Source organism: Apus apus, chromosome W (assembly GCF_020740795.1).
Source record: "Apus apus isolate bApuApu2 chromosome W, bApuApu2.pri.cur, whole genome shotgun sequence".
In the NCBI taxonomy this organism is placed as follows: Eukaryota; Metazoa; Chordata; class Aves; order Apodiformes; family Apodidae; genus Apus; species Apus apus.
This window is the reverse complement of record NC_067311.1, coordinates 4977470-5121648: the sequence shown is the minus strand read 5'-3', so window position 1 is coordinate 5121648 and position 144179 is coordinate 4977470. Positions and strand designations below refer to the sequence as shown.

Sequence of the window (144179 nt, the reverse complement as noted above, 5' to 3'; positions counted from 1 at the left end):
ACATTTCAGAAATAATTCCAAGGTAAAAGTCTATCAATACATAGATGATGTGCTGGTAGGGGGCCAGAGTGAGGGGGAGGTAAAGGCAGTTTACGATGCCGTAATTAAGCATTTAATAGGCATGCAAATAGACATCCCTGAAGAGAAAAGGCAACCCACATCCCAAGAGGCAAAATTTCTGGGAATAAGGTGGAAAGGGGGGACCTGGAATATTCCTTCCAATACTTTATCTTACCTAGGAGAGATAAAGGCACCCACCAATAAGAAAGAACTACAAGGAATATTAGGAACCCTTCAGTATTGGAGAAAGCATATCCCAGATCTATCCATCATAGCACGTCCTCTTTTTGATCTATTAAAGAAGAATTGTCACTGGGAATGGGATCAATCTCATGATGAGGCCCTCGAACTATTATTATTGGAGGCGCAGACATACCAAACTCTGGGGCCCCTTCACCCGGAGGATCCAATAATAATAGAGTGGGGGTTTTCAACCAGTGCCCTATCATATCATTTTTGGCAACAGGGACCTACTGGGAGTACTCGACCAATTGGCTTTTACTCTCAGTCATTGAAGGATTCAGAAAAAGGATATTCTGTTCTGGAAAAGGGATTGCTAACAGTGTGTACAGCACTAAAAGAAATCAGCAAGATCATTAAAAAACAAAAAGTAATTCTTCGAGGCCCTTTCAAGGTAGTTAACCAAGTACTATCTGGAAAGGCCCCTCCAGAAGGAATATCCCAAAAGGGTACAATCAGAAAATGGTATAGTCAAATTGAGTACTATTCTGGACTGTTCCAACTTGAAGAAGGCCCAGATAAACAATTGAAAATCCAGGAACAAATTGAATCTACAAATGAAAAGGATCTGATAATGAAAGTTCCCAGTCCTATCAAAGAAGCCCCAGAATATAGAAGTGAACTGGTTAATGCTTGGTTCACAGATGCTTCATCCCAAAGAGAAGGGAAAACTTGGTTGTTCAAATCTGCTGCAGTTAAACCTGCCACAGGCGAACAAATCATAAACCAAAATAAGGGCACTGCCCAGGTGGGAGAACTGGATGCTGTTCTTAATGTTTTCCTAAAAGAAAAGGCCTCCAAGGACGCTGTGTACATTTACACAGATTCCTTTGCGGTTTTTAGAGGCTTTGTATAATGGATTACTTTCTGGGAAAGTAATAATTGGGAAATTAACGGAGTGCCTGTCTGGCATAAAGAGAAGCAGCAACAAATTCTGAAAATTGCCAAAAAGAATCCTAATTTTCATGTAGGATGGGTACCTTCACACCAAGCTGCTCTAAAGGATGAAGCTAGTAAGTGGAATAACTATGTTGATGAGTGTCCTGGTTTGAGCCAGGATGAAGCCAATTTTCCTTTTTACTGATTTTTTTTTCCTTCAGCGAGCTTTCTTTTAACTAGCAACATTCTGTTCTAGCTAGGCTGATAAGACATTGGAATGTTTTTCTAACGACTGGGGTTTCAAGGTCGCACCTTCACTCTGCCAACTCAGACACTACAGGGAGATCTGTGACCCCCCGGAGGAGGCTGAATTAGACAGACAGCAAAACTGGCCAGAGATATTCCATTCCATAGATCTACATAAGCTCAGAGGAAGGTCAGAGATCACAGAAGACAACTTCCTTCCTGCTTCTTCTTCCCTTCTCTTCCATCCATGGCCGGCGTCTGGGGAGGACTCCGTCCATCCATCACCGCCAATACCCTGAGGCTCGAGCTGTCCTGACCCTCATCACTCTCTGCTTTCTCCAGCAGCAGCTGTGGGATTTCTCGGAACTGTTCCAGCTAAGGAGAGTGTGGTGGGAGTTGCTGGGGGTGGGGGAAGGCGAGAGGCTCTTGCACATACCTGAACATATCTGTATATAATTGTATATATTTTCTTATATCATTAGTGTTTAATTAAAGCTGTGTAGTTCAGTTTTCAATCCAGCCAAGTCTCTCTCTCTCTTTTTCCCTCTCTCCTTCCCTACCTGGGTGGGAGGGGGAGGGGATCGAGAGCATTGTTGTCGGACCCGAGTCAAACGGTGACAATGAGCTAGATAGAATTGATGTGAAGGAAATCCGATTAGCGATCACAGAAGGAGAAAATCAGAAATGGAAAAGATTGCTCGAATGGCTTCACTGTAAGAGAGGCCATTCAGGAATCTTTGACTTATACAGAGAGGCACAGGCCCGTGGGTGGCCTGTCACCCGTGAGCAGTGCAAGACAGTCATTTCCTCATGTGATCTTTGCGAAATTAGACTTGGGGAACATCCCCTAACAACTGACTATTTGCATATCAGGGAAGGAAAACCCTTGTGGTCCACACGGCAGGTGGACTACATCGATCCCTTCCGAAGATCAGGAAACAAACAATATATCATTGTGATTGTGGAAGTGGTGTCAGGATTGACCTGTGCTGAAGCTGTTTCTAAGGCAAATGGTGAAAACACAGTTTGCTTCTTAGAAAAAGTGTTTGGGATTCTACCTAAACCCACAAATATCCAATCTCACAATGGAACTCACTTCACCTCACATCTTGTGCAACAATGGGTGTCGTGGGCCGGTATCGGGGGGCTACCGGCTGTCAGGATGTTTCCGCGACTTCCCCCCCCCAATGGGGGGAGGTTTGTGAATGAGACCAAGGGTCACACGTGGCGTTCGCCTCTCACAGAGGAACGGCCACTGCGGGACCATATCTTAGAGGGTAGATTAGAATACCCTCCCACCACGCTCACAAATTGCTACTGAGACCAATGTTTAGTTTACGAATGAATCGGTTTATTAAGGGTCAACACTAATTAAGGGATCAAGGTTCAGGAGAGGTTGTCTAGGTGTATATTGGAAAAGGGATTCAAAGGTGCTATGGTCTTATTAAAGGCACACTCCGAGGAGGAGTGTAAAATCAATGGAGTGAAAGGGTAGGAGTTGAGCCCGGCAGGAAAGTTAGAATGTGTATGTGTGTGTGTGTATGTGTGTGTGTGTATGTGTGTGTGTGTGTATTTACCCTCCTTCCGTAGCGCGTGGTTCCCGGGATGCGGCTGGCAGGCTCGGCAGGAGATCCGTGGGGGGGCCGGCTTCCCGGTAACCGGGGCGACCCCTCCCAGCAGCAGCAGCTGCGGCAAGCATGGCCTTAGTCCCGAAGTAGGTGGCGAATACAGGCTGGGCAAGCTCCTACTTTGGTCCGGTTTGGTTTAGGCTGGGCAGGCAGGGTCCCCGGGGAGCGGGCACGGTCCCCGCGGAGCGGGCACAGGCGGCCCCCCCTTCCCTCTCGGCTCCTCCGGACAGCGAGGCTGGCGTTCCAGGCAGGTCCAGGTACTGCATCAGGGTCTCGTCCCGGTCAGGTAGAGAGAGCCCCGGCCTGTGGATCTTGCCCTCTTTTATAGATCAGAAATCACTGTTCGAGAAAGTACCACTGTTCAAATTAGCCAATTAGCACTGGCCAGGTACGTGCTCTGTTATAGGCAGTCTTTAACCTATTGTCCATTTTTCTGCCAGTTATTGTAACCCTTATGCTGTTTTTCTTGCTGTGGAGTTATCTGGTAGAGCAAGAGGCCTGTTCCAGTCTGTCCTTGGCTAAATCAGTAAAAAGGTGCCACTCTTGCTTTGCTGGCTTGAAAGGCATTTTGTTTAGTCTTATGTGGGGGGAGAGAAGATGGACCGTTCCCCACAATGGGCTAAGAGGGAAGGTATTAAATGGACATTTCATGTCCCATACTACCCACAAGCTACTGGGATAGTAGAATGCACTAATGGGTTAATTAAAAGTCTTATTGACTCACAAGACTCGAAATGGGATGAAAGATTAAGGTATGCAGTCACTACTACAAACAATAGGTGGGGAGTGAACGGGTGCCCCCACCTGAATGCCTTTTTCCCTGAATTACACACTCAAGATCACAGAGAAAATAAAAGGTCTTTGTCACCGTTTGACTCAGTTTGACAACAATGCTCTCGATCCCCTCCCCCTCCCACCCAGGTAGGGAAGGAGAGGGAGAAAAAAAGAGAGAGAGACTTGGGTAGATTAAAAACTGAACCGTGCAGCTTTAATTAGAATACTAATATGTGATATGAGAGTATATATATATATATGTGTGATTATACAAAGGTGTGGGTAGAAGCCTCTCGCCTCCCCCCACCCCCAGCAACTCCCACAGCACTTCCCTCAGACGAGACAATTTCAAGGAATCCCGAAGCTGCTCCTGGAGAAAGGCAGAGTTATGAGGGTCGGAAGGGCTTGAGGTCGATGGGTCGACGATGATGGGCAGATGGTGTTTTCCCAGACGCCGGCCACGAACAAAAGAAAGAGAGAGAGAGAGAGAGAGAGAGAAGAAGGAAGGGAGACAGAGGGGCGAAGCGAAGCAGCGAGAGAGCAAAGCAGGAAGGAAGGAAGTTTTCTTCTGTCATCTCCGACCTTCCCCCGAGCCTACGTAGATATATGGGATGGAATATCTCTGGCCAGTTTTGCTATTTGTCTAACCCAGCCTCCCACGGGGGGCCACAAATCCCCCCGCAGTGTCTGAGCCGGCAGAGCAAAGGCACAGCCTTGAGGGCCCAGCAATTATAAAAGCATTCCAGTGTCTTATCAACCTAGCAGAACACACAGTTGCTAGTTGAAGAAAGCTCACTGAAAAGCAAAAAAGGAATCAACAAAAGAAAAACTGGCTTTAACCTGGCTCAAACCAGGACAGTCTTTTAAGCAATCTAAAATTGAATCTAAGTTTGAATGTTTACAATGTTTTATTAATACTGCGTATTACTTATTTGTTAAAAATAGTAATAATTAGTAGTCATGGAGCTTTTGAAGATATGTTAGATTGTTAGACATATCATTGAATATACTGTTTGGGAATTGTTCCCTTGTTCCTACGTATATATTCCAGCTAAGACCCAAGGAGGGGAAGAATCAAATGAGGAGGAAAAGGATTTGGGCAGGAATCCAGATATCATATATATTAATGCACATAAAACTTCACTTTACAACTTGCTGCCTTAAAAGCCACAGGGTGAGATGTGGGAAACTGTTCTTTTCTTCCCCACATAAGTCTAAACAAAATGCCTTTTAAGCCAGTGAAGGCCTCTCCTGATTATTCCCAGCTAACAGACTAAAACAGACTTGCTTCTCAAGGAAAACTGAACCCAAAACAACAGGTGTTGTACGGGACAGAAAGGATGAGCAACAAGCCATCCTGTGCCCCTGGTAGTCACCGCCCTAACTTGGGGCTCATGGATGCTCATTGGCTCTGGATAGTGACAATGACTGGACAGGTGGGTCACGGGGGTATAAAAGGCGGCAAGTGCAGCAGGTGGGCCCTTCCCTCTTCCCTGAGGCTCCTTGGGACACTTTCTGCGTGGGACACCCCCCCTGCCTGCCTGCTTGCCTGCCCCGGGTCCAGCCTGAGCCTCAGCGCTGAGTGTGCCGGGGTCCTGAGCCCTGGGGTCGGGGCCGGAGCCCCCTCCCCATGTTGCTGCCAGTTGAGGGGAAACCAAAGGCCACTGCACCCGCTGCCAAGAGGCTGCCCCTCCGATACCACGGACCTGCCATCCTGCCTTCCGAGACAGGGCCACCGACCAACGCTTGCCGCTGAGAACAGAGCCGTCAGGGACAAGCCTCCGGAGGGTAACATCACCTCTCACACACACACACACATTCCTTTCCTCATACCCGCATACACAGCACGACCTCTTAAGGAGGACTGACTTCGGGCTTCCTTCCCTCCTCCCTTTGGTCCTTAACCCTCTCCCCCAAAAGCACAGGACCTCTTGCATTACCTCCCTAAAGGACACTTTCTCACTATATACATATTTATATCCCTGGTAGCCATTTACATTTGCATTTTCCCTAAACATCATCCCCCAGTTTGTGTTAACCCTTAATAAACCGATTAGTTTGTGGAGTAAGCCTTGCTATTAGAGACAATTTCTGAGCGTGGTGGGGGGGGTGCTTTCTAACTACCGCCCTGAAATACAGTCCCTCGGAGGCCGTTCCTCCGTGAGAGGCGAGTGCCACGTGTGACCCTCGGTCTCATTCACAAACCTCTCCACATTGGGGGGGGGAAGTCGCAGAAACATCCTGACAGCCGGTAGCCCCCCAGTACCAGCTTGAAACAGCTGGGCAGCACTGGGGATTCTCCACCATGAGTGCTCTGAGGAGTTATTGAAACACCCCAACTAATATACACCAGAAACATGCATATTCAGTTCCATGTCAATGAGTTTCCAGAATTCTTTTACATAGTCATTTTATTTCCTGGAATTGGCTATCTTTGTAATTATGCATGCTCGAGGGTATCCTGTGGGGGTCTTTGTTGATTCTAGTCCTTTGTCATCTTTGTCCTGTCTCCTGTCCTGGTCCTGTCTCCACTCTCCTGCTGGTAGATTGCCCAGGTGAGTCCAGAATCAACATGAGTGTTGTCTGTAGGTGCCACAGGTCTTAGAAGACTTGATATTATCACAACCTGCAGGATGCTTGGCATAATTGACTGACAGTTTCACAAAGCACATTGTTTTAAAAGTAACCCTTAGTACAGCAAGTTAATTATTTTAGCAAATTTATTAGGCTATATTTCTATTGAATCTACTAACAAGTATCCTATGACTATCAGGACCGTAATGCATTTACTCTCTCTGGGAAAAGACCAGGTCTGAGAGAAGGATTTTGGGCCCAGCCACACCAAGGCTCCTCTCTGAAGAAAGTCTAGAAAGCAAGGGGGTTCAATCCTAATCTCCCTGGGCTGCCCAGTTTGAGTTGTGACACATACAGAACTGGATCCAGCCGCACCTAGGCTCCTCTATTGCAGCAGGAGTTTAGAAATCAAGGGGGTCCAGTTCTAACCTTCTTGGGTTATTAAATCCAGGCCGTGTCAGGTCCCCTATCAGAGGATATCCCTGCCAGTACCCCAAAGCATTGTATTATTTCATGTAATGACATTTTAGTTACTTCTCTTGCTTTATTACTTGTTTTGGTGGTTTTTTTTCTAGGGGGACTTGGGGATTGGTTCTAACTGTGTTTGAATTATTTTATTAATTTTTATTATACCTTGTATTATGTCCATATGTAATCTAATGTCCAACAGGAGAGTGGTGAGAACTTTGGAAAAGGGGATAAAAGCAGAATAGATGTTTAACACACCTTTTAAGATAAAGTTTGTCAATGTTATTTAATGCACTGTTTAATGTTTATGCAAAGTATTTAAAGTGTTATGACTCTTTTCATTCAATACCTTTTAAATTAATATGTGTTTGAACCTTTTCATGTAGTTAAGTGTTCTATAATACATAATTGCAATTTCTGTAAGCAACTTTCAAACAGAGTGAAGAACCCGGAAAAGTTATTATGTATCAATTTGGTGAGAGCCACGGAATCAAGTGTGGAAAACCGGCCTCCAAAAAAATGTCTCTCACTGAAATTGACCTGTAAGAGAGACGTAATAGAAAAATAAAAATAAAGGAGAAACGGTGGCAATACTGCGGGGTAGGGGCCGCGGCTGGGACATGCAGATCACAAGCTGCATTTAGGCGCTGGGAGCAGCAGAATGCAAGACTGATAAGACGATCGTTGTGGATCGTTACCACGCCCATTGTCCGCTGCTGCTGGTACAAAGGAGAGAGAAGAAGACAAAAGAGAGAGGAGAAGGGAAACCAAATAAAAGGAGCCGAGCTGAAAGCAGCCCTCGATGAGAACACCACAGGCAGTGACTTTGCCACCAGACCCGGGTCCAGTGGGGAAAACGGCTCGTCAGACTCCTCGCCTCTCCAGCACTCCTGAGATCGTCGAGAAAGAAGAAAAGGAAGAAAGCTCTTAAGGGCGATAGCGGTGAGTGGCCCTGCCACCCGTGCCGTGACCAAACTCCAAAAAGAGAGGTCCCCTATGCGCCCAGGCAAACGGTAGCTCGGCTACCAGCCAGAGGCACCAGAAGGACGAAGAAAGCAGCTGCTGCAGCCTCGCCACTCCTGCTGTCCCTTCCTTTGGCGTGCCGCACCTACGCTGTATCTGCCACCGCTGCCACAACTCGCCTAGGGCTCGTAACCACCCTCTCTATTATTGCTTTTGTTCATACGCACATATTCCCTGGTACATCTACGACATTTCTTTCCACTCTTCACTGTGTAATCGGCAATAACCAGCCAGAAAAATAATTTAGAAATTAATCAATTTATTTGAGGTAAGTGAGCAAACAGCACTGGGCGGCCAGAGAGTCTGTGCTCTGCCAACGGCGCACACGCGGCTCTGCGTGAGGGTCCCTTTTATACAGTTCTTTTTCCCGCCGTTCAGGGGGTCCACCCCTCTCTCGGAAAATTCCATCCTTGTCCCGCCGTTTCGGAGGGGGGGTCCTGTCTCTCTCTCAGAAAATTCCATTCTCTGCATTGTTGTTGTTGTTCTCCGGGACTTGCACAGTCAATCAAGATGTTATATAACTTATAGTTCTATCTACCTGATATGGCCGTCAGCATTTAGCATTAAATAACAAGGTATAACTTCCAAAATTAACCATTACATAACAGAACATAACTACAAACATTTAACAAACATTGCAGCCTGACACCCAGCCATATACATTCACATTTGATCAGCAAATTAAATTCCTGATTCACCTATAACAAATTCCCCCCTTTTCTTTTTACACTCTTAATTTGCTTATCAAATCTTAAAACAGCTTTCTTGGCGGCTCCAAAAAAAAACATTCTTTACTTCAGTTAGTTTGTAATGTTACTGTCACAACACTTTCAGCTGTACAGTTTCTATTTGGTTTCAGATCGGGGCGTGGTACAATCCTTTTGTGTCCAATTAGTCCTTTAAAAACTTATCCCTGTGTGGAGGAGTCCAGGAGGAAGCAATGGTAACACATTCCCAATATCAACAATAATATTAATTGGGACTATTGCAATACCCTTTTCCTGGACATAGATAATAGGGGATCTGGTGCAAACATGGTTGTATGTGTACTAAGTCACAGAGTGAGGCAATGAAGCTGGGAGGGCCTGCTGTAATGTTTCGTCTAATTATATGAGAATCCTTCCATCTCGCAAGGATCCATTCATAAGGTTGATGAGGATTATTTCCCCGTATGCCAATTATCCAAACGGAAATAAGCCAAACTCCTGCTTCACATTCAAATTGTGTTCCACCTCTCATCACCATGGGAGCGAACACAGCTCTTCTCATCAGGCCCAGCATTATTAACCTCCACACTTTTACCCCTCTGCCTCCTTCGTCTACTCCTTTGCAGGGAGCAACAAGGTATATTTTCTTCTCGGCAGCAGTGGTATTCTTCAGGAGTTCCTGGCACCTTGTTATTATGATTTCTTTCCCTGCTCAGCTCCTTATGGTGGCATTTAAGAGGTTTCTTTACATTTATTTTGATTCCTGATACTTCAGGCCTCTCCCAATTTCCCTATTCCACTCCTCCTCAGTAATGTCCCGAAAGTTTGCAAACATTACCTGCCCTCCACAACACTGCTTAATAATTCTGGTAGATTTTATTCCTTTAACATGATGAACTAGAGTGATTAGAAAGTACCTCAAGGGAGCCAACGCAAAATGGTCTCTATTTTCTAACACATATTGCCCCTGTCCCCCATGGTTCTCATCAGGCTGACCATTGGATTTTGTCCACTGTTTGTCTAATATTCATTGCCAAGACTGAAATATTGTGTCATTTCTAAATTTTTGATCACACTGTTGGCAAAGGTATGAGCATTGCAAAACTACCCTGTTTACCCATAGGATCCCTTTACAATTCCCACATAAAATTTTTACCCAAAATTCACAGCTTTTATCCCCACAATGGCAAACAGTCTCTAAAGCTAAGTCTATAGTTGCTGAACGTAGAAGATGTCTTCCTCCTGAAATCACTAGCTCCTGAGGTAGGAAGGTTGCCTCAGAGGCTGAAATTGATCCAAAGAGCTCCTCTACCAATGGTCTCAACAGCTTAGTCCACCTGGATTGCTGTCGAGCTTCCCACTCTTCTTGAGCTTGCATGAGTCTTACACCTTTTGGGTAATTTTTAATTTCATAAGGTCTGGTCCTTGAGTCACTGTCCACTCAGTCGGTTGGATGGGTCCCTTGACTCTACTGGCATGAGTCCATCCTCTTTCAGCTGTTCGAACAGCTGTTTCTGTGGTAAGTAAAACAACAAAGGGTCCCTCCCAACGGGGTGTCAGGATTCTTTCCAGGATTTGATTAGCACTTGATCACCAGGTTGAATCTTATGTATGTATGAATCTTATGTTTCTTTATTTCTCCATTCATTCTCTCTACATTCCCTGAGCTCTGTGGATGCCATGGGGTATGATATTCCCATTTGGTCCCAAAAAGCTCTGCTGTCTCTTTAATAATTTTTGAGGTAAAGCGTGGGCCCCTATCCGAATCGACCACAGCTATAACTCCATACCTGGGGATAATTTCTTCTAATAAGATTCTGATCACTGTTTTAGCTGTGGCTCTGGCTACAGGAAAAGCCTCTACAAAATAGGTAAGATAGTCCACTAGCACCAATAAGTAACGACACCTCCCCACTTTAGGTAATTCAGTAAAATCTGCCTGTATCTTTTCAAATGGTCTCTTGGCTATTTCCCTACCACCTTGAATTCTCTCTCTTAGTTGTCTCTTGTTCACCTTTTGGCAGGTTAAGCACCCTTCCAATATCTTCTTAGCCATTCCATAAGCCCCTACACAAACATATTTAGTCCCAAATTGACCACTAAAGCTTGAGTTCCCCAGTGAGTTTGTTGATGTAGTTTCCCCATTATTTTCTGAGCCAATCCCTTTGGAAGGACCTCTCTACCATCCGGTAACATCCACTTGTCACCCTGTTCCTTGGCTCCTGTTTGTTGCAATTTTTCCTTCTCCCTATCTGTAAAACTTTTAACCATATGGAATGATTCATTTTCATTATTTAATTGCCCTAATACTAATAGTGCTGCCCTTTTGGCCTCCTCATCAGCTAAGTTGCTTCCCCAAGTAGGGGGTTTAAAGCCTTTTTGATGTCCTTTTACATGTACAACAGCTATCTTTTGTGGCCCTCGTAATGCCTTCAATGTCTCCTTAATCCTTTCCCCTGAGTATTGATTAATCCCCGTTCCTCCCAGATTTTTCCAAAGGTATGAACTACTCCAAAGGCATAGAGTCAGTGTAAATTGTTCCTATCTTATCCTTTAACACTTGTAGGGCTCTCAATAGGGCATATAGTTCACAAGCCTGAGCCGACCAAGTTTTCTCTAAGGGCCCTGACTCCTTTACTTGAAAGGTCTTCCCATCTATTATAGCATATCCTGATTTACGTTGCCCATTTACTACTCGGGATGAACCATCTATATATAACTTCTCTCCTTCCTGTATCTCTTCCTCCTCTAAGTCTTCCCTAACTTTGATCTGGGACTCTATCACTTGGATGCAATTGTGTACTAATTCATGAGCGGGTTCCCCATACAAGAACTGTGCTGGATTCTGCAGATTTGTAATCTCCAATTCTAATTTAGGTGAGTGAACTAATATTCCTTCGTATTTTAGTAATCAGCTATCAGTCAACCATTTATCTGCCTTTTGTTGTAGGATGCCCCATATATTATGAGGGGTATACACCTTTAATTCTCCCCCAAAGGTTACTTTCCCAGCCTCTTCCACTAATAAGGCTGTGGCCACTATTGCCTGTAGACATGTAGGCCATCCCCGACTCACAGGGTCTAGCAATTTTGAATAATATCCCACGGGTTTCTTCTGTCCTGCCCATTCTTGTGTTAATACCCCATAAGCTGTACCATTATCTGTATTCACAAAAAGGTAAAACGGTTTTCAGGTGTTTGGTAAACTTAGTACAGGAGCATTTACTAAGTCAATTTTTAATTCCTCCAAATGTTTTTCATCTTCATTATCCCATTTTAATAACCCTTCCCTAGTTAATTTTTCATATAGGAATTTTACTTTACTGCTATAATTCTCAATCCATTGTCGGCAGTATCCTAATAATCCTAAAAGTTGCCTCACCTGTCTTTTTGTTTGGGGAGCTTGGAGGGACAATATGCCATTAACCCGTTCAGGGTCCAGTTTTTTACATCCTTGGCTTAGCCAGTGTCCTAAATATTTTACCTCCTCTTCAGTGAATTGTAATTTTGATTTTGACACCTTCAAACCCTTTAGACTTAAAAAGTTAAGTAGTGTGATACTCTCTTGCCTAACCTCTTCCTGTGTTTTTTTTTTTTTCTGTTTTTTTAACAAATCATCTACGTATTGTATTAGTGCTACATTTTTCCCTACTTCAAATGACTCCAGCAACTGTTCTAAAGCTTGTCCAAACAAGTTAGGGGACTCAGTAAATCCCTGAGGTAAGACAGTCCACCTTAATTGTTGTTTACGGTTGGTTTCCGGATCTTCCCACTCAAAGGCAAAATAATCCCTACAATTTTCTTTTAATGGACAAGCCCAAAAAGCATCCTTTAAATCTATTACACTATACCATTTGCAGTCAGGAGAGAGCTTGTTCAAGAGAGTATATGGATTTGCCTCAACCGGGAATCGAGTGACCGTTCTTCTGTTCACTTCCCGTAGGTCCTGCACTAGCCGATATGAGCCATCTGCTTTCTTCACTGGTAGTATTGGGGTATTATGTGGAGACATACACAGTTCCAATATGCCTTGTGCTAATAATCGCCTAATTACAGGCTGTAATCCCCTTCGACCCTCATGAGAGATGGGATATTGTTTCACCCTTATTGGGTCTTCAGGGTCTCTTTTATTGAAACCTCAAGAGGTTTTATATCTAATTTTCCTACAGAATCAGGAGTATCCCATACTTCAGGGTTTATTTTTGCCTCATCCTCAACAGTAAGAACACATAGTCTTACTTGTAACTTAATTTCCAAATTGACTCCTAAATCTACCATTAAATCCCTTCCCAATAAATTATACTCTGCCTCAGGGACTAGCAGGAAGGTCCCTACTGCAAATTTTGTAGGTGTTTCTATCTCTACTCCTTTTATGATGGGCACTTTAAAGGGTTCTCCTTTAGCTCCAATAACTTGTGTAGTTTCTGGGGATGAAGAACATCCCCATGGTATTTGTTGTACTGTTGATTTCTCTGCTCCAGAGTCCACTAAGAACTCAAATTCCTGTCGCTGGGAGCCCAATTTTAATTTTATCAAGGGCTCTGAACTTCGCGAGGTCCCCAGCAAATAGAGCCCCTGACCCCGCTACTCCTCTTTAAACACTTGCTCATCCTGCAAACGTTTCCTACAATACTTTTTCATATGTCCCTTCCTATGGCAATAGAAGCATTCCACATTCTTTAATACGTCTCAACATTTCAGGTCCATGTTGAGTCTCTTGATATCTTTCTCCCACTCCCTGTGAATTCTTTTGCCTTTCATGTTCCCTTCCTTCCTTATGCCCTTCTCTTACTGCTGTTACCAATATTCTTGCCTGTTTCCTTTGACTCTCTTCCTCTCGCCTCACATACACTTTCTGAGCTTCTCGCAATAACTCATCCAAACCCTTTTCTTGCCAATCCTCAGTTCTTTCCAATTTCCTTTGAATATCTGCCCAAGACTTGGCTACAAATTGTGTTTTTAATAGAGCCTGTCCCACAGGTGTGTCAGGATCTAATCCTGAGTAAAGCTGCAAACTTTTTCTTAGCCTTTCTAGCCACTCTGTGGGAGTTTCATCTTTCTTCTGATGTTCACTGAAAGCTTTATTGATATTCTGACCTCTTGGAACTGATTCCCGGATTCCCTGGATAATCATATCTCTTAAATCTTCCATGTTAGTTCAATGTGCTGGATTTTGATTGTCCCAATTGGGCCGTTGTGAAGGCCATTTATTATCTGCACCAGGTCCCTGTTGATGTCTTTGATCCCAATTTCTCATTCCTGCCCTCCTAATCATCTCTCTTTCCTCAGCTGTAAACAATATTCTCAAAATTGCATGTATTTCATCCCAAGTATACGTATTGGGGCCAAGAAACTGATCTACTCTCAGACACTCCCAGAGGGTCTTCTAATAAGTTTCCCATTTCCTTTTTAAACTCTCTTACATCCCCTGAATTTAGAGGTATTGACACAAATCCTACCCCTGGCTGCGGACCTCCCATTGCAATTTCTCTCAAAGGAAAGAGGTGATTTCCTGATCTTTCCTGCTCCCTGGTTTGGCTCCTAGTAACTCTCCTATTTTCTCCACTAAGAGGGTGAATGGGAGGTAATGAGGGTAAAGAGTCGTGCTCCTGAGGAGAAGAGGGGGTGACTTCTGAAGCCTTTGAGACAGGACAACTGAGGATCGGTACAGGAGGGGGAGGAAGGTAAGGAGGGGGTGACATTAGTAGTGATTCCTCCAATTCCTTATTCCTTTTCTTTGTACTCTTTCCCCCCCGCAGGGTATATAAAAAGGTTCTAGTATCCGATCGAATCCACAAACTTGCATGCTCACTTTCCTCCAGGCTATGAGGTTCCTTGCTGTTAACATAAATATTCAAAGCCTGGCATATCCAATCCTCAAAGGATCCAAATAATGGCCAATACAGATGATCTCTTCTAATCTGCCTTCCACCCCACACTACCATACAAAAATGCACCATTTTCTCTCTACTCCTTCCTTTCCCAGAGGGCCAATCTTTCCAATGTTTTATCATTAGCCCTAAAGGACTATAGAATCATAGAATCATAGAATCCTAGGGGTTGGAAGGGACCTCGAAAGATCATCTAGTCCAACCCCCCTGCCAGAGCAGGGTCATCTAGAGTACATCACACAGGAATGCGTCCAGGCGGGTCTTGAATGTCTCCAGTGAAGGAGACTCCACAACCTCTCTGGGCAGCCTGTTCCAGTGCTCTGTCACTCTCACAGTAAAAAAATTTTTTCTGATATTCACCTTAAACCTCCTATGCTCCAATTTGCATCCATTACTCCTTGTCCTATCACTGGTCATCACTGAAAAAAGCTTAACTCCATATTCTTGACACTCACCCTTTACGTATTTGTAAACATTGATGAGGTCACCCCTCAGTCTCCTTTTCTCCAAACTAAAGAGACCCAGCTCCCTCAGCCTTTCCTCATAAGGGAGATGTTCCACTCCCTTAATCATCTTTGTGGCTCTGCGCTGGACTCTTTCAAGCAGTTCCCTGTCCTTCCTGAACTGAGGGGCCCAGAACTGGACACAATACTCCAGATGCGGCCTCACCAATGCAGAATAGAGGGGGAGGAGAACCTCTCTTGACCGACTAACCACACCCTTTCTAATGCACCCCAGGATGCCATTGGCCTTCTTAGCCACAAGGGCACACTGATGGCTATCTGGAGGGATAGCTGGCAACCCTCCCTTTAAACTGATCTTCTTATCCGTTCTACTTGACTTCTGTCCCATCCCCCTCGACTGATCTTCTTATCGGGTATCTACTTATCAGTACTAATCTTCTTATCAGTTCTACTTGACTTCTGTCCCGCCCCACTCCCGGGACGCCCTATTTTTCTATTGGTCCCCTCCGTGGACCAATCTTCCGGAAGTATGCCGCCGCACCTCCGGGATGCCCTATTTTTCTATCGGTCCCCTCCGCGGACTGATCTTCCGAAAAGTGCCTTCTCTCACACACCAATCGCTTCCCCTCGTTCGTGGCTCACGCCCTCATGAGCAATGAGAACCGCACTATTAGAAGGTCCGCACTCGCTTCGCCCTGATAGGACGTCTCAGTCACTCGCACTCCTGGGATCCCATACTCCCCAACCAGACGGATTCCGCTTACCGCTGTGTACTTTTCCCTGAGTCTTCATTCGGATCTTTATGCACAAAAATTACCGGGAACTGCAGTATCTGATCTTTTAATTCATTGCTCACCTATCTCGCGGTTCAGAATACAGGATTTGGCTTGACCGCTCCAGACCCTGGGACCATCCGAAGACGGGGGCGCCCTCCCGGGGGCAAGAACTCCGGCCAAAGTGCCTGTATCCGAGTCACGGCACCAAACTGTAATCGGCAATAACCAGCCAGAAAAATAATTTAGAAATTAATCAATTTATTTGAGGTAAGTGAGCAAACAGCACTGGGCGGCCAGAGAGTCTGTGCTCTGCCAACGGCGCACACGCGGCTCTGCGTGAGGGTCCCTTTTATACAGTTCTTTTTCCCGCCGTTCAGGGGGTCCACCCCTCTCTCGGAAAATTCCATCCTTGTCCCGCCGTTTCGGAGGGGGGGGTCTGTCTCTCTCTCAGAAAATTCCATTCTCTGCATTGTTGTTGTTGTTCTCCGGGACTTGCACAGTCAATCAAGATGTTATATAACTTATAGTTCTATCTACCTGATATGGCCATCAGCATTTAGCATTAAATAACAAGGTATAACTTCCAAAATTAACCATTACATAACAGAACATAACTACAAACATTTAACAAACATTGCAGCCTGACACCCAGCCATATACATTCACATTTGATCAGCAAATTAAATTCCTGATTCACCTATAACAACTTTTCTATTTGATATTTTAGTACAAGTTAAAACTTGCCTGTGTGTGTTTGCTTCCAAGAGGAGCTTATCAATTGGTTACATATCTGGTGGAAGCAAGCCAGTCCTAAGCCAGGGACGGCCCCCCAAAATACTTCAAAGGCTATCCTGAATATATAATTGGTGTCAGAAAATCCTGATAAACGAACAGGGCGATTGTGCCCTGAGATAAGGCGGCTTCGACCCAAACCAGGTTTGGACCACGACAAAAAGGCACAATCAGGAAATGGTATAGCCAAATTGAATACTTTTCCAACTTGAAGAAGGCCCAGATAAACAATTAAAAATTCAGGAACAAATTGAATCTACAAATGAAAAAGATTTAATAATGAAAGCTCCCAGTCCTATTAAAAGAGGCCACGGACTATAAAAGTGATATGGTAAACACCTGGTTTACGGATGCCTTGTCCCAAAGAGACAGGAAAACCTGGTTATTTAAATCTGCTGCAATTAAACCCTCCACAGGTAAACAAATCATAAACCAAGATAAGGGCAGTGCCCAAGTGGGAGAGCTGGACCCTGTTCTCAATGTTTTAGTAAAAGGAAAAGCCTCTAAGGACTCTGTGTACATTTACACAGATTTCTTTGCAGTCTTTAAGGGCTGTGTGGAGTGGATTACTTTCTGGGAACAGAGTAACTGGGAAATTAACAGGGTGCCTGTCTGGCATAAAGAGAAATGGCAGCAAATACTGAATATTGCTAAAGAGAACCCTAACTTTCATGTAGGGTGGATACCTTCTCGCCAGTCTAATTTAAAAGATGAGGCTAGTAAGTGGAATAACTATGTTGATGTGCTAGCTAGAATTGATGTGAAAGAAATCCGATCAGCTATCACAGAAGGGGAAAATCAGGAATGGAAAAGATTGCTTGAATGGCTCCACTGTAAAAGAGGTCATTTAGGAATCTTTGACTTACACAAAGAGGCACAAGTCCGTGGGTGGCCTGTCACCCATGAGCAGTGCAAAACAGTCATTTCTTCATGTGATCTTTGCAAAATCAGACTTGGGGAACATCCCCTAACAACTGACACTCTGCATATCAGGGAAGGAAAACCCTTATGGTCCACATGGCAAGTGGACTACATTGGTCCCTTCCGAAGATCAGGAAATAAACAATACAACATTATGATTGTGGAAGTGGTATCAGGCTTAACCTGTGCTGAAGCTGTTTCTAAGGCAAATGGGGAAAACACAGTTCACTTTTTGGAAAAGGTATTTGGGGTTCTGCTTAAACCCACAAATATTCAATCTGACAATGGAACTCCACCTCACATCTCCTACAGCAGTGGGCTAAAACTGAAGGTATTAAATGGACATTTAATGTCCCATACTACCCACAGTCTAATGGGATAGTAGAGCGCACTAATGGGTTCATTAAAAGTCTAATTCACCCCCCCGACTCAAAATGGGATGAAAGACTGAGGTATGCAATTACTACCATAAACAATATGTGGGGGGTAAATGGGTGCCCCCAACTAAGCTTTCTTTCCTAAGTTACCTATTCAAGATAACAGAGAAAAAAAAAGATCTTTAAAAAAAATCTAAAACCCCTCTCCAGCCGGGACAAACCTTCTGGCAAACCTGCCAAATATTGGCAAGGTCAAGCTTACCTTACAAACACCAGTGAATTTGAATACATGGGTAGCATCTGACTTAAATGACAAACAACTTAAAATCAGTACAAAATGGATAATTCATGTTGAGTAAATAAGTGTTTTCTTTTGGGAAAAATCAGTTATTTCTGTGTACTTGTGTCTAGTGATGTTAGTTAATATATTGCTGGTCATGACAACTTAAGGAGTCAGAGACATCCCGACTGCAGTATGATACATCATAGGATATTCGTTAGTAAATTCAATAGATATATAGCCTAATAAAAGTTTACTAAAATAATGAATTTGCTATACTAAGGGTTGCTTTTAAAACAAGGTGCTTTGTGAAACTATCAGTCAACTATGCCAAGCATCCCGTAGGTTGTGATAACATCAAGTCTTGTAAGAACCTGTGGCGCTTACAGACAACCCACATGTTGACTCTGACCCACCTGGGCAATCTACCAGTGGGAGACTGGAGACAGGACCAGGATGAGAGACAGGACAAAGATGACAAAGGACTAGAATCAACAAAGACCCCACAGGAGACCCTCGAGCATGCATAATTGCAAAGATAGCCAATTCCAGGAAATAAAATGACTATGTAAAAGAATTCTGGGAACTCATTGACATGGAACTGAATATGCATGTTTTTGGTGTATATTAGTTGGGGTGTTTCACTAACTCGTCAGAGCACTCATGGTGGAGAATCCCCAGTGCTGCCCAGTGCTGCAATAAAGAATGCCTGCTCAATAACAGCTTGTTTGTTGTTATTGGGTCTTGGTCTCAGAATCCTTACCCAGCCGCACCTAGCCTCCCACTTTGGTGAGGAGTGTTAGAAAGCAAGGGGGTCTGGAAGCTCCAAAATTTTTCTTTCAGTATCAGACCTGGATCAACCTGCTACTGGACTCTGGAGGTGTTGCCTTGTGCCAGCTAAGGGACTGATCACCCCATAACCTAAACAGGGTACTCTTTAACATCATGCCTCCTTCTATGCTTGCCTTTGAGTTGTTGTCTGCAATGTATTGTATTGGTGGTATTGTGTATTGTGTTGTATCCAGTGGTAAATTATGAAGACCTAAGGGCTATTACCCAGGTCAAAGAATAATATTTAAGAAAGTTTGTTGTAAATAAAAGAAGTTTAACAATTGTCAAAAAGTAGTGGGAGTTCAATAGATTAGACTGAATGTTTTATGATTTTGGCGTTTTTCAAAGTTTTAGTAATGCTTCTGTATTACTCATTTGTTGAAATGAAGATAGCAGTCATGAAACTTTGATGATACATTCAATTTTTGTGAATGTTACTGCATACACTGGGAATTGTTGCCTTGTTTGTTGTTATTAATAATTAAATGAAAAGTTTCATGAATGTTTCTACATTTGTTTCACCACCCGAGGAGGGGAAGGATCAAATGTTGAGGAAAAGGGTTTGGACAGGAGTCCAAATGGAACATGTATTGATGAACATAAAATACTCCAAGTCACAACTTGCTGCCTTAAAAGCCATGGGGTGAAATGTGGAGAATGGCCTGTCTTCTCCCCCCACATATAACTAAATAAAATGCCTTTTAAGCCAGCAGAGGTACCTTTTTGCTGATTGCCCAAGGACAGACAAAAACAGACCTGCCTGTTTTTGCCAATAAATCCAAGGGTAAGAAAAACAAAACAAAGTGCGGGAGGATTCATGGACAGACACGCAGGAATCAATATGATTAGGTGAATGCCAATTTATTTTACCTGCCAACCTTTCTTATATACCCCCTTGCTGTGCACACGTCCGAAACCACTCTTGTCATTGGTCAGTTGCCATAACGCCTGCCACGACCTAAACAGTGATTGGTTCCTAGCACGTGCATGCACAATCATGACTCCGCCTCACTTCCTTCTTTGGTACATCCGGAAGTTGTTTACTTCGCTGCTCACTTTTTCAGTTGGTAACCATGGGAATGTCCTTGGTCAGGGGCCCAGGTGTTATCAGCAAAGGCTGGATTGCTCACATGTCCATTGTTCAGTAAAAAGGCTCTCTACAAATCCCCCTTTTTTCTTTTGAGCAATCCAGGCCCAATTCATGGCCTTGTTGATCACTCCAGACACCAATCGCATGACACATGACACAAACAGCAATAACAATCAGTATTACCAATCCACCCTTTACTAACTCCAACAAGCCCCCAGTTATCCCTAGTGACTGCAGCCAGTACAAGAATGGAGATAGCAGAGAATACACGACGGCAATTTTCTTCATGTTCTCTTGCAAAGCCTGCAACTGCTTATGAATAGAAGTTAAATGATCAGACAAGTTCACATGGCACATTCCATCAAAATCCTCACAACTAATCAATAGCGGCGTGATTTTGCAAAATAGCATGGCTAACACTATTCATATTAGTTACTAGGGCACTCAATATTTCAAAATCTCATTGGCTCTTTTTGCTACAAAGCATGCTAATTTATTCAATTCTATCAAAGCTTTTGCGGGTGCAAGCTGAAGCAAAACAAACTAACAGCAAAGTGCTCCTTAACATTCTACAAATCTACTACGCTAATACTTTTCAATGTTATGTGTTGCAACCCTTGTTTTTGCCTGTGATGATGGGTATGATTTAATATCGTTTTGTGCTGGGGGTTAATGGTGTGAAAAACATAAGCGGCTCCCTGCAATATTACTCTGATGCTGAGCCCTCTACAGATGAGTCTTTGGGGTGTGGTCTCTTACACGGTTTTACCCATCTTGCAGGAACCCACCGAAGGCCCTCTCCTGTAAGTAAACACATATATCCTCTACCAGTTAGTTTGACTTCGGCTGGACCTTCCCAAAGCCCTGTATTCAAATTTTTATACTGTACCAAAACCTTCTGTTGTTCAGATATTTCAGTTTTTAAGGTAGCGCTATGAATTACCATAGGTGGATCTCGTCTCTCTCCTGTAAGACGTAAATAGTTTAACACATACACTGCCTTAGCTAACCTTTCAGACAGGGTACTAGGCTCTCCCGCTTTTTGTTTTATAAGCAAATTTTTCAGTGTTTGGTGAGCCCGCTCAACCATTGCTTGACCCGTCGGTGAATGTGGGATGCCCGTGACATGTCGGATACCCCAAGTAAGACAAAACTGTCAAAACCTGCGAGACATAAGCAGAACTGTTATCTGCTTTGATGGTTATAGGAACTCCCAATGCAGCAAAGCTAGCATATGGATGTTTCTCAACATGCTTTGCGGTCTCTCCACTTTGGGCTGTTGCCCATACAACCACAGAAAATGTGTCAATAACAACATGGACATATTTTAGTCGACCAAACTCTGAGATGTGTCACATCCATTCGCCATATCTGTAAAGGTTGTAATCCTTTTGGATTGACCTCAATTCCAATACCAAACCCTATTTTTTGACAAGCTGGACAGGATTTCACTATTCCTTGAGTATCTGTTAAGGACAAATGAAATTGTCACACCAGCATTTTTGCTGATTGATGAAAAAATGCATGAGAATTTTTTGCCTGTTCAAAGATATTTACGGAAGGTCCAGTCCATGCGGGGGCTACTAATTGATCAGCCTTATTATTCCCAATAGCGAGCCCTTTGTCCATTAAATGGCTACGAATATGCGTGATAAAGTATGTCTGTTGTTGAGGGTTAACAACAACCTCTGCAATAAGGATGCGAGCTGCTTATTAGACACTTCATGAAGCATGGCTCTTTCAATTCGTGATACAATGCCTACAACATAAAGAGAGTCAGAAACTATGTTTATAGGCTGGCTGTCCCAGTGTTGTAACGCTCATGTTACAGCTTGGAGCTCCAAAGTTTGTAGGGAATCTGTTATTTTCCCATCTATAATGCAATGATTCCATTTTTTCTGTGAATCCTCCCAGGTAATTACTGCTTTTTGAGATTTTTTACCTGCATCCGTAAAGACTGTAAGACCATTTACCGGCATCTCAGAACGATTAAGTATAGTCTTCAAATTTTTGATTTTGTAACATTGATATCAATCTATGGGCAGGATAGACCTTGGTAAGCTGACCCATAAAGCCTTCACAGGCCACTTGTAATGGTAAAGAGTGTCTAATGAGCCACTCTAAATATTCCTGTACCAAGGGCACAATAATGAACTGTGGATCTGTCCCTGCTATTTCTTGAATTCTAGTGCAGCCCTTCATAACCAATTGAGCAATTATTTCAATCCGAGCCACAAAAGCCTTTTTCTGTATCATTGGTGTAAATACCCACTCTAAGATATGCAATGGATTGCGATCCTTTGCGACCCATTGCATTATCAGAGCAAGTGGCCATTCTCTGTTTCCTCCTGAATTAATCACCATTAAATTGATAGGATGTTGCAGGTTAACTCAAGATGTGTGACATTGAGCTATTTTCTTACTGATTTGACTTAAGGCATGATGTTGCTCAGGTCCCAGACTTCATTTTTCATTGGCCTGCATTGAAGTACCTAGTAAATGAATTAAAGGTTTTAAGTCATCATTTGTGATTCCACATATTTTCCTGACCCACTGAATGTCACCGACCAGTTTCTGGACATTCAATCTTCTGTGGTTTAACATTGCTACCTGTTAAAATCCAACCCAAATACTTCCATGGTGATTGTTGCTGGATTTTTTCTGGGGCTATCTGTAACCCTCTTTGCTTCAGTTCAGTTGTTAAAATTCGTAAGATGGTTTCTTTTTGCAATTTTTCTCCTGCAATTAATATATCATCCATATAATGATAAATTATTAATTGTGGGTATCTTTTGTGCACTGGTTCCAAGGCCCAGGCAACAAACACCTGACACATGGTAGGAGAATTTTTCATACCTTGCGGCAATACAACCCAATTATATCTTTTTGCTGGGTCAGCTTTATTGACTGAAGGGACTGAAAAGGTAAACCTTTCTGCATCATCTAGACACAGTGGAATTGTAAAGAAACAGTCCTTTAGATCAATGATTAATAAGTCCCAATCTTCAGGTAACATAACAGGGGACAGTAAACCAGGCTGTAAGGATCCCATATTTTCCATAACTGCATTGACCACTCTGAAGTCATGCAACAACCTCCATTTTTTGTTTTTCTTAGAAATCATAAAATTTGGGGTGTTCCAGGGACTATTAGAGCAGACCATATATCCTGGTTTCAATTGTTTATTCATTAATCCCTTAATTTTTAGCAGCCTTTCTTGCTTAAATGGCCACATATGCTGCCTTATTTAACTGTGTGGTCCTTTCTACTAGATCAATCATGTCTGTGACTTCTGCACCCTTTGGCAATGTATCTAGTGCCTGCTTGGTTTTTTCATTTGCATTATCAAAAGCTAACATTTTAAACAATTGTTGCTTCACGGTGACATCAAGATCAGGGTGGCTATCAATTGCTGAGTACAATTTGTCTACAAACTGTGCATAGCTGTCATTTGGTCCTTGCTTAATGTGAGTAAATCCATAAGGCTTTCCTGGCTCATGTACAGAGTATGGCTTGCAACACTAACTGCTGAGACAGCCGTAGGACCTCTACTGCAAATTGCGATTGTGCTTGGGGATTAGTAAACTGACCCACTCCCAATAACATTTGTGATTGAACCCCATACAATGGATCATATTGTTAACGTGGCTTAACTTGTTCTGCATCACATAACCTTTGCCAAGCTCTTTGAAACATGAGCTGTTGTGATGGAGCAAGTAACACATTTGCTACCTGTAAACTATCAACTGGTATTAACAAGTCAGCAGTAAATATAAAACGAATGATCTGCTGTGTAAGCTGTGAATGTAACCCATATTGTGCAATGGCAGATCGTGCCCGTTCCAAAAGCTTCCAATCAAAAGCCTCCCATGTATACCCTTGCCCCCCGGATTAATAGTAACAGGAAAAGCTTGTGGTATAAAGGACCCTTCTATGATGGCATCTTTAATAATTCCCTTCCACCACTGAGATAAGTTATTAGAGTCTTGAAGAGCCGGGGTAAAAGGAATTTCAGGCGGCAGTGGGGGCGGGAGGGCGGCAGCGGCGGGTGAGCAAGTCGTGTGCTTGGTCAGTGAAAGGCTTCGTTATCGAGCCCTGGTTTTGTAGGTTGAGGTCGTTAAGCTTATCCAAAACTTCTTTCAGCAATTCTTCCACCGATCCTTGCGGCGCTTCATGATGACCGGGTGTCGCTGCTGCTGTCGTAGATGACGTAGACACGGGCAGTGGTGGATACAGTTCCGCCTTTGGTCTGCAGGTGGGACCGCCCTCTTCCTGGTTTTTGTGCGGCTTCACTTCCGCTTCAGCCTCAGTCGGCTTTGTTCCGTCCTGCTGTGCACTTCCGGTCGTCAGGGCAGTAACGGGCCCTGGGAGGTGCCCTAACGGCAGCGGGCAGCGCGCAGCAACCCGAGGACGCGAAGTTTTGGGCAAAAGGATTTATAGGGGAAGAAGAGGCTGTGGCAGCACCACTCCCATCCTCCCCTTCATTAGAATTTAAGGCAGTGAAAGCAGAAGCGGCAGCGACCCGCGCGACCCGCTCCCCTTTCATAGAACGTAAAGTTTCACTGATCAATCTCCATAACGTAGAATATTTACTAGCCTCTTTTCCATCTTTTCCTCCACTACTGATGTCATCCAATAGGCTCAGACCTATGGCTTCCCAGGTGGACAACTCAAACGCTGTATCGATCCCAGGGATTAAATTTCTGTCCCGTGCCCATTGCAACAAGTCTATAAGTGCTCTCACAGAGAGTATAAGTTGGAAGAGCTTCACTACTGCTTCCTCTTCTTTAGTAAGCGTAGACCCCCATCTCCTCCCCGACCGCTCACTTGCCTTTTAAGTGAGATCCCTTCTTGGACCGTGGTCCGATGTGCACCTCTTCCGCCAGTTGCGGGCCTTTTTTCCGCCGATTGCGGACCTTTCCGCTGGGCACTGCGGAACGTAGTCGTCGGGGGAACGACTGATTACGGTCGGCTTCTCCACCTTCTTCGTTCTGCCTTCTTCACACTGTCCGGCAGCTTTAGCAGCAAATCTGAGGGTCCCTGTTCGGGCGCCAGTTGCGGAAGGATTCACGGACAGACACAATAGAATCAATTTGATTTAATGGCTGACTGACAATTTGTTCTGCCCGCCAAACTTTCTTATATAGCCCTTGCTGTGCACACGCGACCGAAACCACTCTTGTCATTGGTCAATTCTCATAAAGCCTGCTACGATCTAAACAGTGATTGGTTCCTAACACGCGCATGCGCATTCATGACTCTCCGCCTCACTTCCTTCTTTGGCACATCCGGAAGTTGTTTACTTCGCTGCTCACTTTTTCAGTTGGTACCCATGGGAATGTCCTTGGTCATGGGCCCAGGTGTTATCAGCAAAGGCTGGATTGCTCACATGTCCATTGTTCGGTAAAAGGGCCCTCTACAACAAAGGTTGTGATATAAGGCAGAAAAAGGGACAAAAGGTTATGGACTGCCTCTAATAGTTACCACCCTGGCTCTGGACCCATAAATGCTAATTGACTCTGGGTCTTATTAATATGTTGATTAAGAGATCCCTGGAGTATAAAAGGCAATGGCATTTGCTGGTCAGCAGGCAGCCTGCTCTGGATGCTCCCTGCCGGGGACCTTCTGCTGCCCAGGGACCTGCTCTGCTGCAGAGCCTGACACCAGTGACCCTGCCTGCAAGCCACCCCGGGAATCGAACCCAGACCACGACGGTGAGAGCCCTCGGTCCTGATCACTGGACCACCGTGGACTCTGCCTGCTCAATTTGTGAGCGTGGTGAAGGTGGCATTTTAGTTTCCACTCTAAGATATGGTTCAGAAGTGGCCGTTCCTCTGTGCGAGGGAAATGAGATCCCTGAAGATAAAAAACATCCCCCTGCCAGTGAAGTAAAATTTCTAGGAATTTGGTGGAGAAAGGGATCTTGGAATGTACCTACTGATACCTTGACAAAACTAGGTGAAATCAAAATTCCAAGCAACAAAAAGGAACTCCAGGAAGTCTTGAGGACACTCCAATTTTGGAGAAAACATATACCAGATATGGCCATAATCACACGACTACTATATGATTTATTAAAGAAAAACAGACACTGGGAATGGGATCATACACAAGATGAAGCATTGAAACTCTTATTATTTGAGATTCAAACATACCAAACCTTGGGACCTTTACACCCTACAGATCCAATCACCATCGAATGGGGATTTGCCATTAGTGGCTTTTCATATCACTTCTGGCAAAAAGGACCAGATGGAAGTATGAGGCCTATTGGCTTCTACTCACAGTCATTCAAAGATTCAGAAAAGATATATTCTATATGGGGAAAGGGATTGTTAACTGTCAGTACTGCTTTAAAGGAGGTAAACAAAATTGTCAAAATCAGAACATTGTGTTCAGAGGGCCGTTTAAAGTTATTAATCAGGTGACATCAGGAAAGGCACCTCTGGAAGGAATGTCACAAAAGGGAACTGTAAGGAAATGGTACTCCCAAATAGAATATTTCTCCAATCTTTACAAGATCGTGGAAGGTCCTGAAAAACACCTTAAGATCCAGGATCACATTCCCACGAAGGGTAAAGAAAATGATAACATGGCTGTGAAAACACCATCACATATTAAGGAGGCACCTGAATATAATACCAGTTTGAGAAACACCTGGTTCATAGATGCCTCCTCTAAGAGGGAAGGTAAAATATGGAAATTTAGATCTGCTGCTATCAACACCAACATGGGGGGGAACAACTTGTCAATCATGGTGAAGGAAATGGCCAAATAGGGGAGCTTGATGCTGTGTACAATATGATCACCAGAGAACAATGCACAAATGAACCGGTATATGTATATACTGATTCATATGCGGTATTCAAGGGATGCACAGAATGGATAATGTTTTGGAAAGAGAATGATTGGAAGGAAAATAACTTACCTGTGTGGCAGCAAGAAACATGGAAGCAGATCCTAGGTATTGCCACCACAAAGCCCAACTTTCATGTTGGATGGGTACCTTCGCACCAATCCAACATGCAAAGTGAAGCTGCTAGGCTAAACAATGAGGCGGATGAGCTTGCTTGCATCAATTTCATTGAAATTTGGGAAGCCCTAACTTTAGGATAAGACAATGAATGGGTCAAACTCCTTGAATGGTTTCACTGCAAGCGGGGTCATTCAGGAAGTTCTTATCTTTATAAAGAAGCTCAATCACGAGGGTGGCCAGTGACAAGAGAGCAGTGTAAAACATATCATCCTGTGTCCAATATAAAATAAGATTGGGCCAACATCCACTAACAAAAAAGAATTTACACATCTGGGATAATAAAACATTGTGGGATATGTGGCAAAACGATTATATTGGTCTCTTCAGATGCTCACAAGGAAAACAATATGTAATTGCAGCTGTTGAAGTGGTATCAGGCTTGACATGTGCTGAGGCATACAGCAGATCTACGGGAGAAAACAATACATTTCCTAGAGAAAACCTTCAGTGTCTTACCTAAACCAATTAACATTCAATCAGATAATGGATCTCACTTCACTGCTGGAACGGTGCAAAACTGGGCAAAACAAGAGGGTATAAAATGGACTCTTCACACTCCATACTATCCCCAGGCTAATGGGATTGTGGAGAGGACCGATGGTTTAATTAAAGGAATATTCAAACCACATGAAGTTAGATGGAATGAAAGATTAAATCAAGCCATGACTATTGTAAACAATAGATGGGGAGTTAATGGGTGTCCATGCTTTAATGCCTTCTTCCTAGAATCACCTAAAACTCCAACAGAACAAAACAGTGAGTCATTTTCAAAGAAAAGATAGCATAACTTAAGAACTAGACAGACTTTGAGCCAGGATGAAGCCACTTTTCCTTTTACTGATTTTTTTTTTCCTTCAGTAAGCTTTCTACTGATAACGCTGGAATGTTTTTGTTACTGCTGGGACTCCAAGATCATGTCTTTGCCCTGCTAGCTCAGGCACTACCAGGAGATATTATGACCCCCCTGTAGAAGGCTGAGTTAGACAGACAACAAAATTGGCCAGGGATATTCCATCCCATATATCTACGTAAGCTCAGAGGAAGGTCAGAGATCACAGAAGATAACTTCCTTCCTGCTTCTTCTTTCCTTCTCTTCCGTCCATGGCCGGCGTCCGGGAAGGACTCCGTCCATCCATCACCGTCGACCCCTAGGCTCGAGCTCTCCTGACCCTCATCACTCTGCACTCTCTCTGGCAGCAGTCCGGGACTTTTCGGAACTGTTCACAGCTAAGGAAAGTGCTGCGGGAGTTGCTGGCGGTGAGGGGAGGCAATAGGGGTTTGCACATTCCTGAACACATTTCCATATAAATGTATATATTTTCTTTTATAATTAGTGTTTAATTAAAGCTGTGTAGTTTAGTTTTCAATCCAGCCAAGTCTCTCTCTTTTTCTCTCTCTCCTTCCCTACCTGGGTGGGAGGGGGAGGGGATCGAGAGCATTGTTGTCGATTCTGAGTCAAACCGTGACATTGGGAGAACATTCTCACTAGAATAGGTAAGAACAGAGGCTCATTAAAGGATACAAAGGGGAAAGGTGTAATATGTAATGTGTTAGGAATTTACGTAACAGCTGCCTGGCAGTGGAAAGAGCAAGCTCTACGGGCAAATGAGGTTTTAAGAGCCGAAAAGGTACAAGTTCTAAACGAAAAAGCACAAGCCCTATGGGCAAATGAGGCTTTAAGAAAGGAAAAAGAGCAGGCTCTAAAGGAAAAAGAACAAGCCCTAAAGGAAAAAGAACAGGTTCTAAAGGAGAAAGAGCAGGCTTTAAAAGCCAATGAGGTTTTAAAAACCGAAAAGGAGCTAGCTCTGAAAACATCTGGAAATTTGGAAACTGAAAAAGAGCAAGCTCTAAAGGTAATCAGGGATATGAAGGAGTAGAAAGAACAAGCTCTTAAAGCAGTTAAAGATTTGGAACGGGAAAAAGAAAAGGTTATTACATAAGTTATTAAGTTTAAACACACAGAAATGTCCCAAACTATGCAAAATGAGCATTTAAAACGAGATCTTACATGCCTTGAAAGAAGGTAAAAACGATTGGAGGAGAATGTGGAATTGTTGATGCTTAAAATCCCTAATCCTATAGATATTAGACGAATCCGAAAATTAATAACATCACCAGAGGAATGGGACGGTGAAATCTGGAAAAGCTTAGATTGTGAGGAGGAAGATTTTGAGGATGATTGGTTATCTGTACCGACCCCCTCCTCTCTTCGAAGAGCAGAGACGTATACCGCTTTAGCAGGACCGCTCCCTCCCTCTCTGCTCTGGCGGCTGCTGCTTCTCAGGTTACAGGCACCAGTCCTGCTGTCTCTCTACAGCCGGTTGCTGCTACCGCTGCCTCTGCCCCCGTAATAATGGAATAGTTAGACCCCGAAGAGGGGGAGGAATCAGAACTAAAAATGAGACCTGTAATTAAAACTGAGGTATCAGAGGGGACTCAGAGAGGCCAGAGGAAAACTGCAACTAGGAGTTCTCCTTGGGATCCTCTGCGGATGACAACATTTCAAGATAAATACATGCGGCGACCGGGAGAAACAGCAACTCAGTATTTATGGAGGGTGTGCCTCTCCAGAGACCGAGTTTTGTTAGATGCAAACGAAGCCAGTGGAAATTGGGCTCTGGTAGTCGAGCTAAATCTTGGCCCTCCCCCTGATAACTGTCCACATTCTGGGCTGGAAGAATAGATCAACCGGATAGGGATGAACCAATTCTTATACCTATCAAGTCCATTGATGATTTGTTAACTGCTATTACAAAAGCAGCCTGCACACAGGCAATGCACAAACGTGCTGACAGATTCCCCAATTACTGCCGAGGTGAATCCTATTATGATAAAACCTCTATTAAGGGGAGCTCCGGCAGACCTAAAAGCTATTTAGGTAGGCGCAGAGACACCATTGGAGCTGATTTGTTACTGAATTGACTAAATTTTGATTATTTAGAAGGCCTGGGCCTGGTTGGGCCTGAACAAGGCAAGGCTTTTAGAATAAATTGTTCGTATAGGAATCATATTGGGAGGGGGAGGGGGTAATGATACATCATGGGGTATTCGTTGGTGAATTCAATAGAAATATAGCCTAATAAAAGTTTACTAAAATAATGAATTTGCTATACTAAGGGTTGCTTTTAAAACAAGGTGCTATCAGTCAACTATGCCAAGCATCCTGTAGGTTGTGATAACATCAAGTCTTCTAAGACCCTGTGGCTCCTACAGACACACTGATGTGGATTCTGACCCACCTGGGCAATCTACCAGCGGGAGACTGGAGACAGGACCAGGACAGAGGCAGGACAGAGGCAGGACAAAGACGATAAAGGACTAGAATCAACAAAGACCCCACAGGAGACCCTCGAGCATGCATAATTACAAAGATAGCCAATTCCAGGAAATAAAATGACTACGTAGAAGAATTCTGGGAACTCATTGACATGGAACTGAATATGCATGTTTTTTGGTGTATATTAGTCGGGGTGTTTCACTGACTCCTTGGAGCACTCATGGTGGAGAATTCCCCAGTGCTGCCCAGTGCTGCAATAAAGAATGCCTGCTCAATAACAGTTTGTTTGTTGTTATTGGGTCTTGATCTCAGAATCCTTACCCAGCCACACCTAGCCTCCCACTGCGGTGAGGAGTGTTAGAAAGCAAAGGGGTTTGGAAGCTCTGAATTTTGGTTTCAGTTGGCAACCCAGATGGGACCCTTTTCTCTGCTCGGCTGCGGGAACCTCCGAATCGGCGACCCCCTAGGCTGGCCCCAGAGAGTTCTCTGGAGGGACTCACCAATTCGGCGGATCCACGCGGGAGCAGACAAGGAACTCTGGTAAGAATAAGGCATTCTTTTGTTTGTTTGTTTGTTTGTTTGTTTGTTTGTTTGTTTGTTTGTTTTTGGGACCGGTCAGTTGGAAGGCTGCCTCGTAAGTCGCAGTTCGTAAGAACCCCGCAGGGTGGCGAAAGCACAGTAGAGTGTGCTTTTGGTTCAGCACGCGTGAGTGTGCGTTGGCGGTATAAGCTCAGTAGAGTGAGCTTGTACAAGTATTGATTTCCTGGTAATCGGACTCGGCAAATGTTATTTTAGGTTGTGAACTTGGAAAAAATGTTATCTGGATATTGAGTTATTATTGGAAGTACTGATTTTTGGTTTGGGAATTGCATTGTATTATCTCATGAGATTGAATGAAATATTTGTGAATTGGGTGTGTGTGTGACTGAGATGTGCAGTCAAGCACGAAGTGAGTGTGGAGTTCTGATCCGCGGTTCCGTAGCTCCGTGAGGGGCGCGGCCGGAGACGAACAAAGCGAAAGTTTTGTCATTTGTAACTATGTTTAGAGATCTCTTTAAAATTGAAACAATAGCAAAGTTTGACTGATAGTAACTTGGAGTGTCTTAGCAGATGCCGAAGGGATAATAACTGGATTGATAATTGTTTAATGTGTGTTTTGTAAGTATCCCAAGTTCCCTATGTTTTATGTGATTAATGTAAGGTTTTTTGAGACAATGGTATAATTGGAATTGTTAATTGTGGGGCTGACCTGTTGATATTTGGGAAAAATTTATAGCCTCACTGAAGTATATTGTGTTGGGTTAAAAATGAGAAACACACAGGACAGTGGAATTCTTAAGAAATGTCCCCTGGGCTGTATATGGGCCTACTGGAAGAATATTGCAGAGGGGCAGGGAGAGTCAGTAAAAAAAACTCTCATCAAATATTGTAACCAATGGTGGCCGCCATATTGATTAGAAAATGAAGAAAAAGTGGCCAATGAATGGGACCCCAAATTATAATACCCTCCTTCAACTTATGTTATTTCTCAGGAGAGAGGATCAGTTACGCAGATATGTTCTTTTCCCTGCGAAATCATCCGGAGTGGCAAAGGGACTGTGGGATGGTCCCACCCTCTGACCTGCTCTAAAGGTGGTATTGTGAAAAAATTTAGCTGTCTTACTTGTCTGGTAACTGTTAAAAATGTTTAGCTTGTGTCTGGTATTGCCCTTTTGTTTCACTTGTGTCTTGTAACACGATAATGGTATCCTCAGCAGGATGTGACATTACTAAATGCTCACCATTGGGATGTATTCTGGAGATTGGAATAAGTTTGGGAGTAAGCCTCTGAAGATTCGTGTATTGCAATCAATGTGGTTTTGCAAGCATGAAGGAGGATGAGATGTGCCGCGTGTGGATGGTTTTATGATAATGAAATGTGAGTTTAGTAAAGAAAGTTGTTGTAAGTCGATGAGAATATAGAGGATCAGTTAATGGAACCCTCAGCTCTCCCTCTCCACCCTGGTAATACGAGGGGGAGTGAAATGGGGGCGAGTGGATGTTTGGAGGATACAGATTCCAGTCAGGTGGCTGGAAGAGGGGGGCAGTGTCTCGCTGCTCATGCCCCTTTAAGATAAGCATTCAAGGACGGCTGGTTGATATGCATGTCCCTCTTAAAGCATTGGACCTGTTAAATTGGAAACAGTTTGTGGGGCCAATGCGAAGAAAAGTATTGAAGCTACTAAAAGTAATAATGATAATTGAAAAATATATAATATTAAAAATAAATAATAATCCTCTTCAGTAATGAAAACAGTGAAGAGTTGAAAAAGCTAAAGAAATGGAATATAAACATCCACAAGATTATATTAACCATCTTTTGCCCAGGGAGAACCCAGACTGGAATCCTAACTCCAGGAGGGACCTGGACAGACTAGAGGAATGTCAACAATTAATTTTGTATGGGGTCCAGGTTGGGACCCACAAACCAAACCGAACAAACTTGTGCATGAGGTTAAACAGGGGTCTGACAAAGCATTTTCAATCTCTTTTGAGAGGCTATGTGAGCCTGCTAGAAAAATTGATATATTGGGACCTGGAACCTAACTGTAAATGTTTTACATATTGTTTACACGTCAGCCTGCCCTGGATAACAGAAAGCAAAAAAGCAGAGACCAGGCCAGAGTGAGATCATTGTCTGAGTTACTGCTGAAATCGAGCCTGGTTGGGTTATATCAGTGTGTATATTGTAAGCAAGAAGAGCATTGGAAAATGAATTGTCCCCGATCCTGGCAGAAGCCTCTAGGTCTAAATTAGATCCTATCTGGACAATAGATCAAGATAAGGGCTCAGACTGGCTGGAGGTTGAATTAAATTCCCTAGCAGAACCATGAAGCTGGGAAGGACAGGGTTAATTTTCGTTGAATACAGGACCTAGTTATGCTGTTCTAAATTCTTGCAAGGAACCTTTAGGTAAAGTTTTCTATACCAGCTGTTGGTGTGACAGGGAAAAGATGTTATGCCCTTTTTCCAGCTCCTCAGGAGAGAGCTGGAAAAATGGACCTCGCTATACAAACCTGAACGTCCGTTGCCGCTTTTGGGAGTGAGAACAGGAGGCTAAAATGATGGGCTCGGGGAGACTCACTGACACCAGCCCCCACCCCATTGTTGGCTGGCACAACGCTGTATCTGCAGTGTGTTTGAGCCACGGGGTGGTGTGAGGAACCAGCCCTCAGGCGGGAATATGTGTCAAAGCTCTATTGTAACTCCTCTCGTTTGCATCCCAAAAGGCCTTCCTGAGACAACTGAGACACCGATAAGGACCTGAGGACTGGAGGGGGTGAAGGCCCACTTCAGCTGCTCGGCCTTCCCACGGCAAAATGGATACAGGTATTTGTTTGCATTAGTAGATACCTTCTCAGGTTGGCCTGAGGCTTTTCCATGTTGCACTATCAAACTCAAGGAAGGAGCGCAACCAGTTAGGATAAAACAGTATCCCCTAAAGCTGGAAGACAGGCAAGGGGTGAAAAAAAAATTATAAAAGACTTCCTGAAATTTGAACTGCTAATTGAGTGTTCTTCAGAATATAGCACTCCTATTTTGCCTGTCAAAAAGCCTGATGGTAAAACCTAATGATTGGTACAGGATTTGCGGGCAATAAATAGGATAGCGGAAGATATACATCCGGTAGTGGCAATCCCATACACCTTGTTAAGTAATTTAAAGGAGACCTATGAATGGTTCACAGTATTGGATCTGAAGGATGCATTCTTTTGCCTCACCTTGGCCCCTGAAAGCCGCAATTTATTTGCTTTTGAATGGGAAAACCCTGATTCAGGGAAAAAAAAGCCCAACTTACCTGGACAGTGTTACCCCAAGGATTCAAAAACAGTCCTACAATCTTTGGAAATCAATTGGCTAAGGAGTTAGAGGCCTGGGAAAGACCTCCAGGAAATGGGACTCTTTTGCAGTATGTTGATGATATTTTAATAGCCACAGAAAAAAAAAAGAAGAATGTAAAGAATGGACTGTGAGTTTACTGAACTTTCTTGGACTAAGTGGTTATCGAGTCTCATTACAGAAAGCCCAGATTTTGAAGAAAGAAGTACAATATTTGGGATTTGTGGTTTCCAAGGGACAGAGACAGCTTGGGAATGACCGGAAGCACTGAGCACTGGAACAGGGGAGGTGGTGGAGTTCCCATCTCTGGAGATATTCAAGACCCACCTGGATGCAGTCCTGAGTAATGTGCTCTAGGGGATCCTGTTTTAGTAGGGGAGTTGGACTAGATGATCTCTAGAGGTCCCTTCCAACTCTGACAATTCCATGATTCCATGAACACATAGATTCCAAAACCTGTGTTGAATAACTTAAAGGAAGGAAGCTATTTGCAGGACTCCAGAACCAACTACGGTAAAAGAGCTTCGAACCTTTCTGGAAATGCCAGGTTGGTGCCGACTATGGATCCATAATTATGGACTAATGGCTAAACCTCTACATGAGTTAGTGAAAAATAGCCAGACACAATTAATATGGACTGATGAAGCTAAGAAGGCATTCAAAGAATTGAAACAAGAGCTAATGAGGGCACCAGCTTTGGGTCTGCCCGACATGACCAAGCCCTTCTGGCTGTTCTCATATGAAAAGCAAGGGGTGGCTTTGGGAATTCTAGCCCAGAATCTGGGTCCCTATAAGCGAGCAGTAGCATACATCTCCAAACAACTGGATACAATTAGTAAAGGATGGCCAGGATGCCTTCGGGCAGTGGCTGCCGTTGTTCTGAATATTCAAGAAGCCTGGAAGTTCACTTTGGGACAAAAGATGGTTGTGCATACTTCCCATGCAGTAACCTCTGTTCTGGAACAAAAAGGGGGGTATTGGCTCTCACCATCAAGGTTCCTTAAGTACCAAGCAGTCCTAATGGAACAAGATGATGTTGAAATTACTACATCTGCCATCATTAATCCTGCTTCTTTTCTGAGTGATAAGCGGGAAATGGAAACCATCACACATGACTGCATAGAGACTATGGAGACAGTGTATGCAAGCAGATCTGACTTGAAGGAGGAACCACTGGAGGATGCTGAATACACTTGGTACACCGATGCGGAGCAGTTTTGTAAAAGATGAGTCTGCATGGCAGGATATGCTGTAACCACCAGGGATCGAGTGGTGGAAGCAAAGTCCCTCCCTAAGGATACATCTGCACAGCAAGCTGAAATAATTGCTCTAGTGAGAGCACTGGAGCTTGCTAAAGGTCTAAGAGTGAGTATCTGGACAGATTCAAGATATGGCTTTGGTGTAGTTCACGCTCACGGAGCTATTTGGAAGGAACGAGGACTTTTGACGACCCTAGGAAAACACATCAAGCATGCTGACATGATTCTGAGACTTTTGGAGACTGTACAATTGCCTTCAGCCGTTGCTATTATGCACTGCCAAGGACACCAGAAAGGTAACACTGCCCAGGAGGTGGGAAATAAATTGGCAGACTATGAGAAAAAAAAAGGGCGGCGGAACAAGGTGAGGTATTAAGTCTGATTTCCTGAGAAAACTTTGACACTACCTGATTCAGTTAATTATGATGAAAGGGATCTTAAATTAATCAAAGATTTGGAAGCAGAGATTGAATCAACAGGTTGGGCAAAATTGAGAGATAACAGAATAGTGGTTCCTTTCAGGGTGCTATGGAAACTGGTGAAAACAGAGCATGACAAGACACATTGGGGAACTGGAGCTTTGTACAATTCTCTCACAAAACAAATAGTAGCTAGGAATCAGTTTCAAACTGTGAAGAGTATGGTTGATAGATGTGACATCTGCTTAAAAAAAAAAATAAATCCAAAGGTGGAGAATCGAATAAAATTTGGAAGTATTGATAAAGGGAATGTTCCAGGCCAAAACTGGCAGATAGATTTTTCAGAATTCCCTAGAAAGGGCAGGGATATTCATACCATTTCAGGATGGCCTGAAGCCTTCCCCTGTAGAATCAACAAGGCCCGAGAAGTTACAAAAATTTTATTGCAAGAAATTATTCCTAGGTTTGGAGTGCCAGAGGTGATCTCCTCTGATAGGGGAACACCCATTGTGTCACAAGTGGTTCAGCAAGTTAGTAAATTCTTAGAAATTAATTGGAAATTGTACACAGCTTACCACCTGCAAACAAGTGGGCAAGTGGAAAAGGCTAATAATTTGATAAATACATTCAGGGTGGCATCAAGCCCTCCCTATTGAACTAACAATCAGTAGTTTAAGAATATGGAATGACTACCCTGTTTGTAGGGTGTCTCAGAAATATAACCCATTTAACCTGGCACGGACAAACATACTTATTTTTGCATATACAGAGGAACAGGTGGCAATGTTTTGGCACTATGAAAGCTTGAACCTAAGTCATGCAAGCTTATCTTTGGGGAAATTAAATGAGATATTGAACCAGTCTCAAGAACTTCAAGAGCATTTAAGGAAGCAGAATAAAACCTTGGCTGAGTCTATCATTAAAACAGTAATAGCCAAAGACAAACTTATTGGTCTGTCTAGTCAAATTGAATCTGAAACTGCCCATCATAGGTGGGATATCTTCTCAGCATAATCATTCTCTGCAGGAAGAAACTGGGATGTTTTAATTCACCCACTTTTGATACTATTGGTGTTTGTGATTATACTGACGGTTGTTAATTGCCTTTTATGGTATAAGATAAAGAAACTGACTTTAAGAATTTGGGCCTTGCCTAAAGTAATGAAATATAATGATCTAGAATCTTTGTAAAGAAATTTACAAAGTTTAAAGAAAAGGGGGGATTGATACATCATGGGGTATTCGTTGGTGAATTCAATAGAAATATAGCCTAATAAAAGTTTACTAAAATAATGAATTTGCTATACTAAGGGTTGCTTTTAAAACAAGGTGCTATCAGTCAACTATGCCAAGCATCCTGTAGGTTGTGATAACATCAAGTCTTCTAAGACCCTGTGGCACCTACAGACACACTGATGTGGATTCTGACCCACCTGGGCAATCTACCAGCGGGAGACTGGAGACAGGACCAGGACAGAGGCAGGACAAAGACGATAAAGGACTAGAATCAACAAAGACCCCACAGGAGACCCTCGAGCATGCATAATTACAAAGATAGCCAATTCCAGGAAATAAAATGACTACGTAGAAGAATTCTGGGAACTCATTGACATGGAACTGAATATGCATGTTTTTTGGTGTATATTAGTCGGGGTGTTTCACTGACTCCTTGGAGCACTCATGGTGGAGAATTCCCCAGTGCTGCCCAGCGCTGCAATAAAGAATGCCTGCTCAATAACAGCTTGTTTGTTGTTATTGGATCTTGATTTCGGAATCCTTACCCAGCCGCACCTAGCCTCCCACTGCAGTGAGGAGTGTTAGAAAGCAAGGGGGTTTGGAAGCTCTGAATTTTTGTTTCAGTAATTATGTTTTAATTCAGTAGTCACAGAAACCACATGTACTAGACAAGTGGTACATACAAGTAGCTAAGGGCTAGTGTTATATAAAGTAAGATATTATGCTTAAGCAGTTAGCATGGAAAGAACAATACAATAATAAATCTTGAACCTATCACACGGTAGCCAAGGTCACAGTAACCAGCTATGCTGCTTGAATATCCCCTTTCCCAATACCAACCTGGTTTGAATATCAGGGACTATAATCAATAGGGTGACCGATGATTTTTTTAGAAATTAATATGTATGAAGTTATGTAACTTGAAGGGGCCAATCAATGCAAAGGTTAAACTTAATGAATAATTAAAAGTGAGCATTATATGCATTTTTATGTTACATATTTTAGACAATAGAAATTGAAGATATAAAAACCTGTTGATTGTAATGCAATTCAGGATACGCTAGGAGGAGTTATCCCCTGTATCCTCCGTGTGTCAATAAAGAAGTGTCTGCTTATCTACATCACATTGGTGTCGATAAGTTATTTTTTCCCACATTTGGTGACAGATCAGCTTTACAATCAGGGGTTACAAGCCGGCCAGCAGAGACAGCCTATCCCTATGTGGGTAGAATGTTTGCATGATACAGTGACTCATGCAAGAGAAATTGGGTGGACAGATTTTGATGAGCAAACTAAACCGACTGATACATTTTCAAAATGCAAAGGGCAAAAATTCCTCGGATGTCAGGTACGAAATTATACTTCTACTCCTGTGACGAAAAGCTATACAAAAGATGTGCCTTGTGCCTCGCTATACGGAAGAACAAAGGTACAAACTCTACAAACAAGCAATATCCCTGGGTATTCCTCACTCAATATTACAAGGACAAAAAGCAGCTTGCATAGCAGAGTTAATAAAGGTAATAGAACAAGCAAGGAAAAAAGAATCTGAAGACTCCTCACAAGGGAGGAGGAATTCAGGTTTCTTTGAGCAGCCAAAAAACTAAGCGCCAGACAATGTCTAGGTTTCCTCACTCAGCACATTATGACCTATCAATGGTCTGATAAAGGGGGGGCCTCATTTATTTACCAGTGGAACCAAAACGACCTTTGAAATTCTTAACTGATACAAGAGCAGAAATATCAGTGAACACTCCAGACTATGCTCTAAATTTAAATATACATTCCACAAGGAAAAAGGTCAAACTTAACAGGATTTAATGGGAAAAGTAATGTATGTTACATTGCTAAGGTCTGTCTGCAGTTACCTGGGGAAAAAAGAATGACTTCACATGTCATTGCAATAGCAGATCATGAGGAAACCATCTTGGGATATGATATCCTCAGAGGGAAAATTTGGCAACTACCTGATGGGAGTGTCTGGTCATTTCTGAGGAAGATTATAACATTAACCTTTTAAAGGTAGCCCCTATTTTACCCACATCTGCGGTAACCAATGTTAAAGAGTATCCCGTTTCTCCTGCAGCTAGAGAAGGAATAAATGAAGTTCTCAAAGACTTAGAACAAAGGGACATAATTTGTCGGGTACATTCACCTTTTAATTCTCCTGTCTGGCCAGTCCGAAAACCAGACGGCAGGTGGCGCCTGACAATTGATCGTAGACAGCTTAATGCCAACTCTGGGCCACTTAAAGCAGCTGTTCCAAATATAGCTACCCTCACTGACAACCTGCAGGCAGCCGCACACACGTGGATGGCAGTTTTAGATATTAAGGATATGTTTTTTATGGTTCCATTACAGGAAGAAGATAAACCCAAATTTGCATTTACCTGGGAAGGAGTCCAGTATACTTTTAATTGTTTACCACAGGGATATAAACATTAACCAACAATTGCACATAATGCATTGGCTGAACTCCTTCAACAGGTAAATATTCCAGAAGGGATACAAGTTTATCAATACACTGATGACATACTAATTGGTGGAGAAGAAGAAAACACAGTAAAAGAAGCAACACAAGCAATATGCAAACAATTACAGGATGAAGGGCTAGAAATATCCCTTAATAAATGTCAGGGTCCAGCTAAAGAAGTGAAATTCCTAGGCACTTGGTGGGTTGCTAGTCAAACTGTAATTCCAGAAGACACTATTACAAAACTGGATGATATTTCAACTCCCAACACAAAAAGGGAATTACAACAAATTATGGGTACAATGGGATACTGGAGAAAACAGGTCCCTGGATTTTCCATAATAGCCAGACCACAAGCATGGAATTGGCAAGACATACATGAACAAGCATTGCAGACACTGATAGAAGAACTGAAAACATATCAGTCACTTGGACCCATCCACCCTAGTGATCCCATAATGGTAGAATGGGGTTTTGCTGAACATGGAACTTACTGCAACCTCAAGGTCCTCAAGGACCCAAGAGACCATTATCATTCACTTCCACAGCATTTAAAGATGCTGAGATGAGATACACTGTCTGGGAAAAGGGCTTATTATCACTAATTCAAGCTCTTAAGCAGGTAGAGAAAATTTACCAACATCAATCTGTACAAATTCAAGGACCCTTCCATTTACTAGCCAGCATTAGGAAAGGCAGTGTTCCACTAGCTGGAGTTGCACAAAATCCAAACGTGCACAAATGGCTTATATATATCTCTGGGATGATGGTTCAAATGAGTATAACTGAGGGACCAACAAAAAATACTAAATTGCAAATATCAGTGACTTCAGATGCTTTGGCTTAACAACAACCCTATAAGCCTAATCCTATATTGGACACCCCAACATTTGCACCCGAATCAGAAATCAAAGATGTGTGTGTTCTGGTTTGGTGGGTTTTTTGGTTGTGGGGCAAGGTCCCCAGGAGTGGCTCCCATAAGAAGCTGAGAAGCACCCCCTGCCCCAAAACCCAGCCAAGGAACCATTAGAGGGACAATATAGATGTGTCTCAGCGATTAACATACGAAAGAACAGCTATAACACCTGAGAAGAGCTGTGCTGGTGGAGGAGAGCAGTGCTGGTGGTTGGTGAAGAAGAAGGGGAAGAAGGTGCCCAAGCAGAAGTTTCCCTGCAACCCATGGCGAGATGGCAGGCTGTCCCCCTGCACTCATGGAGGAACGTGGTGGAACATTCCCTGGGGGCGCCAGGAGGGGTGAGCTTGGCCAGTGGACTTGGATTTTGTGGCCAGTGGGTTTGTTGCCTGTGGACTCTGATTGAGCAGCTTTGGAAGACCCCGGCGCCAGGGGAGCTGGCTGTTCCAGAAAGAGTGATAGTCATAGGATACTTGTTAGTAGATTCAATAGAAATATTGCTTAACAAAAATTTTACTAAAAATTGCTGTACTAAGTTAGCTGAACGGGTTCCTATAGCCAATTCCAGGAAATAAAATGACTATAAAAAAGAATTCTGGGAACTCATTGACAAAAAATTGAATATGCATGTTTTTGGTGTATATTAGTTGGGGTGTTTCACTAACTCAGCAGAGCACTTATGGTGGAGTATCCCCAGTGCTGCCCAGCACTGCAATAAAGAATGCCTGCTCAATAACAGTTTGTTTGTTGTTATTTGGTCTTTATCTCGGAATCCTTACCCAGCCGCACCTAGCCTCCTACTTCAGTGAGGAGTGTTAGAAAGCAAGGGTGTTTGGAAACTGCGAATTTTTGTTTCAGGAGCCCGTGACCGGGCCAGATTTGGAGCTGGGGAGCTTCCAGCAGCTTCTCACAGGAGGCACCCTTGCAAGCCCCTCCCCTGCTACCAAAACCCAGGCACGCTGACCCAAAACAGGAAGTGGTGGACTTCCTGCCCTCCTGGCTTTGAGAGTATGGCAGGAAATGGGAGGGAACACTGACCCCTCTGTTCTGCCCCCTGGATCCCTCAGGGTCCCAAACAACACCCACTCTTTAGGTTCTCATTGATACCATAAAATGAGCCTGTGCCCCCTCAAACGATAACATGCTCGGGATTCCCCTGACCCACGAGCAGAACCATGCACATGGCCTTCTTGAACTTCATGAGGTTTGCATGGGCCCACTTCTCAAGCCTGTCAAGGTCCCTCTGGATGGCAACTCTTCCCTCCAGCATGTCAATCGCCCCACACAGCTTGGTGTCATCTGCAAACTTGCTGAGGGTGCACTCAATTCCACTGTCCATGTTTCCAACAAAGATGTTTGTTCTGGTTGGGTGGGTTTCTTGGTAGCGGGGGAAGGGCCACAGGAGTGGCTCCAGTAAGAAGTTGAGAAGCTCCCCCTGCTCCAAAACCAGCCAAGGAGCCATTAGAGGGACAATAGATGCGCCTCCTCAATTAACATACAAAAGAACCGATATTAACACCTGAGCAGGGAAGCACTTAGGGGAGAAGAGCTGTGCTGGAGAAGGGGAGCAGTGCTGGTGGTTGGTGAGGAAGAAGGTGCCCTAGCAGAAGTTTCCCTGCAACCCACAGCGAGATGGCAGGCTGTCCCTGTGCACTCATGGAAGAACATGGTGGATCATTCCCTGGGGGCACCAGGAAGGGTGAACTTGGCCAGTGGATTTGCTGCCAGTGGACTCTGATTATGCAGCTTTGGAAGACCCCAGTGCCAGGGGAGTTGGCAGTTCCCGAAGCATCCCATGACTCTGTGAGAAGCCCACGCTGGAGCAGCTTGCTCCAGACCTCGTGGGAAGGACTCATGAAGGAGAGGTTCGTGGAGGACTCTCTCCCATGGGAGGGACCCCATGGGGAAGCAGGGCAGGACTGTAAGGAATCCGTCTTCCTGAGGAGGATGGCGTGGCAAGAACCACCAGCCTGTGAAGTGACTCTAAACCCCATCCCCTGTCCCCCTGTGCCGCTGGGGGGAAGGAGGGAGAGAAACTGGGAACAAAGTGATTTGGGCCCAGGAAGAAGGGAGGGGTGGGGTAACATATGCAAGCACTGCTCTTTGTGTTGTCTGTGTCCTGTGTGTGTTTGATTAGTGTGAAATTAAATTATTATTTTTTCCCCAAGTTGAGTCTGTTTTGCCTGGGACCTTAATCGGTGAAGAGCCTTCCTTGTCCTTTGTCTCGATCCATAAGCTTTGTCTTCCTCATCCCAGAGTGTGTGCGGGCGTGGGGGGTGTTGAGTGAGCGGCCATGGGGCTGTTCCTTTGTTGTCGTGTTGGGCCTAAACCACGACATTATTGGTGAGCCAACCAGGAGAAAGACAAAGAACCATGACAGTGTTAAACAGCACAGGTCCCAGTACAGACCCTTGAGGAATGTGACTCGTCGCTCATCTCCACTTGAACATCGAGCCATTGACCACAATTAGTCAGTCAATTCACTATCCATGGAATGGTCAATCCATTGAAAGGAAAGGAAAGCACTGAAAAAGAGCAGGTGTAATAACAAGTTTTTTTATCGTAGTCCCTGTTTACTAGCCTTGTGCTTTCATGTACTTAATCATATTGGTTTAGGTTCTTCAAAGGTGCTGTTCTCTGTAAGCAAAGTCATTTTGGGGGTGAGTCAAAATATGTTTTCTCTAGCATGACTTGTGGACAGAAGTTTTCAGGCTTTCCTGTGATTCCTAAGATTGTCAGACTTTTTATTTCATTTTGTTTGTTGTGCCACCTTCTGAAGTTCAGATAAGGTCTGTTTTGGCCCCACAATAAACGTTTGTGGGGGGTTTTTTTGGACAGTTAGAGGTATGGCGCCAGCTCTTTGAAGCCTTTTCTTAGTATAACTTAAGAGCTGAACACAGTCTGCTGCAAGGGGTATTTCTTTGTGTACTTTTGTTAAATCAAACTCTCCTGCTCAGCTTTGTTGTTTCTCATGTCAGATCTAAGTGTACTTAAAATACCAGTATCAAACATCCCCGTGTGGTGTTTCCGTAGACAAAGAGAAGGTGTTACTAGTGCGATTTCTAAATGCCCTTCTGTCCACCAAGCAATACTCGATTCAGTGCAGTTCTAAAGTGCTTGAGCCTAGCATTTGTTTCACTGTGCCTTTCTGTCCTTTCTTCCTTGGAATGTAACTTCCTGGATTTCTAGAAGAACTGGGTAACTGGGATTAGGGTATCACAGAATCACATCAATTCATATGCTAAGAAGGCAGCCTAGGTAGGTAGCAATATGTTTACACCTAGCTAGTATCAAGAGAGCAGTGAGTACTAGACCAATCTCATATTCTCAAATATGAAATCATATTCTCAAAGAGCAGACAAAAAAGCAACATTAACACAAAGTAACTAAAAGATGCATGTTAAGGAAGAGGTGAACTAAACAATTATATTCAGGAAATGAAAAATCGATGCAACAAAACCACTTCTAGCTCATGTTCTGATCACTATGCTTTATCTACTGTTTTCTTGACAGAAGGTGTTTAAAACACAGAAACTCATTGTGTTAGTGCGTGTCATGTAAGGTATAATGATTTCCTGAAGGGGTGTGCATATGGGGGGGGGGGGGGGGGGGGGGGGGGGGAGGGAGGGAGGAAATCAACTAACAGAAGTGTTTCATTGATTCAAGTACAGTGCTGAAATAGTTCTGAAGTCAGACCATTCCTTGTTCCTGTTTTTAGGTATACAAATTGGCAGCAAGCTGAATTCCAGTAGATTCAAGTAAAGTTCAGTCACATTTCAATAGATATGAACTTGCTTAATCAGTTCTAAGAGAACAGGGAGCAAAACTAAGTATGACTTTAATATATTCACACTGATTATTTATATTAGCATCAAAACATGGTGCAGTTGTGGAAATTATCAGAAGCAAACAGTTTTAGGAGTTTAATACCTCTCACTAGTGTAGTTCTCATATCAGTAATGTTTTTAGTGTGCAGAAGAGAGCAATAAGAGTAAACTTACCTACAGTAGCTCTAATTAAGGGAGAGGAATCACCAATGTTGTTCAGACATTCACTTTTGATGAAGTCGGTTACCCCATTTGGAAAGTTATGAAAATGTGCTTTTACATTATTCTTCAAGATGAGACCACTCAAGGAACGTGTTGGTTCATCTGCAATAGAAAATAATTACATTGAAACTTCAACCAGCTCATAGGATAAGCCAGATTTCCAGAACAATGCAAGAAGATCAAAGCTTATAGTGAGAGATATTAATCTTTATTTCCTTATCTCTCCTTCCAAATAGACCCTCAATTCACATAGCCAAGTATTGCAAAGTCTACGTTTTAAGAAAGCTTTGTATAGCAAGGTATAGATCTGAACTCATAGGATACAGAAGACTCATGAAAGATTTGATGGATGGACCATTTGTTGGGTAAGGAAATGGCTGGATGGTCGAACTCAAAGAGTGGTGATCAACAGCTCGATGTCCAGATGGAGACCAGTGACAAGTGGTGTTCCCCAGGAGTCAGTACTTGGACCAGTGCTATTTAACATCTTTGTCGGCAACATGGACAATGGCATTGAGTGCACCCTCAGCAAGTTTGCTGATGACACCAAGCTGTGTGGTGAGGTCAACACACTGGAGGGAAGGGATGCCATCCAGAGGGACCTTGACAGGCTTGAGAGGTGGGCTCGTGCAAACTGCATGAAGTTCAACAAGGCCAAGTGCAAGGTCCTGCACATGGGTCAGGGCAATCCCAAGCACAAATACAGGCTGGGTGGAGAATGGATCGATAACAATCTGGAGGAGGAGGAGTTGGGAGTGATGGTTGACGAGAAGCTCAACATGAGCCATCAGTGTGCACTTGCAGCCCAGAAAGCCAACCGTATCCTGGGCTGCATCAAAAGGAGTGTAGCCAGTAGATTAAGGGAGGTGATTTCTGCCCCTTTACTTGGCTCTCATGAGACCCCACCTGGAGCACTGTGTCCAATTCTGGAGCCCCCAACAAAAGAAGGACACGGAGCTCATGGAGAAAGGCCAGAGAAGGGCCATGAAGATGATCTGAGGGCTAAGGAATTACTATTTTTCATTTTCATATTTTAGACCAGTTTTAAGCAGTGTATATTTTGCCCAGTAGCATGTGTATAATATATATAAAATAGCAATATATATAATATGTATATAAAGCAGATGTATTTATATCTAGAAAAGCATTGAGTAATAATTTATGGCACAAAATATAAAAAGAATAAATGCTGAATTCTGCACCTGGCATGGAGTAACGCTGGGCACAAGTACATTTTGGGAGAGAAGTGGTTGAAGAGCATCCCCGCAGAAAGGGATCTTAGGGTGCTGTTCGACAGCAGGCTCAATAGGAGTCAGCAGTGTGCCCCGGCAGCCAAGAGAACAAAGTGCATCCTGGAAGGGCATCAAACACAGCATGATCAAAACAGGTGATGATCTTGCTGTATTCAGCATAGGTGCAGCCTCACCTTGAGTATTGTGTGCAGTTCTGGGCCTCACAGTTTAAGAAGGGTGTGAAGGTCCTTGAATGCATCCAGAGGAGGGCAACAAAGCTGGTGACAGGGCTGGAAGGCATGTCCTATGAGGAGCAGCTGAGGACTCTGGGTTTGTCTAGTTTGGAGAAAAGGAGGCTGAGGGGCAACCTCATTGCTCTCTACAGCTTCCTGAGGAGGGAAAGTGGAGAGGGAGGTGCTGATCCCTTCTCCCTGGGATCTAGGGACAGGATGCCTGGGAATGGTTCAAAGCTGCATCAGGGGAGGTTCAGACTGGGCATTAGGAAGCATTTCTTTACTGAGAGGGTGGTCAAACACTGGAACAGGCTTCCTAGACAGGTGGTTGACACACAGTGCCTGTCAATGTTTAAGAGGCATTTGGATGATGCCCTTAACAATATGCTTTAACTTTTGCTCAGCCCTGAAGTGGTCAGGCAGTTGGACTAGATGATCACTGTAGTTCCTTTCCAACTGAAATAGTATATTCTATTCTATATACAGAACAACTGCTAATTTTGTCTTGAGATTTCCTCTGAGATATTTTGAGACTAAGATACACTAGGTATTCAAAGTAGTTTCTTTTGAGTTTGTTTCCCTCCTTGTGTAGTTGATTCTATTCCCTCTTTACACGTGAAACTGAGAACTTATGAAAACTACCCAGCATTAAACCAAATCACGTAGATGTAAAGCAGACGGCAAAGCAGGTAGCACGTTCCCAACTCCTTCGTCTGCATTCGCATCCCCATCCCCGCTTCTCCTCTGTGGGCGGCAGCCTCCTAGCTCGCTGCCAGGCGCTGCGGGTGCGAGGCCGCAGCTGTCCCTAGGATGCCGGGCTGGGGCTCCGCTTCGCCCCTCGCCTGTCTGGGCTGCTGGAGCTTTCTCTCTGTTTTCGGGTGGTGGTGGGGAGGGGCTGTGTAGGAGGCGCTCCATTTTTTCGCCGCCCGGGATTGAGGGACTCGTATTTTGTCGCCCCCAGGATCCTGACGGTGTGGGACGCACTGGAAGAAGGCTGACGACGACGACGGCGCCGGCGGGCCCGAAGCGGCTCGGGCGGGTGGAGGCGTGCCCGGCGCTAGGACCCAGGAGGACGCGAGGCGGCTCTTAGGGCCAGATTGCAAATTCGCCGTGACTCAGTCCGGTGTACAGCGGGCGACGGCTGGAGCAGGTCAGTGTTGTCCCTCTCTGGGGCCGGGTTCAGTGAGGTACGCGGGTGAGAGCAGACTGGGCGCTGCGCGGCTGGCTGGCTTGCTTGCTCGCTCCCTCTTTCCCTCTTCTCCCCCGCCTGGGGCCTGCTGCGCCGCTAACCGCGGCTGTTTATTTTTCAGCAAGCCAAGATGGAGTGGAAGCCCGATGAACAGGGGCTTCAGCAGATTCTGCAATTGCTCAAGGAGTCCCAGTCCCCAGACACCACCACGCAGAGAGTCGTGCAACAAGTATCCTTGGTCGAGCGAAGCCTACGCCGTGAGGGCGGGTGGGGCGGGCACGCAGAGCAGGGCCGCAACGGCCCGAGCGGACGCTGAGGAGGCCAGGGGCGCTGGGTGGGGACAGCACGGGCACAGGCCGGCGCGGCGGTAGCGGCCGGGTCTGCCCGGGGAGCCGCCACAGCGAGCGCTGTGGGCTGAGCCTCCGCCGGAGCTGGGGGCTGTGGCGCTGCATTTGAACCGCAAAGGCGGCCTATGGGCCGCTGGGCCACCTTTCCTTGCTGGGAGCCTGGACATCTGTTGCGAGCCCGGAGCCAAAGTTCCGGTTTTTCTTTTTAAGGCCCTGGCTCTGGTGTGGCTGCTTCGGTATCTGCTGCTTTCCCAGGTTGCCCCACGCTGGGCCGCCGCCAGCGCCCAGCCCTCAGCCGCGGCGAGAGTGGCTGAAGAGTGGGGGGAGGCAGTTACCCGCCAGGTTGAGTTGAAGATGCGGCACGGGGTACCCGTCGCTCCTGTGACAAAGTGGGGGTGAACAGGGGTTTCCTAAACTAATCCGGCGTTGGGATTCAGGGCGAAAGCCGTAGCTGGTAGGAGGAGTGTTCCTGGTGGAGCTGTTGCCTCCATACTCTCCTTGGCCTACTGGCTCTGATGCTGTTTTTTGCTACGATGTGAGGATGTTTCTGCTTGCCTAGAATCTTGAGCCTGAAATACTGCTCGTTACACTCTTCACATTTCACGAGAAGGGGGAAAACTACCGTATGTGGCTTTTTGTGCATGTTAGTGTTGTGGATTGTTGGTTTGTTGTTTGGGTGTTGTCGTAGTCTTCCCCCTCCCCCACCCCATCTCTTGATCGTAGGTAGAAGTGATGAAGTAGCAAGGTTTTAAGGAACAAAGACTTGAGATAGGAAAATGTTACATTAAGACTAATAGAATCACAAGTCTTGAAAAGTAAAGCTCTCATCTACTATCTCCTACTCTTTGAGCTAACTATATAAGTGCTTTAAAATATCTAGAAATCCTGAAAGGATATCCTTCTATGAAGGATAAGAGTCTAGTATCTTGATCACTTTTTAAGGCATTTGCTTGAAGATCTTCACAGAAAGCAACAGAACACGTTTACATAGGTAAGAATATATATATGTTATGTTAGGAGTTTAGCTTGAAGTCAAATTTGCTTGACTTACAGGCTTACCTAACAGGTATGGTCAAAGTTTAGAAAACTTCTGTTCTTATCTGAAAGATGAAGGTAGTTTTCATCTTGTTCTTGCTGCTATGCTTCAGGTTCTTAAGATGCTATTGCTTCCTTTGAAAAATACTATACAGAGGTGGCTTAAGTGTTCTGATAATGCCCCAAACAAACAGATGCTTTTTCGTATTTCAAATAGAAAAGTGTTTATTGTAACAGTGTTTATAGTGTAGCTTTCATGTAAAATTGCATTTTATAGCTGTGTTTCAAATAACTTAATGGCATCTGGTTTGTTTTTTGAAAAAGAGCAGTGTATGTGCAGGATGAGCAATATAAGCAATGCTGTCTGTCTTTAAGATTACTAGAAATTTACTGAACAGAAGTGCTGTTAACTGCTGTTTGAAATTCTTCTTAAATGGAAGTGGTAACTCCCTGCTGTGCTGAAATACCTGTGTTTTCAAGGAGATCCTCATGTGTTGTCCTGTAAAGGTTAAATAAGTGGCACATTTTTACCATTGTACTATCAGTTTGGAAAAATGTTCTAATACAACTTGACAGGCCATGTCCTATAAGTTAAAAAAAAAAAAAGGGTATCTTTTGAGACTGCTTCCACAAAAATTTGTGATGGCTATTGTATTGTGGAATGCTACTTAGCAGCATGTGCAAGTAGGATGGTGATTAATGGTTTCAAATTTAAAGTGCTTTCAGTCCATCATTTTTAAAATAAGGTTTATCAGTGTGTTGACTCTTATGCTCTTCTTGACAGAGTTTTGGCATGTTTAGAACTCAAATGTAATAACGTGACTAGCATAGGTTAGCCAAAACACTTTGTTAACAATTTTATGAATTGGTGAGGCTTTCAAACATTTTTCAAATGAAGATATAGATGTTTCTTGGAGTAAAAAAGGAAAACTGGGTGAAGAAACTGATAAGAAAATATGGCCTATAAGCTATTATTTAATTCTTAGATTGATTGGGTGTTTTTGAATTAATTTTCTATTTAATACTGCTCTTCAAGTTCTTTCTGCTTGCTTTTTCTGCTGTTGCTTCTTATTTGAGCCATTGGAATTCACAGTTGTTAGTAATGTTTGACTGACTGTTTTGGTGATTATGTTTCTGAAGCTTAAAGAAGAAAAAAATTTGGAAATGTGCTACCATACTTCTTGGCTGTTCCTGAAAGAGCTCTTTGGCATGGCACCTTTGACAACAGTCTTTGGATGTGTGTTTCTTCATTTCTAGGGGCTATGTAGAATGTTCCGTGTTTTTTTCACTTGATGTGACCATCTCTCTGTTTACATTTCATCTTGTGTGTTTCATAGCAAAGAAGCTTGTGGCTGTGATAAGTAGACTTTACTCTGTGAGTAAGTGATAAGAGGGCAGGTTCCTCTAACAAATTAACTACTTGATACAAGCAGCCTAAATATCTAAAAATGAAGTTTCTTAAGTTTGTGATTGAGACACTAGCTGTTGATTATAGATATCTATGACTAAGGTTTGGCAATTTTGAATATTTAGAGATGTAGCTATACAGCAAGTAAAGTAAATGGCTCTGAAGCAAATAAACTTACTTCTTCTAAAAATCTTTTTTGTTAAATGTCTTGATTGTTTCCCATACTGATGATATCTACTAGGTTTAGTAACTTAAAGATGACATTGCATGCTTATGACTTAAAATATTGTTGAGCATAATGCTAATTAGTACCAGGGTTTGAGAATAGGATACAAGGAGAATGCCAGATCACTGTTCTAGCCAAGCAGTGGCAGAATACATAGAAATTTGAGGCAGAAGTAATGACAAATTTCAGAAAGACAAATATGTACCTCCTAGCTGTTCAGAAACATAATCATTCTTCCTGCAGTTTCCCCAAGGACATAGTGAAGAGGCTGGTATTGCTAGTAAAATACTTATTCAGAGAGGTGTCACTCTAGAAAATTAGTTTGTGTACAGGATTGTTTGTTTTGGTGTGTTTTTTTGTTGTTTTTTTTTTTAGAGACCATGGATAAGCATGAGCTTCTTGGTACAAATATCCAGGCATTTATCATGAAACAGATTCTCACTGTTGAAAGCTCAGGCTGTGGCTAGTTAGCATCATAAAAAAGTCTATGACTAATATTAAAGTGAGTAGCTTGTCAAAATCACAATAGCTGTTGTATTTTAATGCTGGAATGCTTTTATTTATTGTGGATTAAAAAAATGGCATTACAGGATTGTGTCTCAGTGGATTCCTTAGGTTTCGCTGGCTTCTAAGTGTAAATACTGAAATCTAAAACTGTACAGAGGAAGGTGGGGGGTTTGGGGGTTTATTGGGGTGGGGTTTTTTTATGGGGTTGTTATTGTTGGTTTTGGCTTTAAAAATATTTTAAAGGATCTATTAATTTCTGTATCTGTCCCTGGATTATTTTTTTCAGATTTCAACATAACTAAAAGCTACTGCTTCTATATGAAAATTACAGAACTGTTTTCAGTTCATACTCTGTATGTTGTGAGCTTATAGTCACAGCTGTTTGAAATTACACAGTAGTACATAACTCAATAAACATAGTATCCATGCTGTGTGTGAAGATTCAAATATCCTTAACAGTTTCTCTCTTCAGAAACTAGAACAACTCAATCAGTATCCAGATTTCAACAGCTACCTGATTTTTGTTCTTACAAAGTTGAAGTCTGAAGGTAAGTTCTTGAGGTATTGACTTCAATTTTTTTTTCCTTTTTTTAATGTATTTTATTTAGATTGAAAGAAATAGGAAACTGATTTCTAAAGTCAGTTTCCTGATTGGTTGATCTCCATAGTCATGTAGAACTCCTTTATCCTCAATAGTCTTTCTGGAAAAATATGTGATAACATGTTGGTGCTTGTAGTTGCAGTCTTGGAATAGATTCCATTCTAAATGTCCTATTAAATCTTCCCAGAAATGTGGAAACGTGCTTCTATCAGACTATAGTGAAATTGTGGAATAACTTTGCACTTTATGGTGATGAATCATGACTATACACAATGTGTTGCTAAATCCAGTTGGGATCGTGATCTCCCTAGTAATCATAGAATGGGTTGGGTTGGAAGTGACCATAAAGATAACCTCCCTGCCATAGACAGGGACACCTTCCACTAAACCAGGTTGCTTAAAGCCCCATCCAGCCTGGCCTTGAAGACTTGCAATGATGGGGGGATCCACAACTTCACCAGGCTGGGTGTCAAGAAGGAAGGGACAACCTCTTTTCTCTTGTGCCTTGTGATAGGATGAGGGACAATGGATTCAAGATAGAGCATAGGAAGTTCCACCTCAACATGAGGAAGAAATTCTTTACTGTAAGGGTTACAGAGCACTGGAACAGGCTCCCCGGAGAGGTTGTGGAGTCTCCTTCACTGAAGACTTTCAAGGCCTGTCTGGATGCATTTCTGAGTGACCTGCCCTAGATTTGGTCCTGCTCTGGCAGGGGGGTTGGACTCGATCTCCAGAGGTCCCTTCTAACCCCTAACATTCTGTGATTCTGTGTTCCAACCTGGTCTTTAACACTTCCAGGGATGGGGCTTCCACAACTTCCCTGGGCAACCTGTTCCAGTGTCTCACCACCCTCACAGAAAAGAATTTCCTCCTAATGTCTAACATAAATCTCCTCTCTTCCAGTTTTGATCCGTACCCTTTGCCCTTTCACTACAAGGCCCTGTAAAAAGTCCCTCCCCAGCTTTCCTGTAGGCCCCCTTTAGGCACTGGAAGACCCAGAGCCTTCTCTTCTCCATACTGAACAGCCCCAACTCTCAGCCTATACTTGTAGGAGAGGTTCTCCAGTCCTCTTCATGGCCCTTCTCTGGCCTTTCTCCATGAGCTCCGTGTCCTTCTTTTGTTGGGGGCTCCAGAATTGGACACAGTGCTCCAGGTGGGGTCTCATGAGAGCCAAGTAAAGGGGCAGAAATCACCTCCCTTAATCTACTGGCTACACTCCTTTTGATGCAGCCCAGGATACGGTTGGCTTTCTGGGCTGCAAGTGCACACTGATGGCTCATGTTGAGCTTCTCGTCAACCATCACTCCCAACTCCTCCTCCTCCAGATTGTTATCGATCCATTCTCCACCCAGCCTGTATTTGTGCTTGGGATTGCCCTGACCCATGTGCAGGACCTTGCACTTGGCCTTGTTGAACTTCATGCAGTTTGCACGAGCCCACCTCTCAAGCCTGTCAAGGTCCCTCTGGATGGCATCCCTTCCCTCCAGTGTGTTGACCTCACCACACAGCTTGGTGTCATCAGCAAACTTGCTGAGGGTGCACTCAATGCCATTGTCCATGTTGCCGACAAAGATGTTAAATAGCACTGGTCCAAGTACTGACTCCTGGGGAACACCACTTGTCACTGGTCTCCATCTGGACATCGAGCTGTTGATCACCACTCTTTGAGTTCGACCATCCAGCCATTTCCTTACCCAACAAATGGTCCATCCATCAAATCTTTCATGAGTCTTCTGTATCCTATGAGTTCAGATCTATACCTTGCTATACAAAGCTTTCTTAAAACGTAGACTTTGCAATACTTGGCTATGTGAATTGAGGGTCTATTTGGAAGGAGAGATAAGGAAATAAAGATTAATATCTCTCACTATAAGCTTTGATCTTCTTGCATTGTTCTGGAAATCTGGCTTATCCTATGAGCTGGTTGAAGTTTCAATGTAATTATTTTCTATTGCAGATGAACCAACACGTTCCTTGAGTGGTCTCATCTTGAAGAATAATGTAAAAGCACATTTTCATAACTTTCCAAATGGGGTAACCGACTTCATCAAAAGTGAATGTCTGAACAACATTGGTGATTCCTCTCCCTTAATTAGAGCTACTGTAGGTAAGTTTACTCTTATTGCTCTCTTCTGCACACTAAAAACATTACTGATATGAGAACTACACTAGTGAGAGGTATTAAACTCCTAAAACTGTTTGCTTCTGATAATTTCCACAACTGCACCATGTTTTGATGCTAATATAAATAATCAGTGTGAATATATTAAAGTCATACTTAGTTTTGCTCCCTGTTCTCTTAGAACTGATTAAGCAAGTTCATATCTATTGAAATGTGACTGAACTTTACTTGAATCTACTGGAATTCAGCTTGCTGCCAATTTGTATACCTAAAAACAGGAACAAGGAATGGTCTGACTTCAGAACTATTTCAGCACTGTACTTGAATCAATGAAACACTTCTGTTAGTTGATTTCCTCCCTCCCTCCCCCCCCCCCCCCCCCCCCCCCCCCATATGCACACCCCTTCAGGAAATCATTATACCTTACATGACACGCACTAACACAATGAGTTTCTGTGTTTTAAACACCTTCTGTCAAGAAAACAGTAGATAAAGCATAGTGATCAGAACATGAGCTAGAAGTGGTTTTGTTGCATCGATTTTTCATTTCCTGAATATAATTGTTTAGTTCACCTCTTCCTTAACATGCATCTTTTAGTTACTTTGTGTTAATGTTGCTTTTTTGTCTGCTCTTTGAGAATATGATTTCATATTTGAGAATATGAGATTGGTCTAGTACTCACTGCTCTCTTGATACTAGCTAGGTGTAAACATATTGCTACCTACCTAGGCTGCCTTCTTAGCATATGAATTGATGTGATTCTGTGATACCCTAATCCCAGTTACCCAGTTCTTCTAGAAATCCAGGAAGTTACATTCCAAGGAAGAAAGGACAGAAAGGCACAGTGAAACAAATGCTAGGCTCAAGCACTTTAGAACTGCACTGAATCGAGTATTGCTTGGTGGACAGAAGGGCATTTAGAAATCGCACTAGTAACACCTTCTCTTTGTCTACGGAAACACCACACGGGGATGTTTGATACTGGTATTTTAAGTACACTTAGATCTGACATGAGAAACAACAAAGCTGAGCAGGAGAGTTTGATTTAACAAAAGTACACAAAGAAATACCCCTTGCAGCAGACTGTGTTCAGCTCTTAAGTTATACTAAGAAAAGGCTTCAAAGAGCTGGCGCCATACCTCTAACTGTCCAAAAAAACCCCCACAAACGTTTATTGTGGGGCCAAAACAGACCTTATCTGAACTTCAGAAGGTGGCACAACAAACAAAATGAAATAAAAAGTCTGACAATCTTAGGAATCACAGGAAAGCCTGAAAACTTCTGTCCACAAGTCATGCTAGAGAAAACATATTTTGACTCACCCCCAAAATGACTTTGCTTACAGAGAACAGCACCTTTGAAGAACCTAAACCAATATGATTAAGTACATGAAAGCACAAGGCTAGTAAACAGGGACTACGATAAAAAAACTTGTTATTACACCTGCTCTTTTTCAGTGCTTTCCTTTCCTTTCAATGGATTGACCATTCCATGGATAGTGAATTGACTGACTAATTGTGGTCAATGGCTCGATGTTCAAGTGGAGATGAGCGACGAGTCACATTCCTCAAGGGTCTGTACTGGGACCTGTGCTGTTTAACACTGTCATGGTTCTTTGTCTTTCTCCTGGTTGGCTCACCAATAATGTCGTGGTTTAGGCCCAACACGACAACAAAGGAACAGCCCCATGGCCGCTCACTCAACACCCCCCACGCCCGCACACACTCTGGGATGAGGAAGACAAAGCTTATGGATCGAGACAAAGGACAAGGAAGGCTCTTCACCGATTAAGGTCCCAGGCAAAACAGACTCAACTTGGGGAAAAAATAATAATTTAATTTCACACTAATCAAACACACACAGGACACAGACAACACAAAGAGCAGTGCTTGCATATGTTACCCCACCCCTCCCTTCTTCCTGGGCCCAAATCACTTTGTTCCCAGTTTCTCTCCCTCCTTCCCCCCAGCGGCACAGGGGGACAGGGGATGGGGTTTAGAGTCACTTCACAGGCTGGTGGTTCTTGCCACGCCATCCTCCTCAGGAAGACGGATTCCTTACAGTCCTGCCCTGCTTCCCCATGGGGTCCCTCCCATGGGAGAGAGTCCTCCACGAACCTCTCCTTCATGAGTCCTTCCCACGAGGTCTGGAGCAAGCTGCTCCAGCGTGGGCTTCTCACAGAGTCATGGGATGCTTCGGGAACTGCCAACTCCCCTGGCACTGGGGTCTTCCAAAGCTGCATAATCAGAGTCCACTGGCAGCAAATCCACTGGCCAAGTTCACCCTTCCTGGTGCCCCCAGGGAATGATCCACCATGTTCTTCCATGAGTGCACAGGGACAGCCTGCCATCTCGCTGTGGGTTGCAGGGAAACTTCTGCTAGGGCACCTTCTTCCTCACCAACCACCAGCACTGCTCCCCTTCTCCAGCACAGCTCTTCTCCCCTAAGTGCTTCCCTGCTCAGGTGTTAATATCGGTTCTTTTGTATGTTAATTGAGGAGGCGCATCTATTGTCCCTCTAATGGCTCCTTGGCTGGTTTTGGAGCAGGGGGAGCTTCTCAACTTCTTACAGGATTTGCCCTTGGTCAAGCCATGTTGGTTGTCACCAATCACCCCTTTGCTTTCCATGTGCCTTAGCAGAGATTCTGGAGGATCTGCCCCATGATCTTGCCAGGCACAGAGGTGAGACTGACTGGCCTGTGGTTCCCTGAGTCTTCCTTTTTTCCCTTCATGAAAATGGGGGTTATGTTTCCCCTTTTCCAGTCAGTGGGGATTTCTTGAGACTGTCAAGACTTTTCAAATATGACGGACAGAGGCTTTGCAATTTCATCGGCCAGTTCCTTCAGGAGCCGTAGATGTATCCTGTCAGGTCCCATAGACTTGTGCACCTTCAGGTCCTTCAGATGGTCACGAGCCTGCTCTTCTCCTACAGTGGGGAGATCTTCCTTTTCACAGTCCATGCCTTCGCCTTCTCTAACTTGGATGGTGTGACCAGAGCCTTTGCTGGTGAAGACTGAGGCAAAGTAGTCATTGAGTACCTCAGCCTTCTCTATGTCCTACATGGGCAGGTCTCCAGTTTCCTTCTGAAGCAGGCCCACATTTTCCCTCATCTTCCTCCTATTGCTGACATACCTGTAGAAACCTTTCTTGTTATTCTTAACATTCCTGGCCAGGTCCAACTCGATCTGTGCTTTGGCCTTCCTTACCTGATCCCTTGCTTCTCTGACAATTAGTCTGGGATACCTGGCCCTGCTTCCACTCTCTGTAAACCTTGTTTTTACATTTAACTGTGTCCAGAAGCTCCTTGCTCATCCATACATGTTGAAGAATGGCTTGAGCAGCAAGGCCATGGGTCCTTGCTATCTCCTTGAGAGGCCTTGAGAGTTTAACACAAATAGCAGCTGTACAAGCAATCTCTTTTTTAGCCTAACACAAGTATAAACAATCTCTCTGTTAGCTTAAACTAACTCAAGGACAAGTTAGAGAAGTAGAATAATAGAGAATAAGGAAGAACCCTGGAACTCAGTGTGTATGTTACTATATAAAAGGTGGAGCGTGTAAGTAGTTACTATCCAGTAAAATCACTGCAAGTAGTTACCATCCAGTGAAATCACTACAAGTAGTTACTACCCAATGAAATCACTACAAGTAGTTACTATCCAATGAATTCACTACAAGTAGTTTTGGAAAAGGGTATAAAAGTAACACTGTGTATTCAATAAATCGAAGCTTGCTTTATCAATCACATTGATTCTGGACTGCTTGCTTCCCTCGCCGCCGGCACATACAGGCCTTCTGGCTCTCCTGCCTGCCTTCCTCTTTGTTGGAACACATAGCTCCTGGGCATGGAGGAAGTGATCCTTGAATATGGACCAGCTTCCCTGGGCTCCCCTTCCCTCCAGGGCTTTGTCCCACGGTACCCTATCAAGCAGATCCTTGAAGAGACTAAAATATGCTCTCTTGAAATTGAGGATAGTGAGCTTGCTTCGCACCTTCCTCACTGCCCTAAGGTTTCTGAATTCAACCATGTCATGGTCGCTGCAGCCTAGTCTTACATCATCAACCAGCCCATCTCTGTTGGTTACAACAATGTCCAGCATAGCACCTTTTCTTGTTGGTTCCTCTACCATTTGGGGGAGGAAGTTGTCATCAGTGCACTCCAGGAACTTCCTGGATTGCTGGTTTGTGAAGTGTTCCATATTTTTCAGTTTTTAAATACCACTTCCTCCAAGCCCAAGATAGGTGCATTCCTTTGAGTAGAAAATCAGGCAGAGGTGGTAAACGACCTGCATGGATAAGCAAGGATCTTCTGAAGAAAGTGAGATGGATTAAGAACTGGCTACACAATAGAGCCCAAAGAGTGGTGATCAATGGTGCAGAGTCCAGCTGGAGACCTGTAACTAGTGGAGTCCCTCAGGGATCAGTGCTGGGTCCAGTCCTGTTCAACATCTTTATCAACAACCTGTCCTGGACAGGATGGATGACAGACAATGCGTTTTATTGCATACAATGTTGGGGGTTTTAATTATTCTGGACGAGGGGCACAAGTACAGTAAAAGTGTAGGGAAATTGGGAGATAAGAATAGAAGTGCAGTTTGAATGCAAAGGGCATATTAGCAGTGAAAGTTAATACTTATAATTAAATCAAACAACAAAGGTTAACCACTAAAATGCTGGCAACTTACTTATTATCAAATATTATACTAGGCCTAAAATATTAATTATCATATTTAAAGGATCTTATAATCTTAAACTTAATAATGTAGATTACTTAATGTTAAGTTTGCTAATAAAGACAGTGAATGAGTAATATTTCTCACCCTTGTCAGGCTACAGCCGGGTGTCCTTGGTCGGACCACAACTCCCGAGAATCTGTCTCTCTGGCAGGCATCCCTGCTAGAGGAGAGAAGGTCCAGCAACTTCCCGGGGAAAGCGTACGGAGATCTCTCCGATCAGAAATGGGGCCAAGCTTTTATAGAATAAAGTGGATTGACTGCTGTCATTTAACCATTAGCCATACCTCCGACATCTCTCATTGGAGAATAAAAGGAAAACAGTGGAAAAAAACCATGAAGACCCTATTCCCACCAAGCAAACTCTGTTGTTTATCTGTTCACTATTACTTTATCTCCATTTCAGGCTTAGGTGTTCTTCAACACCAAAGAGCAGCTGATGTTATGCACATCCACTTGGCCCTTTGTTTATACCTTTCAAGGTTGTTACCAGCTCAGAGTTTACACCTTTCAAGGTTGTTACCAGCTCAGAGTTTACTAGGCCGTTTCCTTTCTCATGGGAACCTTTCACTGCAGGCCAGGGCCTGCAAAATGAGAGACAAAAAAAGCAGTTGAATCATAAAAGGGAACTGAGGCAGGCATATTGAGAGATGGAGCACCCTGCTACATTCCACCCCGTGACTGCAGTCAACTGCTTTACCTCATTAAGTGGTAATGCAGGTACCTTTTGCTTCCATGCTATAAAAGTGTCCCTCATGTATAAAGATGTATCACTAATAGGTGATACCCATGCCTGTATGTTGGTATTAATTGAAAGTAAATCAAATTAAATATGGTGAGAAATATTAACTCTCCTGTTATACTATACTATTTTAGTACTTTAGTGCTTCTGGTTTATGTGAAGTCACTCGTTGTAGATCACAATTTGTGCACCAATTGTTTAGATACTGGAATACTACCAAAATCAAACATAATTGAATCAATGTGAACAGTGTTATGATAGGATTTAACATCAAGTTCAACATTCCAGTTGCTGTCGGTGACCAACCAAACAAGGTTTCCCACCACTGGTGCTCTCCTTCCTTCTTGATTCTTTCTAGGACACGATGTATTCTGTTTGAGTCATCGCCCTCTTCTTTCATTTTTTGTATCAGTTCATGTAACTCAGGGTGGTTTAACAGGTCCTTGACCAAAGTCATGTTCATACTGATTGGGGTTGGAGATATGGTGTTGTACAACACATTGTCTTCTCACAGAGTCTGGTATGTGGTCGTGGGCACAGAGTAGTTGAAATCACATCCTACTATAAAGGTGAAGTTGCAGACACACAAATTTGAATTATTATTAAGCTGTACTGTTTCATTTTCTATTGTTAAATTGCTACAGAAGGTTCTCAAACATACACACCCTTCCCCAATATATACTAAGACAGATTCAGGGTTATCATCAGAGTACATTTCGAAATGACAAACACTCCGTTTAGTATCTAGACAGACATCTTGAGCCCTTAGGGCATCGCCTTTGCAAATAAATCCATGTTGCCCCTTTACCATGCAGGCATCAGTATCAACTCTTTCCCAGTTATTTGTGTGACTGTTTTTCCAGGCCCATGCTCAGTGCTCTATAGGGTATAACACAGTGTTGTCACTGTAAATCCCCAATGCCACAATGGGATAGATGGTGTGCATTATGGCACCACATATAGTGAGGACAGCGGCAAAGATGTTATTGCTATTTGGATCATATATATAAGATTAACAAGTTACCACCATGATTGAAGTTCCTTCTCAGAGGGTGTAGCATGATCCCAGATTACCTTTCTAATTTCCATAGGTAAAAGCCCACTTTCTCCCTCTCTGATTATTGCAGCAATTGTGAATTGTACCCATAACTGAGCTTGGATACATCTCAGTGCCAATGAGATGTTGCTTTGAGCAGTTTCTAAAGCATCGGCCAATTGCTGGTGGTCAATGTCATTAATTCTGTCCAACTTAGAAAAGAGAAGTGAGGCTAACCATTGTTTAGTTCCTAAAGCCAAAAAGGAAGATCTCAAAGGTTGGTCTATAGATTTTAAATCATTTACTATTGTGTGCAGTTTGTTGGCAAGTATTTTTACATCCACTGTGTTCAATAGAACTAATCCAGTTCCCAAAATGCCTGTTGTATCTCTTTTAAAATGAGACAGTGTCCTCTGATGTTTCCAAGAGGACCATCCCTTATAGGATGTATCCAGAAAAGGGGAACATTTTGGTTCAATGGTAGAAATGTCTACTTGCACGGATAATTCCACTCTCTTGAATGACCAGGAGGGGTTGAGCAATATTTGTTGCTGTTCCGTTAATTTGATTGCATATGGTCCAACCTTTGAAATCTGTGGGGATAGAAGTTTTCTATCTTGTATTGATATAGTGGAAGCAGAGGTTGTTGTGAGTTTTGTTGTTGTCTCTGGGGTGGTGGTTGTCGTTGATTTTACAATATCTATTTTGAATTTGAATGAGAGTCCAACAATATCATGTGCCCAGAGACAAACCACATAAACAGACTGTACCAATGTAAAACTGTGTCAGCAATCCAATTCATCAGAGGTACAGGGCTTTCTGTCTTTAACTACTAGAGTTAAAGCAGTGGGATATACAGAAATTAGAGATGCCTTTTTATAGATGGTTCCGTTAATCATTCGGCATCCTACTTTGATTTTTTCTCCTACTGTTCCCTGAAGTTGGTGAATTCTCTCATTCTCCACGTCCCAACTCCATTCTTCTCTAGTATACACTTTATCTCTGTGCATAACCACAGTGGAAAGATTTAGATCTTTCAGATCAGTATGTACCCCATGCTTCCAGTATACTTAATGTAAGCTTGAGACTAAGGCCATTCTGGGATGTTTTGACTACAGATCTGGAAGAACAATATTGTCAGGGTCTGGAACAGTAACAGGAACTTTGCATTGCTGCTGGTCATCTGGTATCAAAAGTAGGACTTCTGGCTCAGACATACTTGTCTCTATCATTGGCGGGACACTGGAAGAGAAAAAAACAGAATAGTCTTGGTGGGGAAAATCCAAACATGTTACCCCATTCAAGAAGAAGGATAAATCCATCTGGAACTGACTCTGTATTTAGTCCCACTGCTGTCAGTGGCTTCCCATGCTAGTGGACCATGAGATTTGGTCAATGTCGTGGGTACAGCTCCTACTGAAGGTAGTTTTACCATCACTGATTGGCCTACCTTTAAGGTATCTTCCCATATTTTGGTTTTAGTTTTTTGATCATTTGGATTCACATCTAAGGACATAGGTCTGGAGAAAGCTCTTTGTACTGGACTACCTATGGGCCTATATTGATTCTTTAATTGATATAATACAGAAGGTAATCTTTTGTCCCATCCAGGTTTGTGTGGTTTAAGGTAGCCTTTCAATAAGCCATTAGCTCTTTCTACTACCCCATTTGCCTGTGGATAATAGGATGCATGGAAAATCCATGTGATACCTTCTTTTTTTGCCCAATCTTGCACTGCAATGTTAGTGAAATGTGACCCATTGTCACTTTGTATGTAGTCAGGTATAGGAAGAGTAGAGAACCAGAGGCTAAGTCCTGCAATAGTGGTTTTAGCATCAGCATGTCTACCTTTAAAGGCGACTAGTAGTCCAGAAACCACTTCTGCTCCTGTCAAAATATATTTAAAACCACTAGATTTTCTTAAAGGTCCTATGTAGTCTACTTGCCATGTAGACCACAGAGCTTTGTTATCTTTGATGTGTAAGGGTGGTGTTTGGTGTGAGTGATTTTGTAAAAGTCTCAATTGACAGTAGGGACATTGTGTAAGAATTTCTGTACAGATCTTTCTGGTTAGCAGCCAACCTCTGCTTTGGCCTGCAAAATATAGAGCATCTCACCCTGCGTGTCCCAATTTACAGTGAAGCCACTCACCTAGTCTGTACCAATGCTGTGAATCCTCTGAACTATCAGTTTTTATCTGTTTGATTTTTCATATTTGATCTATTTTGTTGTTCCAGTAGGTTTTTAAAGTCTGATCATTACCATGTGCTTTAACCCATCCTATCTGTAGGAGTTGAAACTGAACTTGGGACAACAGCCATTTCCAGTCCTCCTTCTGCCAGACTTCCTTCCCATTGACCTGCCAATCTAGTGCTTTCCATAGGCATAACCATTGTGTGGCTCCTGCCCAAACAGCATAGGAATCAACATATATTACTTTTGCCTTTACTGCAAGCAAAACAGCTTTAAGTTCACCTACCTGTGCACTTCCTTTTCCTTCTACTACTTCAGCACCTGTTTCTATATTGAGGGCTACTGCTCGATATTTCCATCTGCCATTAATGAGTCTAGCTGAAGCACCAGTGAACCACAGTGTTGTGGTTCCTTGTCTCTCTCCTGCCTGGCTAGCCATTACTGTCGTGGTTTAGGACAACAAAGGAACAGCCCCATGGCCGCTCACTCAACACCCCCCACACACACACTCTGGGATGAGGAAGACAAAGCTTATGGATCGAGACAAAGGACAAGGAAGGCTCTTCACTGATTAAGGTCCCAGGCAAAACAGACTCAACTTGGGGAAAAAATAATAATTTAATTTCACACTAATCAAACACACACAGGACACAGACAACACAAAGAGCAGTGCTTGCATATGTTACCCCACCCCTCCCTTCTTCCTGGGCCCAAATCACTTTGTTCCCAGTTTCTCTCCCTCCTTCCCCCCAGCGGCACAGGGGGACAGGGGATGGGGTTTAGAGTCACTTCACAGGCTGGTGGTTCTTGCCACGCCATCCTCCTCAGGAAGACGGATTCCTTACAGTCCTGCCCTGCTTCCCCATGGGGTCCCTCCCATGGGAGAGAGTCCTCCACGAACCTCTCCTTCATGAGTCCTTCCCACGAGGTCTGGAGCAAGCTGCTCCAGCGTGGGCTTCTCACAGAGTCATGGGATGCTTCGGGAACTGCCAACTCCCCTGGCACTGGGGTCTTCCAAAGCTGCATAATCAGAGTCCACTGGCAGCAAATCCACTGGCCAAGTTCACCCTTCCTGGTGCCCCCAGGGAATGATCCACCATGTTCTTCCATGAGTGCACAGGGACAGCCTGCCATCTCGCTGTGGGTTGCAGGGAAACTTCTGCTAGGGCACCTTCTTCCTCACCAACCACCAGCACTGCTCCCCTTCTCCAGCACAGCTCTTCTCCCCTAAGTGCTTCCCTGCTCAGGTGTTAATATCGGTTCTTTTGTATGTTAATTGAGGAGGCGCATCTATTGTCCCTCTAATGGCTCCTTGGCTGGTTTTGGAGCAGGGGGAGCTTCTCAACTTCTTACTGGAGCCACTCCTGTGGCCCTTCCCCCGCTACCAAGAAACCCACCCAACCAGAACAAACATCTTTGTTGGAAACATGGACAGTGGAATTGAGTGCACCCTCAGCAAGTTTGCAGATGACACCAAGCTGTGTGGGGCGATTGACATGCTGGAGGGAAGAGTTGCCATCCAGAGGGACCTTGACAGGCTTGAGAAGTGGGCCCATGCAAACCTCATGAAGTTCAAGAAGGCCATGTGCATGGTTCTGCTCGTGGGTCAGGGGAATCCCGAGCATGTTATCGTTTGAGGGGGCACAGGCTCATTTTATGGTATCAATGAGAACCTAAAGAGTGGGTGTTGTTTGGGACCCTGAGGGATCCAGGGGGCAGAACAGAGGGGTCAGTGTTCCCTCCCATTTCCTGCCATACTCTCAAAGCCAGGAGGGCAGGAAGTCCACCACTTCCTGTTTTGGGTCAGCGTGCCTGGGTTTTGGTAGCAGGGGAGGGGCTTGCAAGGGTGCCTCCTGTGAGAAGCTGCTGGAAGCTCCCCAGCTCCAAATCTGGCCCGGCCTCTGGCCAAGGCCAAGCCCATTAGAAACAGTGGCTGCACCTCTGCAAGTAACATATTCAAGAAGGGGAAAATGAAACTGCGGAAAGACCTGCAGGGCAGAGAAGAGGGGGAGGTGCGAGCAGTACCGGAGCAGAGATACCAAGGTCGATGAAGAAGGAGGAGGAAGTGTCCTGCAGCCTGTGGTGAGATGGCAAGCTGTCTCCCTGCAGCCCATGGAGGTGCATGGTGGAGCAGCCCGTGAAGCACCACAGTGGGGCAGATGTGGATGTGCAGCCTGTGAAGGATCACAGTGGGGTAGATGTGGACCTGCAGCCCACAAAGAATCAAGGTGGAGCACATGTGAACCATGGAGGACGCCGCGCCAGGAGAGGTGACTGCACCTGAAGCAGGCTGTGACTCTGGGAAGCCTGTGCCGGAGTAGTCTGTTCTTGAAGGACTGCACCTTGTGGGATGGTCTCATGTTGGAGAGGTTCGTGAAGGGGACTCTCTCCCATGGGAGGGACCCTGCATTGGAGTGGGGGAAGGCTGTGAGGAGCCCCCCCTCCCCTCCCGGGGAGAAAGGAACGGCAGAAAAGAATGTGTGATTAACTGATTTTAAACCCCACTCCCTGTCCTGTGCTGCTGAGGAGGAGGAGGTAGAGAAATCGGGAGCAAAGTAATTTGGGACCGGGGAGAAGGGAGGGGTGGGGGGAAGATATTTAAGATCTGCTTTTGTTTTCTCTTTGTCCTGCTGATTTGATTGGTGATAAAGGTAGAAGGCCACCCTGGCTGAGCAGGGATCTCCTACTAGAACTAAGGCACAAAAGGAAGGTGTATGGCCAGTGGAAGGAAGGACAGACAACATGGAAGGACTATAGGGATGCTGTTCACCACTGTAGGGCAGAAATCCGTGCAGCTAAAGCTCAACTAGAGTTGAAGCTGGCCTGCACTGTGAAGGGCTTTTAAAAATATGTTAATAGCAAGAAGCAGGCCAGAAATAACATTGGCTCATTGCTCGATGATCATGGACACCTCGTAAACAGGGATATAGACAAGGCAGAGATGTTTAATGCTTTCTTTACCTCTGTCTTCAACACTGATGATGGGCTTAAGCACCCCCAGAGCCCTGGGCTAGAGAACCGTGACTGTGCAAATGACAATCTCCCAATCAGCCCTGAACTTGTGAGGGATTTGCTGCTCCAGCTGGATCCTTATAAGTCAATGGGGCCTGATGAGATGCATCCAAGGATACTTAAAAGAGCTAGCTGAGGTCATAGCGAGACCTCTCTCAATGATTTTTCAATGCTCTTGGGAATCTGGAGAGGTACCAGTTGACTAGAAGCTGGCAAATTTTGTCCCAATCTTCAAGAAGGGCAGCAGGGATGACCCTGGTAATTACAGGCCTGTTAGTCTCACTTCAGTGCCTGGTAAGATTATGGAGAAGATTATTCTGGGAGCTATTGAAAAAGACCTAAAAGACAACACAAGCATTGGTCCTAGCCAACATGGGTTCATTAGGGGAAGGTCCTTTCTATGACAAGGTTACCCACCTAGTTGACCAAGGGAAGCCAGTTGATGCAATCTCTCTAGATTTCAGAAAGGCCTTTGATACTGTCTCTCACAGTATCCTTCTAAACAAAATGTCCAGCATCCAGCTGGACAAGCACATAATGCATTGAGTGAGAAACTGGCTGATGGGTCGAGCTCAAAGGGTCATAGTAAATGGGGTCACATCAGGCTGGCGACTGGTCACTAGTGGGGTTCCACAGGGATCCATCTTAGGGCCAGTACTCTTTAATATATTCATAAATTACTTAGATGCAGGACTTGAAGACCTACTTAATAAGTTTGCAGATGACACCAAATTGGGAGGAGCAGTTGACACTCTCGAGGGCAGAGAAGCCCTGCAGAGGGATCTGGACAAATGAGAGAGCTGGGCGATCACCAATCACATGAAGTTTAACAAGGAGAAATGCTGGATTTTGCACCTGGGACACAGTAACCCTGGATATACATACAGGCTGGGGAGCAAGAGGCTGGAGAGCAGCCGTGTGGAGAGGGATCTGGGGGTTCTGGTCAACGGCAAGTTGAACATGAGCCAACAGTGTGCCCTGGCAGCCAGGAGGGCCAACCGAGTCCTGGGGTGCATCAAGCACAGCATAGCTAGCTGGTCGAGGGAGGCGATTGTCCCACTTTACTCTGCACTGGTGCTGCCCCATCTTGAGTACTGTGTGCAGTTTTGGGTGCCACAGTACAAAAAGGTTATAAAGTATTGGAGAGTGTCCAGAGGAGGGCCACGAGGTTGGTGAAGGGTTTAGAGGGGATGCCGTATGAGGAGCAGCTAAAGGCACTTGGTCTGTTCAGCCTGGAGAAGAGGAGACAGGGGAGACCTCATTGCAGCTACTGCTTCCTCATTAGGAGCAGTAGGCGCTGATCTTTTCTCTCTGGTGACCAATGATAGGACCCAAGGGAATGGTAGGAAGACATGCAGGGGGAGGTTTAGGTTAGACATTAGGAAGAGATTCTTCACCCAGAGGGTGGTGGAACACTGGAATAGGCTCCCCAGGGAATCAGTAATAGCACCAAGCCTGACAATATTCAAGAAACACTTGGACAATGCCCTCAGGGACATGGTATGAACTTTGGGGTTGTCCTGTTCTGAGGCAGGAGTTGGACTTTGTGATCCAGGCTGTCCGAGGAGGTGGTTGAGCCACCATCCCTGGAGACATCTTAAAAGACAGATGTGGTGTCAAGGGACAGGGTTTAGTGGTGGATTCGATCTTAAAGGTCTTTTCCAACCAGAAGGATACTGTGATACTGTGGTTCAGTTTATCCCTGGATGTAGGCTAGATGAAGACAGTTTATTTGGTGCCCAATGTTTATTTGGAGCATTGAATTAAACAGCTCATTTGAAAGAATCACACACCTTTAAATTGAGAATCTCCAAGTGTTGCTGTTTTAATGGATTCAACCACTTTATTACAAGTGTGCATCATGTTGGTAGTGGGGGTAGGGTGGTCAGTGGGTGGACTTCTAATGTATTTATTTTAGGAATTGCTTTGGAAGCTGTGGGCAGCTTTACTGCTGTTTGGGTTTGGTTTTTGCCACAGTTTAACACAGGATTGGCAATTAAATGAATGACAATAACATTGTCTATCCCCTCTCACCCAGGTAGGGAAAGGAGAGAGAGGATAAGGAGAGAGGCTTCCGGATTGAAAACTAAAACTAGACAGCTTTCATGAAATAGTAGTGGTAAAAGAAAATGTGTACAAATATGTGCAGGAATGTGCAAAACCCCTATCGCTCCCCCCCAGCAGCTCCCACAGCACTCTCCTTAACTGCAAGCAGTCCCGAAAAGTCCCAGACCACTTCCAGAGATAGTGGCAGAACAGACGGGAGCTGAGGGTAGAGATACAAGGGGTCAGGAATGCACAGGCCTAGGGATCAAAGGAGATGGATAGACAGAGTCCTCCCTGAATGCCAACCATGGATGGAAGAAAAAAGGGCTTGACTTCTGTGATCACTGAGTTTATACCGATAATTATGTATATAATAGAATCATGGAATGTTAGGGGTTGGAAGGGACCTCTAGGAATCATCTAGTCCAACCCCTCTGCCAAAGCAGGATCACTCTAGGGCAGGCCACACAGGCAGGTTTTGAAAGTTTACAGAGAAGAAGAGACTACAACCTCTCTGGGCAGCCTGTTCCAGTGCTCTGTCACCCTCACAGTAAAGTTTCTCTTCATATTGAGGTGGAACTTCCTATATTCTAGCTCATACCCATTGTTCCTTGTCCTATTACTGGGCACCACCAAAAAGAGACTGGTCCCTTCCTCTTGACACCCACCCCTCAGATATTTATAGACATTAGCAAGATCCCCCCTCAGCCTTCTCTTCTCAAGACTAAACAGCCTCTGTTATCTCAGCCTTTCTTCATAGGAGAGATGTTCAAGTCCCTTAATCATACTTATAGCACTCTGTTGGAGATTCTCCAGTAGATCTCTGTCCCTTTTGAATTGGGGAGCCCAAAACTGTATACAGTATTCCAGATGTGATCTCACCAGGGCAGAGTAGAGGGGGAGGAGAACCTCCCTAGAGCTGCTGGACACACTTTTCTTAATGCATCCCAGGATGGCATTGGCCCTCTTGGCCACAACGGCACATTGCTGTCCCATGGATAACTTACTGTCCACTAGGACTCCAAGGTCTTTCTCCATGGAGCTGCTTTCCAGCAGGTTGACCCCTAATCTGTGCTGGTGCCTAGTGTTATTCATCCCCAGATGAAGGACTCTACGCTTGTCCTCATTGAACTTCATGAGGTTTACCTTCGCCCAGCTCTCTAGCCTGTTTAGATCTCATTGGATAGCAGCACAGCCTTCTGGTGTGTCAGCCACACCTCCCAGGTTTGTATCATCAGCAAACTTGCTGAGGGTACACTCTATCCCCTCATCCAGGTTGTTGATGAAGGTATTGAACAAAGCTGGACCCAGTACTGATCCCTGGGGAACGCCACAGGCCTCTAACTTGACTCTGTGCCACTGATCACAACCCTCTGAGCTCTGTTGTTGAGCCAGTTTTCAGTCCACCTCACAGTCCAATCATCTGTCCCACATTTCTTGAGTTTTCCTACGAGGATGTTATGGGAGACAGTATCAAAAGCCTTACTGAAGTCAAAGTATATGACATCCACTGCTTTCCCTTCATCTACCCATTTGTTCATGCCTTTGTAGAAGGATATCAGATTAGTCAAGCAAGATTTCCCTTTAGTAAATCCATGTTGGCTACTCCTGATAACCTTCTTCTCTTCCATGTGGTTAGAGATGGCCTCCAGAATGAGCTGCTCCATCACCTTTTCAAGGGATGGAGGTGAGGCTGACCAGTCTGTAGTTGCCTGGGTCTTCCTTCTTGCCCTTTTTGAAGACTGGAGTGACATTGGCTTTCTTCCAGTCCTCGGGCACCTCTCCTGCTCTCCATGATTTTTCAAAAATGATGGAGAGCAGCTCAGCAACAAGATCAACCAGCTCTCTCAGCACATGTGGATGCACCCCATTGGGGCCCATGGGTTTGTGCATTTTCAGTTTATCCAAACAATCTCTAACCCAATCCTCACTGACTGTTGGAGAGTCTTCCTCCCTCCAGTTTTGCTCCCTTACTTCCAGTGACTGGGATTCCTGAGAGCTGGTCCTAGGAGTAACGACTGAGGCAAAGAAGACATTCAGCAATTCTGCCATCTCTGCATCCTCAGTTACCATATCTCCCACATAATTTAGCAGTGGACCCACTTTTTCCCTACTCTTCCTTTTCTCACTGATGTATTTGAAGAAGCTCTTCTTGTTTTCTCTCACCTCCCTAACCAGGCTAAGTTCCAAGAGAGCCTTGGCCTTTCTTGTTGAGTCTATACATACTCTGGCAGCATTTCTATAATCCTCCCAATTAACCAGACCCTTTTCCCACATACTGTTAATTTCCCTCTTCCATTTGAGTTTTTTCCAGGAGCTCCTTGCTTATCCATGCAGGTCTCCTGCCTCCTCTACTTGTTTTTGGTTTTTTTTTTCAAGGGAATACATTTATCTTGAGCTTAGAGGAGGTAGTGTTTGAATATTGACCAGTTCTCTTGGGCCTCCCTACCTTCTAGAGCCCTAGGCCACAGGATAATTCTGAGTAGATCTTTGAAGAGGACAAAGTTAGCCCTCTTAAAGTCCAGGGTAGAAATTTTACTCATTACCCTGCTTCTTTCCCTAACAATACTAAACTCTTAACGTTTCATGGTCACTACAGCCAAGACTGCCCCCAACCTTAACATCTATGATCAGACCTTCTTTGTTTGTTAATACAAGGTCCAGCATTGCACCTCTTCTCATTGGTTCTTCAACCACCTGCAGCAGAAAGTTGTTATCAGTGCACTGCAGGAACCTTTTGGACTGGTTATGCCTGGCTGTGTGATCTTTCCAACTAATATCAGGATGATTGAAGTCACCCATGAGCACCAGAGCCCATGATCTTGAGGCTACTTCCAGCTGCCTGTAGAAGGCCTCATCGACAACTTCTTCTTGGTTTGATGATCTGTAGTAGACGCCCACAACAATATTGCCCATATTTTCATGTCCCTTAACTCTTATCCATAAGCTTTCAACACTTTCATCATCTCCCCCGGGTTAAGCTCAATGCATTCTAGTTGCTTATTCGCAACTCCATCACCTTGCCTCGTCAGTCTATCCTTGCTTAAAAGTACATAGTTGTCCATTACCACATTCCAGCCATGTGAGCTATCCCAGCATGTCTCTGTAATTGCGATGAGATCATAGCCCTGCGACTGCACCCAGATTTCTAGTTTATCCTGTTTATTCCCCATGCTTATTGTGTTGGTATACAGACACTTCAGAGACTTAGTTGAAAAGCATCTGTTACCGTTGTGGTTGGTCTGGTCAATTTGCCTATTGGCTGCAATGCCCCACACATTGCTGTGTTGGACCCCACTCCCTGTGAACTTCAGTTTAAAGCCCTCCTGACTAGGTTGGCTAGTCTACCCCCAAAGATTCTTTTGCCTCTTCGAGAGAGGTGTATTGCATCCCACCCTAGCAGGTTATAGTCATCATAGAATGTCCCCTTGTCATAGAAGCCAAAACCTTTACAATGGCACCAATTACGTAGCCAGAAATTAATGTTCATTATTCTTCTATACCTTGCTGCCCCCTTTCCTGTAACTGGCAAGACAGAAGAAAAGATAACTTGGGCCCCAATGTTTTTAACTTGTGCCCCTAGAGCTTTATAGTCTGCCTTGATTTTACTCAGGTTCCTGCTCTCAGTGTCATTTGTACCCACATGAAAGAGTAGCAATGGGTAGTAGTCAGTGGTTTTCACAAGTTGTGGCACCCTTTCATCAATGTCACAGATTTTTGCTCTCAGGAGGCAGCAAACTTACGCAGTTTTTTGTCAGGTCGGCAGATGGGTGTCTCAGTGCCCTTTAACAGAGAGTCTCCCACTATGAGCACCCGTTGTTTCTTTTTATGATAACCACTGTTTTTCTGGTGGAGCTTCACTATGTTGTACTTGTTCATGATTATCTAGAGACCTTAAAGCATCATATTTGTTCTTGGTACTGATGTTAGGGGGTGGGAGATGATGTTTGGTCCTGCTTTTATGGGTAACCAGGGTCCAAGGTGTCTTGTTGTCAGTGGTGTACGATAAAGGATTATGATTTTGCAATCATCTATATCCATATCCACCTCAGCTCCTCTAATGCTGCGAAGCCTTGCTACTGTTTCTTGTAGTTCAGCCACCTGGCACAACAGGTCATCTACTTGTGCACACCTTGAGCAGTTACTTACCTTCAAATCAGCAGAAGCATCTAGGCACCTGTTACAAGCCACTGCCTGCACTGAAACGTCTTTGCTGGCCACGTCTGTCTGGATGGATGCATCAGACTTCCCAGGTACTATATCTATATTAGCACTGGTCTTAGTTCTCAGGCGAGTGCCCACCATTTTGACAGATCACTGGTGCACTTCCCACGCACCCTGCTGGCTGCTGTCTGTCGTGCGCATTCCCGTGCCACACCGAGAATGCTAGCCGCCTCGATCTGTGCGGTCTGAGTGAACTTCTGGCTTGCCTGCATTTAAATTTCTCCCAGTTGCTCCGGCAACACGCCCAGCCACATCAGCCTCAGCCTCTCTCACGGGAGCTGCCAGCTCCTGGCGGGTCTCCCTTCCTCGGCTTCCCTGTCTGCGGGAAACCCCCCTGTTTGCTCAGTCCAGCAGCAGCCAAGCACAGAGCCACGGACTTATGGTTGTCGCTGCCTCAATCTGCGTGGTCAACATGGGACGGAATAATCTGTTTGGCCAAATTTGCCATCTGTCTAGTCCACTCCTCCCTACAGGAGGGTTGTAGATGTGACCCTTTTGCTCCTTTAGTGTCTGAAGCAGCAGATCTGAAAAGTGGAGCAAAGTGGCCTTGGTCTCTCAGCAGTGACTATAAACATTTGAGTGTTCTCAGTTGACTAGCTGGAAAACTTGCTGTTAATTTCAGAAAGTGTGCTCCTTAAAAGAGACTTCACTGAAAAAAAAAAAAAAATCAGTAAAAAGAAAATTGGTTTCATCCTGGCTCAAACCAGGACATTCCACCCCTTTTTCCAGTCCATATATATAATATATAGATTCTGTGTTCTATCAACTACCAAATTAGGCATTTTTCCCCAGAGTCAGATTACCTTGAGGTACATATTGTACTTCACCATCCTCCATCATCACACACCACGTATGTCCAGGTCCCTGAGCAAAAGCAACACCCCAGACAAGTTTTTCTTTGCCTGAAGCAAGAAAAACCCAAACACTTTTCCCCAACAGATTCTTTTCACATACCACAGGAACTTTATCCCCATATACTGTATGTAGAAGGACTGACTGAGCAGGACCAGCCCGATTGATGGATCCCCTGGTGTTAACTAACCAGGTGGCCTTTGCTAAATGTCTGTCCCAATTTTTGCAAGTTCCACCACCCATTGCCTTCAGGGTAGATTTTAACAGACCACTGTACCGTTCAATTTTCCCTGAGGCTTGTGCATGGTACGGGATGGTATATCCATTCAATAGCATGTTCTTTAGCCCAGTCAGTCACAAGATTGTTTTTGAAATGAGTCCCATTGTCTGACTCAATTCTTTCTGGAGTACTGTGTCTCCACAAGATTTGCTTCTCAAGGATGGTGTTCTGGGTTGTGACATGAGGCACACAGGATATGTATTTGTTTCTACCATTTTAAGCACATAGGGCTTATCCTGGCAGCTCTGAGGCAGTGTGATGTAGTCAATTTGCCAGGCCTCCCCATACCTGTACTTTGACCACCTCCCCTCATACCACAAACGTTTCATCTGTTTTGCTTGCTTAATTGCATTGCACGTCTCACAGTCGTGGATCACCTGCACAATAGCGTCTATGGTTAAGTCCACCCCTTGGTCACGAGCCCATTTGTATGTTGCATCTCTGCCCTGATGACCTGAAGTGTCATGGGCCCATTGAGCCAGAAAGAGCTCACCCTTATGTTCCCAGTCTAAGTCCATTTGGAACACCTGAGCAGCCTCATCTGCTTGTTGCTTGTGTCGATGTTCCTCAGTGGCCCGACTCAGAGGCACGTGTGCATCTACATGACGCACTTTTACGACCAGTTTCTCTATCCGAGCTGCAACCCAAATAGGTTTACCCTTTCGCTGCCAGTTGTTCTGCTGCCACTGCTTTAGCCAAGCCCACAAGGCATTTGTTGCCGTCCACGAGTCAGTGTAGAGATAGAGTCTCGGCCACCCCTCTCGCTCAGCAATGTCCAAAGCCAGCTGGATGGCTTTGACCTCTGCAAACTGACTCGTTTCACCTTCTCCTTCAGCTTCTTGTGCAACCAGTCATGTAGGACTCCACACGGCAGCTTTCCACTTCCGGCGGTTCCCTACAAGATGACAGGAGCCATCAGTGAAAAGAGCAAATGTTTCTCAGTCTCTGGGAGATGATCATACGGTGGAGCTTCTTGAGCCCGTCTCACCACTTCTTGTGATGGCATTCCAAAGTGTGTGCCTTCTGGCCAGTTTGTCATTGCTTGTACGATACCTGGATGATTAGTCATTCCTATTTGAGCTCACTTCAGTGCTGATCACTTCCAAAGCGGCTCTAACTCCTTCATATGCTGCAAGTATCTCCTTTTCAGTTGTCGTGTTGTTGGCCTCAGAACCTCTATAGGTCCAGTTCCAGAATCCCAGGGGTTGACCTCGAGTCTCCCCTGGTGCTTTCCGCCAGAGGCTCCAGGTAGGACCGTTGCCTGATAGGACCATACTCGGCTGTAGTGTAGAGCACATTTTTGATGTCTGGCCCTGTTCAGACTGTTAGATGGTGGGGCCATAACTGTTATTTTGTTAATCACGTCCATTTGGATCTGGCAACATCCATCTTGCCACCTGATTCCCAGGAACTGGATCTCTCGTGTAGGTTGATGTTGCCGGCGTACTGCAGGTGTTCTGGAGCTCCACCCTTCTCCAGTGCAGTGTGGATCAGTCCATGTCAAATGGCTGAGCTGTGTTTCCACCCCTGGGACAGTCAATTCCAGGTGTACTGGACTCCCCTCCAGGTGAAAGCAAACTGTGGCCTGCATTCTGGTGCTAGAGGAATAGAGAAAAAGGCATGAGCAATGTCAAGAGTGGCACACCACCTGGCTGCTTTTGACTCCAGCTCATACTGAAGTTCTAGCATGTCCGGCACAGCAGCACTGAGCAGTGGTGTAACCTCATTCGGGCCACAATAGTCCATTGTCAGCCTTCACTCGCCATCAGGCTTTTGCACTGGCCAGACAGGACTGCTGAAGGGTGAATGAGTCCTGCTGATCACTCCTTGGTTCTCCAATTGCCTGATCAGCTTATGGATAGGGATCACCTCCCCTCATACCACAAAGGCTTCATCTGTTTTGCTTGCTTAATTGCAGTGCACATCTCACAGTCATGGATCACCTGTGCAATAGCATCCATGGTTAAGTCCACCCCTCGGTCACAAGCCCATCCGTATGGTGCATCTCTGCCCTGATGACCTGAAGTGTCATGGGCCCATTGAGCCAGGAAGAGTTCACCCTTGTGTTCCCAGTCTAAGTCTATTTGGAACACTTGAGCATCCTCATCTGCTCATTGGTTGTGTCGATGTTCCTCAGTGGCTTGACTCAGAGGCACGTGTGCATCTACATGACGCACTTTTACAACCAGTTTCTCCACCCGAGCTGCAATGTCTTTCGACAGCTCAGCAACCCAAATGGGTTTATCTTTTCACTGCCAGTTGTTCTGCTGCCACTGCTTTAGCCAACCCCACAAGGCATTTGCTGCCATCCACAAGTCAGTGTTGAGATAGAGTCTTGGCTACCCCTCTTGCTCGGCAATGTCCAAAGCCAGCTGGATGGCTTTTACCTTTGCAAACTGAATCAATTCAACTTCTCCTTCAGCTGCTTCAGCAGCAAGTCGTGCAGGACTCCAAACAACAGCTTTCCACCTCCGGCGGTTTCCCTACAAGACGACAGGAACCATCAGTGAACAGAGCAAATGTTTCTCAGTGTTTCCCTGGTAGATGGTCATATGGTGGAGCTTCTCGAGCTCATCTCACCAGTTCTCATGGCGGCGTTCCAAAGTGTGTGCCTTCTGTCCAGTCTGTAATAACTTCTAGCATTCCTGGACGATTAGGGCTTCCTATTTGAGCTCGCTGGGTAATTAAAGGCGTCCATGTAGCATCAGTGGCATGATGGATAGGAGAAACATTACTCTGGAACATGAAGCTCAGCACTGGTAATCTGGGTGCCAGGAGGAGCTGCACTTCAGTGCTGATCACTTCTGAAGCAGCTCTAACTCCTTCATATGCTGCAAGTATCTCCTTTTCAGTCAACATATAGTTGGCCTTGGAACCTCTGTAACTTCGGCTCTGGAATCCTAGGGGTCGACCTTGAGTTTCCTCTGGTGCTTTCTGCCAGAGGCTCCAGGTAGGACCACTGTACCTGGCTGCAATATAGAGCACATTTTTTATGTCTAGTCTTGTTTGTTCTGGTCCAAGGGCTACGGCACGCACAGTCTCCTTTTTAATGTGCTCAAAAGCTTTCTGTTGGTCAGGATCCCACTTCAAGTTGTTTTTCTTTTGGGTCACCTCATAGAGAAGTTTCACAATTTGACTGTAACCAGGAATGTGCATTCTCCAGAAACCAACAGTTCCTAAAAAGGCTTGAGTGTCCTTTTTAGTAGATGGTGGGGCCATAGCTGTTACTTTGTTAATCACTTCCATTGGGATCTGGTGACGTCCATCTTGCCACCTAATTCCCAGGAACTGGATTTCTCATGTAGGTTCCTTGATCTTGCTTCTTTTTACAGTAAAACCAGCTTTCAAAAGAATTTGGATGATCTTTTTACCTTTTCTTGACGACTTCTTCTGGTGTGTTACCTCACACAATGATGTCATTGATATACTTGCAGGTGTTCTGCTCCTCCACCCTTCTCCAGTGCAGCGTGGATCAGTCCATGGCAAATGGTTGAGCTGTGTTTCCACCCCTTGGGCAGTCGATTCAGGGTGTACTGGACTCCCCTCCAGGTGAAAGCAAACTGTGGCCTGCACTCTGGTTGTAGAGGAAAAGAGAAAAAGGCATGAGCATTAGTGGCTTACCACCTGGCTGCTTTCGACTCCAGCTCATACTGAAGTTCTAGCATGTCCGGCACAGCAGCACTGAGCAGTGGTGTAACCTCATTCAGGCCACAGTAGTCCACTGTCAGCCTCCACTCGCCATTAGGTTTTTGCACTTGCCATATAGGACTGTTAAAGGGTGAATGAATCCTGCTGATCACTCCTTGGCTCTCAAAATGCCGGATCAGCTTATGAATGGGAATCACAGCATCTCTGTTGGGGCGATTTTGTCATCTATGCGCCACTGAGGTGGCAACTCAGTCCATTAGCTGGAAAACTTGCTGTTAATTTCAGCAAGTGTGCTGCTCAAGAGAGAGTTTGCTGAAGGAAAAAAAAATCATTAAAAAGAAAATTGGCTTAATCCTGGCTAAAACTGGGACAGTTTTATTTGATTTATTGCTTTTGGGTGTAGACTTATGGGTGTAGTTTTTCTGGGTTGTATGGCCTTAGCTTATGGTATAATGAAGCATGAAACCTTGGCATAGATATTCTGTAGCGGCCGCAACCCCTGCAGTGGGCTTTGCAGTGATGAGAAGCATTACAGTCTCTCAGATTCCAGTGATGGGTGATGCAGCTGACTTAGACACTCAAATGGTGCTAGTTGCCCCTGTGTATAAGAGGCAATACACAAGGTTGGGTCGTGAAGAGGTGACTAGCCGATCTCTGTCCCTTAGTGACTTGCGAGGTGTCTGCAAAAATTATAGTCCGCATGAAGGAGAGCACCTTGTTACTTGGCTGCTCCGGTGCTGGGATAACCGAGTGGATGGTGTGGAATTAGAGGATAACAGAGTCAAGCAGTTGGGACAGATGACTAGAGATGTGGGGATTGACAAAGATCTGGCAAGAGAAGCACAATCACTCACTCTCTGGAGAGGACTCTTGCTGAATGCAATGTATGCTGAGGGTGGGTAGTTCTGCTTCCTGCTGCTCCCTCTGCTAGTCCTGAGTATAAGTTTATTACTTTATGTGGGTGTTTGTATTAGTTTTGTGATTTCATGAAATCTATTTCTATTTCAACCCATGAGGCTTCTCTCCTCTTCCTGATTCCCCTTCTTGGCTGGGAAGGGGGCACTCAGTGAGAGAACAAACTGCTTCAGTTTAGCCCTGGATGTGGGCTAGATGAAGACACGTGCCATAGTGTGTGCAAGCTCTTAGTAGGTATCTCAGTCTTAGAATGTGTCCTTAATGTTTTGTGTAAACATAGTAAAGTTGTGAATGCATAATTTGCCATTGGGTTATAAGTTTATTGAATGACAGCTTCCTATGCTCATGCTTTTGTATCATAATAAAGAGGAAGTGACTTGAGGTGGATACTCTGTTTACTGGAGGTCAAGATTTGTACAGTTTTTAGTAAACTTACAGGAGAACCTGCCCTGCAGTGTTTGAGCATGATTATTCCTTTAAGTGGGAATTACTTTGTGTTTGGCTTCTCATGGTAGCAGGAAGGAACAACCTGCCTTTGTGTTTTAAAGTCCTTCAAATACCATTTGTAATGAAATGTGCTACTTCTTTTTATGCTTGCCAGCTCTTAATAAACCAAGAAATTTCTTAACTCCTTAGATCTCTGAGAGGAGTATATATGAGATCTTGTTTCTTTTATTCCTCTGATTCACTTAGGCATTCTGATAACAACCATTGCTTCAAAAGGGGAATTACAGAACTGGCCTGAACTCTTACCAAAGCTTTGCAGCCTGTTGGATTCTGAAGATTACAACACCTGTGAGGTAAGGAGGCTTATTTTTCACTGCATTACCATATAAATTTGAGACACTGGAACAGGTTGCCCGGGGGGGTTGTGGATGCCATGTCCCTGGAAGTGTTCAATGCTGGGCTGGATGGGGCTTTTGGAGCAACCTGGTCTAGTGGAACATGTTCTGCCCGTGGCAGCTCAAATTTGTTACTTATTATTCTACCTATATTCCATGTTCTTAGTGTTTATGCAAATGAATGTTTTCTTTGCATAAAGGCAGAATAAGACTGTATATGGGTAATCATAGTATCTCAGCTGAGAAGTGTCATAGAATCATAGAAAGGTCAAAGTTGGAAGGGACCTTAAAGATCATCAGGTTCCAACCTCCCTGCCATGGGCAGAACATGTTCCACTAGGTATGAGGCTGCACAAAGCCTCATCCAACCTGGCCTTAAACACCTCCAGGGAGGGGGCTTCCACAACCTCCCTGGGCAACCTATTCCAGCACCTTACTACCCTCATGGTGAAGAATTTCTTCCTGATGTCTAACCTAAGTCTACCCTCTTTCAGTTTAAAACCATTACCACCCATTGAGGGTGCACTCAATCCCTCTGTCCATGTCTCCAACAAAGACACTGAACAGCACTGGTCCCAGTACTGACCCCTGAGGAATGCCACTTGTCACTTGCCTCCACTTGGATGCTGAACCATTGACCACAACTCTCTGGGTGTGGCCATCCAAGCAATTAATTATCCACTGAGTGGTCCATCTGTCAAATCCATGTCTTGTCAGTTAGGAGACCAGGATGTTGTGTGGGACAGTGTGCCTTGCATAAATCTAGGTAGATGACGTCAGTTGCTCTTTCACCATCTCTGTAGCCTTGTCATAGAAGGCCACCAAATTGGTCAGGCACGACTTGCCCTTAGTGAAGCCATGTTGGCTGTCACCAATCACCTCCTTATTTTCCATGTGCCCCAGCAGATTTTCCAGGAGGATCTGTTCCATTATCTTTTTGGTCACAGAGGTGAGACTGACTGGCCTGTAGTTCTCTGGGTTTTCCTTTTTCCCCTTTTTAAAAATAGGGGCTATGTTTCCTTTTTTCCAATCAGTGGGAACCTCACCCAACTGCCATGACCTCTCAAATATGATGGACAAAGGCTTAGCAACTGCATCCGCCAGCTCCCTCAGGATCTGTGGATGGACTCCATCAGGTCCCATAGACTTGTGCACCTTCAGGTTCTTTAGATGGTCATGAACCTGTTATTCTCCTACAGCGGGGGGTACTTTGTTCTTCCAGTCCCTGCTTTCACCTGCTGTGGCCTTTACGATGAGGCTGGAGCCCTCACCAGAGAAGACTGATGTAAAGAAGTCATTGAGAACCTCAGCTTTGTCAATATCCTGCGTAGCTAGGTCTCCCATTTCCTTCAGGAGAGGGCCTACATTTTCCTTGGTTGTCCTTTTATCCCCAACATACCTATAGAAGCTTTTCTTGTTGGTCTTTACATCCCTGGCAAGATTTAATTCCATCTGGGATTTGACTCTCCTCACCTGATCCCTATCTGCTCGGACAACCTTTCTGTAATCCCCCCAGGGTACCTGGCCTAGCTTCCACCCTCTGTATACTTCCTTCTTAAGTTTGAGCTTTTCTAGGAGCTGCTTGCTCATCCACGTTGGCCTCCTGGAGTTTTTACTTGATTTTCTCTTAGTTGGAATGCATCGCTCTTAGGCCTGGAGAAGGTGATCTTTAAATATCAGCCAGCTTTCGTGGGCCCCTCTTCCCTCCAAGATGTTATCCCATGACACTCTCTCGAGCAGATCCCTGAAGAGGCTGAAATCTGCCCTTCTGAAGTCAAGGGTAGTAAGCTTACTGTGAGCCCTCCTTGCTGCCCTAAGGATCTTGAACTCCACCATTTCGTGGTCACTACAACCAAGGCTGCCCTTGAGCTTAACATCCCTCACCAGCCCTTCCTTGTTGGTGAGAACAAGGTCCAGCATAGCACCTCTCCTCGTTGGTTCCTCAATTACTTGGAAAAGGAAGTTGTCATCAACACACTCTAGGAACCTCCTGGATTGTTTGTGCTTTGCAGAGTTGTTCCTCCAACAGTTATCAGGGTGGTTGAAGTCACCCATGACTGAAGCTGCTCCTATCTGTCTGTAGAGTGCCTCGTCTATACTGTCCTCCTGGTCAGGTGGCCTGTAGCAGACCCCCACTAATGTCCCTTGTGCCTGCCTTCCTCTTAATCTTAACCCATAAACTCTCAGTTGTCTCTTCATCCATCCCCAGGGAGAGCTCCATGCACTCCAACTGGTCTCTGACATAGAGGGCAACACTCCCACCTTGGCTCCCCTGCCTGTCCTTCCTAAAGAGTCTATAACCCTCCATTCTGATGCTCCAGTCATAGGAGCCATTCCACCAGGTCTCTGATGCCATAAGATCATAGCCCTGCAGGCTCGTGCTCATCTCTAATTCCTCCTGTTTATTCCCCATGCTGCGTGCATTTCAATAGAGGCATTTAAGCTGGGCCTCCAGTGAAGGTAACTGACCAGCTGGAGGGGCTGGGATTTCATTATTGCTGCACTCCTGATGCTCCCCTGCTGACTTGCACCCCTTCTATAGGCTCTGGGCATCTATTACTGGTGCCGGCATCACATTGAAATTGATCGCTGTGGAATTAATGGAGGTTCCTTCCCCCAGCCTCATCAGTTTAAAGGCCTCTTTACCAGTTTGGCTTGCCTATGGCTGAGGATGCTCTTCCTAAAGTTATGACTTTGTGATGCCAAATCTTTTAAGCATCATCAAGTTGTCCCTGAATTTTGTCTGTCTTAAAAGAAGCATTGTTCATTTTTCTTCATCTGAAAATGTGATCTGTGCCTGCTATATCAGGCTAGTGTGAAATGAACTCTCTTTTGTTCAGTTTTTATTAAGGAAAAAAAACCAAAAACAGCTCAACTGTTTTAAGTTATGAGGAGAAAAAAATCTTGTCTGACTTTTAAAAAATAAAAATTTGTTATCACACAATTTTAATTACTCTATGCTGTCTCCATAAGTGTTTGAAGCATTTTTTATAAAATAATCTTTAGAGATATGACAGTGGTCCAAGATGTCATGCTGTTATGTAGTATTTTAGTGCTGCTTTCTTAAGAAAAACATTTGAAAATGAAACTCAAATTGACCATAATATCCAGAGTTCTGTTTTACCCTATAACAAATGATTAAGGGAAATAAAATCACATGTGAAATTAAATAGGATGCTTCTGCAACTTGTAATTTATTTTTCAAATACGATTTTGCTTTTAAGCATTTTTTAAATGATGATTGAATAAATGAGTATTGAATGCTAAAAATAAAATTATCACTTCTGTGTAATAGACTCATCCAGTTTGGAAGCCTACAGATGACAGTGTGAAGTGCTTAAATAAAAAACCTTTAAGGATGTTCTAACTCCCTGTTTTGTTTGCTACATTTACTTTATTAATTCACTGTGGTATTGTGTTAAAATTGCCTGTTCTGTACAAAACCTGAAATGTTGCTTTCTTAAAAGTGTTAAACAGTTTTCTTTTTTTTCAATAGGGTGCATTTGGTGCTCTTCAGAAGATATGTGAAGATTCTGCTGAAATTTTAGATAGCGATGTATTGGACCGACCACTCAATATCATGATACCTAAATTCTTGCAGTTTTTCAAGCACAGCAGTCCAAAAATAAGGTAGTTTTAGGTGTTGTACTTAAGTTACCTGTTAAAAATTTGTTTACATGAGCAGCAAGGTTGATATTTTGTAAAACAGTTAAAAAAACATGCTTATTTTTTTTAAATGATCCTGCACGTGCAAATGTGAGAAGAAAAGCCACAGATTTCATGCATCAGTAATTTCCATGCTTATCTGCTTATTTAATGGATTAGCCTCTCTTTATATATCTCCCAAATCTAATAGCTGTCCGACTTTGAAAATCAAACTGTTTCTTGTAAGATTTTGCATATTACGAGAATTTCATATTCTGATTAGAAAGAATTATCTTGCATTCTTTTTGCAATGCAGTATTGGGAGAGTAAAAAAACGTTTGCTGATATTAGTTTCGGAGTTCTTGCAGAAAATTTTTTTCTGCTTTAACTGCACCATAACTTAAAAAGTTCTGTCTTTCAGCTGGATCAAAATAATTGGGTTCAACATATTTTTACTTTAATACAGTATTAATTTCTCCAAACTAACAGAAGTATAGGATAGAAGAGAAATTCCAGAATTAACTTGTTATTGCTAATATTTATTAACAAGAACGGTAGCTTTGACCCTGAAATAAGACAGCAATGTGCCCTTGCCCCAAAGATGATGAATGGTATCCTGGACTAGAGTGTTGCCAGCATGGGAGATGATCCTTCCCCTCACCTTCCAGGTGAGGCCACACCTAGAGTACTGTGTCCAGTTTTGGGCTCACCAGTACGAGAGAGACATGGAGCTACTGGAGTCTAACAAATGGCCATGAAGATGATCAAGGGTCTGGAGCATCTCTCCTATGAGGAAAGGCTGAGAGAACTGGGACTATTCAGCCTGGAAAAGAGAAGGCTGAGGGCAGATCTCATCCATGTGTATAAATACCTGCAGGAAGGCTGCAAAGAAGACAAAGCCAGGCTCTTTTCAATGGTGCCCAGTGACAGGACAAAAGGCAATGGACAAAAACTGAACCACAGGAGGTTCTGCCTTAATGTCAGGAAGCACTTTTTCTTACTGTGAGCGTGATCAAGCGCTGGTACAGGTTGTCCATCCTTGTATTCAAAAGCTGTTGGGATGTGGTCCTGTGTAACCTACTCTAGGTGACCCTACTTGAGAAGGGGCATTGGATAAGACAAGAAGTCACTTCCAACCTCAACCATTCAGTTGTGATTCTGTGAAATGTGTTTTTGAACTTGTTTTTGAAAATTGTATTGAAAGATTCTACAACTTGGAGGCAGCAATTATTGCCAACAGTAGTAGATGGTGAAGACTAAAACAAAGCATATGCGACAATAAGATTTAGAAACTCACCTAAAATAGATGTGCACCAAGAAAAATATATAACAGCATGAACTTGCACTTGTGGAAAGATAAGCTTAATACTTCATTGGAGCTAGGAAAGATGGAGAGAAACCTCATTTTTTCCTTATCACATTGAACAGTCTTTCACTTTTTGTATGCTATGATGTTTGTGGCTTTGAGATAGATAAACCAGTTTCAACTTTAAAGCAGATCACCTGCTGACCCATGGCCTGGTTTCAGTGCATAGTGCTGAATTATGAAGAATATTAGTAGTGTCAGTAAAATACTTTATATTTAAAACTGTCAAGAGACAACTTTTGAACACTGTTTTATGAGACTGTCTTTCAAGAAATGTCTGAACATACCTGACATTTGGAGTTACGTTAGTAAAAATACTTGAATGGATCTTCAAAGGCTTTTAAAGGTAGCTGTGTTAAAGGTAGCTTTGCCTTGTGCCTTTACTTGCATAATTTAGCTTTTATATATCAAAGGCCTGGAGCACCTCTGCTGTGAAGACAGGCTAAGAAAATTGGAGCTGTTCAGCTTAGAGAAGAGAAGGCTCCAGGGAGACCTTATAGTGGCCTTCCAGTACTTGAAGGAGCTACAGGAAAGCTGGGGAGGGGCTTTTCACCAGAGAGGGTAGTGATAGGACAAGGGGTAATGGTTTTAAACTGTGAGAGGGAGATTTAGGTTAGATATTAGGAAGAAATTCTTCACTATAAGGGTGGTAAGGAACTGGAATGGGTTGCCCAGGGAGGTTGTTGATGCCCCATCCCTGGAGGTTTTTAAGGCCAGGTTGGACAAGGTTTTGTGCAGCCTGGTCTAGTGGCAGGGTTCCCTGCTCATGGCAGGGGGGTTGGAACTTGATGATCTTTAAGGTCTCTTCTAACCTTAATGATTCTATGATTCTATGATATCTCTGAGAATGAAAAAGACTTATAAATAATGGCTTTGCATAAAGTGGAATAGAAGAACCACTTCTTCACTTTTAGCATGTTTCTATCACAAGTGTTTTAATACGTATCCTAATGCAAGTGCGTATTTGTTCTAAGCTACAACTATATTACTCATGCTTCTTGGTCTCATTAAATATTAAACATTTTGCAAAGGCAGTTTGATAATTATCAGTGAAGAAGGGTATGCTAAAATTTCCCTATGTTGACTTGTATGGAATTGCTAATATCAGAAAAGATCAGTAATCATAATATACTTTAAAAGAACATCCTTACATACTGTTCAGAACAAATGTGCCAGGTATAGTCATCTTGCTCTTGTTTTTATATACTGAATACTTAAATTTAAAATAGTTATTAGATATACTGGAATATAAGATGGTACTTAAAATGTGATATAGTAATTTTTCTTGGTAACAATATAGATGTGCAGATTTGTTCCCTCTTGCCTCTAGATGCTTGGACAATGTGATTTGCTTCCTAATGATTTTGATGCCTATGTACAGTTTGGAAAATGTTTAAGTAATGAAAAATGTGTATTTTAACTGTTCCATTTGTAGGTCTCATGCTGTTGCATGTGTCAATCAATTTATCATCAGTAGAACTCAAGCTCTTATGTTGCACATAGATTCTTTTATTGAGGTGAGTGTGCATTCTTGGTTGGGGGGCTTTGAATAATGTTTTACAACCACTGCTACCTCAAAACGCTACATTGCTAGCTTCCTATTCTTAGCTTCAATCCCCATGGATTGAAGTTCATTCTGTATACTTACACTCAGATTAGTAGAAGCACTCTCCCAGCCCAAAAAAATAGTATTTTGAAAGATGCTTCCTTTTCATAAATAAACTCTTATTGCATTAAGGTACTGGCAGCAGTCTCACCTGTAATGGAGAGATAAGTACAGAGATCATCATGTCACTGAGTCTGGATGATGGGTCTCTCTGAATACTAATACTGAATGTGGATTAGGAGGGTGATATTTTAGGTTATCTAGAGTATTTTATTTGCTGCTGTTACATACTGAAGGAGTTTTCTAGCTTCAGAACTCCATTAATGTTTAGGGAAAAATTATAATTCAGGAAATAATGTTATTTTATCTAATGTACACATGACCAAAACACTGGGTAACAATACACATTGAGAGTCTGAAGAGTTCACTTGCTAAACCATATGTGTTCAAGAAATAATACGGTATTCTGAGGGGTGGGAGGGTATAGAAGTACATGTTGGAATATCTTAGTTTGTCAGTAATGTAAATTTAAATAGAAGTTGAAATAAAAAAATTGAGGCTTTTCAACTGATATTACATTCCAACAGAATCTTTTTGCACTGGCTGGTGATGAGGAGCCTGAAGTACGCAAAAACGTTTGCCGTGCTCTGGTAATGTTACTGGAAGTTCGAATGGATCGCCTGCTTCCTCACATGATTAATATAGTTGAGGTGAGTCTCACTTCCCAGATTGTATGCTGAAACGTTTGGGGTTGCAGAAATAATAACAAATTAAAAGCATTCATCAGAATGGGTATGTTATTCTTGCGCTTGCCTACTCTTCATTTTCCTTCAAGATCAAGGTTGCAAAAGTTTCTTTTTAGCTAATTGCCAACTTGACACTGTATTTGACAGACAATGCATATGGCATATTTCTGGGAAATACTGGCAGTTTCTAGGCAGCCTTTACATACACTACTTGCTAGACTGGAAATATAGCTAAAATCAGTATGTTTCTTATGCAGAATTCATGTAAACAAGTGGGTCATAACCCAGTGTCATATTCTATAAGGGCTAGGTCCAGACAACATGTTTTGGTTTGTTTTTTTGCTCCTGGACAAAGACATTAGGGAGACATAAAATGGAGGTGAACCATGACAGCCTTGGCTTGCTATCTAGTCTTCCTATTGTTGTCTGGAATTCCATGACACCAACACTGGCAAAAATGTCCTCATTTAACACACGACAAGTAGGGATTGTTGGTACGTAGTGACTTTTCTCTTTGGTTGGGTTTGGGGTGTTTTTTTGAGAGAGAGAATAAAGCTTTGGAGATTATATTGTCAACAAGTGATAACTCCTCTGTCTCTTCACCCTCCTAAGATCAGTAAGGAACTTCTGCGGGTAGAAATTATGTCCCCAACCAGAAGATCAAGATTGTATTTTCATTCTATCTGGCATTTTGCTCTTGGGAAAACTATTACTAGACTACTTATCTACAAAAGACAGTAGTAGCAAATTTTTGTTCTATAACAAAGTTTAGTTCCCTCCCCCTGGTTTTGGGACTACCATTACCAATTTTCCTGGTTCTGTATACATATTGGTATGTGCAAATGTAATATTCCAGAACTGACTGGATGAGATCCCCCAACCCTTCTCTTCAACATTCTAATGAGTCTGGTTTTGCCCCTTTGAAGCTTGAATACCTCCAAGCTGAATGCTGATGGTGGCTGCTCTAACTGAAGGAAGTCTTAAAAAGAAAAATTTGTATCCACGTGTTTTTTTATGCTTATGGAGAATCACTTTTAAAGTAGTTAGAATCACTACCGGATCGTTAATATTCTTAAGACAGGGGGTCTTGGCTAGCATCATGTTTTTAAAGCAGACAGGTTTAGTATTAGCTTTCATGCTAAGTTCCTGGACCATGTAGGAATGGTTGAGTTTGGATTTCAGTGGGTTTTTTGAACATGTACTGCCAGGTGAGCAGAAGCAGGTGTGTGTGTGTTTGTGGTGTGTTTTTTTATTTTCCTTGCTTTGTCTGTGAACATGACAACAGGATATGTCAGAGTAGACTGACCTAACAGGTTTCAGTTATTAGATTGCACTTGTATGTTCATAGAGCATATTTAGCCAAACATGTGGCTCCTAATATCTTTCTCATTAGACCTTCTGACTTTTTATTTTACAGTGCATAATGACATTACTTGTAATGAATGAATAGTGTATTGATAACTTCATAACACAGAAACTCAGCTTGTTGCTGAAGTCATAAGATTGTGTGCATCCTGTTACTTTCTTCAGATGTCTCTTACTACTACAGAGGATATGTTCTTAATGATTTGTGTATCATGATATTCTTTTCTTGATGGCTTGACATAAGGCTGACACAACACAGTCTGTTAGAGTACACAGACCAGTTCTGAATAATCTTCCTGTGCTATTTTGTTTCCCATGCTATTTATTGTTATGAAGCAACTATTTCCATTGCCTAAAGTCAATAGAGCTTTATAGCTTATAATTAAAAGTATTTATTAAAATTTGGCATGGTAATATAAAAAAAAGCCTTAAAATAATCTTCCCACACTTTGTTACTAGAATCACTGTTCTTACTATGGGGGCCTATAGGAAAGATGGTGAGAGACTCTATCAGGGAGTGTAGCGATAGGATGAGGGGTAACAGTTTCAAACTGAAAGAGGGTAGATTTCGATTGGATATTAGGAAGAAGTTCTTTACTGTGAGTGTGGTGAGATGCTGGAACGGGTTGCCCCGAGAAGTTATGGGTGCCCCCTCCCTGGAAGTGTTCAAAGCCAGGTTGGATGGGGCTTTGAGGAACCTGATCTAATGGAAGGTGTCCCTTCCCATTCTATGTTTTTGAGGCTGTGTATATGGCTATCTTATACCACTGAGTGTAAGTAGTTTTTTCAATGTACTACTATCTAACTTAGAATCATAGAATGTATTGGGTTGGAAGGGACCTCTAAAGGTCATCTAGTCCAACTCCCCTACAATAAGCAGGGACATCTCACACTAGAACAGATTGCTCAGAGCCCCATCAAGCCTGACCTTGGATGTCTTCACGAATGGGGCCCCCAGCGCCTCTCTAGGCAACCTGTTCCAGTGATGCACCACCCTCATATTAAAGAACTTTTTCCTTATGTCCAACCAAAATCTAACCTCCTCTAGCTTGAAACCATTACCCCTTGTCCTATTGTTACATGTTCTTGTGAACAGGTCTTCCCCAGCCTTCTTATAGGCTCCTTTCAGGTATTGCAAGGTCGCTATAAGGTCCCCCCGGAGTCATCTCTTCTTCAGGCTGAACAACCCTAACTCCCTCAGACTGTCTTCATAAGAGAGTTGCTCCAGCCCTCTGATAATTTTCATTACCCTTCTCTGGACCCTTTCCAACAGGTCCACATCCTTGTGTTGGGGGCTCTAGAGATGGATGCAGTATTCCAGGTGAGGTCTCACCAGGGCAGAATAGAGGGGCAGAATCACCTCTCTTGATCTGCTGGCCACACTTCTTTCGATGCAGCCCAGGATGCGGTTGGCTTTCTGGGCTGCAATTGCACATTGGTGGTTCATGTCCAGCTTTTGATCCACTAGTACCCCCAGGTCTTTTTCCACAGGGCTGCTCTCTAGCATATCTTCCCCCAGTCTGTATCTGGTTGCCCCAGCCCAGGTGCAGGACCTTGCACTTGGCCTTGTTGAACCTCATGAGCTTTACCTGACCCCACTTCTCCTGCTTATCCAGGTCCCTCTGAATGGCATCCCATCCCTCTGGCATATCGACTACACCACCCAGCTTGGTGTCATCAGCAAACTTGCTGAGGGTGCTCTCAATGCTACTGTCAATATCGTTAATTAAGATATTTAACAACACTGGTCCCAGTATGGACCCCTGAGGGACACCACTTGTCACCATTTTCCATCTGGACATGGAGCCATTGACCAATACCCTCTGGATGTGACCATCCAGCCAATTCCTTATCCACTGAACAGTCCACCCATCAAACCCATATCTCTCCAACTTAGAGAGAAGTATGTTGTGGGGGACTGTGTCAAAGGCCTTGTAGAAGTCCAAATAGATGACATCCACTGCTTTTCCCTTGTCCACTGATGTAGTCTCATGGTTGTAGAAAGCCAATAGGTTGGTCAGGCAGGATTTTCCCCTAGTAAAGCCATGCTGGCTTTCCTGAATCACCTCCCTGTCCTCTATGTGCCTTGTCAGAGCTTCTAGGAGGATCTGTTCCATGATCTTCCCAGGCACAGAGGTGAGGCTGACAGGTCGGTAGTTCCCAGTCCTCCTTTCTACCCTTTTTAAAAATGGGTGTAATGTTTCCTTTCTTCCAGTCACCAGGGACTTCACCTGACTGCCATGACTTTTCAAATATCATGGAGAGTGGCTTGGCAACTACATCAGCCAATTCCTTCAGGACTCTGGGATGCATCTCATCAGGTCCCATGGACTTGTATATCTTCAGGTTCCTCAGATGGTCATGAACCTTGTCTTTGCTTACGGTGGGAGGGACTTCGTCTCCCTGGTCTCCGTCTTGTGGACCATCAACTTGAGAGCCGTGAGGAGACGGGTTGCCAGTGAAGATTGAGGCAAAAAAGTCATTGAGAATCTCAGCCTTCTCCTCATCGGTTGTTACTAGTTCACCACTGCTGCTCATCAGGGGGGTATGCTTTCTTTAACCTTTCTTTTCTGGTTTACATACCTGTAGAAGCCCTTCTTTACATCCCTTGCCCAGTTCAGCTGAATTGGGCCTTGGCCTTCCTGATCTTGTCCCTACACAACCAGGCAACACCCCTATACTTTTCCCAGGATACCTGTCCCTGCTTCCACTGTCTGTGTAGTTCCATCTTGCCTTTTAGTTTGAGCAGCAGGTCTCGACTCAGCCATGCTGGTTTCTTGCCTTCCTTGCCCAATTTCTTACACCTGGGAATTGAGATCTCTTGTGGTCTATGGAAAGCATCCTTAAAGATTTGCCAGCTCTGTTCTGCTCCCTTGTCCCTGAGGGCCATTTCCCAGAGGGTCCTATTTATTAACTCCTTGAAGAGCTTCATGGAGCATATACTGTAATACTTAAAGAGGAAATTACAGTGTAAGAAGCACCTTCAAACAGAGAATACTTTGTCGTTCTGTTTTTGACTTTCTGACAAAAAACTGGATACAACAAAATAGTGGATTTTCAAGCCCTCTGGGGAAAAATGCAGAATCACTTCAGGTGCATTAATGAAGCCTTGCTTGCCATGGGTGGGACATTTTTCAACTTTTCCAACCTGTAATCTGTTGACAACTCAGAGCAGTATTTCTGTTACCATGGGTTCTTAATCACAATAGTGACCCTTTAGGAAACACTTGCAATTTAGTGCAATTCTGTAGGAGGGGGTGTGTTTGTGGCAAATCTTGCATCTCTGAAATGTGTAAGGATAACATAGGTCACCCTGTTCTATTTGATTTTGAGAATAAAATGGTAATCTGAAGGTTTACATTTGCTCATTTTAAATCCATGAGTGAGGAAAGTTAGCTGCATGGACTTACATGAGGCTTCTAAAATGAGTGGAAGAACCAGCTGCTTCAGAAATAAGGGCTGGCATGGAAGAATGCAGAAATTACTGTTTTGGAAGTTGCAACCATCCTTCCTAAATTATTCTGGCAGTTCTGTATAAGAAACTGATGTAGTTGTGGTATACTTAGGCTTTCTGTTTACGTAGGTATTTGATTATTTTTTAAGGAGGATTAAATTTTAACAGTAAGCTTAAAAATTTGATATTGAATATATGAATTACCATTCATGCTAGAAAAAAGTAAGACTTTTCTTCCCTGTTATGGGTTCTACTTAATTGCATTCTGTCAGGTAATCAAGATTTGAAGGGGAAGCTTTTTTATGGTGCTGGATATAAAAAGTATTTCCATCTTACTAAGTGTATAGGGTATAAAGGTAAAGGGGGGTGGTAAAATAATTAAAAAAACCCAAACTGTTCTCAGGAAACTGCAGTTTACTATCTTGAGTACATGTCTGTAGTTTCTTGGTAATAATGTTCTTAAGCAGTGAAGAAACTTAGAATCTGAACCACCTAACATTAAGAAATAAGTCTTTTGGGTTATTCCACCATAGCTTTAAGTAGCTTCTTATATCTGTTTCTTCTCACCTCAAAGAAACTGAATTACTCTTTGTAACATAGTCTGTTTTTGCAAGCACACTTTGCAATGTTGATAGCTTCTTTTTGGGTACTTAAGGCTTATATCTTATACAAATAAATTTTTTTTTTATATTGTGTAGTATATGCTTCAGAGGACTCAGGATCAAGATGAAAATGTGGCTTTGGAGGCTTGTGAGTTTTGGCTGACTTTGGCTGAACAACCAATTTGTAAAGATGTATTATGTCGGCATCTTACTAAGTAAGTATTAAGAATTATGACTCCTAGTTATTTTGAAATAGTCAACTTTAAACTTCAGTTGACTTGTTCCTGGTTACTCTTACAGCAAGCAATCTCTGTATGCTTAGAAGGGATTTCCTGTAGATAGTTCCTGTGCATATTTAAAAGGGCTGTAGCACAGACATCACAGAAAAGTCTTCTGAGGATTTCAGACTCAGCTCCAGAAGCAACCTAAACTTCCATTGGTACTTTACCTTGAGTTTAAATAGCCTCAGATGGATGCAAAGGTATACTAAGGTGCACTTAAGCTTAAACAAACCTCCATGTGACGTTACCTGTAATATCTGGTGTACCTTGGTGTACCAGTTGGCTTGACAACTGCTATTGTGAGCATCTCTGTGTAATGCTTCTATGTGTATTGTCAATATGTACAAATATGTTCAGGAATGTGCAAAACCCTGTTGCCTCTCCCTCACCCCCAGCAACTCCCAGGGCACTCTACTTAGCTGTGAACAGTCCTGAAATGTCCTGGGGCACTGCCAGAGATAGCGGCAGAGCAGACAGGAGCTGAGGGTAGAGTTATGAGGGTCAGGAATGCATGAGCCTGGGGGTCAACAATGATGGATAGATGGAGTCCTCCCCAGACGCTGGCTATGGATGGAAGAGAAGGGAAGAAGAAACAGGAAGAAAGTTGTCTTCTGTGATCTTTGACCTTACACTGAGCTTATGTAGGTATATGGAATGGAATACTTTGGTCACTTCTGCTGTCCATCTAGTCTACTCATTGCTGCGGGAGTTACAGGTATGACTCTTCTGCCTCGGTAGCCTCTGCGGCAGCAGAGCAAAGAAGCGACCTTTGAGTCTCAGCAGTAAAATAAATATTCTAGCGTTCTCAGTCCAGTAGCTGGAAAACTTGCTGCTAGTTAAAAGAGAGATCACTGAAGGAAAAAAAAACAACAGTAAAAGGAAAATTTGCTTCATCCTGCCTCAAACCAGGACATTCCACCTCTTATTCCATACCATATATATTACACGTAGGCTCTATCTTTTACCAACTGTCAAATTAAGGATTCTCCACTAGAGGCAGATTACCTTGAGGTGCATATTGTACTTCACCATTGTTGTGGTTTTGGCCCAACATGACAACAAAGGAACAGCCCCATGGCTGCTCACTCAGTTCCCCCCCACAAACACACACACTCTGGGATGAAAAGGACAAAGCTCATGGGTTGAGACAAAGGACAAGGAGGGTTCTTCACCGATTAAGTTCCCGGGCAAAACAGACTCAACTTGGGGAAAAAATAATAATTTAATTTCACACTAATCAAACACACACAGGACACAGACAACACAAAGAGCAGTGCTTGCATATGTTACCCCACCCCTCCCTTCTTCCTGGGCCCAAATCACTTTGTTCCCAGTTTCTCTCCCTCCTTCCCCCCAGCGGCACAGGGGGACAGGGGATGGGGTTTAGAGTCACTTCACAGGCTGGTGGTTCTTGCCACGCCATCCTCCTCAGGAAGACGGATTCCTTACAGTCCTGCCCTGCTTCCCCATGGGGTCCCTCCCATGGGAGAGAGTCCTCCACGAACCTCTCCTTCATGAGTCCTTCCCACGAGGTCTGGAGCAAGCTGCTCCAGCGTGGGCTTCTCACAGAGTCATGGGATGCTTCGGGAACTGCCAACTCCCCTGGCACTGGGGTCTTCCAAAGCTGCATAATCAGAGTCCACTGGCAGCAAATCCACTGGCCAAGTTCACCCTTCCTGGTGCCCCCAGGGAATGATCCACCATGTTCTTCCATGAGTGCACAGGGACAGCCTGCCATCTCGCTGTGGGTTGCAGGGAAACTTCTGCTAGGGCACCTTCTTCCTCACCAACCACCAGCACTGCTCCCCTTCTCCAGCACAGCTCTTCTCCCCTAAGTGCTTCCCTGCTCAGGTGTTAATATCGGTTCTTTTGTATGTTAATTGAGGAGGCGCATCTATTGTCCCTCTAATGGCTCCTTGCCTGGTTTTGGAGCAGGGGGAGCTTCTCAACTTCTTACTGGAGCCACTCCTGTGGCCCTTCCCCCACTACCAAGAAACCCACCAAGCCAAACCAGAAAAACCATCCTCCATCATCACACACCAGGTATGTCCAGGTCCCTAAGCAACAGCAACACCCTGGACAGATGTGCCTTTACCCGAAGCAGGAAGAACGCAAACACTTTTCCCCTTTCACATACCACAAGGACTTTATCCCCATATACTGTATGTAGAAGGTCTGACTGAGCAGGACCAGCCCGATTGATGGATCCCCTGGTGTTAACTAACCAAGTGGCCTTTGCCAAATTTTTGTCACAGTTTTTGAAAACTCCTCCACCCATTCCATTAAAGGTAGCTTTTAACATTCCATTGTACCTTTCCATCTTCCCTGAGGCTTGTGCATGGTATGGAATATGGTATATCCACTCAATAGCATGCTCTTTAGCCCAGGCAATCACACGACTGTTTTTGAAATGAGTCCCATTGTCTGACTCAATTCTTTCTGGAGTACCATGCCACTCAAGATTTGCTTCTCAAGGCCCTGGATGGTGTTCTGCGCTGTGGCATGAGGCACAGGACATGTTTCCAACCATCCTGTACTTGCCACCATTGTAAGCACATAGCGCTTACCCTGGTGGCTCTGAGGCAGTGTGATGTAGTCAATTTGCCAGGCCTCCCCATACCTGTACTTTGACCATCTCCCCTCATACCACAAACGTTTCATCTGTTTTGCTTGCTTAATTGCATTGCACGTCTCACAGTCGTGGATCACCTGCACAATAGCGTCTATGGTTAAGTCCACCCCTTGGTCACAAGCCCATTTGTATGTTGCATCTCTGCCCTGATGACCTGAAGTGTCATGGGCCCATTGAGCCAGAAAGAGCTCACCCTTATGTTCCCAGTCTAAGTCCATTTGGAACACCTGAGCAGCCTCATCTGCTTGTTGCTTGTGTCGATGTTCCTCAGTGGCCCGACTCAGAGGCACGTGTGCATCTACATGACGCACTTTTACGACCAGTTTCTCTATCCGAGCTGCAACCCAAATAGGTTTACCCTTTCGCTGCCAGTTGTTCTGCTGCCACTGCTTTAGCCAAGCCCACAAGGCATTTGTTGCCGTCCACGAGTCAGTGTAGAGATAGAGTCTCGGCCACCCCTCTCGCTCAGCAATGTCCAAAGCCAGCTGGATGGCTTTGACCTCTGCAAACTGACTCGTTTCACCTTCTCCTTCAGCTTCTTGTGCAACCAGTCATGTAGGACTCCACACGGCAGCTTTCCACTTCCGGCGGTTCCCTACAAGATGACAGGAGCCATCAGTGAAAAGAGCAAATGTTTCTCAGTCTCTGGGAGATGATCATACGGTGGAGCTTCTTGAGCCCGTCTCACCACTTCTTGTGATGGCATTCCAAAGTGTGTGCCTTCTGGCCAGTTTGTCATTGCTTGTACGATACCTGGATGATTAGTCATTCCTATTTGAGCTCACTTCAGTGCTGATCACTTCCAAAGCGGCTCTAACTCCTTCATATGCTGCAAGTATCTCCTTTTCAGTTGTCGTGTTGTTGGCCTCAGAACCTCTATAGGTCCAGTTCCAGAATCCCAGGGGTTGACCTCGAGTCTCCCCTGGTGCTTTCCGCCAGAGGCTCCAGGTAGGACCGTTGCCTGATAGGACCATACTCGGCTGTAGTGTAGAGCACATTTTTGATGTCTGGCCCTGTTCAGACTGTTAGATGGTGGGGCCATAACTGTTATTTTGTTAATCACGTCCATTTGGATCTGGCAACATCCATCTTGCCACCTGATTCCCAGGAACTGGATCTCTCGTGTAGGTTGATGTTGCCGGCGTACTGCAGGTGTTCTGGAGCTCCACCCTTCTCCAGTGCAGTGTGGATCAGTCCATGTCAAATGGCTGAGCTGTGTTTCCACCCCTGGGACAGTCAATTCCAGGTGTACTGGACTCCCCTCCAGGTGAAAGCAAACTGTGGCCTGCATTCTGGTGCTAGAGGAATAGAGAAAAAGGCATGAGCAATGTCAAGAGTGGCACACCACCTGGCTGCTTTTGACTCCAGCTCATACTGAAGTTCTAGCATGTCCGGCACAGCAGCACTGAGCAGTGGTGTAACCTCATTCGGGCCACAATAGTCCATTGTCAGCCTTCACTCGCCATCAGGCTTTTGCACTGGCCAGACAGGACTGCTGAAGGGTGAATGAGTCCTGCTGATCACTCCTTGGTTCTCCAATTGCCTGATCAGCTTATGGATAGGGATCACCTCCCCTCATACCACAAAGGCTTCATCTGTTTTGCTTGCTTAATTGCAGTGCACATCTCACAGTCATGGATCACCTGTGCAATAGCATCCATGGTTAAGTCCACCCCTCGGTCACAAGCCCATCCGTATGGTGCATCTCTGCCCTGATGACCTGAAGTGTCATGGGCCCATTGAGCCAGGAAGAGTTCACCCTTGTGTTCCCAGTCTAAGTCTATTTGGAACACTTGAGCATCCTCATCTGCTCATTGGTTGTGTCGATGTTCCTCAGTGGCTTGACTCAGAGGCACGTGTGCATCTACATGACGCACTTTTACAACCAGTTTCTCCACCCGAGCTGCAATGTCTTTCGACAGCTCAGCAACCCAAATGGGTTTATCTTTTCACTGCCAGTTGTTCTGCTGCCACTGCTTTAGCCAACCCCACAAGGCATTTGCTGCCATCCACAAGTCAGTGTTGAGATAGAGTCTTGGCTACCCCTCTTGCTCGGCAATGTCCAAAGCCAGCTGGATGGCTTTTACCTTTGCAAACTGAATCAATTCAACTTCTCCTTCAGCTGCTTCAGCAGCAAGTCGTGCAGGACTCCAAACAACAGCTTTCCACCTCCGGCGGTTTCCCTACAAGACGACAGGAACCATCAGTGAACAGAGCAAATGTTTCTCAGTGTTTCCCTGGTAGATGGTCATATGGTGGAGCTTCTCGAGCTCATCTCACCAGTTCTCATGGCGGCGTTCCAAAGTGTGTGCCTTCTGTCCAGTCTGTAATAACTTCTAGCATTCCTGGACGATTAGGGCTTCCTATTTGAGCTCGCTGGGTAATTAAAGGATCCCATGAAGGAGAATATATGGGCATGTACTGCTGGTACAGCCTGTGCAAACCTCTGGAACATTTGTGTGTCGCACAGAACGTCATCAGGATTTGTAAGTCCATCTTTATCGTAGATCACCTCTCGCACAGCTATTTCTCTCAAATACGTGATGGCTTTCTCAAGAGTTGGTGTTCTGCTTCAGCACCATTCGATGTCACCCTTGTGGGGGTATCTCTTCCTTACAGCTGAAAGAAGTCAGTCCCACAGGGTGGTAGTTCCCACCTTATTACTAAGTGCTCTGTCAATACCAGCATCTCTGGCCAGGGATCCCAACTGCTTCTCTTCTCTCTCGTCCACATTATAGGTTTCAGCTCCACTATCAAAGCATCGGAGCAACCAAGGAAGAATTCCCTCACCATCAGTGCTGGTGAAGCCCTTTCTCATGAGGCACAGTTTCTTCATAGAGAAAGGCCAGACAAGGTCATTGTCGTCATCTGATAGAGGAGGGCCTGCTCTTTTATCTGCTTGGGAGTGGTCTGATTTTTTATCTGTTTGAGAGGTACCTGGTCCATCATCTGATTTAGAATCCTCTGCTTCCTCAATTTCTGTCTCTGTTGTTGCCTGAAGACACTCTGGATGTCTCAGATGTGAGTGGGTGAAAAGGGAGGAGCATTTTGCCTTTGCCTTGCTCCTGGTCACAGGATAAACTAGCTTGTTGTGAAAGGGAGTGAATTTAATCTTTGTAGAAGCAGTTGTTTTTGTAGCAGCACTTGCAGAGGCAGCTCTTTTTGTATCGGTACCAGTGGTTGTCTCAGCAGCAGTGGTGGTGGCAGCAGCAACAGTGACAGCAGCATTGCCCGTGCGGGATTGGCAGTGAGTGGAGCAACACTTCACCCTACATATCCACGCTACATTATAAACATTCAGCAGAAGCATCCCTACTCCAACAATGCTATTCAGATCAAGAGCTGGGAGATTCAGCTTGAAAGAAAATGGAGAGGTAAAACTGAACCTGTTAGTGCTGTTGCCAAGATGGACTGTTCCTTTCGCTTTAGGATTTGTCCTGTAACTGTACACATACAGTGCCCCCATAAATATCAATATCATAACCCCTAGGATCACTAAGCTGGTAATTATATGGTTGAATATGGCTACAGCTCTGTAGATGAAACAATCAGAAGAGCAGCTACACAGAGCAGTATGCCCTTGGCTACATACCACATGTACAATTGCATGTTTGGAAAAAGGTCAAATAGATTCATTGCAGCAAGTGTCTGTTCAGTTTTCAACCCATCATGAAATTCAGCAGAATTATTTCCCATTGCTATCTGAGGGATTCCTCCCATCAGAGTGGGAATTTTGAACACTCCCAATTAATGAAAATGTATAATCTGGGCTTAAAATCGAGCCCCACGTTGGGCGCCAGTATATGGTTTTCACCGTTTGACTCAGAACTGACAACAATGCCCTCGATCCCCTCCCCCTCCCACCCAGGTAGGGACAGAGGGAGAGAAAGAGAGACTTGGCTGGATTAAAAACTAAACTACACAGCTTTAATTAAACACTAATGATAAAAGAAAATATATACAATAATATAAAAATATGTTCTGGTATGTGCAAAATCCTCTTGCCTCCCCACACCCCCAGCAACTCCCACAGCATCTCCTTAGCTGCAAACAGTCCTGAAAAGTTCCAGACTGCTGCTGGAGAAAGCACAGAGTGATGAGGGTCAGGAGAGCTTGAGCCTAGGGGTCAATGGTGATGGATGGACGGAGTCCTCCCCGGGCACCGGCCATGGATGGAAGAGAAGGGGAGAAGAAGCAGGAAGGAAGTTGTCTTCTGTGATCTCTGACCTTCCTCTGATCTTACATAGATATATGGAATGGAATATCTCTGGCCAATTTTGCTGTCTGTCTAACTCAGTCCTTTGGGTGGGTCATAGATCTCCTGGTAATGCCTGAGCTGGCAGAGTAAAGATGCGACCTTGAAGTCCTGGCAGTAGCAAAAACATTCCAGTGTTATTAGTTCCAGCTGTAACACTTTCTGCTAGTTAAAAGAAAGCTTATTGAAGGAAAAAAAAAATCAGTAAAAGGAAAAGTGGCTACATCCTGACTCAAACCAGGACAAGGTCTAATATAGGCTAATGACTTAACTAATATCAAGATCTCTGCAATATTGGGGATTTGTCTTAAGGGTTGATACTGGAAGTAATCACAAAAGGATAGGAGGGCTTAATGTAGTTAGACTTCCATCCTTATGAGCAGTGGGGTAGAGTCTTCAGCCACAGGATAAATAAAGTAACAAATACTATTCATGAGAGCCAACTTAGTAAGTTGTTTAACAGGCATATTTTGGGAGTTGACATTCATACTGAAAAGCTTTAGACTTAATTTCTGAAAAGTGCTTAAGAATAAATTTCGCCATGTAGAATATCCTGGTTTTAAAGTGTAAAACTGTTGTGCCATCTGGCTACCTCTGCTTAGAAATTAATGCTTTTTTTAGATTACAAAGTATTGATGAACCTCATGAAATGTAGTATGGTTAAGGTACTAGCTTTTGTTATCAGGTTAAGTTTTTGTTGCTTTGGGATTTTTTGGTTGGTTTATTTTTGTTGGAGGGGGGTTACAACCAAAATTATGGCCCAGGTGTCTGAATCATAGAATCATCAAATCCGAGTGTCTGCCCTACAACCCCTAACCACTAAACCATCTCCTGAAACACCACCTTGTCCTGGTTTGAGCTAGGATGAAGCCACTTTTCCTTTTACGGATTTTTTTTTCCTTCAGTAAGCTTTCTTTTAACTAGCAAAGCGTTCCAGCTAAGACTGATAACAAAAACTGGATTGTTTTTGTTGTTGCTGGGACTCCAAGGTCATGTCTTTGCTCTACTGGCTCAGGCACTATGGGGAGATCTATGACCCCCCCATAGGAGGCTGAGTTAGACAGCAAAATTGGCCAGAGATATTCCATTCCATGTATCTACGTAAGCTCACCACCTCTACCTGTTTTGTTAACACCTCCAGGGATGGTGCCTCCACCACCTCCCTGGGCAGCCTGTTCCAATGCCTCACCACTCTTTATGTGAAGAAATTTTTCCTAATATCCAATCTGAACCTCCCCTGGCTCAACTTGACCCCATTTCCTCTTGTCCTATCGCTAGTCACTAGGGAGAAGAGGCCAACACCTGCCTCACTACAACCTCCTTTCTGGTAGTTGTAGAGAGCAATGAGGTCTCCCCTCAGCCCCTCCTCTTCTCCAGGCTGAACAGCCCCAGCTCCCTCAGCCTCTCCTCATAAGGCTGGTTCTCAAGACCCCTAATCAGCTTTAATTGCCCTTCTCTGCACCCTCTCCAGCACCTCAATGTCCTTCCTATACTGTGGTGTCCAAAACTGCACACGGTACTTGAGGTGCAGCCTCACCAAGGCTGAGTATAGGGACAGGATCACCTCCCTGATCCTGCTGGTCACACTATTTCTGATGCAGGCCAGGATGCTGTTGGCTGCCTTGGCCACCTGGGCACACTGCCGTCTAATGCTCAGCTGGCTGTCAGTCAAACTGAAAACCAGTTTGCTTTGTTTTATTTACATAGAATATCTCAAATTGGCAGGGACCCATAAGGATCATTGAGCCCAACTCCCTGCTCCTTGCTGGACTACCTAAAATTAAACTATATTGACCAAGAGCACCCTCCAGATGCTTCTTGAACTCTGACAGGCTTGATGCCATGACCACTTCCCTGTTCCAGAGACCAACCACCCTCTCACTGATGAACCTTTTCCTAATGTCTCATCTGAACTTCCCCTGGTGCAGCTTTATTCAATTTTCTTGTGTTCTATTGCTGGTCACCAGAGAGAGATCAGCTCCTCCCCCTCCACTGCACCCCTTTAGGAAGTTGTAGACTGCCACACCAGTGCAGTGTAGAATGGGACAATTGCCTCCCTCAACCAGCTAGTGACACTGTGCTTAATGCACCCCAGGACATGGTTGGCCCTTTTGGCTGCCAGGGCACACTGACTTGTGTTCAACTTGCCATCAACCCAAACCCCCAGAGCTCTTTCCCATGGGGCTGCTCTCTAGCCTCTTGTCCCCTAACTTGTACGTGTACCCAGGATCAGTCTGTCCAAGATGGAGAATCCGGCACTTGCTCTTGTTAAATTTCACATGGTTGGTGATTGCCCAGCTCTCTAGCCTATCCAGATCTCTCTGTATGGCCTCTCTATCCTTGAGGGAGTCAACAACTCCTCCTAGTTTAGTATCTTTGGCAAACTTAACCTACATTGGATTCCTGTGTCCAGATCACTTATAAAAACATTGAAAAGCACTGGCCCTAAAATTGAGCCCTGGGGAACCCCACTGGTGACTGGCCACCAGCCTGATGTAACCCCATTTACTATAACTCTTTGAGCCCAACTCATCAGCCAATTGCTCACTCATCATATTATGGACTTGTCTAGCTGTATGCTGGGCATCTTGTCCAGAAGGTTACTTTGAGAGACAGTATCAAAAGCTTTGCTAAAATCTAAAAACCCTACATCTGCTGGCTTCCTTTGGTCAACTAGATGGGTGAACTTGTCATTAAAAAAATTTAGGTTGGTTAAGCAGGACTTTCCCCTTGTGAACCCGTGCTGGCTATGACCAATGACTGCATTGTCTCAAGTGTTGTTCAATAAATCCCAGAATAACCTTCATAATTTTACCAGGCACTGAAGTGAGACTGACAGGTCTGTAATTACCAGGGTCTTCTTTCTTGACATGTATCAATATTTTTTGTAGATTGATACCTGTGCTGGTAAATGGTATGAAATATTCAGAGATTGATATTATTCTGTTGAAGGTAAGCATTGATATATATTTTTTTTTTTAACTCAGTAAAAATACCTGGTTAGCTTCTGACTTCTAAATCAGAATGATTGAGCTGGTAGGCTACATCTTGTCTGCCATCTGTTCAATGGAGATTTAGCTTTCTGGAGCAAGGTGTGCTGTTACAAAAACTAAATGTGACTGCTGCCATTTTTGTTGGAAAATGTGAGCTTTTCTGCTTTGCCCCTGTCCCCTCCCACCCATCCCATCCCAGGGCTGGGATACATTTACCCGTTAATTACTACAACAATGCAGCCTAAAAAAAATTTCAGAATTAATTCTAATGCCCTTCTAGCTTGAACTGCACAGCTTTTTCCATCACAACATGTTAGAATATGTGTGTGTACTAGAATTTCTTTCTTCTTCCTTCTAATTAATTCCTTCAAGAATAATTTCATTACAAGAAGGATATTTCATGCTTTTGTCTGAGCTTACCTCTCTTGCTTCTGTTTTCCTGTATTTTTTTCTGGTAAATACCATAGCAGAATGCAGGAACAATGGCATTTTTAGTTAGCTGGGCAGCACAAAATGAGATGTGAATCTTTAATATACTTATGAAATCTTGAACTAAAATTTGCACTACATTCTTAACTTCCTTGAGCAATATAGTTGCACTGGTTTATCTGATAAAACATTTTAACAGGGGGATGTTGAAGAAGATGAAGCTATTCCAGATAATGAGCAGGACATAAGACCTCGTTTTCATCGTTCACGGACGGTAGCTCAGCAACATGAAGAAGATGGTATTGAAGATGATGATGATGATGATGATGATGATACTATTTCTGACTGGAATTTAAGTATGTTAAAGTAATATGTAAAATGTTTTAAAATATAGCTACTTGCATAATACAAGAAACATAAAAAAGAGAAGTTTGTGTGTAGGAATGCTGAGACTGCTTTTGAATAGAAAAAGAACTATCTGTTGATATAATTGGTAGTTGGGGCAGAAGGGGAGTCTTTCAGCTGACATTTTGGCTATGTAACTGTATTGACAAAAGCTAGCCATGTGTAAGCTTACTTCTTCAAATATGGCTGGTAGAGCTGCAAACAACTACTGGATGCCATTCAACAGAAGCTTTGGATTTTGAATTTTAATTCTACACGATAAAACAAATCATGGATCGCCTCTTTATTTTAGAAAGTCTTACACATTGTTCTTAGCTTGGGGAAGCTTAATAATGCTTTCTTTTACTTCAGTCTTCCCTCTAAATCTGGTTTGTGTGCTTGATTTTTTTTTTTCCATTATGCTACTGACAGACATTACCAGTAGTTAGATGTAGTACAGATGAATGTACCTTGGAGCTTATGGATCAAACAATATATCTAAACTTCTAAAATTACTATTATTTATTTTAGAAGAAAATTAGCACAAATAGGCTATTTGTAAAGTATCTTTTTTATATAGTTTTAGAATAGTAATGCTGTTCTTACGGTTGAGTGTAGAGATTGCAGAATTAAATATGTATTTTTCTGAAAAACGGATGAAATGACAGAGGCCCTGGGGTCCACAGCTTTAGTTAAGATGGTGAGGAAGCTAAAGCTGACTAGGAAAGTGAGAGAACACAACTGTTATGAAATATATTTTCATTTATGTTATCTAGACTTGAGAGAATTTGAATTATCTAAAATTCAGAATTGTGTGCCCTACTTCTTGTCTGGTGTTCTATATTTGACTTGCAATTTGAAGAAGAGATAAACATCAGCACAGCCTGACAATTATCAGCATTGCTTACTAATGAGACCTGGTAACTAAATATGGGGGCCTACCTTTAGTAAAAAGCTGAAACAGTTTTATCTGAAAGCAGCAGATGCTGGTTTGTGGGTGTCTGTGCTATTTATTCTTGCTTTGCATTGGAGATTTGCTCTGAGTTGAGAGCTTGTGATATGTTTAATTCAAACATGTTAGACATAATCTATAAGCAGAGCAGAAAGTTTTTTATTTATTACTGTCAAGGTTTAATGCTGAGCTGACAATTAAATTAATGACAAGTGCTATTAACCCCTCTCCTTTCCCAGAAAGGGAAAGAATATAAGGGAGAGAGACTTATGGCTTGCTGTCCCAGTTTAACACAGGAATGGCAATTAAACTAATGACAATAATGCTCTCTATCCCCTCCCCCTCCCACCCAAATAGGGAAAGGAGAGAGAGAATAAGGAGAGAGGCTTCCATATCAAAAACTAAACTAGACAGCTTTAATTAAATACTAATGATAAAAGAAAATATGTGCAAATATATACAAATATGTGCAGGAATGTACAAAACCCCTATAGCACCTCCCCACCCACAGCAACTCCCACTATACTCCCCTGAGCTGCAGACAGTCCTGAAAAGTCCCGGACTGCTTCCAGAGCTAGCAATAAGGCAGACAGAAGCTGAGGGTAGAGATACAAGGGGTCAGGAACACACAGGCCTAGGGATCAAAGGAGATAGATAGACAGAGTCCTCCCTGGACATAGGCCATGGACAGAAGAGAGCTTGACTTCCGTGATCCCTGAATTTATACTGCGTATGATGCTTATGGGGATGGAATACTCTGGCCAATTTTGCCACCTGTCTAGTCCGCTTCTCCCTATGGCAGGGTTGTAGATATGATTCTTCTGTTCCTTTAGTGTCTGAAGCAGCAGATCTGACAAGTGGAGGGAGCAAATTGGCTCTCAGCAGTAACTAAACTTTCAGGCGTTATCAGTTCACTAGCTGGAAAACTTGCTGTTAATTTCTGCAAGTGTGCTGCTTAAAAGAGTTCACTGAAGAAAAATCATTAAAAATAAAATTGCCTTCATCCTGGCTCAAACCAGGACAGTTGGAAACTAAACTACACAGCTTTAATGAATCAATAAAGATCAAAAATAAAATAATGAAATTGAGAAAATGTAGGCCCTCTCCAGAAGGAAATGGGAGACCTGGTTACCTGGGGTATGGAGAAGGCCGAGGTACTCAATATTATTATTTTTTTTGGTCTTAGTCTTCACCAGCAAGTGCTCAAGCCACATCCCCAATCACAGAAGGCAAAGGCAGGGACTGGGAGAAGGAAGAACAACCCACAGTGGGGTAAATGAGGTTTGAGGCCATCAAAGGAACCTGAAGGTGCACAAGTCCATGGGACCTGATGAGGAAACTGGTGGATGAAGATGCTAAGCCACTATCCATCATAATTGAAAAGTCATGGCAATGTGATGAAGTTCCCACTGGCTCAAAAAGGGGAAACATAACCCCCATTTCTAAAAATGGGAAAAAAAGAAGACCCGGGAAACTACAGGCCAGTCAGGCACCTCTGTGCCTGATGACATCATGGAGCAGATTCCTCCTGGAAAATCTGCTAAGGCACATGGAAAATGAGGAGGTGGTTGGTGGCAACAAACATGGTTTCACTAAAGGCAAATAATGTCTGACAAATTTTGTGGCCTTCTATGATAGGGTCACAGTGTCAGTGAACAAGGGGAGAGCAACTGACGTTATCTACCTGGACTTGATGGATAGACCACTTGCCGGATCAGCTTATGAATGGGGATCACAGAGTCTCTATTGGTGCAATATTATCGTCTATGCACCGTTGAAGAGGCAATTGGCACCTGTTGGTCTTCAGCCTTCAGCAACCCCAGTACAGAAGGGTCATCTGAAAGGCCAGGCAAAGCATGCAGCTGTTCAGTGTCCTCAGTCTCTACAGCTGCTATACCAAAGGCCCACTGGTACCCTTTTGGGTCCTGGAAATATCCTTTCTTGAGGTAGTCTATGCCAAGAATGCACGGAGCATCTGGGCCAGTCACTATAGGGTGCATTTGCCCCTTTTTACCAGTGAGCCTCACATCGGCCTCCACAACAGTCAGTTGTTGAGAACCTCCTGTCACTCCAGAATAGTGATGGATTCTGTCCCTTTGTGATTTGATGGCATTAGTGTGCACTGTGAACCAGTGTCCACCAAGGCTTTATACTTTTGTGGTTCTAATGGGCCAGACCACCGAATCCACACAGTCCAATAAATTATCTTGTCCCTCTCCTCCTCTTAACTGTTGGCAGGGCACCTCTAATGTTAGGCATTTGCGCTCAATGTCCATTGAGTCCATCCGTTCTGGTTGGAGGACTGGTTACTGGAGGCTGGAGCAGCCCTCATCCTGGAAGGGCCTTCTCCTGTATTTGTAGCAGCTCTTGTACATGTACCTGGAGAACAGCAGTGGTTCTCATGTCTTTATAATGATCGCACAAGAGAGACCACAGGCAGTGTCGAAGTGGGTCCTGTCTCTCTTGGTGCTGTTTCATAGCAGGGCATCTTCTCTTAATGACTGCAATATTGTCTCCACTGTCTCTAGGGACAGACTGAGGACTGCCTCCCTATCTGTTCAGTACCTCTGTCAATCTGTCAGTCACTTTTTCAATCATCTTTTCAATGGCTGAGGTGTGGAACTGATGGGGATCAGAGATCATGCCTCCATATTGTCATGCTTTTTAAGCCAATTCACACACAGTTGGTCAGTCAAATTCATCCCAATATCCCATGAAGGAGAATATATGGGCATGTGCTGCTGGTACAGCCTGCACAAACCTCCAGAACATAGGCATATCGCACATGACGTCTTCAGGCTTTGTAATCCCGTGGTTATCATAGATCACCTCGCACAGCTAATTCTCTCAAATACATGATGGCTCTCTCAAGTGTGGACGTTCTGCTTCAGCACCAGTCGATGTCAACCTTATGGGGGTATCTCTCCCTTATAGCTGAAAGAAGTCTGCTTCATAGGGTGGTAGTTCCTGGCCTTCTTCCAATCGCTTGATTGATACTGGCATCTCTTACTAGGGATCCCAACTGCCTGGCTTCTCTTTCATCCATGTCATAGGTATCAGTCCCACTATCAAAGCATCAGAGCAACCAAGAAAGAAGCGTCTCACCTTCATGACGGGTAAAGCCTTTTCTCATTATATGCAAGTCCTTTAGGGAGACAAGCTGGACAAAATCCTCACCATCATCTGCTTGCGAGGGGCCTGCTCCTCCATCTGTTTTAGAAGCGTCTGCTTCTTTGATTACATCCCTTAACATCACTTTTATAAAAGGTTCCTCTGCTGCTAAACGTGGATCTAGAAGAGGTCTTGCTTTTGTGGTTTTGGCTGGCTGTTTCTTTGCTTTGCTCCTAGTCACAGGATTAACTTTTGCTCGTTTGGATTGAGTGGGTGTGGCCGTAGTCTTTGCAGCAGCAGCAGTGGTGGCAGCAGCCTTGCCATCTCGCTCTACGCATCTGCAATACATTATAAACATTCAGCAGAAGCATCCCTAGTAAAACTGCTATTTAGATAAAAAACTGGGGGACTCAGCCCATGAGAAAACAGAGAGGTAAAACAGAACCTGCCATTACCAACATAAACCATTCTATTAACATAAAAATCCTTACTATACAGTGCCACCATACAGATCAGTATCAAAACCCATGTTATCACTAAATAGGTTATCACATGATTGATTATGGCTTTGGCTATAATCTTGTTAATAAAGCATAAAACAATAACAAGAGCAGCTACACAGAGCAGTATTATCCTGTCTGCATACCACATATATGACTGCATATTGGGAAAAAGGTCCAGCAAAAACATTGTGGGAATTGTCTGTTCACTTTTCAACCCATCAATACATTCAGCAGAAGAGTTGCACATAGCTATCTCAGGGAATCCTCCCACCAGAGATGGAATTCTAGCTATTCAGCCAGTCAGAATTGATAGCCTAGGTTTAAGATACAGCCCCATGTTGGGCACTAATATATTATTGTCACAGTTTAACACAGGATTGGCAATTAACTGAATGACAATAATGCTCTCGATCCCCTCCCCCTCCCACCCAAATAGGGAAAGGAGAGAAACTTTCTGGATTGAAAACTAAACTAGACAGCTTTAATTGAATACTAATGATAATAGAAAATATGTACAAATATATACAAGTATGTGCAGGAATCTACAAAACTCCTATCACCTCCCCCCACCCTCAGTATACTCCCCTGAGCCGGGGAAGTCCCAAAAATGTTCTGGTTCGATTCTGGAGATACTGGCATGGCAGACAGGAGCTGAGGGTAGATATATGAGGGTCAGGAACACATAGGTGTAGAGATCAAAGGAGATGGATAGATAGAGTCCTCCCCAGATGCTGGCCATGGACAGAAGAAGAAGGGAACAAGGGTTTCACTTCTGTGATCCCTGAATTTATAATGAGTGTGATGTTTGTATATATATGGATGGAATATTCTGTTTGGCCAATTTTGCCATCTGTCTAGTCCACTCTTCCCTACGGGAGGGTTGTAGATATGATTCTTCTGCTCCTTTAGTGTCTGAAGCAGCAGATTCAACAAGTGGAGCAAAGTGGCCTTGATCTCTTACCGGTATCTATAAACATTTGAGCGTTAGCAGTTCACTTGCTGGAAAACTTGTTGATTTCAGCAAGTGTCCTGCTTAAAAGAGAGTTCACTGAAGACAAAAAAAAAAAAATTAGCAGAAAGAAAACTGGCTTCATCCTGGCTCAAACCAGGACAAGTGGCATAATAATTCCACAAAATTGACTGTCTAAGAGCTGTGGCTTTGTACCAGAGCACAGTGGATCCTTGTGTATTTTAATGAAATGTAAGTATCTTTCCTTGTAATGCCCTGGCAACTCAAAGTTAAAATGAGGATTATGCTGTCTAGCTACAACTACTTGTATTGTAAGCAGATTACCACTGTTGATTCCCCTCAGGAAAATGTTCTGCTGCTGCTCTAGATGTCCTGGCTAATGTATTTCGTGATGAACTTCTGCCACACATCTTGCCCCTTTTGAAGGAATTACTCTTCCATCCAGAATGGGTAGTTAAAGAATCTGGTATCCTTGTTCTTGGAGCAGTTGCTGAAGGTAAGGCAACAGTGCATATCAGGTTGTTGAAGTTTTTATTGGTTCTAAAACAGCTCTGTGATTCCTTCTAGGTGAATTTATTATGCAAACAAGTATACGTCCTGAGCTGATTTGGTTTTGGTGATTAATCCTTACATCTACTAGTTGGTGACTGCACCTATTTGTTTAATTTTTCATTTTCAAATCTGCATGGTTCAGAGGCTAAATAACTTAGATAATTTCTTTTATTCCTCCCTTTCTTAACTCTGCAGTATATATTTATTGGTCTCTCATGAAGTACTACCTTGATTTGATACACGAGGAATATTTAATAAATTTGAGTCTTACATTTCATTCAGTGTTTTCAGAAATGGAGACTGGTCCTGTGAATTCAGTACCCTGAGCTGCTTTTTTGGATGGTTCTCTGATTTTAATGTGATAACTTCCATTTATTTGTATTTACTCACAGGCTTGGCTTCTTGCCTGTATTTCCAGCATCTCTGTCCATTTTGCAAACTGAATGAATATGTTTGGGTCCATGCCTGGATTATCTGTCTTTTCCTACAGTGCCTAGCGAACATACATTTTCTTTGTAGCTAGAAAACTATTTTGTTGGTTGTGATTTCAAGCCAAGCCAGGTAAAAGTTAGTACTTCTGGCAAATCTCAGTGTATTACTGCCCTTGCTGACTTGAAGTGTGTAGCTTTTATTGCTGGTCAGTGTTTATGTGATATTAGGAAAAAAACAAGAAGAAAATTAAATTTCTTTTAAAATCCTTTTTAATTATTCTATGATTTGTTACCAAGACCTAATCTTTCTCTACTTTTTGTCTTGGTCACTCTGAGTAGACTGGCATAAAACTTCCCAGCTTTATAAACTAATTTTATTTGGATAGTCTTGCTCTACTCCATTTAGTAAAGCAGATTTTCTGGGGATTGGGGAAGCACTGAAGTAGAAATGTAGTTGAAATGAATGTAAATTTGAATAGAAATTTTAATGATTGGTTATGGTGAGGTTTCATTTTAGAACTTAAATAAAGTAGACTTGCTTTGTTTGTTGTTAAAATATATTACTACATGATAGAGGATGTAAATAGGTCCCTTCTAGGAAATAACAAGTTCTATTACATTTTCTGATTATCATACTGTAATAGCTGTATTTTTCCTTCTAGGCTGCATGCAGGGTATGATTCCATATCTTCCTGAGCTTATCCCTCACCTTATTCAGTGCCTCTCTAACAAAAAGGCTCTTGTGCGCTCCATTACATGCTGGACTCTTAGTCGCTATGCACACTGGGTAGTTAGTCAACCCCCAGACATATACTTGAAGCCATTAATGACTGAATTGCTAAAACGTATTTTGGATAGCAACAAGAGAGTACAAGAAGCTGCCTGCAGGTGAGCCAAAGCTTAAACAAAAAGCACTGTGACACCGCTTTTTCATTTGAAACTATTTTAATGCCTTTATTGATGAATGCACGACTTCATTTCTAGCTCTTAATGTATTTTATTTTTTCCCTTTTAAATTGGAGTAGGTTAGGCTTCTTCTGAAGGAGTCACAAATTACTCTGAGTTGTAATACAATGAAAAAAGTTAATTTGTATTTCTCTTGTCCATTTTGGTTTTGGAAGATATGAATCACCAAGCTAAATATCTGTATGTGATAACTGTTTAATTTCAATATTTGAATTTTCATTGATCAGAAATCTGGCTTTTATATGCCTATGAACAAGATCAATAGTGATGACAAAGGAAAATTACCCTGCATTAGTGATGTAGTTTATATTTAGCTCGGGATTACAAAAACATTTGGGTTACAGTTATTTCAAGGGTTATACCCTTTCTCTTCAAAGGAGTTCCTTGTAGGTAAGATTCCCTTCTTCCCCTTGTCTGCTGATATTAAATAAAAAAATAAAAACAATTATGGATACACCATTAATGGAATGGGTACACCTCTTGTGCAGGAAGCTCAGCAAATAAAGCTTTTACATGTCAGTTTGTGTGGGGCAGGAGTGTACGCAGCAGACTGCCAAAAAAGTTTCTTCATAAAACAGAATTAGATCTGTAACGTGTATACATAACAGGTTTTACAGTAATATTTTTAAATTATGCTCATTGCAATGTAAGAGATGAATCTTTGTATTAAATCAAAATAGATTGAGTTTATCTCATTTTGAAAAAATACCTTGGATGAATTTGAGGACTAAATACAGTTCTGTGTTTAAACAGAAATGCGTAGTATGGGGTGTTTTGGAGTGGTCTTGTTTTGTTCTTTCCAAGATACTGACTGACCTGTTTGGGATGTTTTTTTTGTCATTCAGTGCCTTTGCTACTCTAGAAGAGGAGGCTTGTACAGAGCTTGTTCCTTATCTTGCATATATACTTGATACTTTGGTCTTTGCATTTAGCAAATACCAGCATAAAAACCTGCTCATTCTTTATGATGCTATAGGAACTCTTGCAGATTCTGTAGGACATCATCTAAATAAACCGGTGCGTATACCTTATGTTCTGTAGAACCACTTGTCATATATTGAAAAACAGTTTGGTGGTTTTTGTAGTGTGCTTTACATGTTATAAAATAGAAATGCTGACCTTTCTGTGTAGGCTTCAATAATAATAAATATTTAGATGTAAAATACATAGACTGCATGTAATTTTCCCACTACACAAATATTCCCTATTTGAATAAACAATTGTGTGTGCAGTGGCTTGTGAAATGTGCTTCTCATTATCGTGACCTTTTTTTCTCATTCTCAAAATTTTTCAGCTCATAGGAGATACATATATCAATATAGATATGAAATGAGACTTGAAAAAAATCGTGTGCTAATTTCTAATGACCTTCTCTTTTTTTGTTAACCACTTTCAATATAGCTAAGCTGCTCTGTGTGTCTTTCCAATGTATTGGAGTACATCATAATTCGAAATTGCTTTATCAGAGAATGGAACAGACGTGCTTTTTTTTGGACAAAGCACAGATAACACACAGGCAAATATAGTGAGCTTTTTGTAGTGTACATATGTTCATTAATAGAATATGCATGTCACATGTGCATCTTATGATGGCTATTGAAATTTGCTTTATTTCTCTTTAGTGCTTCATATGACATAGACACACTAGAATAAAAAAATTGGGTTGTTGCCATGGCGTTTTACTTGCCATCTAAGACTCCACACAATCAAAAAATATCTTTTTCAGTCTCTTTCTGGCCCTGGCCAGCTTGACATTTGACAGCACTGGGAGGAAGGTCAATGGGACCTCCTGGTGATGGTGGGACTTTCTTCAGTAACTTGTATCTTTGGACATAGCATTAACATAAAGCATCTGTTGGCTCTTTGGATGCTTTCTGGGAGCAACAGTACTACAGGGATGCCTTGCTTAATGTCCTTGTGACTGTGACAGCAGTGGCAGGGAAGATGCAACATCTTTATATAGAATTGGTAGGTGTGCCCTTCTGGAGGAATAGAAAATTACTTTCTTCAAGGATGGGTAGTTGCTTTAGAAAAAGGTTTCAGAAACTTGGGGGGATAGGGTTGTAGCATCAGGGCAATGGGAGATGGCTGAGAAAAGCACGTGGCAGATGCGCAGCCAGATTGCATTGCTGGTAAAAACATTTTTTTTAGGCCCTGAGGCAATCCTATAGATTTGTAACAACCCAGGCAGCTATCAAAAGTTGCTAGACTGAAGCCAAATCTGGAGGAAAAGATTCATTCTGCAAAAGTGCTTATGTGCTTCAGCAAAAAAATCTTAAGACATAAATTGTAAATTCTAATATTAAACTACTTCTACATATTGCAACAATGATTGAATTACAGTATAACAATTTTCTTTTTAAAAAAAAGTAGAATATATAAATTCTTAATATATCCATTTTTTAACTTTGAAATAAACTAGTATGCAATGAAATTTTTCAGTAGCTGATGCATTTTCGTCCTAAACAGGAATATATTCAGATGCTAATGCCTCCATTAATCCAGAAGTGGAACATGTTGAAGGATGAAGATAAAGATCTCTTCCCTTTATTAGAGGTAAATTATAACATTTGAATGTGTTTTGTCAACTTTCTTTAGGAATTGCCACTTTTACTAAAGATGCTACTTTTAGGAAGTGTGACAATAAAAGCTGACAGTGTTAGGTATTTCCCATTATGGAGAAAATATTATGACTATAGCAGGAAAATCTTGTGACTGAGGAAATGTCATTAGGTTTAGCAGAAATATTTTCAATATTTTTCTGCCATTCTTGAATGTTTTATTTGGGATTCTTTTTTTAAAAATAAAATTGTTCTATACCCTGTTGTTCTTGTCTTCTCTCTCCTTGCTCTTCCTTCATCCCTCCTTTAAAACTATTATCAGACAGGCTGAAGGTATGAACCAGACCATGTAGTCTATTCTCTGTACTTTCCAAGTGTAAAACAAGAAAACACTTCTAGAGAAATTAGTTTCATAAATCTTGGGTAATGTTAGGGCTTGTACATGGTCATGATACTGAAGTTTATGCAAGTGCTAGCTGAATTATAGTAACTGTCTTCATATGAACTTTCTTGGCCTCTTAAGAAGATGCTACTTCTGAGAAATTTCCTCAACTGACATATGTAGGAGAGAGTAACGATTAGCTGACAGTTGCTTTGGTTTAGCTAATTGGTACTGCCTTTCTAGGTTGTTTTTACTTAATCAATTACTTGTGGGTATACTTAAAATGCTTTTAATTTACTTCTCCCAAGTAAAAGGTACTTCAGGGAGGTGAGGAAAGTTAGTGTCTCTCTTGCTCTTCTTCTTTTTTTTATTTATTTTATTCCAGTGCCTGTCTTCAGTTGCTACTGCCTTGCAATCTGGCTTTCTTCCATACTGTGAACCTGTGTACCAGCGTTGTGTAAATCTGGTGCAGAAGACTCTTGCACAAACCATGGTATTTTTTCTATTGTTAGTCAAATATTTTCAGAATATCTCCTTAAACAAATGTATTAAATATGTAAAGTTATGGGTTTGCAGGGAGATTTGTAGTATTAACCATTGGATATTTAAATGAAGCTACAGTTCTGAAACTAATTTTTTGTTTCATTTTGGTTTTACTTTTATACCCCTGTGAAAATCTAATTCTCATTTTGAAAATGCATACTTATTTGTTGCAGCTGCATAATGCTCAGCCAGACCAATATGAGGCTCCAGATAAAGATTTCATGATTGTGGCTCTTGATTTACTCAGTGGTTTAGCTGAAGGACTTGGAGGCAACATTGAACAGCTAGTGGCTTGCAGCAATATCCTGACACTAATGTACCAATGCATGCAGGTGAGATGAGGGACTTGTTTAATCCTGTACCAGGTCTGGCTGGGATGGAGTTTAATTTCCCCATAGCAGCCCTCACAGTGCTGTGCTTTGTATCGGTAGCTAGAAAGGTGTTGATAACACACCAATGTTTTGGCTACTGCTGAGCAGTGCCCCTACAGCATCAAGGTTCTCTCTCTAACACCCCTGCCCCAAAGGCCAGTAGACTGGGGGTGGGTAAGAGGTTTGGAGGGGACAGAGCCAGGACAGCTGACCCAAAGTGACCAAAGGGATATTCCATACCATATGACATCATGCTCAGCAATAAAAGCTAAGGGGGGGGGGGGGAGGGGGCATTCATTATTAAGGTGTTTGTCTTCTGGAGCAACAGCTGCACATACCGAGGCCCTACTTCCCAGGAAGTGGCTGGACATCACCTGTTGATGGGAAGTAGAGAATAAAACTTTTTGTTTCCTTTGCTTCCGTGTGCGGCCTTTGCTTTTCTTTACTAAACTGTCTTTATCTCGATCCACGGGTTGGGTTTTTCCATCTAATTTTCTCCCCCTGTCCTGCTGAGGAGAGGAATGCTAGTGGTTTGGTGGGCACCTGGTGGCCAGACAAAGTCAACCCATCACAAATCCAAGGATTTTCTTTCTCAAGAGAATTGGAAACACTTCTAGAATTGTCAGGTGTTTTGTTTTTTTTCCTCTCTTTAGGATAAAATGCCTGAGGTACGGCAGAGTTCTTTTGCATTGTTAGGTGATCTGACAAAGGCGTGTTTTCGGCATGTTAAGCCTTGCATTGGTATGTTTCTTTTGCATATTAAATGATTAACGTTTTGCAAACTGATAAGAGACTGATTTAGCCATTAAGTTCCCTTTTCCATGGCTTGCCTTGTCATGGTTTTGTAAGTTTTAATTTTCCTTTATCAGCAAGGGTCTGTAGTCTTTTCTCCTTAGAACTGTGTGTTTAAGACGTTGTTCTTTTTTGTGGACAGTGCAAAAGCTAATTTTGCTGCTTGATTTTTATAATGTAACATGCTTCCTGTTGTGCTGGAATACAGCTACAACTACCTGAATGGAGGTTGTAGCGAGGTGGAGGTTGGTCTCTTCTCCCAAGTAACAAGCGATAAGACGAGGAAACAGCCTCAAGTTGCACCAGGGGAGATTTAGATTAGATATTGGGGTAATAAAACACTGGAACAGGCTGCCCAGGGAAGTGGTTGAATCACCATCCCTGAAGGTGTTTAAGAGATATATAGATGTGGTCTTTAGGAACATGGTTTAAGCACTGGACTAAGTAGAGTTAGGTTAATGGTTGATAGAGTTAGGTTATGATTGGACTTGATGGTCTTTTCCAACCAGAACAATTCTGTGATTCTGTAATACTTAGACTTCAATTAGAACAGTTGCTTTCTTTGACAAATTCTTGAATTTGTAGTTTTTTTGTTCTACTAGAATCTTGCTTCATATAGTTTATATATATTGACATTCAAAAACTTGGGTAGGGGGTAGGTTTGTGGGTTTTTTTGTTTTGTTTTTAATTTCAGTAGAGAAATAGCATCAGTTATACACTTCCACAATACTCACTGTCTCTTCCCTCAGATACTCTTTAAGATACACTTCACATGAATGCTTGGATAGACTTGGGATTTTAAATTTATTTGGCAGATGTTATAATTTATCTTTGTGTCTAATATTTTATTAAAATGTAATCAAGTCTGTGATTTGCCTTCTAGGCTTCATCGTTGTTGGCTGCTGGGGTTTTTTGAGGGGGCTTTTGTTTGGTGGTGTTTTTTGGGTTTCTTGTTGAGGGTTTGGGGTTTTTTGGGAGAGATTTTTTTGTTGTTTTATTTTATTTTTATTTTAGCACATCTGAATACATAGCAATCCATGTAGGTTTTTTCTTCTCCCATCCCCGGAAAGGGGAGAAAAAAGGTTTATAGAGTTACATAAAGATAAAGCCTATTAGAAATATTTTTAAATCGTAGTTTGAAAAGATTTGCATTGATCTTCTTAGGTTGTTAAATCCAGGTTGATCTCATATACAGCAGAACTACAGCTCTTGTTAATTCAGGTGTAATACTTTAAAATAACTTATATATGCTTACATGATTTTTTAAAACTTTTTTTTTACACCCTGTGATCTTATGGTAATGGGACAATATGTTTATATTATGTAATGAGATTTTGAAATGTTGTTCCTTCTAGCTGATTTCATGCCCATTTTGGGAACCAACCTAAACCCTGAATTTATTTCCGTGTGTAACAATGCCACCTGGGCAATTGGAGAAATCTCCATCCAGATGGGTAAGATTTTAAATTGTTTTTTCTTTTAATCTTTGCACATTTAGAATGGTTTGTCTGGGGGCGATTATTAATTTTTAGTGATATTTTCATGTTAAAATTTAAATCAAATTTTATATTCTTGTCCTTGACAGTAAGTTCAATGTATCAGATCAAAATATATTATGTATATTAATGGTAATTTTCTTCTGAATGTTTCTTTTTGGCTGTTTCAGGTATAGAGATGCAGCCTTATGTTCCAATGGTGTTGCACCAGCTTGTAGAAATAATTAACAGACCCAACACACCAAAGACATTGTTAGAGAACACAGGTACCCAAAACCTGAACCATTCATGGTGAAGGAAATTAGAGAATATTTCTTTTTATAAGTATTTCAAAAATTGCATAGAAATTATTTTATTGCTATGTATTTGGCTTTTACAAGCAAACCCAACACTGTTTTGCAGAAGCTCTTACAAGTCTCAGCCTTGCAGCAAAACATCTATCATCTATCTAGATTATTAACGTTATTACTTTCTCACCTTTATAACATTTTATATTTATTTATCATCTATTTAAGTATTCTTCCACTTTTATTTATGATACATGTGCAGTAACACAGACTTAGTGGCTTTGCACTGATTTTAATATATGCATGTCCTTACACGTGTACTATTTACAAAAAATGCACCTTTTTTTTTATGATTCATTTGTAGTAATATGCTCAAAAATCTAGATCTTTGATGGCAGTTTTACTACAACATAATTGAAATTGTGTATAACTTATTTTACCTAGTCACTTAATAACAAAGTTCTGAAAAGTCAAAGAATGGCATGCATGTTTCTATGTTCTGGCCGGCAGCTTTGCCTTCCAAATTGGGAGCAGCCCCCAAATGCCTCATTGAATCAGAATTTCTGAGGCTTGTTACTTTTGCATTTATAGAGGGCATGTTCTGGTATGAAGAGAACCTTCCATACTTCAGCAAAACTTTTTAAATAATTTATCAGGGTTCTGGTTTTCTGTTTTACTAACTGATAATCTTTTGACTTTTTTCTGTTTGAAAACTGTCTTGTAAGAAAAATGATAGTTTAGTCATTATAACTGACCTAATTGAAAATTATGCAAATTCAGTGCTACAGTTACATTTTTCTTGAGCTAAGTAGAAGATCAATTGGAGAGAGATTTTTGTCAATGCAAATCCTCTCATTTAGTATGGAAGGTGAACTTGAAGGAAAAATTGCCTAGTTTACTGGCATATTATAGGTACCGCTTTTTTAAAAGATAATTTTGGAGTAAATAACTATTTGTTATTAAATAAATAATGGAATAGTATAGCGATATAAATTTTCTTTCCCCTTGCCATTGACCCCCTTTGTCTGCACTGATGGATGTGTAATACCTTTAACTGAGAAGCATCCTGTACTTAAATGTTTGCTTCCATCAAATCACTGCTAGGGAATTTTTTTAAGCATCCAAACACTGACTTTTTTAGTATCTTAATAGTTACTTTAAACATAGATGCATAACTGCAAATAAAAGTTGAATCTGGTGTACTTATAATAAGTTTGTTGTGGGATATTGTGCTGCATGCCATTGGTACATGCAAGAGTATTACTGTTTTCTATGGAAACATACAAGACCACCTTAAGTAGTTGCATAGAAAATAATGAGTACATGACAAAAAATTAAGCTTTGACAGAATTTACTATTTCTTGTACATACTGTAGCTATGAGAACTTACAGATAAACCTTAAAAGTGTATTGTAATTTGAAAGTAGCACTTCAAATGCAGTTTTATAAGTTAGATCTGCCAAAAATTTGAGACACTGCATATAGAAATTGACTAATGTCTGGGCAAAATAGTACAATACCAGTGAACCTCAGCTTTCATGGAGTGAGTAAGTTTCAAACTGCTAGTATATCCTACACTAAACTAATAAAAGTTTAGAGGGAGAAAGCATCATCTGCTTTATTGCATGTTCCATGAAACTGTTCACAACTGCCTGTTTATTAGTGTTGCATAGTATGTCCCTTGAACATAGGTTTCCTTTCTCTGCTTCATATAAATCTGCTGGATTTTAGTAGTATTCATGTATTTTGCTTCAAGTAATCCTGATACATTATTCCCCACCTTCTCCTTTTTCTAAAGATTAATGTTTCATAAGTTGAGCAAACACCATTAAAACACATTTGCATTGTGCTATTTTCTTCAGTCTGTCCCTCAGAACAAAGGACCACACTAACTAATCATCCAAAGAAGCAGTTATGCTTTTCATGTGTCCTTATGCTTTTGTATCAGAAGTCAGATTCTTATACAACTTTTATGAGGAAGCCTTTTCTGCACAGGAGAAATACTGGGATTAAAGAATTAATTTACTGCAGTCAGTTGCCGTGAGTTAGCAACCACTTTAAATTCTCTACAAGATTATGAAGAAAACAAATATTTGGTGCTCTTTGAAAAGTGTTTAATCTATTTAGCATTTATTAGATAGACCACAATATATTAAATGTGATAGTATTTATAAATGTATTTTTACTGATAGATAATAGGCCTATTAAAATCTTTAATTCAAAATATTGAAAAAATAAAATGTTTAGGACTACCTGAAACTAAAGCTGAAGTTGGTTAATTCTGTTCTGTTAACAGTATCCATAATAGTACTTTTTAATAAAAACTTTGAAGTGTATGGTAGGTAAATTTACTGTAAGACATGATTCTGAAGAGGGTAGAATGACTGCTTACATCAGAAATCCTTTGGATTTTAAATTGTGTTTTTTGGTGTTCTCTCATTTTATTTAAATTTTCTTTTACCCTGGAGAGTATACCATATATGTTGCTGCCTCTTATTTAGGGGGTGGTAATAAACAGCACTGGTGAAATCTTATGTTTACTATCATACACAAATTCTGTTGGCTTCTGTTTCTGAGTTATTTGTTGTTTTTTCTTTATTTTTTCTCCTCCCCCCCTCATTTGCTCATGTCTTGGTTGGCGTTTGGTGGTGTATAACCGTGATTGCATTACCTTAGCAATAACAATTGGTCGTCTTGGTTACGTTTGTCCTCAAGAGGTGGCCCCCATGCTACAGCAGTTTATAAGACCCTGGTGTGTATTATTCAATTATTTTTTTTTTTAATTCATTTTTTCTTCACTCTCTTTATTTCTTCCTTCTATCTCACTTTTAGATCTATTTTCAGTTGGTTACAAAATCTCAATCCTTAATCATTGCCAACCATGTGACTAATCTTGTCCTATCAGGTTTGTGAGCTTTTAGTAGCACTGTCATGTATTCTTTATGTTGTGGCTAACAATTAATTTGTGCATGGGATAAGATTGTCACATGCTTGTGTGTTAAAGCTTAACTACTAAAGAGCATTTTAAAATCCACTAGAATGATAATGCAATGCATGCAAATATCGTAAAACTTAAACTGTGCATTGCTTAAAATTCAGTCTCAGACTTGAATTGCTGTAAGGAATATGTTTCTAGACTTGTTATGTATAAAATAGCTTGCTTGCTGCTGCAAAAGTTAAATAACTGTTCTGTAAGTGGTATCTGACATAATTCATACTGTGATAGTATTATATGTTCTGCTTCTAATAATGATAGTTTCTATAAAAATTTCATATACATGTTTCTTTTGTATTTAATGGAATACAGTTCACACTTTCTAACTGTATATAGTGCATCAGGAAAGCAAGATTCTGGACATGATGCCTAATGGGAATATACTAGTAAAAACTGTGGGCAACAAGTATCTAAGTGTTCTAAATAGTGTTTCAGATTATCTTATCAGTGTGACAATGTCCTGGTTTGAGCCAGTATTCCATCAAATACTGTCATCTAGTTCTGACTTGGCTGAATGAAAAAGTAATAGAATTAGCTACACTTTGCTCTCCAACTTACTAGGTGCACCTCTCTGCGAAACATAAGAGACAATGAGGAAAAGGATTCAGCATTCCGTGGGATATGTACCATGATCTCAGTCAACCCCAGTGGAGTAGTCCAAGTAAGATACATAAATAGATCTTAACTTTTTTTCTTTAATCATGTGAAATTTAGTGAAAGCTGTATATGGAGTATGAAAAAGTTTAGCTTGATGTTGATTCCCTGTAGTACATGTTATAACAGCTTTTTTGACATCAAGAAGTCCAAAATGTTTATATTTCAAATTATACATATGATACTTCAGGATTTCTGCTTCAGTAATTATCACTTATGGAAAGGAAAGGACAATATTGTTAAATTCATTTTTTGTCTTTTACTTACAAAGAATATGTAAATCATGAACTTTGATTAACTGTCAGTCTTTTATGTTGAGGATATGTATGAAAATACAAGGCAAAAGTTGACATACTAAAATCTATTATTCAGATGCAATTTAGGCTTTTAAAAAAAGAAGCAGAACAATAATCACCCTGTAATTCTTAAAACTTGGGTAGGGAAGATTCTGTTTCAACTTTGGATATATTGCTTAAATAGTCACTATGACAAGGAAGATGTATCTTGTTAAATTAAATGGTACATCTCAATAATAGAATATTACTTGCTCTTTAGTCTCTGCAGCTCCAAAGTAAAGCTGTACTGATGTAATATTTTCTAAGAGGAAAATGAAGGTGAATTTCCCTCTCCTCTGCCTGGAATCCTTCTTTCTGAAACGCAAGAATTGAGCCTCTATCTTGTTTTGAATTTTTCATTTCATTTCACTAATCCCTTATTCTGTACTTAGCATTTCCCTGTTCTGCTGTCCATTTGTTCTTTCACTTAGCTTAAAGGGAGGGACTAATGAAAGACTCTCTTCATTATCCTAACTCTCCTCCTATGTAGTTGTTATCCTCAGTTCCTATCGAAACACATATGCATTATCAACTTAATCATTAAGATTGATGTTTTAATGGTGTAATAGGAGGTAATGCATGACAGCAGATGAACTAAACATAGGGATTTTGGGGTGGCCTTAATTTTGAACCTGTATGATAAACATCTTGTGTATCCCAGAAACAACTTCTGGCTCTAATTAAAGAAATACAACAGCATACGTTTACTGAAATAATTAGACAAGTGTGTGGGAGGGAAGGACGTGTTTGTTGATTTTGGGGGTTTTTTTAAATGTGTTTTTAATTAATCAAAAACCTGATTAAACAAAGCTATTCCTACACTCAGCTATTTCTATTTCCATACACTTAAGCATACAAAAACTTACCATTATTGTCTGAATTACCTGGAAAATAGACATAAAACCAAAAGCAGTTGGGAATTCGGATCCAATAGAACGAACATCAAGCGTTGTTTTCAGACCTATAAATTGAGGCTTCTAACATATGTGATTGTTTAATCTTATAGGACTTTATTTTTTTTTGTGATGCTGTTGCATCGTGGATTAGCCCAAAAGATGATCTCCGAGACATGTTCTGTAAGGTAATGTTTCTAGTATGACAGTATATCTGAACTGTGCTTGTTTTGGATCCTCTGTTTCTTTCTTGCTTTCTATTTGCACTGTTAGCACTTACTGTATTTATGGTCATGAAGGCTTTCTTGCAAAGTTATAAACTTTCAGACAGAACATCATACAAATCTGAAGGTTTTTTATCTGTATTTTCTTACATGCTTTCAGGTTATTCTAAATTTCTTTTTAACAGTGTTGAAAAGCTCACTTGAGGTCTTCTTTGAAAGGATAATTATCCTCAAAAAACTTTTCATAATGTCCAGCCCACTATGTTTTGACTGCATTTGGAAGAACAAAGTGGTTTTTTATACTACACATAAGACTTGTTTATTCTGTTTTGTTTGGGGTTTTTTTCTTTTCTAGAAAATGAAATCTGTGTGGTTCAAGACTTCCTTCCCCCCCCCAAGGTGCTAACTTTTTTTTTTGAGAAATATCTAGAAAATTGGAAATGAAAATTCTTCCATCGGTATCTTAATCTGTTAATCTTGGTTCAGCTGAAAATAAGTTTTTGGGATTCCTTAATCCTCCTCAGAATCCCTCTTGGATAAGCAAGTCTTCAAGAAACTAATCTACAGTGATAGCCAAGAATGCAACTCTAAACAAAGTGTCAGTAGATTAAATTCTAAAAATTAAAATTGCACAATTGCATTGTGTAAAATAAACAAGCAAAAAAACCCCAACCAAAACCTCAGAAAGTAATAAGTTATGTTTTGACACTAGTGTCTTAAGGTTAAAAAACAGAACAAAATAAAATTGTTTCAGTTTCATGAACAGAGGCTATTACTGTTCAGTAATGTGGCTCCCCTTGTATGTTGTAAAGTGAAATCTCTGTTTTTAGGAAGGATGTATGTCAAAAGTTAATGGTCCTCTTAAAGATAAAACAGAGCATATTTCTATGTACATACTGAGAAATATGCCCCTCCCCCTCCCACCCAGGTGGTGAAAGGAGGTAGATAATAAAGGAGACAGACTTCCCAGATTGAAAACTAAACTAGACAGCTTTAATTAAACACTAATGATAAAAGAAAATATATACAATTCTATACAAATGTGTTCAGGGATGTGCAAAACCCCTGTTGCCTCCCCCAACCCCCAGCAACTCCCACAGCACTCTCCTTAGCTGTGAGCAGTCCCACAGTGATTGGATAGACATGATTGATTGAGTCCTCCCCGGATGCCGGCCATGAACGGAAGAGAAGGGAAGAAAAAGCAGGAAGGGGCTTGACTTCCGTGATCCCTGACCTTACACCGAGCTTACGTAGATATATGGAATGGAATACTTTGGTCAATTTTGCTGTCCATCTAGTCCACTCCTCCCTATGGGAGGGTTTCAGATACAACTGAGGCTGCAGAGCAAAGTGTTCTTGAAGTCTTGGCAGTAACATAAACATTCCAGAGTTATCCGTCCACTAGCTGGAAAACTTGCTGCTTACTGAAGAAAAAAAAAAAATCAGTAAAAAGAAAATTTGCTTCATCCTGGCTCAAACCAGGACACATGGGATAAAGCCCTAGAGGGAAGAGGAGTCCAAGAAAGCTGGTGAATATTCAAGGATCACCTCCTCCAAGCTCAGGAGTGATGCATCCCAACAAAGAGGAAGTCAGGCAAAAACACCAGGAGACCTGCGTGGATGAACAAGGAGCTCCTGGACAAACTCAAAAACTAAACTAAAACACAAAAAGGAAGCCTATAGAGGGTGGAAGGAAGGACAAGTAGCCTGGGAGGAATACAGAGATATTGTCCAAGCAGCCATGGATCACGTTAGGAAAGCTAAAGCCTTGATAGAATTAAATCTGGCCAGGGCCATCAAGGGCAACAAGAAAAGCTTCTATGTGTATGTCAGTGATAAAAAGAAGATGAGGGAAAACATGGACCCTCTCCAGAAGGAAACAGGAGACCTGGTTACCCAGGATATGGAGAAGTCGGAGGTACTCAATGATATTTTTGCCTCAGTCTTCACCGGCAAGTGCTCAAACAACACTGCCCAAGTCACAGAAAGCAAAGGCAGGGACTGGGGGAATGAAGAACCACCCACAGTAGGGGTAGATGAGGTTTGAGACCATCTAAGGAACCTGAAAGTGCACAAGTCCATGGGACCTGATGAGATGCATCTGCAGGTCCTGGGGGAACTGGCAGATGAAGTTGCTAAGCTACTATCCATCATAATTGAGAAGCCATGGCAGTCTGGTGAAGTTCCCACTGGTTGGAAAAGGGGAAACATAAGCCCTATTTTCAAAAAAGGAAGATCCAGGGCCACAGGCCAGTCAGTCTCACCTCTGTGCCCAGCAAGATCATGGAGTTTCCTCCTGGAAACTCTGCTAAGGCACATGGAAAATAAGAAGGCGATTGATGACAATCAGCATGGCTTCACTAAGGGCAAATTGTGCCTGACAAATTATTAGATTAGACCTTAGGAAGAAATTCTTTACTGTGAGGTTGGTAAGACACTAGGACAAGTTGCCCAGAGGAGTTGTGGATGCACCCTCCCTGGAAGTATTCAAGGCCAGGTTGGATGGGTCTTTGAGCAACCTGGTCTAGTGGGAGGTGTCCCTGCCCATGCAGGGGGGTTGGAACTAGATGATCTTTAAGATCCCTTCCAACCCAAACCATTCTATGGTTCTGTGAAATGCCGACAGTGCTTCTATCTCAGCTTTCCTCCTAGAAAATATTACACATTAAGAAAAAAAAGTAAATACAGTAATCTTAACATATAAACTGTGTCAATTAACAAAATGTTTAGCATTCTGAAATGGCCTACTCTAGGTTGTAAGTCATCATAGTAATTAAAAGTGCATACATGTATATTTATATTTACACAGTATAGAATAAATATTTTTATATTTTATAATAATTTGTGTGTAGCTATATTCTATATGTTACCCTTAACTGAAATGTGTTTTTCCTTTAAGAAAGACATTACTAAACTTCCTTTGTTTCTTAGTAACATTTAAATATTAAACTGGGGAATTTAAATGCACAGATGCAGAATCCAGCAGTTTGTGGCTTACTGCAGATGTTGCTAGTAAATAATGATTGTGTATCTGCTGTTTAATTGTTATCTTGACTTCTCTCCGTTTGTAGATTCTTCATGGATTTAAAAACCAAGTTGGGGATGAGAATTGGAGGCGTTTCTCTGACCAGTTTCCTCTTCCCTTAAAAGAGCGCCTTGCAGCTTATTATGGAGTTTAATCTTATGCACTGTAGCGGCAGTCCAATAATTAGAGGTAAGCACACAAATCTTCCTTGCTAAACAGAGCCATATAACAGACTTCCTCCCTATTTACATTATATGAAACAATTCACTAACTAAATTTTTTTAGATACGTTGGAATAGATATCTTTCCTTCCTATAAGAAATAATAAAAAAAGATGATAGTGTACCTTAACAGTGGTAGCTATAGCAAAAGCAGTTGTCTTACTCTGTTCTTTTATTTTTACAGGGAGAGAGAGAGTGAGTGTATGATATGCACAGTAGTGTATCAAGCTAAGGTGGGAAGTGTAGGTGTAACAAAGTGCCTGTTCAGGTTTTATAAGCAAAATTATTATTATAATCCTCAATCTATCATAATGAAGTAATAGGCTCCTTTATGTCTTATGAAGTAGTAGATGGTGGATGTAGTCAAACCAGGAATATTTCCCTAGGAGAGGAAAGTAAGTTTAAGACACTTTAGACATGAGAAGTCAAAAATATTCTTAACCACATACTAGATGATCTTTGCACTGAATAAAGGATGTTATGCTAATCTGTAACTCTACTGACTCTAGAGCTTGATGTTTTGGGGAGGCTGATGTGTTTGTTGTTTTTATCTTCCACTTTATGCACCAATTCAGAATTGTTACAGTTGTGTCTGGGGAATGATTCAACTTCAGCAAAGAACAGTTATTGTGCATTCTAGAATACTTGTATTATACCACCTGGCTTTGTAACGCTGTTTGTGTACACTGTACAAAGCAAAGTTCCCACATGTAATGTGATATTGTGAAGAGATTAATATACTACCCAAAACCCACTGCAAATTACATTTATTCATTCAATCTTTATATAAATTTGATATGTGCTCTAGATTTTTTGTACTGAAATTTTGGGAGTGAATCATGCAATTCTGTTTTATTGTTGAATGGAAAACTATTTAAAAGTCAACCTAAGATTTCTCAGTCAGTGACACAAGAAATTGTTTGAACTACATTTGATCTGAACAATGGATAAATAATAAACCCATTTCAAACATCTACATATTTATAAATGAGGGCATTTTCGTTCTGAAATAAGTGGAGTTTTTTCATCCTAATGAAGAGGAATCCAAAGTGGTAAAATTGTCAATTATTCTCAGTTTGTACTGAGGAGACACTATGGCTATATTGTTTAATCCACCTAAAAGTGAAATCATTAAGTCAATAGACAGTATGTTTAATATTCTTTCTTAATGTCATTACTACCTCATAATCTTGTACTAAAAAGGCAAAAGCTTATTAGAATATATAGAACTGCTTTTTATCTTAAATCTAAGTTTAGCCACAATAGTGGAACTGTCAGCGTAGCTTTAAAGTATACAGAGTTGTTTCATGAGTAATAATTTATCTGGTATAAATGGGCTCTTCTCTTATACAAACTTAAAAGGCATAAATTTGTTCTTTAAGATTGGCATCTACCGCTTAAAAAAGGCAAAAAGCTCTTTGTTTATGCACTAATCTGTCTTTTAAGTTTCAAGGTAAGATTTAACTATGCCTCTATATTTTCTTTTACAGGTCCTTCAGTCTGGGAGATTATGAGGGAGCCTCTGCACCCAGGGAAAATGTTACCCTTTACTGGGGGGAAGGATAAACCCAACCCTGGTGGGAGGGTGTTGCCATCACTGTTGATGTTGGAAAATGTTTTAACATCTGGATCCTTTGTGAGTGGAAATCTGTCTCCTATTACAACACTGCACTGGATGTGAAGAAGAAGAAAAAAATTAATATTTTAACAAAACAGCACATTCTGGACTATTGTGGGGAATTGTACCAAAATAAGAACCATATATAATTTACCCATAGAGATACGTAAAGAGGAAAACTATTTTGTGCACAATAAAGGAAACCCAAGAATGGGGGTCACAAACAGTAAAAGGCTTTCTTTTATGTTTTTTTTAAAGTAAGGGGTTTCTACATTATTTCATCCTGCTTGATGGATTCCTAGGTTATTTGCATGTTAATGAATAACTAAACGAATTAAGTTAGAACAGTTAAAATGCATCTTGTTGTCTATGGTAGGAGCAGGCACTTGCAGCTTACAATATAGAAATCCTGTCATAAATTAATAAGGTTAACTTGGACAAAATGAAACAATTTGCAAGCTGCCAAATGAGTCGCTCCTTTTATTTTTGGGGTAAAGGGAGGGACACTTCAAAGACTGACATCTTAATTTTTATATTTTAAAAGAATTAAAGTAGTTTATATTATTTGGTTATTGTACTTCATTAGATTTAATTTCTAGAGTAAGGCATTATTCTTAATGTGCAGTTTAAGGTTCAAGCATGCATTTTGGCTAGTGGGAAAGTAGCATGCTTGCATCACATAGAATGAAATTGGTATACATTTACCAATGTTGCGCCAGTCTTGTGTTGCAGTTTACCAATTCAATATAGCCCTGCATTTAAATTTCCACTTCTAAGATTCTGTGGATCTTATTTTTATTAAGAATGTAGATATAAAGTACTGTAGTTAACAATTAGGCCTTGAAACACCTTTTTAGGTTCTGTTAAGATTAAGATTGATGTTGTATTTTGTGGAACTGGCACAATGTGGAAAGCTGATATAGCTGTGCAAAATATTTGCCTATGTACTGTTGGTGTGACGTGCTTTCTGCATAGTTATATACTAGTGATCTTTATCAGAATCTCTAAAAATGAGTTACATGGTAAGACCCATTAAGGGCTGCATAAATGTTAGTTGGCATGTAAAGACAATTATAGAAGTTGATGACGATTGCTATATTTGTGTTTATTCCCACTCAACGTATTAACTTTTATGCTTTCTTTTGTTCGCAGCATGATCTTAGAGATGTTTAAGTTAATGGATGTAATGCAGGGTATCTACAATGTAATGGCGCATGTCAGTGGCCCTTTGTGATGTAAGTTAAATGCACAAGGGTGCAAGTTTAAAGCTACGGAGTGAAAGTTGGTTTGGATCCTCTTAATTTCATTTGTTTAGCTTTTTTGTTGATGTTTTGGCTTTTTTATTTTTGTGAGGTTTTTTTCTCTCTACTTACATGTATTCCTGTGAATAAATCCTTGTTAAGTTAACTCTTTACTTTTCTTTCAATGTGTATTTTCTTATGTACTGTGAATGTGAAATCCTAACTGGTACGCTTGATCTTGTGTCCATCTGAAAATGGCAAGATTTTATTCATTTAGATTGCCTAAAGAGTATCTCATGATGATAAAGGAAAATTGAGATATTTTTAACTGTTTTTTCTGGTCAGAGTTGAAGCTGCACCTTTCCATTTTTCAAGTGCTGCATAATTAACCTGCAAAACAAAACTAAGCCATAAAATCCTTTTTATAGATTTAGTTTCTCACCTTTACATTGCAGAATTTGATACTGGAAAAGTTGGGAGGGTGGGGTTTGCATTTTATGGTTTGTTTGTGGGATTTTGGGGTTTTGTTTGGGGTTTTGGTTTTGGTTTTTTTTTGGTTGGTTGGGTTTTTTAAGAAGTTGCATGGTTCTATTATTTGAGTGTTATTTGCTTTGTAAATTTGAATGGATTATGCCTGAAGAATATTTTGGACATGTACTGTATGAAGTACATTTGGTAATGCTAGTACATAGTATTTATTCAAATTGGTCAAAATTGCATTGATAACTTGCATTCAAATTACATTGCTTTGGTAGCAAATACAAGATTCTTCAATAACGGTGAGGTAAATTAGTAATAGTCACTAAAAACACTTTAAAACCAATTTCTGGAAGAGGAAGGAAAAAAAACACTTTAAAATTTAGCAAGGTAGGATATTATTTTAGATGCAAATTTGTTTTAATTTTGAGTGTTTTTGAACATTAGGGAAGTGTCAGAGAAATTACATTAAAAAAATTTCTAGAATAGAAAACATACACAAATAATACTGTAGCATTAAAGCTAGAATCTGAGTTTAAGTAAACTTTTTAAATTCCAGAAAGCCCCTTTAACCAAATAAAACCACTCCACCTCAGATTATCTTTGGATGCCACTTTTGTATATAGTATTTTAATAGGTACAGATGTGAACTGATCTAGTAGAACAGCAAGGAAAATAATTAGGCATAAATAAACAGTACTGACAAAATGGCCTTTTGTATCAGCAAGTTCTCTCATGGCATATTTTAAAGCTAATAAACTGTATTCCTAATGCATAATATAGCGCAGAGATTTGCAAAAGCCATTTAGTGTTTAATCTGAGGTAAAAAAGCTCTGAATCAGCATTAACAGTGATAATTCGATTATTGCATCATGGGATATATAACAAGTATAAAATTCTTGTGATGTAGTCTTGACAGTTCTTGAATGTTGACTGAATGTTCATACTGGTAGAATTCTGAGTTTGTTACATTCCAGTGTTTCTGCCGCTTGGCATGCTAAAAGCACAGCTTTGTTTGCTCCTTACACACTGAAAAAAGTGCTGTTAGTCTGCTAAACTACAGAAATAGCTGCTACTAAGTAATGCTGTAGACTTTCTACTTGAATATTTTTGTAGTAGGAACCTCAGGAGGTCAGTGTTTTTATATATGCCTTTTTCCTGTTTTGAGTTTCCCTTTTTGAAGGATGCAGAGAGTGAAGAATAGCTGCTGATCAACCGAAGTTGGTAACAGAAAGGGTGTTTAAAATCCTTATAAAATGCATCTTTTTTAGCAGTTCTAATTTGCTGTTAAATTAGAAGTTCAGTACTAATTTTTTTTGATTGCACATTCAGGAAACATCTCTTTTCATATAGGAAAAAAGATTAGCATAGTTCATTATTTTAAGTAGTGCAAGCAAAAATAATCAATTTTGTAATTTTTTTCCAAAGCTTGATTATTTTCTATATCGGTTAATATGTATATATTTAAATTGTAATAAACTAATTATGCTTTAGTTTGTTGCTCTTTAAACCTTATAATCAAAAGATGAGTTTTAGAAGAATGGATTTAACATTTATAATCATTATAATTTTTAAAAGTTATGTAGTAGCATAAATTTTGTAACAATATTGATACACTATGATTTTTTTTAGGACTTTTATGTTAGCATCGATCTTAATTACTTAAACTGCATATATTGTATAATAGTAAAATGTATATTTTAAAGCTTCAGATGGCTTTCCTCAAGCAAAACTCATTGCTACATAGGAATATTAAAATACTAGCTTTATCTCAGGTGAATACTCTTGGACCCTTTTTGTTCAGAACACATGCTTATAAAAACCTATCTTAATTATATCTGTTTATGTATTTCATATTAGACAGCTCCTCTGTCTTGAACTTACTCTAAATTACTCTTCTAGTGTTAGACGATAATGACTTTTGCTTCACCTATTTTATTCATCTTGAATGTATTAACAGATAAAGGTGCAAAAACATTCTTCCCTTGATGAGAATGCATCCATCTTCAAACAACTGAAATATTTCTTGAAAAATGCTTTAAGTGTAACAAATTGGAAGTCTTTTGTTTCAGATTTTATCAAGGAAAGAAGTTTCAACTTAACACTAATTGCTTCAATACTATCTCTTTCTTGAGGATAAATGCATAAAGCTTTTATATAGGGTCTAAAGCGTAACTTATATTAATAAAGGTTAAACTCTACATTGAAAAGACTGCTGTAAATTGCAAAAACATCCTGCAGTTATTTCAGATAGATGCTGATGTTGTTTGTGTACATATTTATGATATATTATCTAAGTATTTCTAGTAACCTCATCTTGAGTAAATAAAGCTTGATCAGTAGCTGTGTATTTCACTCACCTATGCATTTGCCAGAATGACTGGCATCCATCAGTCTACTAAGTTTTTTTTTTTGTCTGCTGCTGATGCATGATCTTTGAACTTAATGGTTGGAGCAGGCCTGTTTTAGATAATTATTTTAAATGGGAAGCTCTGAAGTGAGTACTCTTGTTGCTTGCCTTGTAGAGTATATTCTGCTAAAATAGTAAGGATACTTGCTTGGATGTATTTATGTGAGGGAAGTTAAAATTACTTTATGTAAGATGAGTGTTACAGTATACTTGTTAAATAAGCCAAATCCACATCTAAAAGAATTCAGCACTTTTAGTCTATCATCAGTTTTTGATAAGCTGGTTCTATTGTCCTCCTTTCACCTTAGGTATATAATTCCTTACTTTAGGCGAGCAACAAAACTGAAAAGGCCTGGGTGATTTTTGTATGGATGGTGATTAGAAAAAAAAGATGGGTATAAGCAGGTTTATTTGGCTGTTGAAATCTCCAGTGTAATACTGTATTTTTTCATGGAAAGAGATAGGTAGCTATGTATGTCTGACTTACTAATACTAAACACTTCTTAAATTTTGATTGGATGCAGTATATAAAATAGTTTAAAATTAAAGATGACTGATCTTTCTGCTGACAACTTAGATTGTATGAGTTTTGCTTGAAAACTTTAAAACTGATGTTTCTGTATCTGCCAAAATGTTGGAATGTTTCCTTCAAACAATATCCTCTTGCGACCTCTCAAACAGTACTAAATTGAGTGATGTTTCTTGAAGCCTGCCTATTTGCTAACAGAACTTCATTTTAAATAGAATATAGCTTTAATTTTTGATAAACTGCTGAATTTTAAAGAGTTTTTGGGGTCACTAAATATTTTGGATGATGCAGAGAATATATATTGTACTGTAGCGATTTTGTATTTACGTTTATATGATGTGACATAATAGATGTGAATGTTAACCACTGCTTGACTATGTTAATAAAGTTGTTTAAATATAGATGTTGCATTCTAATTTCTTAATGAAAGATGAAAATTTCATGTTCAGTTTGTGTTTTGCCTGACTCAAGCACTCTTCTGGTTCAAAGTTCTGGAGTCTCTTGAATAAGGTGGATTTTCATTTTATCTGACCAAAAATGATCTTTGGATAAATTAAGGTAAATTCAGTTTAGATGTTTCATGCTGCTTGGGGGCAGATAAATGTAGACATAGGAGGTTTACCTGAAATGAAATGAATGTTTGTTGGGTGATACTGGTAACTGCTCAAAATGCTGCATTGACTGTATTTTTGTTTGAAATAGCTGATGCTTGTTAAATCTGGCCAAATTGGATGGGGGAGAATATTTCTCATTACTTGTGTTTAGCAATAATCTGAATAAAAATAGGAGTAAATGAAAAATAAATAGAAATTATTCAAGACCTCAAACCAGATCTTGCAGTGGTCTTAGTCTAATTTTATCTAGCTTTTGTGGGGAGATAATACAAACTGTTTAAAGGTCTGTTCTTCAACTTATATAACTTTCTGATACAGGACTCTCAAAAATGAAAGTATTAAACTAAGAGTACTAACTCTCTGGACAAAAAACACTCATGTCGATATGAATTTTTAATGTTCACTTCCAATATTTAACAGTTGATCAATAACATAAAGACAATCTAGACAATTACATATGTCTAGCACAGGTAGCCTCTGATTAAATTCAATAAAATGCATTGTCATTATATAGCTACTAAATAAATTAATAATAAAATGTATAGTCATAAATAATTGCTGCATACTTGGCTGAAAGTCTGCTTAACTAAGGACTTAGATTTCTGCCTCCAGAAAGAGGAAAAGACCATGGAATAGCTGTTGGCAGCAGTGTGGGTATGTAGAGACCAAGTTGATTGGAAGAGATCAGTTCCTGTTGGATATAAAACATGAGTACACCAGTGACTGGGTGGGGGGGAGATATAGTTTTGGTTTTGCCTTCTTTCAAATAGCCCTCCCCACTACCATTCTGTTGCGGGGTACTTGTGATAAAGCTTGCTGCTATCAGTGGGAGACACGAACAAAACATCTGACTTCATTGACTCAGAACCTGATCTTAAGCTATGGCTTTTAATTCTGAGTCTGAGGTTAATAACTCCTTGTATATACAAATGAGATTAGTAAAGTACTAGCATCTTAAATAAGTTAAATTAATATTATAACTAACTTTTTGGTCAGATTATAACAGTGCAAAGGATTGTCCTTTAAATATGTCATGCTATTACTTTTTCTTTAAAAAAAAAACAAAAAAAACCTGTCACCGTTTGACTCAGGTCTGACAACAATGCTCTCGATCCCCTCCCCCTCCCACCCAGGTAGGGAAGGAGAGAGAGAAAAAGAGAGAGACTTGGCTGGATTGAAAACTAAACTACACAACTTTAATTAAACACTAATGAATGATATAAGAAAATATATCCAATTATATACAAATATGTTCAGGTATGAGCAAAAGCCTCTCGCCTCCCCCCACCCCCAGCAACTCCCACAGCACTCCCCTGAGCTGGGAACAGTGCCAAGAAATCCCGGAGCTGCTGCTGGAGAAAGCGGAGAGTGATGAGGGTCAGGAGAGCTTGAGCCTAAGGGTCGACGGTGATGGATGGACGGAGTCCTCCCTGGACGCCGGCCATGGATGGAAGAGAAGGGAAGAAGAAGCAGGAAGGAAGTTGTCTTCTGTGATCTCTGACCCTCCTCTGAGCTTACGTAGATATATGGAATGGAATATCTCTGGCCAATTTTGCTGTCTGTCTGATTCAGCCTCCTACGGGGGGGTCACAGATCTCCCCGTAGTGTCTGAGCCGGCAGAGTGAAGGTGCGACCTTGAAGCCCCAGCAGTTAGAAAAACATTCCACTGTCTTATCAGCTTTAGAAGAACAGAGTGTTGCTAGTTAAAAGAAAGCTTACTGAAGGAAAAAAAAATCAGTAAAAAGGAAAATTGGCTTCATCCTGGCTGAAACCAGGACATTCCACCCCTTATTCCATACCATATATTACATATAGGCTCTGTACTTTACCAGCTGTCAAATTAAGGATTCTCCCCCAGAGTCAAGTTACCTTGAGGTACATATTGTACTTCACCATCCTCCATCATCACACACCAGGTATGTCCAGGTCCCTGAGCAAAAGCAACATACCACAGGGACTTTATCCCCATCTGCAGTATGTAAAAGGTATGACTGGGCAGGACCAGCCCGATAGATGGATCCCCTGGTATTAACTAACCAGGTGGCCTTTGCCAAATTTTTGTCCCAGTTTTTTAAAGTTCCACCACCCGTTGCCTTCAGGGTAGCTTTCAAAAAACCACTGTACCTTTCAACTTTCCCTGAGGCTTGTGCATAGTACGGGATATGGTAGATCCACTCAATACCATGCTCTTTAGCCCAGTTAGTGACAAGACGGTTTTTGAAATTAGTCCCATTGTCTGACTCAATTCTCTCTGGAGTACCATGTCTCCACAAGATTTGCTTCTCAAGGCCCAGGATAGTATTCCTGGCTGTGACATGAGGCACAGGATATGTTTCCAGCCATCCTGTACTTGTTTCCACCATTGTCAGCACATAGCGCTTACCCTGTCGGATCTGAGGCAGTGTGATGTAGTCAATTTGCCAGGCCTCCCCAAACTTGTACTTTGACCACCTCCCCTCATACCACAAAGGTTTCAACCGTTTTGCCTGCTTAATTGCAGCACCCGTCTCACAGTCATGGATCACCTGTGCAATAGTGTCCATGGTTAAGTCCACCCCTCGGTCACGAGCCCATTTGTATGTTGCATCTCTGCCCTGATGACCTGAAGAGTCATGGGCCCATCGAGCCAGAAAGAGCTCACCCTTATGTTCCCAGTCTAAGTCTATTTGGAACACGTGAGCAGCCTCATCTGCTTGTTGCTTGTGTCGATGTTCCTCAGTGGCCCGACTCAGAGGCACATGCGCATCTACATGACACACTTTTACCACCAGTTTCTCTATCCGAGCTGCAATGTCCTTCCACAGGTCAGCAACCCAAATAGGTTTACCCTTTCTCTGCCAGGTGTTCTGCTGCCACTGCTTTAGCCAACCCCACAAGGCATTTGCTGCCATCCATGAGTCAGTGTAGAGATAGAGTCTCGGCCACCCCTCTCGCTCTGCAATGTCCAAAGCCAGCTGGATGGCTTTTACCTCTGCAAACTGACTCGTTTCGCCTTCTCCTTCAGCTACTTGTGCAACCAGTCATGTAGGACTCCACACGGCAGCTTTCCACTTCCGGCGGTTCCCTACAAGACGACAGGAGCCATCGGTGAAAAGAGCAAATTGTTTCTCAGTCTCTGGTAGATGATCATATGGTGGAGCTTCTTGAGCCCGTCTCACCACTTCTTGTGGTGGCATTCCAAAGTGTGTGCCTTCTGGCCAGTTTGTAATGGCTTCAACAATACCTGGATGATTAGGTCTTCCTATTTGGGCTCGCTGAGGGATTAAGGCAGTCCATTTACTCCAAGTCACATTGGTGGCATGATGGATAGGAGAAAGGTTATTCTGGAACATGAATCTCAGCAGTGGTAGTCTGGGCGCCAGGAGGAGCTGTGCTTCAGTGCTGATCACTTCTGAAGCAGCTCTAGCTCCTTCATATGATGCAAGTATCTCCTTCTCAGTTGTTGTGTAGTTGGCCTCGGAACCTCTCTAGCTTCGGCTCCAGAATCCCAAGAGTCGACCTCTAGTCTCCCCTGGTGCTTTCTGCCAGAGGCTCCAGTTGGGACCATTGTGTCCGGCTGCGGTGTAGAGCACATTCTTGATGTCTGGCCCTGTTTGAACCGGTCCAAGGGCCAGTGCCTGCACAATTTCCTTTTTAATCTGCTCAAAAGCTTTCTGTTTGTCAGGTCTCCATTTAAAATCACTCCTCTTTTGGGTCACCTCATAGAGAGGTTTCACATTTTGCCTGTAATCAGGAATATGCATTCTCCAGAAACCAAGAGTCCCTAATAAAGGTCTGAGTGTCCGTTTTAGTAGATGGTGGGGCCATAGCTGTTACTTTGTTAATCACATCCATTGGGATCTGGCGACGACCATCTTGCCACTTGATTCCCAGGAACTGGATCTCTTGTGAAGGTCCCTTGACCTTGCTTCTTTTTACAACAAAACCAGCATCCAGAAGAATTTGGATGATCTTTTTACCTTTCTCAAAAACTTCTCCTGGTATGTCACCCCACACAATGATGTCATCGATGTACTGCAGGTGTTCTGGAGATCCACCCTTCTCCAGTGCAGCATGGATCAGGCCATGGAAAATGGTTGAGCTGTGTTTCCACCCCTGGGGCAGTCGATTCCAGGTGTACTGGACTCCCCTCCAGGTGAAAGCAAACTGTGGCCTGCATTCTGGTGCTAGAGGAATAGAGAAAAAGGCATGAGCAATGCCAATAGTGGTGTACCACCTGGCTGCTTTCGACTCCAGCTCATACTGAAGTTCTAGCATGTCCAGCACAGCAGCACTGAGCGGTGGTGTCACCTCATTGAGACCATGATAGTCCACTGTCAGCCTCCACTCACCATCAGGCTTTCGCACTGGCCAGATAAGACTGTTGAAGGGTGAATGAGTCCTGCTGATCACTCCTTGGCTTTCCAATTGCTGGATCATCTTATGGATGGGGATCACAGAGTCTCTGTTGGTGCAATATTGTCGTCTATGCATTGTTGAAGTGGCAATTGGCACCTGTTGATCTTCAGCCTTCAGCAGCCCCACTAGAGAAGGGTCATCTGAAAGGCCAGGCAAAGTATGCAGCTGTTCAGTGTCCTCAGTCTCTACAGCTGCTATATCAAAGGCCTACCGGTATCCTTTCGGGTCACGTAACTATCTTTTCCTGAGATAGTCAATGCCAAGGATGCACGGAGCATCTGGACCAGTCACTACAGGGTGCATTTGCCACTCCTTACCAGTGAGGCTCACATCGGCCTCCACAACAGTCATTTGTTAAGAACCTCCTGTCACTCCAGAAATAGTGATGGAGTCTGTCCCTTTATGATTCGATGGCATTAGTGTGCACTGTGCATCAGTGTCCACCAAGGCTTTATACTTTTGTGGTTCTAATGGGCCAGGCCACCGAATCCACACAGTCCAGTAAACTCGGTTGTCCCTCTCCTCCCCCTGGCTGGAGGCAAGGCACCTCTAATATTGAGCATTAGAGGTCGATGCACCAACCTGGGTGGAGACTTTGTGCAGCCTTCTTCTTGGAAGAACCATCTCCTGCCTTTGTTCTGTTTAGTAACTCTTGCATGCATATCTGGAGAATATCAGTGGGTTTCTTGTCCCAGCCTCTCATGTCCTCTTTAAAATAATTTTGCTAGAGAGACCACAGGTGGCATCTAAGTGGGTCCTGGCTCTCTCGCTGCTGCCTCGTAGCAGAACGTCTCTTCTTAATCGCTGCAACACGTGACCAGTTGTGTGTCTCACAGAACGTCATCTGGATTTCTCATGAGGCGCAGTTCTTTCATAGAGAAAGGCTGGACAAGGTCATCGTCGTCATCTGTTTGACGAGGGCCTGCTGTCCTATCTGCTTAAGAGTGGTCTGATTTTATATCTGTTTGAGAGGTATCTGCTCCATCATCTGATTTAGAATCCTCTTCTTCCTCAGTTTCAGTCTCTATTGTTGCCTAAAGGAACTCTGGATGTATCAGATGGGAGCGGGTAAAAAGAGAGGAGCGTTTGTCCTTTGCCTTGCTCCTGGCCACAGGATAAACTAGCTTGTTGCGAAAGGGAGTGAATTTAATCTTTGTAGAAGCAGTTGTTTTTGTAGCAGCACTTGCAGAGGCAGCTCTTTTTGTATCAGTACCAGCGGTGGTCTCAGCAGCAGTGGTGGTGGCAGCATCACAGGTGGCAGCAGCAACAGTGGCAGCAGCATTGCCTGTGGGGGATTGGCAGTGAGTGGAGCAACACCTCACCCTATGTATCCACACTACATTATAAACATTCAGCAGAAGCATCCCTACTGCAACAATGCTATTCAGATCAAGAGCTGGGAGATTCAGCTTGAAAGAAAATGGAGAAGTAAAACTGAACCTATTACTACTGTTGCCAAGATGGACTGTTCCTTTCGCTTTAGGATTTGTCCTGTAACTGTACACATACAGTGCCCCCATAAATATCAATATCATAACCCCTAGGATCACTAAGCTGGTAATTATACGGTTGAATATGGCTACAGCTCTATAAATGAAACAATCACAAGAGCAGCTACACAGAGCAGAATGCTCTCAGCTACATACCACATGTACAGTTGCAGGTTTGGAAAAAGATCCAGTAGATTCATTGCAGCAAGTGTCTGTTCAGTTTTCAATCTGTCATGCAATTCAGCAGAGCTGTTGCCCATTGCTATCTGAGGGATTCCTCCCATCAGAGTGGGAATTTTGAACACTCCCGATTAGTGAAAATGTGTAATCTGGGCTTAAAATAAAGCCCTACGTTGGGCGTCAATAAATTGTTGTCACCGTTTGACTCGTTTAGTTTCCAGAATTGTTGCTCCCATTTGCAGAGCGTGCAGGCCACTTTTCAACTAAATCTTTCAGATGGCTGTAGCTATAGTTCCACATTAAAAGCTCTGGAGGCATCCCTTTGCCCCATGCTTCCTCTTTAAGCCGGACAAAGGGCCCCTGGCGCACACCATCCTGCGGCCGAGAGCCGTTTTGGACTCAGGGGGGATATGGAGTGTTTTGCCTGGGGTTAGTGAATACCCGGTCACCCCGCCTCCCTCCCAAACCTCGAGGAGGGGTGTGTGGTGGCCATGCAGCCACCATGGCATAAGTTGTCTCTGGACCATGGGAAGCTATGGAGACTTGCCTGATGTTTGATTTTTGTGCATAATCGCACTCAGGGACTCTATTTTCTTCCATATTCCGTCAAGGTTTTTGCCAGGTCTCCCCAGATGAATGGATTGTTGTTGGGATCCGAGTCTTCTATCTTTCCCTTTAATTGGATGGCCATATTTTTCAACTCACCCGGTAAACTCCTGATTAAAATGTCCATTCTCTCTGGGTGTACCTGCAACATTAATGGAGACTCTTGTCCTGTTACCAGATCATTTTGGTGAATCAATTGTATCACAGCAGCTTTGTGAATGTCTTCCATTAGCTGAAGAAGCGCACCCTTTAATACAAATTGTTCACCCCTGGACATCGGGTCTATTAGTCCAACGTTATAAGCAGGCTGCTGGGTTATTGTCCACGGAGCCTCGTGGTTTCCAGTGGTTAGTAAGGCACCGGGACCCCAGTATCCGGAGGCTTCCTTTTCTGATAGTTGAATGTTGTCCCCTCTTGAGGCAGACATTCGAATCACATATTCCATATCTGTTTCAGTGGGCAGCCGGCTAAACTGCTTTTTTAAATTAGTCAGCTCCAAAGGGCTGTAAGCAGTTTCTTTGTATCTAATGTTAGTACGCCGGCGCCCCCTATCATCATATGAATAGTTGGTGCGGATCACCAGCCTGTGAAGTGCTGTCATTATCACTATAATCAGTGTGTTTACTAGAGGAGCTGGCAGAAGCACTTTCAATTAAACTCGTTATTTTCTTTAAACCATCCCCAACGAGTTTTATTTCTTTATGTACAGCTTGTTCTAATTTTGGGGCGTTTTGCTTGAGCTGTGTTATATCTGCCTCTAATTTATCAATGGCAGGAGCATTTTGGCTGCATTTTGGTGCTTTACTGTGTTGGGTTTTTTGGGTTTTGGGTTTTACCTGCTGTTTTGGCGGTACCATGGGAGGTATTTCTTCCTCCTCTGAGGAGTCTGGTTGAAAATCGGCATGTTTACCCTTCATTTGGGGAATTCTCATTATTTTCTTGGGTTCGAGTGTGTGATGTTCCTTATCCTCCCCACATGCAGAGTTAGAGCTAATTTCTGATTCAGGTGGTGCACTTGGTTCAACTGTAGTTTTCAGTTCCTGATTATTTTTTCTAATTTCGTATTTTGAAGCCTCATTTTTCCACCAGATTACTATTGCCAAAGTAAGGAAAGCTTTAGCATTGAAATACTCTACGTCATGTTCTCGTAGTTTTTGTTTTTGGGTCGGAATGGATTCGTCTTCTAGATACTTTAGCTCATTGCACAGCTGGTCAAGACTGTCCGTTTCGTAAAATCCCCTTATTAGCTCATAAAAGCGCCTAGAAGGAGCCTAATTCCTTGATTTAATGTGATGATAGAAGGGGGTTACGAGAGGACAAGACCAAAACTCCTCTGCAAAGGGGGATGATGGTCAGGCTTGTTCCTCAGTTTGCATGGAACTAATGAAATCCAGAATTCCCGTGGTGTAATATGTACTATTTGGAGGCTTAAACAGTCGGTATCCTACTTCTGACACCAAATTAAGATGTCGCGGTCCGAACCCAGTTTTGGGTCGAAGCCGCCTTATCTCAGGGCACAATAGCCCTGTTTGGTTATCAGGATTTTCTGACACCAATTAATTCAGGATAGCCTTTGAATTATTTCGGTGGGTCCGTCCCTTGCTGGGAACTGGCTTGCTTCCACCGGATATATAAACGACTGATAAGTTCCTCTCGGAAGCACACACAGGTAAGTTTTAACTTTTACTAAAATATCAAAAAGAGCAGTGGAGAGTGGGAAGAGATTTCGTAAATACACCGGGGAATATGTGTGTATGGAAGCAATAATACGAGCCCGAGCCTTTCCCTTGCGGGTCGACGAAAGCGAGTGCGAGGGGCCAGTTACACATACGAGGGGAGAACGCGTTAAAGATGAAAGGTTTGAATGGTAATGCTATGCTCACATCCTCCTAGAGTGGGGGGGGGGGGGGGGGGGCGTGTGAGGCGAGTTATGGCAGATACAGCGTAGGTGCGGCACGCCAAAGGCAGAGACAGCAGGGGTGGCGAGGCTGCAGTAGCTGCTTTCTTCGTCCTTCTGGTGCCTCTGGCTGGTAGCCGAGCTACCGTTTGCCTGGGCGCACAGAGGACCACTCTTTTTGGAGTTTGGTCACGGCACGGGTGGCAGGGCCACTCACCGCTATCGCCCTTAAGAGCTTTCTTACTTTTCTTCTCAGGAGCGCTGGAGAGGCGAGGAGTCTGACGAGCCGTTTTCCCCACTGGACCCGGGTCTGGTGGCAAAGTCACGGCCTGTGGTGTTCTCATCGAGGGCTGCTTTCAGCTCGACTCCTTTTATTTGGTTTCCTTTCTCCTCTCTCTTTTGTCTTCTTTTCTTCTCTCTCCTTTGTACCAGCAGCAGCGGACAATGGGCGTGGTAACGATCCACAACGATCGTCTTTATCAGCATTCAATGCTTTTGCAGTCTTAGGCCGCACTCCCAGGCCTAAGTGCAGCTCAGGATGAAGTCCCAGCCGTGGCCCCTACCCTGCAATATTGCCACCGTTTCTCCTTTATTTTTATTTTTATTTTTTCTGTTACGTCTCTCTATTACAGTCAATTTCAGTGAGAGACATACTTTTTTGGCCTGCACTCCGGTGCTAGAGGAATAGAGAAAAAGGCATGAGCAATGTCAATAGTGGCATACCACCTGGCTGCTTTCGACTCCAGCTCATACCGAAGTTCTAGCATGTCCGGCACAGCAGCACTGAGCAGTGGTGTAACCTCATTCGGGCCACAATAGTCCATTGTCAACCTCCACTCGCCATCAGGCTTTTGCACTGGCCAGACAGGACTGCTGAAGGGTGAATGAGTCCTGCTGATCACTCCTTGGTTCTCCAATTGCCTGATCAGCTTATGAATAGGGATCACAGAGTCTCTGTTGGTGTGATATTGTCATCTATGCACCATTGAAGTGGCAATTGGCACCTGTTGGTCTTCAGCCTTCAGCAACCCCAGTACAGAAGGGTCATCTGAAAGGCCAGGCAAAGCATGCAGCTGTTCAGTGTCCTCAGTCTCTTCAGCTGCTATATCAAAGGCTCACCCATACCCTTTTGGGTCCTGAAAATATCCTTTTTTGAGATAATCAATGCCAAGGATGCATGGAGCATCTGGTCCAGTCACTACAGGGTGCATTTGCCACTCCTTACCGATGAGGCTCACATCGGCCTCCACAACAGTCAGTTGTTAAGAACCTCCTGTCACTCCAGAGATAGTGATGGAGTCTGTCCCTTTATGATTCGATGGCATTAGGGTGCACTGTGCATCAGTGTCCACCAAGGCTTTATACTTTTGTGGTTCTAATGGGCCAGGCCACCGAATCCACACAGTCCAGTAAACTCAGTTGTCCCTCTCCTCCCTCTGGCTGGAAGCAGGGCACCTCTAAGGTTGAGCATTTGAGGTTGATGCACCATTCTGGTTGAAGGACCAGTTGCTGGAGACTTGTGCAGCCTTCTTCCTGGAAGAATCGTCACCTGCATTTGTTCTATGCTAGAAGCTCTGGCTTCTCTTTCGTCCACATCATAGGTTTCAGCCCCACTAGGAAAGCATCAGAACAACCAACAAAGAAGCAGTTCACCTTCATTGTGGGTAAAGTCCTTTTTCTTGAGACGCAGTTCCTTCAGAAAGAAAGGTTGGACAAGATTGTCATTGTCATCTGCTTGAGAAGGGCCTGCTCCTCCATCTGCTTGAGAAGAACTGCTCCTTTATCTGTTTTAGAAGTGTCTGCTCCTGCAGTTAGGTCTTTTTCAACCCATCAGTATATTCAGTAGAAGCATTGCCCATAGCTATCTGAGAGAATCCTCCCATCAGAGCTGGAATTTTAAACATTCACCAATTAGTGAGAATTTATAGCGTGGGCTCAAGATCATGCCTCGTGTTGGGCACCAATAAATTATCACGGTTTGACTCAGGATCAGCAATTAAGTCAGCAACAAAAATGCACTCAGTCCCCTCCTTCCTCCCCCAGGTAGGGAAAGGAGGGAGAGAATGAGAGAGAGACTCTCTGGATTGAAAACTAAACTAGACAGTTTTAATTAAACACTAATGATAAAATAAAATATGTACAATTATATACAAATGTGTTCAGGAATGTGCCTCTTGCCTCCCCCCACCCCCAGCAATTCCCACAGCACTCTCCTTAGCTGTGAACAGTCCCAAAATGTCCCGGACTGCTGCCGGAGATAGCGCCAAGCAGACAGGAGCTGAGGGTAGAGTTATGAGGGTCAGGAACACACAAGCCTAGGGATCAACGGTGATGGATAGATGGAGTCCTCCCTGGATGCTGGCCATGGATGGAAGAGAAGGGAAGAAGAAGCAGGAAGGAAGTTGACTTTTGTGATCTGTGCCCTTACACTGAGCTTACATAGAAATATGGAATGGAATACTTTGGTCAGTTTTGCTGTCCGTCTAGTCCACTCCTCCCTACGGGAGGGCTGTAAATACAACTCTTCTGCTTCCAATAGCACTCCTGAGGCAGCAGAGTGAGGTGACCTTGGCTTTTCAGCAGTATCATAAACATTCCAGTGTTATCAGTCCACTAGCTGGAAAACTTGCTGCTGGTTAAAAGAGAGCTTTCTGAAGGAAAAAAAAAATCAGTAAAAGGAAAACTGGCTTAATCCTGGTTCAAACCAGTACAGTATTCTCCTTTGTTTCCTCCCAGTTTCTGGAAGGACTGATCAAGGAAAAAGTTGTAAAGGTAAAGCTTTTGTAGACTTACACATTTATTTCACAGCCTATAATCCTCACAGAAGAGAGCTGATTTCAGGTGAAGTACCTTGATGTTACATAGATTCTTTGTGAGGAACCAACATAGTATAATATTGTTTATCATTTTACAGTAGTGGAAAGAGACTGAAGGAAATATGTGCTTTTATCGAAGTGCAGCTCTACCAGTACTGAGACAGATGTGTTCACTTGCAGAGAACAAGAAATGCTGCAGTCAATGGCTATAGGCTCTTCAGAAGGGATAGGCAAGGAAGGAGAGGCAGTGGAGTGGCTTTATACATTAGGGAGTGTTTCAATTGTATAGAGCTCAAAGATAGTGATTGTGGAGCGTTTATGGATAAGGATGAACGGAAAGGTGAATAAGGCAGATATCGTGTTGGGAGTCTGTTATAGACCACCCAACCAGGATGGGGAAGCAGACAAAACATTTTACAAGTGGCTGGCAGAAGTCTTGCAACTGCCAGCCCTTGTTCTGGTGGGAGACTTCAACCTACCAGATGTCTGCTGGAAATATAACACAGCAGAGAGCAGGCAGGCTAGGAGGTTCCTTGACTGTATGGAAGATAACTTCCTGACACAACTGGTAAGTGAGCCTCCCAGGGGAGGTGCCTTGCTAGATGTGCTGTTCACTAACAGAGAAGGAGTGGTGGGAGATGTGGTGGTCAGAGACTGTCTTGGGCTTAGCGACCATGAAATGGTTAAGTTTTCAGTTCTTAGTAAAGTAAGGAGAGGGGTCACCAAAACCTCCATCATGGATTTCAAGAGGGCAAACTTCAGCCTGTTTAGGACATTTGTTGAGAGAGTCCCTTGGTAGACAGTCCTGAAGGGCAAAGGGGTCCAGGAAGGCTGGACATTCTTCAAGAAGGAAATCTTAAAGGCACAGGAGCAGGCTGTTCCTATGTGTTGTAAAACAAACTGGCAGGGAAGATGACCAGCCTGGCTGAACAGGGAGCTTTTGCAGGAACTCAGGGAAAAAAAGGAGAGTTAACCACCTTTGGAAGGAAGGGTGGGCAACTCAAGAGAAGTACAGGGACCTTGTGAGGTTATGCAAAGAGAAAATTAGGAAGGCAAAAGTCCAGCTGGAGCTCAATCTGGCCACTCTCATAAGGGACAATAAAAAAAGGTTTTATAAATTTATTACAATAAAAAGAGAGACAGGGAGAATTTCCATTCCGTTATTGGATGCAGGGGGGAACATTGTAACCACAAATGAGGAAAATGCTGAGATACTACTTAATGCCTTCTTTGCCTCTGTCTTTAATAGACATACTAGCTTCTCCCAAGGTATCCAGTCTCCTGAGCTGGAAGATGTGTCCTGGTTTGAGCCAGGATGAAGCCAATTGTCCTTTTACTGATTTTTTTTTCTCTTCAGTGAACTCTCTTTTAAGCAGCACACTTGCTGAAACTAGCAGCAAGTTTTCCAGCTGGTGGACGGATAACGCCTGAATGTTTATAGTTACTGCTGAGAGACCAAGGACACTTAGCTCTGCTTGTTGAATCTGCTGCTTCAGACACTTAAGGAGCAGAATACTCATGGGAGGAGCACATTAGACAGATGGTAAAATTGGCCAACAAAAATATTCCATCCATATATATGTAACACTAGGTATAAATTCAGGGTTCATGGAAGTCAAGCCCTTCTTCTTCCCTTCTCTTCCATCCATGGTTAGCATTCAGGGAGGACTCCATGTCCTTTGATCCCTAGGCCCGTGCGTTCCTGACCCCTGTATATCTACTCTCAGGTCCTGTTTGCTTTGCCGCTATCTCCAGAAGCAGTTTGGGAATTTTCGGGACTGGTCACAGCTAAGGAGAATGCCGTGGGAGTTGCTGGGGGTGGGAGGAGGTGATAGGGGTTTTGTACATTCCTACACATATTTGTATATATTTGTACATATTTTCTTTTATCATTAG

At 42.6% G+C, this 144179-nt stretch overlaps 1 protein-coding gene across 4 annotated transcripts; it reads left to right on the top strand.

The window, feature by feature from the left end:
- The first annotated feature begins 46924 nt into the window (after positions 1-46924).
- LOC127395161 (transportin-1-like) lies at positions 46925-127032 on the top strand. 4 transcript variants are annotated; one of them, XM_051641651.1, is made up of 25 exons: positions 46925-47177; positions 47338-47445; positions 51212-51287; positions 53298-53447; positions 77837-77943; positions 81482-81615; positions 84432-84513; positions 85190-85312; positions 90866-90984; positions 100829-100889; positions 101559-101715; positions 107623-107775; positions 108925-109150; positions 110074-110245; positions 111698-111784; positions 112557-112664; positions 112888-113046; positions 113739-113826; positions 115233-115331; positions 115544-115639; positions 118337-118412; positions 119217-119316; positions 120651-120725; positions 123833-123975; positions 125498-127032. In XM_051641651.1, the coding sequence occupies exons 2-24, from the start codon at positions 47347-47349 to the stop codon at positions 123938-123940; spliced, it is 2655 nt and encodes an 884-aa protein (XP_051497611.1). In that variant the 5' UTR covers positions 46925-47177; positions 47338-47346; the 3' UTR covers positions 123941-123975; positions 125498-127032. The 4 variants fall into 4 exon arrangements, 3 of the variants coding, with proteins under 3 accessions (XP_051497611.1, XP_051497612.1, XP_051497613.1); XM_051641652.1 differs by lacking the exon at positions 115544-115639; XR_007891739.1 differs by lacking the exons at positions 118337-118412; positions 123833-123975; positions 125498-127032.
- The last annotated feature ends 17147 nt before the right edge of the window (positions 127033-144179 follow it).

Bases quoted from the DNA above. Each gene is read 5' to 3' on its own strand.
- LOC127395161 (XM_051641651.1), top strand. From the start codon at position 47,347: ATGGAGTGGAAGCCCGATGAACAGGGGCTTCAGCAGATTCTGCAATTG. The intron at 111,785-112,556 runs GTAAATTATAAC...ATTTTATTCCAG, and splicing joins ATCTCTTCCCTTTATTAGAG to TGCCTGTCTTCAGTTGCTAC. The intron at 113,047-113,738 runs GTGAGATGAGGG...TCCTCTCTTTAG, and splicing joins TAATGTACCAATGCATGCAG to GATAAAATGCCTGAGGTACG.